At 38.1% G+C, this 102,204-nt stretch overlaps 3 protein-coding genes and 2 pseudogenes across 3 annotated transcripts; 2 read left to right on the top strand and 3 right to left on the bottom strand.

Annotated features, from left to right (window-relative positions):
- Positions 1 to 1,454: 1,454 nt before the first annotated feature.
- On the bottom strand, positions 1,455 to 9,973 carry LOC139726586 (sodium/iodide cotransporter-like; the record flags this gene model as incomplete). The annotated part of the gene is made up of 7 exons (XM_071637571.1): positions 9,623 to 9,973; positions 8,792 to 8,857; positions 8,293 to 8,344; positions 7,608 to 7,675; positions 3,714 to 3,868; positions 2,139 to 2,276; positions 1,455 to 1,584 (listed from the first exon to the last, which is right to left on the bottom strand). Coding segments are annotated over exons 1-7 (960 nt in total), but the record flags the coding sequence as incomplete, so codon positions are not given.
- Positions 9,974 to 14,854: 4,881 nt separating this feature from the next.
- On the top strand, positions 14,855 to 29,440 carry LOC139726585 (sodium-coupled monocarboxylate transporter 2-like; annotated as a pseudogene).
- Positions 29,441 to 33,148: 3,708 nt separating this feature from the next.
- LOC139726584 (choline dehydrogenase, mitochondrial pseudogene) lies at positions 33,149 to 44,345 on the bottom strand (annotated as a pseudogene).
- Positions 44,346 to 54,203: 9,858 nt separating this feature from the next.
- On the bottom strand, positions 54,204 to 101,648 carry LOC139726582 (sodium-coupled monocarboxylate transporter 1-like). The gene is made up of 16 exons (XM_071637570.1): positions 101,289 to 101,648; positions 100,547 to 100,612; positions 99,613 to 99,664; positions 99,031 to 99,098; positions 97,100 to 97,254; positions 95,866 to 96,006; positions 93,241 to 93,370; positions 92,571 to 92,659; positions 91,051 to 91,163; positions 80,594 to 80,664; positions 79,801 to 79,887; positions 78,976 to 79,184; positions 77,913 to 78,013; positions 56,292 to 56,425; positions 55,140 to 55,268; positions 54,204 to 54,314 (listed from the first exon to the last, which is right to left on the bottom strand). The coding sequence occupies exons 1-16, from the start codon at positions 101,646 to 101,648 to the stop codon at positions 54,204 to 54,206; spliced, it is 2,016 nt and encodes a 671-aa protein (XP_071493671.1).
- On the top strand, positions 71,762 to 74,826 carry LOC139726575 (uncharacterized). Its single transcript, XM_071637563.1, has 3 exons — positions 71,762 to 71,803; positions 72,851 to 72,920; positions 73,952 to 74,826. Exons 1-3 carry the CDS (start codon positions 71,762 to 71,764, stop codon positions 74,824 to 74,826), a joined length of 987 nt encoding a protein of 328 aa, XP_071493664.1.
- Positions 101,649 to 102,204: the final 556 nt, after the last annotated feature.

The following is a 102,204-nucleotide window of genomic DNA, read 5'->3' as shown; positions in this document are numbered from 1 at the left end:
CAAAATTTTTAAGCTCGCTCTCTTCGCTCGCTCGCATTTAATCGTTATGCAATTCATCTGATGTTGCTGCCAGTAATTGCCAGTAGTTCCGCCCGGTGCGCCCCCCTCCCTTGATTTCCATAGCGAAAAAATATGGCTAAGAACGGCAGCTTTTGGACTGTAAAAATGTAAAAATTTTTAAGCTCCCTCGCTCCGCTCGCTCGCATGTAATTGTTATGCTCTCCTGATATTGCTGTAAGTAATTGCTAGGAGTTGCGCCGATGCGCCCCCCTTAAATTCCAAAGCGAAAAAAATATAGCATATAGCTCGCTCGCAATTAATTGTTATGCATTTCTCCTGGTGTTGCTGCCAGTAATTGCCGGCAGTTGCGCCCGGTGCGCCCTCCCCCTTTATTTCCAAAGCGAAAAAAATATAGCTCCAAATGGTAGTTTTTTTACTGTAAAATGTCAAAATTTTCAAGCTCGCTCTCTTCGCTTACTCGCATTTAATCGTTATGCCATTCACCTGATGTTGCTGCCAGTAATTGCCAGCAGTTGCGCCCGGTGCGCCCCCCCCCCTTAATTTCCAAAGCAAAAAAATATGGCTACAAAACGACAGTTTTGGGACTGTAAAATGTCAAAATTTTAAAGCTCGCTCGCATGTAATCGTTAGCCATTCTCCCGATATTGCTGCGAGTAATTTGTCGTTTCACACCGTCATTCCATAATCCATTTATAGGGGGACAACCCCCTCCCACAACCTCCCCCCTTGCTCGTTCCGCTTGTTCGGGCTCGGTCGCGTTCATGACATCAGTGTAAGAATTATTACTAGAAGTTTATTTGAATTATACCATTTATAGGCAAATTGTTCAATAACAATTTACTTCAAAATGTACTGCTACCTTAAACAAGTGGGACCGTTTCAAGTCGATAAAAACACGCAAAAAAGCCTGCATCAAATTGCACCGTTTACAACATCAAAATGCAAAAAGTTCTCACCGTGGGAGGGGGGGGGGGGACAACGGCCACCTCCACACCCTCCCCCCCCCCCCTGCTCGCTCCCTCGCATACTAACCCCCCCCCCCCCCCCCCCCCCCAGATGAAGCTACGCCGGTGCCCTTCCCCGCTTGGTTTCCCTCAACAACAGTAAAAGTCTAGGGATTGAGAGCTTCCTATATTCCAAATGTCTGTCAAAAAAAAAATCTCGTTACATTGGGGTCAAAACGCACCCCCCCCCCCCCTTGGTGACGCCCCTGTAGAGGGAGACAAACTGAAGAAAATTCATCCCCTATAGTATAGCATAGCGTAGTATAGTATAGTATAGTATAGTATAGTATAGTATAGCATAGTACAGTATAGTATAGTATTTATTTTCAGTAAAACAATAGCAAAGGAAAAAATGGATTGCTGACATTTTCCTTTTTCAGCACGATTAATACTAAGTGGAGGTAGGGGCACCGAATTGACTCAACTTACCTGGTCCTTGCTTTTGACGTAACCCATGGTGAACGGATCGCAGTCCACATAGTAAGTGTACATGACCACCCCAGAAAAGACACACAGTGATACTATGATCATCTTACCCACGGTTGCCAGGACGATCGCCCTGGTCAGAGAAACATTCACAGAGAAACACGCAATGCTTGGAGTTGAATATCTAACGAAATTAGATTCCATTGAGGCAATTTTTACATCATTAATGTTGATAAGACATTTGCATAATGGTACTGAGAAGGTAAGCTCATAATTGTATCAATTGAAAATACCAAATTAGTTTTTGGAGAAAAAAAATGTTAGTGACTGACCACGACGATACTGTCTTAGTGGGGAAAGGGATAGAAAGCAAAGAAGAAATCAATCAAATTTCTTGGTCGTCTGAATATAATTACCTATTAGGGCATATATCATAAGAAAAGTTATGTTTATGAAAGCCTAGTAAGACTTTACCAAGAGAATGGTGTGTCACAGAAATAATTCTGACATACTTATAATTACATAATTCTATGTAAAACAAAAACAAAATGATAAAGCATAAAACTATTTAAGAACGAACGGGCGGTTTCGGGCGTTTCAGTTACACATGGGATAACTACCGTTTTTTTTTCGCCTCCCATGGATGACCGCTGTAGACAGGTGATTAGTTTGAATCTATATACTCACATGACGGCTCTACGTTGCGACCCAGTGGATAGGATGCGTTGTACAATGGTTTGGTTGATGCCAAGCGTCAGATTTAGTGTTCCCATGCCAAATAGCATCCCCCACGCCGTGTACCGCACCCGTGGGTCAAAGCTAAAACTTTGAGCATAAAACAACAAAAGTAACTTTGATGGTATGTCCGCATTCTGTTCACATTAGTGGACAAATGGCTATTAAAGGTTACGGAAATTTCACACTTCCCATCGAACTTTGCCAGTTTTGAATATCAGGTGTTTATGTGATCAGCTCATTAACTGGAAAAAGCGTAGTGTTGAACCTTTATGGTTTTCAAGAATGTTAAAAAAACCACCAATTCCGCTCACTTTCAGTTATCTGTAACAGATAAAGTAAAATATGGTCAAACAGAATGGTACTAATCTCGTCTAAAAATAGGGTTCAGAATGTTAAGGTTGTACATTTGTTAATTAGATAGTGGCATTAGTATTGTACCAGCTTATACAAATCAACTTAAAAAAAGTGATTGTGTCGTCATCAGCTAACATATCACCCGCTTGTTCATAAAAAAATAAAAATATGTCAATCTTGTCTTTGGTAGCGTTAGCAGTTAGATTCCTTACTCTTAAAGTTATTAACACTAGCTGACGAAATTTATGGGAAGAAGATAAATGCAGTTTCAAAGTTTCATAAAATATACAGTAGAAATTTGTGTATTTGGTCAAAGGAAGACTTTTTAAAACTATGATGTCATCATCTCATTTAGATATAACTGCTTCATGAAAATATGTGAAACCTAAGTAATTTTCAGAAACAAACTCTTTCTCCAGGTACGATGTTCTCTCTTTTCTCGACTCTAGTAACGATCTTTCAAACTTTTCCGTATACTGTTAATATTTTGCAAAATTCTACATTTCCTTTGTTATAGATTGTGATGTAATTCATGCATTCAGTTTCTGTTGAAAAAAAAAAATGAATAGAATGAATGAATCTTTATCCCATTGTTGAGTTTTTCCATAAGTGGTCTTGTTCATACCTTAAGCTCTTGTACCTGTCATATTGTGTGCTGCTTGTTAGGCTCGTTTCTTCTGGATTTATGATCTAGTTTTCATCAGCCCTAGTTTCATCAGCCCACATGATGATGTATTTGAAATATGTTTATTGCAACTTGGTCAAATGATTAAGTTATGAGTACTGCATTTGTTGACCACATATTTCATATTTTCCCTTTTAAAAAAGTATACTGTAAATGATGGCACACACAATCTACAAAACTTGCTTTAGGTTCTGTTAGTCCTCCATCTCCCCCCAAAAAAGAGAACATCCTCAAATATTTCACTTCTTTGATTCTCTTTAAATAAGGTACAGTGCACCCTACATTTTGATATTACTTATGCTGGCATCTTTTCCCATTTACTCACATTGTAAGCTTGGGATATTAGCTTATGTTAGAGATGGAGAAAAAAAAATAAACCTGAACTTGAATGAAACATCTTCTGGTCTGTTTGCTTGATGTTCTTAAAGCAAACTCTACCGTGGTTCATAAAAGTACAGCTGTAACTCTTTGACTGGACTGCCTACTTGTTGAAGACGAGCCGCCGACCCTCTAGGCCGATCCGCCACACCTCATCGGCACCACCGACCTCTATGGTTCCTTTAATGATGACGGCTACGACACCGATGACGATGATCAAAGCCTGAAGTGTGTCGGTCCATAAGACTGCCTTAATTCCACCCTATCGGCATGAAACAACCAATCCAGGCAGGGAAGAAAAATATGATTTTGACTTTATGACTGTAAAAAGTACATTAATGTACTCTAACTCACGCTGACTTTAAAGAAGTAAATATCTCAAGTTACATGGTAGCAAAGTGTTTGGTTTGTTGCTGCACTGAAAAGAAAAGATGAGAGAAAATCAAACAGCGATTTTATATCAAAACAAAATAAAATGTTAATTAATCTTCAGCCGGAAAATAAGGTGATTTTTTCCGCATGCCGATATTTCTAACAATCAGATTTATTCTGACCATGTTCATTCTTTCGGTTGTTGAGACGATGACAAAATTTGTTCTAAAAAATTGCCAGTGATTTATTAATAACAGCTAAACAATATTCAAATTCAAATTCAAATTCAAACTTTATTTTCACTTTTTTTTTTCAACAGAATGTACAAGGACCATTATGATTAATTTGACATGCGAGTCGTTGATAATACACATAACCAGACAGGGATAACAGCATGTTCATGTCTACATGTTCTGTACTAAATGAAACATACACTCTATTTTGTACACTCTGCGAAAAATGTGGAAGTACCCACTCAAAAGACTATATATGCTTGTAACATGTGGGTACCTCTGAGGGAAAGGCGGGGGGGGGGGGGAATAAAGGGGGGGGAGGTGAAAAGCTTACAACTACAAAGAGTGCGGTAAACTGGGAAAGCCGGGAAAAGAAAAAAGAAAGAAAGCAAAAGTGTGAAAAAAGGGAACAGAAAATAGGGAGAAGAGAGAGAGAGAGAAAGAAAGAAAAAACAAAATACCAAATAAGTATAAATCAAGAAGTCAGGCTAGTCAGATGAATAATGATGCCAATAATGATTACAGAGTACGATAAAGTAATGCTCTGTTTGAAAGAAGGTAGTTAATGTCATTACTATCATAATCTTTTAACCCTAACTAGGCCGCGCGATGTATCGCTAACGCGAAAAGCTATTGCCGCGACGTTTCGTGACTTTTTTCTTTCGAGTCTCCCGCATCTTTTGACACCAAATTTGCGATGCCCAGGCGCGCGGTTCCGAAGTTGCGCATAAATATGTCTGTGCATGTCAGACCAAAAATTGCTCAAAAACGTGAATTTGTGTACAATTTCAATGCAAACTGTGCTTAAAGGGGAAGGCTAGTAACTGATCAGTGGGAATCAGTGGAAATGCTGGGAAATGATTGTTCCAATCCTTATGGGATTCATTCAAGAGTTCATTGTATATCTATTGTTGTGTGAAAATGATTTGCTTCAGAACGGTCTCATATTCAAGTAATGTGCAGATTAATGCTCCGTCACTGACCAGGGACGCTAACCTGGAAGCATTAAACTGCACATTACTTGAATATGAGACCATTCTGAAGCAAATCATTTTCACACAACAATAGATATACAATGAACTCTTGAATGAATCCCATAAGGATTGGAAAAATCATCTCCCAGCATTTCCACTGATTCCCACTGATCAGTTACTAGCCTTCCCCTTTAAAGGCAAATTTCATAAAAGTGTGATTATTTTGGGGGTTTTATTGATTAAAATCAATTAATAACACATTTTTCTTGATCAGAACAATGTCGCGGACAAGTTTCATCGAAAAAACAATGAAAAACATAAAGTCGAAAAAACAAAGAAATACATAAGAAATTCAAAAAACAATAAAATACTTAAGAAATTTTTCCTGAATGGCACAATTTTTTCTCTTGTATTTGCTCAGGACACTAAAAAGAACATTTACACAAAAAATGTGCCCATTTTGAGCTTTATTTAGTGATTTATACCAAATTGTCTGATTTCCTGCATCATTATGCATAAATTAGCATAATTTAGCATAGATGATATTTTTTTTTTAAATTTAACTTCATGGTACTGTAGATTACATCATAGGCAATATGTGTGCCAATTTTCGTCGCGATCACGCGGTCGACGGCCGAGATTTGGAGGGGGGGCGGGCCTGGGAGGCCCCCCCCCCCCCCCCCCCCCCGGCTCTATGATCTACCTGAATAGCCCGGCCTAGTTAGGGTTAACCCGTTGAGGACGGTTTGATTTTGCTACAACACGCATTTCCCGTAGACACCTGCCCGAGTATACTCGGGACTCGTCCTCAACGGGTTAAGAGGAGTGTAGGGAAAAGACGGGATCCATGAATATGGCATTGGCTAAAGGCCAGTGTTCGTCACTGAAAACTGAACACGAGCTCATGAAGTAGCGTCTTTGGTAGCCTGATAACGTATAAAAACAGTGTAAACCATGTCACCGGGTTCATGAACACGTACAAGTGGGCGATGGGTAAATATTATTTTTGGCACAAATTTTACAAGTATAAGGATGTGTGTGCGCGCGCGTGTGTGTGTATGTGTGTGTGTGTGTTAAGATTAATCTAATCTTGATGTGCATGATGAATGAAATAATTATCGGTTCAAGGTCCTTACACCACGTTTCAATAAATGAACTGTGAGTAAACATAGATGGCACCACCGACTTTTGGATACGACATCAATCACAGGCTGAAATTTACATTGGCGTAATGAATAATGAGTCAATTTGTCTATTTAATGCTGGTGTGTGTAATATTGGTTAGATATCACGTTATAATTTTGAACTATGAGTTTGAATACGGTCAAAGATTTCAATAATTGAGGGGGAAATCTTCTTTAAAACATGCATTCTACTTCAACTATACATTCTAAAAGAGATCTGCCTTCTTGTTAAGGTCACCTGCATATGAATGTAGCTGGCGTGAACAGATAGCATTGAAAGATATTATCTAAAATGTGAAACTAGTTCTGTGCAACGAGTTACACATTTACTGCTTAAATGAAAAAAATATCGTTAATAAGCAAAACATAAAAAGATGTGCATTCACGCCACATTAACAGTACATTTTAATATTTCTTGCTTCATCTATAGGGTAAGCTCGCTTAACTATATTACGGCACGACTACTTCTTATGTTCACACTACGTCATGCTATTAAATATTGGTAACAGTATCTGATATTAATTTTTTCCTGTAATCTGAATTAATTTTACGATTTTATCATGGTTGAATATAGCCAATTTTCCATATCACTGCTCACATCCAACCGTAAAATTACGGATATTTTGTTGCTCACATCGTTCTATGTCTAACGGGAACCGTCGGAAAATGACACCATTGACAATGGTGGACCTTTGATCTTGACTGTCAGTAAAGTTTGAGTCAAGGGCCTCCATTAATATATAAAATCACATCATATTATAAGACAATATTAATTTTAACTTACAGAGCTGTGAAACGTTATCTACGATGTCATCTCAACAAATAAATATCAAACAGAAAGGGGCTGTGATATACGATAGCACTCGAGGAGGATAAGATAAACTTGGGGCACGTCAAGTTCATAAACTTCGTCTTCATGAACGTGTCAATATTGGCTTTCCTGTTGGATCTACATGACACAGCATATCGTGACCTCTAAAATGATTTATATCTAATAATTTATGTCTTTAATCTGTACCTTTCTTGAAGGCACAAAGCTAATACCCAAGTCAATGCCTTAGGCGCTGCTGACGCGGCAATTACATGTACACACACAGACGCACACATTATACACAAATAGTTATTCCTACACAAACGCACACACGCACACATTTAATAGTAAACCGTGCATCTTATGAAGACGATGGACATGTGACACATGTGGATACATGATAGCAAAGTATACATTCCGTGCGTACCACCGCTGTGTAGAAGATGCACACTCCACCAGTCGAGATAACGCAAGCCCACAAATCCATTCCAGTCACTGCAGTAAACAAACCCATTGTAATATTTGTTACCGCAATTTTAATATTTACAGTAGCACTCGATTGAGGTGAGGTAACAACAACAATAGATGATGGATATTGTTCTAGTTATAGCAATATAAAGTGTAGGACCTACAACTTGGTACAACTTGGTGGCTAGCAGTGATTTCAGTTGTTAAGGTTGTGACAGCAGTCTTCGAAACAGTATCATTCTAGGAATTATAGTATACATAGCATTACGAGCTGGAAAGGCACGTCGATCATGAGTGTGGTTTTAGGAGTATGGAATCTCTGAAGTGATTGGCAGAATGAATCTATGCAGTTTGCACCTCTTCTTGAAAGGCAGTATTACATAGGACTATTCAACAACATCTGTAATTTCTACCCTGGACTGGATTAATGTTGCCAGCGTCCAATTGGTAGACTAAACAGATTTTCTTGCTATATTATATATATATATATATATATATATATATATATATATATATATATATATATATATCCATACATACACACAAACATTTATAGAAAATATAATGCGCATCTTATTTGTGAAAGCAATACGCCATAATATCATGATAGCTACACAGCAGAGCAACTCATACGATTTTCTTACCTGCATTTATAGCTAGGGCTGGTGTGTACATTGCTATACCCATGTAGATCAGCTGAGAATATAGAAAGATAACATATTATCGGGCGTCAATATGAATACTTCTTAAGACCTGTCTTCTGTTGGGAAGTTCTCATTGATCTTACGCCTATGAAAATGCTTCAAGTGATTATCAATTAAAATTCAAGAAGTATACGTGTATACCATACTTATAGGTTGCAATCCTAAACCACGCGTTTGGTGTATTACTGTATCACTTTACTGAGAAGTATATACTTTTGTTGAACATTACATGGAGCACGAGATCTTATAAAAGAGAAAGAACACAATTTCATTATCTTTGTGTCCCTCAATTGAAGAGTGACATCCAGTAACTTTTTTTACACGTATTTTCTTCACTGTACGTCTTGATGATATCGTGGTAAGTTCATGAAAAAAAAAAACTGGAAGTGAATGAAAAAAAAGAGCAAATTTGAGTTTCTGTTGATAAAATTGTGCTTACCGTTTGTATGGAGAAGATGGCTGTACCACATGATCGAACGGCTCGGTTGTATCGCAACTCGAGGTACTGTGATAAACAATGAAATACAAAGTAAACACAACAGACAAAAAAGACAACGCTTTATTACTTATTATCAACCAATCCGTAATTCTCCCTTAACAGTCAAACACGCGCCTGTGGAAGGCAGACGTTACGCAAGTTATTTATATGCCTTTTGGTATCAGAAAAAGATTCAGCCTAAAAAGATTTCTATCACAACTATTTGGACATCAATTAACGAATTATGTTTGCATATTCGTCTTGCAGACTGCCTTTAAAAACTCACACCTGTCGACTCCCTGTGTAAAGATGATAGAATTCTATTTTTATTTTCCTCGTAATGCCTGATACATTGGTAAAGCATATAATATAAGACACGTTGACTAGACAAAAACAAGTTTCGACCATTGAGGATTTAGGGTTTCTGGGACGAACACTTTACTAGGGCTTTCTATAGCTCAGTTGATACAAATGTAGAGCACCAGACTAGCATCCGGAGGTCTCGGGTTCGAATCCCGATGGAATCCCATTTTATTTGCTCATTTTTCCACTAATAGGAAAAAAAGTTGATACATTTCCCTCAATAAGTGAATGTAAAACATATGAACTGATATGTAGAATAAAAGATAGCCTGAAATTAGTTCTGAATAACTTCTTTCTTTTCGTCTCTAAGTATGCACTGTTGTCAAATAAAGTGCAATACTTTCAAAGGCGACTGCGTCACAAAACTTGAGAAGAACTTGTCTTGTCTGATAAATAGAAAGAGAGGATGAAAGAAACAAAGTAACTTGCCTCATAAACACTCGTGATATTGAGCTTAAAGAAGAGTGGCATAAAAAGTCTAACGAGGAGCAGGTTAGGAAGGATGTAAGCTATCACACCCCAGAGAAACATCGTGTCGTACATGTAGATCTCTCCCGGTGTGCCGATCACAGAGATGGCTGAGATGAAGCTGACCATGATGGACATCGATACGGGAATGATGCCCATGTTTCGATTGCCCAGCAGAAATTCATTGGCCGTTTTCTGTCGGCCTCCGGACAGCGCCGAGTAGACGCCAATGGCTGCCGAAACCAAGAGCATCAGCGCGAAGACGACGTAGTCCCACGCGCCAAAATGGCGAACCACATTATGGTCCGTCATGGCAGTGCGATTTAAGTTCTGATAATAAACAGGAAACAGAGACAAGAGGCATTTTAAGGCAAACAAAAACAGACAGTAAGAACTAGCAGGCTTCAAAGTTTTCGACAGGTCATGTAACACTGCTATCTCAGAACGTTCTCGCTATATACACCATGACTTCTACGACTGCCATTTCAATAGCTAATTCAGGTTAGATTGATAATTGAGACAAAAGCTTTACCATTTGACTATGCATGAAACAATTCTGCTTATACGACTAACGTCACCATCACTTAAACAATGCATTGTTACTGCTACTTCTACTACTACTACTACTACTACTACTACTACCACTACTGCAACTACTACTACTACTACTACTACTACTACTACTACTACTACCAGTACACTAAAACTCGAAACTCGATGTTTAGCAACACACACTAAATATCTTTCACTCCTTCTTTTACTCCTTGTAGTACTTTCCAACCTTACATAACTCAGTCTTCTATTTTCCTCTGTTGCTGTTTTTTTTCCACTTCAAATGTTATCAAGTCCTTGCTCTTAAAACACTATCATTGACCGATTGCTGCTGCCACTGCTGTTCATACCTACTAAAATAGAACACACTTCTTTCTCTATGACTACATCATGTAAAAAAAAAGAAGAATATTTTGGTGCTTTGTTAGGTTGTGTATTCTTTTTTCCCTTTAGATTCATTTTAACGTGCTGATGAATACTAAGGTTCCGGTTTTCTCGCTGAAGAAGTACGTAAAATAGGTAAACATATATAGCGTTTAAATTATGTCTCACAGACTACAAACTTTAGCATCGATGAAGGAGATACTTACCAGAGACTGATAATAAGAACGATGCAAAATGTTCTTTCTGGCGTGGAGCGAGAAGTGCAGCTCACATGATAACGGAACATAAAATGGACTGGATGGTGTGTCTGTTCTTATTCGTTTTTCCGTTTTTGCTCGGAAATTTAATAGGGGACGGAGTTCGGATTTGCAATATCCAAACATCACTATCAGCATCTTCACGCGGTCGTTAAACATATAGCTTGTTGACACTAATGCTCTCATCGGAAGGGCGAGGGGAGAAAGATCAGGTCAACATTTTCTTGGCCGTAAAGATTTTCAGATCACCACGCCATGGGTCTTCAACACAGTGTCAAGCCCCCCCCCCCCCCCCCCAAAAAAAAAAAGAAAAAAAAAGAAAGAAAAAAAAAGGTCATCATATTTGTGATGATTTGATTTCTTAGAAGGTGTTGTGTTCCGCAGCGAATTTCTTATTAGTCATTTCTATATTCTCAGGTATTGCTGTTATTATGGTATTATCGTAAATATTGGCTGTTATCGTCATCATAATCATCAATGTCACATTGATGATGTCATAGTGATAATTGTCTTTGTAAATATTTCACTGATAATCTTTCAGTCTGAATCTCTCATTTACACACTTATAGGGTAAGCACCCAAACACTTGGATCTCAAGCATTTTAATAGGAGTAACGCTGCTTTCTGCGGGAATTCTGTATTCTGTGGACTTCTTCAGATGTTTAGCGAGATGGCATGCAGTCATATATGATGAATCAACCTACCAAAACATTTTTCTTGCCGCAATGAGTTAGTTGTGGCTGTTACGCAGACATTGACAAATCAAAGCTTCACTTGAATTCACACGTCATGTAATCAGGTTAATGCCGTCTCAACGCAAAGTATCTTGAAGCAGACACAATTCCAATAGTTACGTAATGATCACAATGATAATGCTATTTTGTGTGTGTGTATGTGACGAATTTTTGCTTTTGTGTTCGTTGTATGATTTCCAGTCTTTCCAACCATTTCGTCTGTTTTGTAGACTTGTATCCAATTGTAAAATATCGAATATGAAATCATAAATTTAAAAACATCTTTTTCAAATTTTTTTTAACTACTAATGATGTTGCTATGATCATTTTTCATTCGGTGAACGAAAGGTCTTTTGTAGCACTTTTAGAATAAGCAAGTTTGGAGATCCACTTTGCGCATGAGCAGAAGAACGTGATTTGTACCAACAGGCATAATGGCTTTTAAATTTCAGTGATATAAGCATCTGTGATGCATTGATTATTCATGTTATCCCTATGGTGGTTGCCAACATATCCACCTGACCATATGCTGACAGCAGACCTGGTATTTTGACAATATTAACTGAAAAAATGTTAAAGTATAATGCAAAACGAAGAAATGGAATGCTTCTCCAAGTTGACGGACCATTCTGGTTAAGTGGTTTACCCGAATTCATTGTTAGTTTGAACATGAATTCCATAAATAGTTACATCTGCCAAGCTCATGCATTATGTCATCACTTTTAAAACGAGTGAAGTGCCTAACCTACTGAGAAAAAGGAAAGGTCATTTGCACCAATGTGCACGTGAGGTAATGCCGAATTGGCTTATACCAACAGACGGAAAAAAATGGAGGAGAAATGATTTTCTAATACAATCAGGCGTTATTCTGACATAAGACCTGCTGATAATTATTTTTTTAATTAAACCACAAACTAATATGGGCTTCATGATGTCATAACGAAAAAAAAGCAATCCCCCAAAAAATCTTTGAAAACAAGAAACAATCATTCACAAAACGACGAGTGATAAGTCTTCATAATTATCAAGGGGCATGGAGTTCAGAGCAAATAAACCTGGAGAGGGTACTAGTAAATGGATAAGTTTACTTTACTAGGCTAGTGAGATAAACGGTAAGTTTTCGTTTAGATCTTATCTGATGTGCTTCGTAGTAAGTTTTTTTATTCTGGGGGGGGGGGGGAAGAGGAATCTTGATGTCTGTGCACGAACTGATTCTGCTTAAGTGTGTTCAGACAGCACCCGTGTGGAAAGCACAATTAATGCTGCATAAGTATTTATGTGGGTATTATATGTTTGTATATATATATATATATATATATATATATATATATATATATATGAAGAGCTTCATTCCAAAGGCGCTAAATCCATTGAAAAATGATGGATTTAGCGCCTTTTGGAAGCATGTATTTTATGTATACACATCTGTGCGCGTGTGTGTGTGTGTTTGTGTGAGTGTGTGTGCGTGTATAAATCACTTTGAAAACTTCCAAGGGGTAAGCCCCACCCCAACCTTGCCTCTAAAGATCTTGAATACTAGTGTCCTCCTTGTTGTTGCTTAGAAAGGGGACTGAGTGTTTTTGTATGAAGTGTTAAGACCTGTTTGAACACAACAATCAGAAGCAGACTTGGAACGTTACGTCGCGTGTCTCAGGATGGTGGCTACAAATAGGTCAGTTGGCAGTCCGTAATGACGCCTAATGGAGGTATAAAGTCCAACGAGATAACACTGAACATTCTTTGAGCATAAAATCCCACACCAAACAGCATTCATTTTTAATGCAAAGTCATGACAAATTTTTCTGAAATCGACTGGTGTACTCAAAGGATTCACAGCTATAAGCTCTCATTTCTCTCTTCGAAATACAACATTTGTAGGTAAGAAATGTCAAGATGTCTTTATCAATCCGTTCAAACTGCAGTGAAGTATTTTTTATTGAGTTTATTTCATTACATTCAACACTGGCTCATCAGTGAGCAGGTACTAAGTAGTGATCACGTGTCTACAGCACGTCTATACCACGTTTAAAGCGATGCATGGCTAATTACCTGACTCACTTCAGTGTCACTTCGGTGCCTTGTTGGGTTGGGGGGGGGGGGGTCAAACTCGCTTTTTAGATTACTTTTCGCCAATTAAGTGAGAAATTGTGTACAATTTCAGCCTATTGAATACGTAACCAATTTACAGACAATTCAGTCATTTTGTGAACTTACTTGCATGTTCCAACCCGCGGAAATTACAAACATATTAAAAACCACATCATCTGAAGCCAGAGTTTGGTATTTGGCGTGTTGGACTATGCGTCGATTTTGAATGATGTTCGCATTTAAATGGCATTTTACCCTTGGGTTACAACAGGGTTGGTATTGAAGCTATTTTTGTCCAACCTTGAACTTTAAAAACTAATTCTATCATGCCTCCTCAATACCATCACTGAAATAAAACAAGATCATAATTATTGTTATTGTTATTGTTGTTGCTATCATTATTATTATTACTATTTTTGTTATCCTAATAATAATGATAATATTAATGATGATGATGATAATAATAATAATAATAATAATAATCATCATCATCATCATCATCATCATAATTACAATAATTGATTTATTATTATTATTATTATTATTATAATTATTATTATCATTATTATTACTATTGTTACTACTACTACTTCTACTAGGCCTATTTCATCATTCTTTATGTATTCTGGGTGTCTTGTTTGCACGTTTGCACGAGCTCGATTGCACATGTCTTGCATATATAGGCAAAGCATATTATCGCATCGATGCATTAGATTCTATTCGTTAATTTTTCTCACGTCTCATACCTAGCTTTAATATCAACACTTTGATGGTATACATTCAAATCACATGAATAATAAATATAGCGTTCAATATACTCGGTTAAATCTAGCTGTAGGCTGTCAGGGCTCTATTCTTAATAATAGGCCCATGCAAACGTTATTGGTTTACCGTTGGTATATGATTTCGTATACCACACACCCTTGAGAACGAGTCACAACTTTTGGAAGGGCCTCAAGTGACATTGAGCAATGTGTGATGAATTCAATGTGAATGAGTCGTGAAACCTGTTACTCTGAATTCGAAGCAGGTCCACGACAGACTCAGTTATAGTGTGCATGTGATGTGACTCTTCCTTATCCTGTGCCTGTTTCCCTGTTGCTGTGACGATTATAACAGACCAGAGGATGGTAACCGGTGTCATGGGTGAAGCAGAAGGCATGGTCACACGCTTCGGCGTTTGGGATTACGTCATCTTCGGCCTGATGCTTCTGATTTCGATGGCCATCGGCGTCTACTCGGCGCTGTCCGGAGGCCGACAGCGAACGGCCGATGAGTTCCTCCTGGGCAATCGAAATATGGGCATCATTCCCGTATCAATGTCCATCACGGTCAGTTTCATCTCAGCCATTTCGGTGATCGGAACACCGGGAGAGATCTATATATATATGACACTATGTTCGCCTGGTCTTTGCTCTCATACTTCATGGCCAATGCTCTGGTCTCAAGACTATTTGTTCCTGTGTTCTTTCGACTTCACATCACCAGCGTGTACGAGGTAAGTCCTATGAGGAACAAGAATTCTCGACAGGGTGATGGTCGTTATTCCGAAAGGTTCGTTAATCCAAAAGTAAAATAAGATTCGTTATTTCGAAGCACACGATTTCCCTTTAACTTCATGTTCGCTAATCTGAAAATGAAATATAGTTGTTATTTAAAGGATTTATAAATCCGAAACGAGCCTTCGGAATTATGAACCTTATTTGATTTTCAGATTAACGATCCTTCGGAATAACGAACCCTATTTCATCTTCAGATTAACGGACAGTCAGAATAACGGACTGCAACCTCTTGACCTTGTAGTATGAACAAAATTCATATTACATTTGATAAAAGTATTTTCATAATTTGCGTCCTATACAAGATTCAAATTCAAATTCAAATTCAAGTTTATTCCGTTAGTGATAAGAATCGTACCAAAAAAAAAAAACCAAACAAACAATCAAAGTGAGTTTAACAGAGCAAAACAGTACTTGTATACTTGCAGTAAAGATACATTACAATGCCTGAAGTAAATTAAAGTAAAGTTGAATATCAACGTACACAAGGCGAAAAACGGAGGAACCCACTGAAGATCAAAGTGTTTTCGGCAAATACCGACTCAATTCAGGTGACAGATGATAAGCTCAATACGACTTCTGTAATTTCTGGCAACACTAAATGTTTTATTCTCCAGGGGCGGATCCAGGAATTCCGTAAAGGGAAGGCACCTTTGCAAAAATCAAAGGGGAAGGGCGCACGCACCCCACATATTTCTTTTTATTTCTTTTGTTTTAACCAAAAATAAAAAGCGGGCATGCGCCCGGTGCGCCTTCTCTGGATCCGCCACTTTTTTTTTTCGCCCATCCCCTTTTTTTTAATGAATGATTAATCTGTCTTGAGAATTTTCATAATCATCATCTTCTCATCTTTTTTAAGTAGTGATAACGGGAATACTTGACACTATCTTCAGGCACTATATTGATTCATGTTTTATGCATTATATTATATTTCGTTATGATATGTTAAAAGATAAATACGTATATAGGCATATTTACATCATTTGTTTTCTGACCAAAATTCGATTACAGTTAAATGATTTGATATCTGCGAATTTGTGCTTTGTGAAGATAACATCGATGTATTTGGAATTGCTTAGTTTGTTTTAAACTCTTACATTTTTTTTTTTACCTATCCTATTTCAGTATCTTGAAATGCGCTTCAATCGTACTGTTCGTTCCTTTGGCACCGTCATCTTCTCCGTTCAAACGGTAATGTATTTTATACTCAATCATCTTTTTAGTTTGATCCGCCATGCATTTCCATGTACAAAATCTTTTCAGAGACCTAACTGGGATAACTTTAAAGACAGATTATCGCACAAGTAAGGAATGAGAAATTTCATAAAAGCCGGCGAATGCTTGTTTGCCTCAATGAATGGATTGCTTTTTCTTATAGATTCAAGCACAAATTTCAATACTCTGATATAATACTAACAATTTTTTCTTTAATCCTGGCAGGCAAACATCACAGACTTTTAAAGCGAATAAGTATAGTTCCAGCAGTAAGGACAGACACCCATGACTTTGCACCTATTATGATTGGATATACCGGTATTCTAGTGACACCGGCTGGCACAACGCACTCAAAGGGGACCTCCGGATGATTTTCAGACTTTTACATTTGAACAACTATACATTAGTTAAACAATGGACCTACTACACATATTATATGTGTATATTAATACACATATTATGGACTATGAACGGAGGTCTTTCTTTGATCCCATCATCACCACCGCAACCTGATTATCTTAATGAGTACATTCAGGTGCTTGGATAACGGCGATTGTGCAATTGTGCATCGTCACTAACAAAAGAACCATTTCCCTCATTGAGGTCTTGTTTCGCTGATGTGCCTTTTTCAGACGGAAATTGTCTTTAAATAAATACAGATGATGAGGAGCAGCAAAACCTGAGAACATGGCAAATTTTGTGTCAAAAGATGATTCGCACATTTTCGCACACGCATAAGACCTTGCCTAATGGCAAGATATACCTGTTCTCTACCATCACCGTCCCTTTTTGCTCTGGAATAAGCTGGAGAAAAGTGAAATATTGAGATCACAAATGACAATCATTCTGCCAAAATGTTATCTTTCTTTTAAAAACTGCCTGCTTCTCCCAAGCAAAATTGTGTGAGGCATGATTTCCTAACATACACCACAACTGCACATTCACTTTACTTGATTTTTGTGAGTTATTTTTTTCTGCGCATATAGTTTTAGATTTCTCGAATCTCCGTCTTGTTCTTCTTCCGGCTTGCTGGCGATGACGATCATAGGGATCAAAGCAGTGAAGCATGTTAAGAATGTCTTTGTGACGCTTTTGAGATGTATAGGTGCATGAATTAATCAACCATGAATTAACGATGAATGTCCATGTGTGTAGTAGGTCCATGGTTAGACTAAGTACAGAGTTTCAGAATTTATAGTGATTGGGAAGAGGAATGAGAATGTCAAATTGCAATGAACAAGGATGATGACATGGCAGCCTCACCATAAAAATGCATGAGTTGGGGCTCAAGGAAGCAGAACAAAAGAAAAAGGAATGCATATGGATTCTTCACAGGTGAACTTATTGAGCAAGCGGTATTGTAGTGGAATTACACTGCTACATTTCTGAAATATGTGAGGCTGTGAGGCTGTGAGGTCAGCAACACTGTTCAGTGCAATTTGTTTAAGATTTTCAGTTTATTGGTTTCTCGGCTCAAGGATCACAATAAATTCTACGAATCTATACATGGAGCTGTCGATTTATGTACAACACGATGTGAAATAAATAAAATCGTCTGGAATGCCCATTTAAGAATTTCTTTTGTGCCATGGCATATCGCCTGTCACCGTTACAAAGATATCCGCACCACTCATCAAAACAAGGTATTATGGGTATAACAAACACAGACTTTGCCATCGAAAATAGTCACTGTTACTGCGGAGATGACATTGATAAAAATGATGACATTGATAAAAATGCAGGTTTCCAACTTGATTGACAAAAATAACAACTCACAAATAGTACCAAGGGGAAGCAACTCGTGAAACTGAAAATGCATTGCAATAATATTAAACAATAATCCTTGCAGGAAATGGCGGGATCCACTAAAAAATGGTAGATCATAGTATGGACCCTTGCAAAACAAACTTGAAGTTACTTCTCGTAGACAAATACGGACTGGAAAAAAAATAGACAAAATATCTATTTGATCTTATTGCAATGTTCCTCTGTTTCACTGTTTCACAGATAATATACATGGGTGTGGTTATGTATACCCCAGCTCTTGCAATAAACGCAGGTGAGTTGTAGTGAAAAAAGGCATACACTAGATTATGAAGTACAGAACGAATATAGATAGTCTGAAAAACAGTATAACATAATATTTGGTTATGTTTCACGACAAACAATTGTTGTTATTTTGTAGACGTCATCTTCCTCTTGAAATAGTCTTCTTTGCAAATCATATGTTTCTATCGAACTCTTGAGTAACTTAATACTTGTGGTCTTACAATAGAATATATTAGAAATCGATATAAATCGATCTATAATATGCATTTTAATTTAAACTGATATCTAGTTACCGGTATGGACCTTTGGGCCTGTGTAATTTCTACCGGACTTGTTTGCATATTTTACACATCAGTGGTGAGTATACATTGCCAATGTCACACACAACGATTGACACTAAGTTATGAAATGGCCTGGGAATCCTGCGAAAACGGCTGGCTCGCAAAACTAAAACCATGCATGTCACCAATTTTTAAAACAAATAATGCCACTTGCTTGGGCGTGAGTAACATTTTCCGACCTCCATAACTTTTGAAAAGTCCAAAACGCACGAGGAGAAACCGATTGCTCCAAAGTCACAATCGAGTGAATAATTCTTATCATAAAATGGGCTTTAGAATCTCTGCAATCTGATTGGTCAATTGTTATGCATTGATTTTTACTGATCCATACTAAGCCATGCGTCCGATAAAATCCGAACGCATGGCTCAAGTCTTGTACAGTGTTGTAGGTGTACCGGACGCATGATGGGGAAAATGGTTGTATTTCATGAATTTACGAGCCTATTGTATAACACAAATGATGCACAGGCCTATTTCGTAGATCAATGAGAATTGGATGCTCTCGTTTAACTTTGGAACAGTCTAAAACCCACTCGCTGCGCTCGTGGGTTTAAACAGTTCCAAAGTTAAACTCGCGCATCCAATTCTCACCGATTCACTCTGTCCTGTGCATCATTTGTATACTGACGCCCTATGAAATTCGCATTCTTTGTATACTGTTCGCTTATTGTACGTGAGTGCCTGCGGTCGATTGACAGTAGAATACAATAATTTAGAAACAATAAACATTGAACGCACATGCGTGTCCCTTAAACGCAAAAATGAACAAAATGTATTTACTCTACAAATTTCGTTAACGCCATTGATTGTTTCTCGGTCTTCATTCATAGAAATAATGGCCATGCCATAGATATTTCATGGTGATATAGACAAGATAAACAATATCCTCCTTAAGATATAGAAAATAAAGAAAACTTATAATCTTTTACAAACACGAATCTATGACAATGTTTCCTCGCGGATATCTACTGCATGTCAAAAGATATTTCACACCACACACTTCCCATCCTGACATGCAGGGCGGTATGAAGGCCGTTTTGTGGACGGACACCCTACAGGCTGCCGTCATTCTCGTGGGCGTGGTCTCTGTTATCGTCAAGGGAACCCTAGAAATGGGCGGAGTCAAAGAGGTCTGGAGAATTGCCCAAGAAGGAAATCGAATTAGCTTTTCTGAGTACGTGCATTTCGAGCTGTGTCATTCAATTTTGATTCAATTCAAATTTATTTTCATTATTTTTGGACGGAACATAATATACACTTCAATGTTTTTAATTGCGACAAAAGAACAATGTAAACAATAGGCCTACATTTTGAAAGAACAAAAGGTACGCTACAAAAGCGAAACATCATAATTCATAACCATTTTAACGAAACATTGTAAGAAATCATCAAGAGTAATATTGAGTGTACTCATTCTCTCACTTTACTGTCATAGAAGTACATAGGTCTTGTAGTATGCTAGTCAATCTAACATCGTCTTCTTGGCAATTTTATATGTGCAAAATGTGTATGGAAAGAAAAAACATCTTCAAAATGTTTTAATGTCTGCAACATGAAAGTTGCTTGTATATTACCAATCATACAACTGTACAGTCAATGGATGCTACAGAATGAATGTGATTAATGATAATCAATTATTTTTTGTTTGACAAACTTCGAAGGCAACTATTCTTTATGCGCTTCCTGCACTTAGGCCTGTTGAATTTTGATTTTTTTTTTCTTGACTATACTACACACATATTAACACTGTAAATTGATAGCTTAGGAATTTTCCTTGTAGCATTAAGGTTGTCAGTTGTATACATTTTGAAAACTTTTCACCTGTGTTGTCATGGGAATAGCTTCAGCGTGGACCCCCGCGTACGGTACACAGTGTGGTCGATTTTGATTGGATTCACCACGGTTGATATGACCTTTGGAACCAGCCAGACGATTGCACAGCGAATTCTGGCTGCCGGATCTCAGAGAAAGGCGACACTGTGAGTGGACTATCATTATGGAATACAATTGGAAGAGCTTGCATCCAAAAGGCGCTAAATCCATTGATTAAAAGATGACAGATTCAGCGCCTTTTGGAAGCAAGCTCTTCATGTATATATATATATTTATATAAACTCTTCAAAATATGTTCGGCAATTTAAGTTTTATGGATCATATTTTTCTGTTATACGGGCGTTATCTTTATCAAATATAACATCGTAAGAAGGCCTGATCAATTATCTTTAAGCTGATATCTCACCTTTTATATGAGTGGGTGTTCCTGGAATGTGCAAAACAGCTGGGTATGGGGACAGATTAAATTAAGTGCTAAGACGCTATTGAGTATATACTGTTTTGATGCTAAAGATCACTGGAATAAGCAATGCTGATATGTGAGCGCTTAAAAAACCCCTCACATTTCCTAAATACTAGTTAATTGTTTGGCTAATCTTACTGTTTAATCAAAATTAGCAGATACTACTGACGTTTTATAATGCATGGATGAAGCCTGGAATCTAATGATAATCTCACAATACATTCTTTTCAAGCACACGCCTCCAGAAGACAAAAGAAATGGGAATTATACTGTTTGGCATAACACGTTTGCTCCATTTTACATTTCACATCTGACGTTTCCTCATACACAGTTGTACTGTGCATTTCAGGAATGCTAATGTAAACAAATGAGTTATCATTTAAAGATGATTAATCGGTATTTCATAATGATGTCACATTGAAATAAAATGATGCAGAGTTAAGGTAAATATGATGCGTTCAACTTGAACTGCAGGACTTTTTGAGGAGTTTATTCGTATGAATACATTTATCTATTTATTTTTATGTTTTTATGCATTTATTCATTTATTTCTTCAGTCATCTCTGTCTAAGCCCTTCCAGTTTGCCCAATGTTCGTAAGGGGGCCCTGCGTACATAAAAAAAACTGCTGAGTATGTGACATCACTAAGATAATTACATATAAGAATGAGAAAAAAATACATGAAATGCAGAACAAAAGATAGTACTATTGATATTGATTTAAAAGAGTTTCATTGAGGAAAATCAGTAATCGGAAAATGAAAGAACTTGCGTACTAACAAACCTTTGGATTGATGAACCTAATTTCGTTTTCGGATTAAAGAACCATCGATGTAGGGAACTTTATTTCGTTTTCGGATCAACAAACTTTGAAACAATGAACCTTTATAATAACGCCACATAATGTTCAGATTAACGTACTCTTTCATTTTCAATGATAAACTGTAACCCTCTGATGTGACAAGCTAGAATTTCTTGTCTATAAATGATTCCCTTCTCTCCCTCTCTTGTTCAGATCACTCTATCTCTCGGCTCTTGGGAGTTCTGTGATCGTGGGTCTCTGCATTGCTTCCGGTGTGGTTATGTACGCTTACTATGTGAACTGTGACCCCTTAACTATGGGCATTGTTGAGAGCAAGGACCAGGTACAACTCATGTTCGAGTTATCACTTTGTTACTGCATGATCCAAGGATTACAACTTGATTAAGCGATGGGTCAATTACTGCTTGACTTATTTTGTTGATAGAACTATGCCTGAGCAGTCATAAAATTTTAATGTGTTAAACGAAATGTTGCGTTACTGTCCAACGTAACTGATAGTGAGATCAAGTAGCAGGTTAGTTGTTAACAACGGGCGGAAATATTGATTTTTTTTTCAGAGTCTAGATTAGTTTTCTGAAGGTGTTGACCTTTTTGTGCTTCTCAGTCTTTACGAGTTTAAAATATATGGCTGGCTACTGGCTGTTAACTGGCTGGTGATTAAGTAGTTCTCGCCAAACCAAGTCAACGATAGCCGAACCTCTGAAGCTCCTATCCGCTGTCCTTTGTGAGAATAATTAAAAGGGGGTGTGGCGTTGAAAAGGATTGACATGGGTTTCGTTAGTATGAACCAATTACGTGTTTATGGAATATGTCCACATTTCTTACGTCACTAAAGCACAACTGCCATTCATCCGAATACCTATACACGTAGATTTGCACTGTCCTTTACACAGTCTGTATAAGAATAAATTGAAAATACAAACATTATTAATCTACGATTACCCTCATGTACACGTTTGACGTGCATAAAATGAAGAGCCAAATGATTTATCTGGTGTTCAATCAAAAGCACTCTAGCAAAAATAAAAAGGAGTTATTCAAAGAATGAAAAACCACCTCGTACATCCTTACAAGGCCTGTTTAAAGAGTTACAATCTATATGCTGCGATAATGGCGGATATTCCTGCACCAATCTTAACCCATCTTGTCCCTATTCAGTCAGGTGTTTGAAAGTCAGTTGACATCTAACATATGGGGTAACAGCACGGGCTGCATTCTCTGGAAGGATGGGGGATGCATTGAGCGAATATGGCAAAACCCGTAATACCAATGTTCTCAGTTGACGTGATTCAGAAGTGCCCCATGCATGGCGCGTATAAAATATTGGTCTTACGTGATATGAAACAGCAACAGCGTAAGCGCTGTATATACACTGTACCTGTCTTCCGACTACTTGTAGATCATGCCCCTGCTCGTCATGGAACTCTTCGGCGATTCGCCCGGGCTACCCGGACTCTTTCTCTCCGCTGTTGTCAGCGCGTCCATCAGGTTAGCACATCCAAATTCTTTTCTCTTTACGTCTGTCTGTCTGTCTGTCTGACAGTCTTATCTCTACCCTATCTCTCTCCAACTTTTTTTTTCATTCTTCTTCTTCTTTTTTCTCTCTTCTTTCTCTCTCTCTCTCTCTCTCTCATCAAGAAAATGAATAATTCGATTAAAATCACAGATTTGCTATTTGTCTTCACACCCATTAATCGATGGATTTAATTGATATGATTTACACAGGTCTGATAATAACACACCTAATATATCATGTATGTGTATAACTATGTTTGTATAAATATGATATATACACAACATAAATTTTCATTTCATTTCATCTAATTTTATTGTTTGTGCATGTATGGATATCATTGTATATAAATAATGCAATTTTACTCCTCTTTTCAGTTCGCTTTCGTCAGGAATCAATGCCCTGGCAGCCGTCACCGCAGAAGATGGGGTGAAGATAATGTGGCCAGATATGCATCCACGAACTTACGCAAGAGTTACAAAGTTATTAGGTAATACATCTACCAGCATTTAACTCGCAAGAGAGTAACTCAGTTCATGAGGATTTGCCACCTTGGAATTGAAGTGTATATCTTTAAAAATATATATATTTTTGTTGTATTATTGCAGCTCTGGTATTCGGCGTGGTGTCAATCGGATCGGCATTCGTGGCCAGTCAGCTTGGAGGAGGAGTCTTGTCGGTAATGGACGGAGAATCCCTAATTTACTGCCAATACAAAAACTGTACACGATAGACAAAAAAAAAAACAAAAAAAAAACAAAGCAAAACAAAACAAAAACAACAAACAAACAAACAAACAAAAAAACAAACAAACACCACAGAACAAAAAAGACATGCAACTAGTTATCAACATTATCATTACAAAAAGGCTTTCCTTTTTGTACCATTCTTCTTATCAATACCACTACCGTTATATCAAAATAATGGTCTACATAATAGAAATAAAATCAAAGTCTAGCAATACATATTTATGTACTTTTGTGTGTGTATGAGTGTGTGTGCGCGCACGCATGTGTGTGTGTGTATGTGCGCACGCATGTGTGTGTGTGTGTGAGTGTGTATGTGTGTAATTGTTTGTATGTAGGAAGCCTATCAACATACTGTACACTTGACTGAATGTACTCCAGTTGTACTAATGCCCTCCAATAGCTTTCACTAAATTCAAATCCGCACTTATAGTGCTCTCACCCAACTTCTAGGAAACTTCTTACCAATCCCAGTTCACTACGACATGATACCCCCCCCCCCCCCCCCCCTCACCCCGACTGAAATCTGATAATAGTGGAAAGGACATGCAGTTATACTCTGTTAAATGATGAAATAAATTGACAATTATTGTCTTAATGATCAACATTGCCACAGAGGAATAACAGTGTCACGAAGTTTGTGAATAGCTGTAGAGACGATACTACTTTTTGGAAGTAAATAGGAACATTTTTCGGTTTGTCTTATGTTGCTTGCTTTCTTCCCCCCCCCCCTCTCTCTCTCTCTCTCTCTTTCTTATCTCCTCATGGAGCCTTACAAATCAAATGCTGTGGATGATGATGATAATGATGATGATGATGATGATGATCATGATCATCATGATCATCATCATCATCATCATCTTTCTCTCTCTTTTTTTTTCTCAGCTGTGCCTGTCTTTAATTGGAATCATTTTTTTCCCGCAGTTGTGCCTGTCTTTAATGGGAATTTTCAACGGCAGTTTGTTGGGTGTGTTTCTACAGGGAGTATATTCGACACGATGTAACCCGATAGTAAGTTTTGCGGCAGTAAACCATTCAGTCGTGTTTTGCAATGTGTATGGTGGCACTCAACACAGAACGAAAGACGCAGAAATAATGTAGGCCTATACCACTTAAGTCACGCATGCATTTATGCATGGTTTACAAATGCATATTATGTGCGATTAAAGTTGCCACAAGCATTAAGGGCTCGGCTTTTTGGCTATGTAGGCCAGCATTATGTGTGCTTGTTCCTCCAAAGTGTATTAGCAGTTTGTGTAACGGTGTCCGTGTGTTACATCTATATGAAAATCAAGAGTAAGGAAAACTATTTCCTCAATAAACACATCAGCTATTCACTGTAGGAGCGGCATTAGTTTAATCACCCAAAGTGGCTACTTGGCAACAACTTCTTAATGCTCGTTGCGCAATATTACTGTTTGTAGAATGAAAGTACTTAATAAGCTTATCCGTGAGATTCTCTCTCATGTTTATAGCTTGGATTTTAACCTCATAAAAAGCTGTGTAAATATATGTAAACACACATACACACACACACACACGCACACGCACACACACATACACACACACACGCATATATATATATATATATATATACATATATATACATATATAAAAGATATATCCATTCATCTATCTACTCGTGCTCGCGGATAATACATATTTCATAATATACTTCGATTATCAAAATGGTGTCTTTCTTCAGGGTGCAATCGTTGGAATACTAAGTGGCGTCCTCTTCGTTGGTTGGATTAAAGTCGGCTCGCTGATATACCCGTCTGCCTCAGGAGTTAACGTCCTATCTGTAGACGGCTGTACGATGTACAATTCAACGGAGATAATGGTGGTTTCGGAGATGATTTCGACTTACAATAGTTCGTCACCGCTAGTGACCTCGTCTGCCGCTGAGGAGGCTCGGTAAACTCTTCGAAATCGGTTGTTTCTTTTCATTTCTAAGTCATGTGCTACGGCAAAAAAAAAAAAAAAAAATCCATTTTACCCGTCTGCGAATATTACTCCATAATCACACTCTTTCCTTCTTGTTTAACAGAGTTATAAAGCTCTTTTGGTTTTAGTCGATATCATTATGTGCCTAGCATTTTTTTCGGATTGTCGTGCGAAGGATTCTCGGTTTAATAGAAAACCCTCTCCCTCAACAGTTGCAGTGCCAGGGACTTTGGACATTGTGTACAACACTATGGGGGTTTTCCCTGCCAATTTTCCCTGCTCAAAGCACGCACAGGCGGGCACTTTATTGCCAACACACATACGATGATATAATGCTAAATGATAATGATATGAAAAACTATAAAGAATAAGATTAGGAATAATATTGATGGCCAGATGTACTAAGACTTACGAGCAGGTTAACCTGTGAGATTAAAACAGAGGCCTTAAAATGTGCTATCACTCTATCATGTCATGTATTGCGTGACCCACATTCCAACAAGCTTGTCTTTTCCGTGGGTCCCTCTTTTCCAGTAACGCAATTATTTTTAACAATTAGTTTCATAATACATGCATTCTTTGTTTTAGTATATTGTACGTTTTGTTTTCTTTGAATCTGTGAAGACAACAAACATGTGTAATTGGAAATAAAATTTCATTTGAATTGAATTGAATTGAATATTAAGCAAATTAAAAAAGTTAAAGAGAGTCTGGTAGAGAGATCACAGTCATGCAACAAAAACAATTAAAATATTCATAGCAATACTTACAAAAGTATACGTGTATAATAGTAATTCCAGGCAAGAACAGGCGACATCATATCATTACACAAATTCAAACATCTATTTTTGGATTATATGATATATATATATATATATATATATATATATATATCTTTAATTATCATTTATATTCTATGTATTATTATTATTTATATAAGTAGTTTTAATTAGTATTAATTATCTTTATTTATCATCTATATTCTATGTATCGTAAGTGATCTCGGTTTCGTGTGTTTCTTCTCATTTCCAGACCAAGTGTAGCCGATTTGTATGATTTATCCTTCTTGTACTACTCGCCTATTGGATGCTTCGTTTGCGTCGTCATGGGAACCCTCACTAGCTACATTACAGGCAAGTTTCGCAGTTAAAAAAGAAGAAATCGGTGAAAAAAAATCACCCTTTTGACGTAATAGCTTTCGGGTTCGATTTCAATGTGCTATATTTGGAGTTTACATGACATACAATATAATTTGTTGTACCCTTGCCTCTTGGTGGGTCAGTGCTTACATGGACTAAAGTTTATCTCTAAAATAATGCCTATATTAATGTGTGTTGTAAACAAAGTAAACATTTTACAAGGGTTTATTGTGATATAAAATCATATTTCGCGATCTGTATACTCTTTGAATGAGGAACTCTATCAATGATGAACCTGAACTTCTGTAATTTTTATTTTTTTTCTTGGGGGGGGGGGGGGGGGGGGGGCATAGGGGGCCCGTTATATGGATAACGCAATCGTATGTAGCATTATTATCAGGATCAAAAATCTGTTGGTGTCACGACACTTTCGTAACAGCTTGTGTCACATCGCCATTTTCCTACCACCTAATGCGTCTTCCTGAAGTATTTTTTTTTCATATTCTCATCACTAAAATAATGCACTAGGTCTTTGCAGTAATCCTCAGACTGTCTTTTCTAAAAAACTTGTTAACATTTTACTCTCTTTAGAAAGTGTTGACATCAGAGAAACCAATGAAGAATTGTGCCTTACTTCATGTACCGTATGTCCCCCCCCCCCAAAAAAAAAAATACAACGGGACCCGACGCAATGATATCTTTAAAAATAGGGAATCAATCTAAATACAAATTAAGGGTATGAAACTATAACTCATTGCACACATCTTACAGGAAACCCCATTCGATTTGCTTCAGTGGTCAAAGAGAAATAAGGATTGATTGTATTTTTTTTTTTTTTGGGGGGGGGGGACATACTGTACTGCCTTGAATGCTTGCTTATCCAATATGTTTTTGATATTAGTGTAATTGTTTCTGTTTCAATGAAATAATTTGGTGAATTAAAATTCACTTGTGCTTGTAACGCACATTGCAGGCTCTGTCAGTCAGTTATTGAAATAAACAGCTTGCCACCTTCACTTCAGGTGTGTTTTGGGAGCTCTATTCTCTAAAAGTATTCATATTTTCAGGTGTAAATTTCTTCAATTTGTCTCCCTCCTAGAGGGAGACACAAATTGAAGAAACTCACAACTGAACCTTCACAACTCTGAATATTGTCTTGCTTTTATTACACTTTGTTATGATTTCTCTATAGGTTCTAACAACGGCACGGTCATCGATCCGAGATTAACGTATAATCTGATGGACGCCCTCTGTTGTTGCCTTCCTGCATCAATGAAATTGAACAGGCGACCAAAAAACGAAAAAACATATCTTGAAGTAAGACATAAGGTTAAAATTAGCGGTTCCTTTACTCAATTTGTGGTGTAATGTCGAGAATGCATACAAACCGTATTATGCATTCGACACGATGCTGTGCATGTATGGATATAGTGTAATATTATTAGTATATCTATCTGTATTGTATCTGTATAATATTCATGTGCATGTGTCCACTGAAAAACAAAATTAGCACTTCTCATTAAAAAAAAAAAATCTTGCCAGAGCTGAACTTATTTTCCAAATTTCCTTGATCTTTTACGAGAGACATGTTATCTGTAGGCACCCGAGATCCTTTACCGGTAGGCCTACCTATTAAGAGAGTCATGAAAGTAATTGTGATTATTTAGAAACATAATCATGTGTATCGAATTTTATCCACATTCTGTTCTAATAAGGGGCGGTAATATGCTGCTATTCATTTCGTATCTATGAGTCGATAATTTTATGTCTGTATTTGAAGTTTCCAATAGGAGATCGTCTCGTTCATCAAGGTGTAAAAAAAGAAATGTCCGTCTGACAATGTGGAAGTAATGATAATGACATTTAAAAAAAAAGAAGAAAACTATGTCTACACACTAAAGCGTTTCCCGGGCAAATAAGAAGTGAATAATACCATTATATTCACCTATGATTGTATTTTCAGGATGACGATAGCGTGGGCAACGACCACGACACGCCCGAAGATGAGAAGGTGATCGTATCGCAATATGACATGAAGACAACAGCCCAGACGACGGCTTATGAAGACGAGCCTACAGAATTCGATAAGATGCTTTTAAAGGATGATTTACCTCAGGATCGGATCACAGTATTTTGAAATCAAATGTCAGAATGATGTGGACATCGGTGACAGACTGCCGTTTTTTTTTATGTAGAGTATAGATTGACGAAATCAGTGCCTTATAAACTTAAATACCATGTTATCAATTCTACTATTAATTAGAGATAACGTACAGACGTATGAATGTCTATGTGCATATGCACACACACACAAACACACACACACACTCCCATATATATATATATATATATATACAATATGGAATAGAGAGAGAGAGAGAGAGACGTGTGTGTGTGTGTGTGTGTGTGTGAAGGTGTGTTTATGAAAGGATAAAACGATGGTGAGTTTTTGTATTTGTACTTTTTATGTTATATCTAGAATGGATTAAATCATGTATGATTTGAATGAAATTAATAAAGATCAAGAAGAAACCAAAAAAAAAATAAAATAAAAAGGACACAATATTATAGTAATCGTGTTCATGAGTTGACATTTTATTTTCCCTCAAGTATTCCGCCCTTCATACTTCTTATGCGAGCCCGACAGAGTGAATATGGGTTAGCCTTTAACCTATTTATGTCTTCAGGCCTTCATAATAGCCCTACTTGTCTTTAACGAAGAGTCATTGAAATCTACCTGTTTAAAGTATTTCAAGCTATGCTTTTAAGCCTTTCAATTTTTTTTCACAAAAAGGGGGAGATGTACATACAATATTATTGTTTAATATAATACATCCATGTGCAGAAAAGACAGGCTGTACTATAAATAAGCCTTTGCTGCATAGAGTACATATCAGTCAAAGTTGAGTATGTTTGCCTCGCCTTTATTGGTATTTTGTGACTTGAATTACTTCTAAATAACTCGTTACGATAGAACAGCAAAAGAAATAAATGCAGTATAGTACAGTAAGTTTAAATATTTGTACATCGCGCCCAAAATTATATACTTACATATTTATGGTAAAATCTATCTAATAAGGACAGCTCAAGGAAAACAGGAAATGTCGTTATAAACACTCAATTGTTGTAGGCACGTTCGATACGGCAGCGATTGTGGCAGATATTTCAGAGTCCCATAAGATTACATGATACACCACGATACGATAGCATTAATTAGTGCTCTGCAGCAATCCACTTCCGTGAGCTTCAGTACGATCACGACAGCAACTTCAGAACAACGCAGTTTAGGTTGGGAACATTTTCTCAAACTTCCTTTCTCATTCAGGCATAGACCTTTTGAATTACTAAGTGTGCTATGAACCATAAAATGTTAGGAGAAACCCTAAAGATAAAACACGAACATGCATTCGTACAGGCTGGCTAACATCTTGGCCACTTTCATTGACAGATCTCATCCATGCAGTGAGACATGCATTGTTCCTTCACAATAACACACAAACTTGGAAAAAGTGCAATTTGTCATTGTTGTCTTTAAAGTTCATGTGCTCAGTCATGCATGTTATTTTTCAACATAATTAGGTACCAATGGAAAGAGGAAGAGTTCGTCTTTCCTAACAACTAACATTGTGCTCTCCATAGCTGACAATTATGAAATAGTAGCCCTACAAAGTTGGATTACCTTTTTTTAATACGCACTGTACAGCATTATGTACGAATATGTTGAATAAAAACAATCAAAATTTGTCCACGATTAATAATACAGTTAATGTGCAAGTTTGGCGTGCAAAGTGCATAGAGCCACGTGATTCATCAAGTGTTAGATGAAAAGAGTTTAAGCAGAAATAGAAAGGAGATAGCTTAGTAAGGAAGAAAACCGCCACGTTCCTCCTCACAAAGCTTGTTTAACAGAAAGTGATGATTTTCGATGATTTCAACGCTGCCATATTTGGCAGATATTCCAGCGCCAACCTTAACCATCTTGTCCCTGCCATCTTGTTAAATGAGTTGGCATCTAACAAAGATCGGGTAGCAGGACGGGCGGCATTTTCAAGAAGGGTCATGTAAGTAGGCCTAGTGTAGAAAATGCCACGTGGCAACATCAATATTACCAATAGTTGCACACATTGTACTTCTGGTGCATAGTTTAATGGTGCTTCACTGCGCGTTCAAAAAATCGGTCTGCTTTATGTGAGCAGACGACAGTGTTTACACGATGCGGTGTCCTGTGGCCTGTCTTCCGCATATCATGGCCCGCTCGTCATGGAACTCTTCGGGAATTCACCCGGGGACTCTTTCTCTCCGCTGTGGTCAGCGCGTCCATCAGGTTTGCACATCTTTTTCCTTTTCTCTAACTCCTGTCTGTCCGTCTGTCTGTCTTATCTCTCCCCATCTGCTTTCTTCTTCTCCTCCTTCTTTCTCTCTCTTGTCTCCCTCGATCTGGTTGTAGTGTGTTACTAGGTAATTTATGCTGCTTGAAAGAACATTGCGATAGAATATTCAGAGTAAGTAAACTTTTACAGCACGTTTGGGAGTTAACCCAAAACACACCCATATTCTACAAATCTAGAGAGGTTTAAAACAGCAAAGCCACATAATGTTGGGTGATGTGAAAAAGGACCTTTATTTGAAACCTTTTAATGAACTCTTTCACATCATCATTTTTGCTCGAAAATCGAACTTCAATTAAACAGACGATTAATAGGGCCTACAATGTAATTTATGTTCATTTATTTAAGCATTTTTTTTCAAACGATGTATAGACAATGATAGGCATGTTTTACCATCACCGTTCGCTCTACAGAATGGACTCTATGTGAACATAAAATATCCTGCCTATTGACCCTTAGGCCCACGAGTTCTGCTTACATTTGTCTTTGCAGAGTTAGACAAGAACTTATAGTGATATGGACATGGGGTACATATTTCGTTGTCACTTGTGGTTATATATAGACTAGTAGAGGTAATGGTCACGCAGTTGTCAGTCTGTGCAAGTTTGTCTTTATACTTGGCAGTACTGTTCACCCCGGTAATATAAATGTCTGCGTCTGGGAATTTTCCCATTAAACCATAAGCTCTCCCTATAGATAGTCGTTCACTTCATAAATCACTATAATAAACCACGGAAATGAATCTTCTTATAGTTAATGATTTCTCGTCCTATGACCAACTATATTTTACATTATCTAAGTCAGTCTATACGGACATCAAGAATCTAAACCCTACACACTGGATGACAATATGCTTGTCAGAAAAACGAAAAACCAATACCCATTTTCTCAAATAATAGCATAAGGACATTATGACTTTCTCGCGTCTTAATTACAAAAAGTGTCTTCTTACCTAAAATTTTATCATTGTTTTATCAACACACATAATAGTAATCAGTCCACAGACAACAGTAATATCCTACACGTACAAAAATACAATTAAAAATGGAATGAAAGTTTTCTTACTTATGCAAAAGATAAGGAGAGGCAGTACAGGTTAGTTGCCGAGGTGATGGTGGCAACGAGAAGAATGACGTCATAAGACCGAATTGTTGTTATTACCATTTCAGTTTGCCTTCGAGCACACCACATCCTGCCATCTTCTCCTTTTTAACTTCGACAATGACCTTTGATATAACACTCAGTAATCAAACACTTAATTGTCATGATCTTCGCCTCCGTATTTTGTCATCTCTGTTACCCTGTCTTGCTGTACCCATCACGAGACGTATATACCAATCCTTTAGTATGACAGTAACAAATTCACCACGGTAATAAAAATAATATAAATTGCTAAATAATCTGAGGTCTTCGAATCATGCAACTACGGTATGCTTTTCTGGTTCATCTTGTCCCTTTCACCGTTGGGTCTCCAAAGTGGAGGGTGTCCAGACTGGGACATCTGCCCTGGCTAGTGGCGCCTTTCCAAGAATGATGTACTGTTGCTTCCACGCGGGCGGACAAGAATGTCTAAGGTGTTCAACAAGTTTCTAGGCGTCAAAACTCTGAAAAGCGGACTTGTCATCTCACCAGCAGAAAACTCTCTAAATGTGGACCTCCCGGGAATATCACTGACCTTGAAATTTTGCTTCAACCACGAAATGGATTACCAAGTGAGATGTTATTGTTACCGACAGTAAGTACATATTTCGTTTAACTCACATACCGTTCACACACATTCGTCGGTCGTTAGTCCCACCTGTGTGTGCCGTGTCGAACTTGAAACTCTACGTTCCAGTAAACTGAAACCATGGTGTCCGGCCCTAAATCAAACAAGTACAAGGGGATACCAGGATCTGGCAACTTTTCCTTTAAACTACCAAAGGGTGTAACTGTCCAAAGTACCAGAAAGGCACTGGAAATAATATGCCTATCACGCCTTCTCAATATCGAGACCGACACCGACCTTGAGGACAACCTCATCGAAAAGGACTTGGGTGCGATATACCCTGAGCTAAATCCGGTTATAGTCCGCCATTTTGTCCTCACCCGCACCCGCATTGTACTTGAGAAGGACAATGACATTTCTACTGCCAGCGACCAGTCGTCTCACAATAGTTCAGTTCACCAGCCGAGAGATCGCCTTTGTCAACTGTGCGCCCTTCCCCGTGACTCTTCTGGCCCTCTTTGTATGAAATGCAAATGCCTGCCTCAAAGAGTCGACGACCTAACAATGGAGTTACGTAAAGTGCAGCACGCCATTGATGCCCTGTTGGACATCCCCAAGGCTTCTGCATCAGCCGCACCCCGAACTGCACCCCCCTCAAGTGAACCACCGACACCTCCAGGAACCCTACGAACAGATAAACAAAGTCTCCATCAAAATCCGTCAACTTCTCGTCAGATGCCCCCAAATCGTCAACCACCCCCCAGCCGCCATCTCGCCACAGCAACAACCACGCCCCCACTCGGCAACGGACCTCCCAGTCAACCGAGCTCGCATCCATACTATCCTCAACCCAACCTACCCCTCCGACAGCAACAGTTCGATTCCCACCCGCCTCCCCAAGGTCCTCCTCCCCACGGCCCATCCAACCATCACATGTATCACCTCAACCAGCCACCCCACCCCACGACGTCTCGCGTGTACCATCCCACCCGGCCACTCCAAAAGCGCACAAATACCGACATCCAACGCATCCCTTACAGTTACGCTCTCGACAGACCATCGTACGCATCAGTGCTCCGTGCCCCACCCCTTCAGTTGTATCCCAGCTACCATGGAGTCCCGCTCGGCTGTCAAAATTGCGGAGAGCCCAATCACAGGTCGCAGTCATGTCGCCATGGTATGCAACTTCAGTGTAGTCGATGTATGCAATATGGACACAAAGCGAAACTTTGTCCATTCTAGATTGTCGGCCAAGAAGAGAGTGCCCGTCAGACTGTTCATGGGTCATGCTATGCACGGCATGAGGGTAAAGACAGAGAGACAGGCAGAACAGATAAAAGTATGAAATGTTTTAGTTCTGATAAGTGTAGATATAATGTTGATCAAACCTTGAAATGTATATCTTTGAATGTGAGAAGTGTTGTTAATAAGATGGAAGAATTACAGGCAATCATAGAAATTGAAAATCCCGATATTATGTTTTGTACTGAGACGCACTTGGGGTGTGACGTTATATCAGCTGAGATTTTTCCACAAAATTACAGCGTGTTAAGGAAAGATAGAAATAGACATGGTGGTGGTGTACTTATTGCTCATAAGCAAGAGATATGTGTAACGCATCGCCAAGATTTAGAAACAAATTGTGAAATACTCTGGTGTGAAATGTCTTCTCCAAATAAGAAATCGTTGTTTTTAGGTGTATTCTACAGACCACCAAATAGTTGTATGATCAATATGTATGAATTAGAAAAATCTCTGTCACATATAACCGAAAATGGTAAGAGAAATAAGCAAATTATTCTGACAGGAGATTTTAATCTCCCACAGTTAAAGTGGTCAGACGGGTTTGTTACTGATTTGGACAATTCTCAGTTGACTGATCAAATGTTACATATAATAGAAATGAATTCTTTTTATCAACACATCTCGGAACCAACCAGAATTACAATAACATCTAGTAATACACTAGATTTGTTATTTTCAACTGATCCAACTATGATAAGTGATGTGAAAATTATTTCAGGTATAAGTGATCATGATGCTATTGTTTTTAAGATTCTTTGTAACACACAGATAATGAATCAGAATCGTAGGATGATTTATCTTTACTCAAGAGCTAACTTTGATTCTTATAGAAATGATCTGTTACAATCGCAAATGCACGGTAAATCATGTAATGACATTGAGTCCGATTGGAAAATATGGAAGAGTAGTCTACTAGATGCAGTTGAGAAAAATATACCTAAACGCAATGTAACTATTGGTTCTTACGTACCATGGATTGATAAAGAAGTGAAGAAAATACTTAAAAAACGTAAGAAGTTATATGATATTGCTAAAACAACGAACGCTAAGAATGACCGTGAAAAATTTTCACAAATAAGACGGGAAGCTAAGAAATTGTTGAAACAAAAATATAAGAATTATATGTGTAATACCTTATGTGAGGATATAAAGCAAAATCCGAAAAGATTTTGGAAGTTTGTTAAATCAAAGAAGATTGAACAAAAGACGATATCATCTTTGGTAGTAAACGGAACTCACGTAACAGATGACAAAATGATTGCACATATTTTAAATACACAGTTTCAGTTTACATTCAATGATTCCCAGTTTACTCATCCCCGACTGAACGATTTGTTTTCTTGTGTTCCAGTCATGGAAAATATTGTTTGTGATGTCGCTGAAGTGCGTAAATTATTACAGAATATTGATGTCAGTAAATCCCAAGGACCAGACGGCTTGCCAGCAAAAATATTGAAAGAAGGGTCTGAACAATTAGCCAGTTCCTTATGTAAATTATTCAATGAATCTTTGTCCTCGGGAAAGCTGCCCGTTGACTGGCGAAGAGCTAACATTTGCCCTATATTTAAGAAAGGTGAGAAAAACGACCCAAATAATTATCGTCCAATTTCTATGACTTCTATTGTGTGCAAATTACTTGAAAAGATTGTATGTCGTCGACTTGTTAATCACCTGTCAGTGAACAATATATTGTGTGACGGTCAGCACGGTTTCCGTGAAAAGCGCTCATGTGAGACACAATTGATCGAAGCTATTCACGATTGGTCAAGTGCGATGGACTCAGGCTCCCAAGTGGATATCGTCTTTTTAGATTTCGCCAAGGCGTTTGATAGTGTTCCGCACAGTCTTTTAGAAATTAAATTACAAAGGTACGGTGTAGTAAACTCCAATTTGAAATGGATCATGAATTTTCTAGAACATAGAGAGCAGAGGGTTGTGCTCAACGGGGAATGTGCCGACTGGGTTGATGTTAAGTCTGGTGTCCCGCAGGGAACCATCCTTGGTCCGATTTTGTTTTTATGTTTCATAAATGATATTACTAATGATATATCTTCCAATATTCGTCTTTATGCAGACGATTGCATTTTGTATAGGTGTATTAATTCACTTGAAGACTGTGACGATTTACAAGGAGATCTTGATGCTTTGGGTATATGGTCTAAGACATGGCATCTTGACTTTAATGTTAATAAATGTAAGATTATGAAAATGTCACGGAAAAGAACAAAATATGATTATGATTATGTTTTATGTGAAAAGAAATTAAGTATAACTCATTCAGAAAAATATCTAGGAATAATTATCAATGAAACACTCAACTGGAACGATCATTGTAATGAAACGTATGTTAAATGTAATAAAATTATTGGTGTCATAAAAAGGAATTTTTTACATTGTCCCTCACATGTTTTAATCAGTTTATATAATTCTCTTATACGTCCATGTTTAGAATATTGTGCTGCTGCATGGGATCCATACAGATTATCTCACATTAACATACTTGAGCGTGTTCAGAAGAGGTTTGTTAGATTATTGTTTCGTGACTGGGAAACAGGTTATGATACGTTGTTGCAAAAGATACATTTCTCGAAATTAATTACAAGACGTAAGTATTTCAGACTTATAATGTTTTACAAAATGATAAATGATATAGTGAATACTGGACAACAAAGAATTACACGAGAGAACAGATTTGGTAGAAATGATCATAATAAGAAAGTATATATCCCGTTTGCAAGAACTGATTATTTCAAATGTTCTTTTTATCTCAAGACTTCACAAGAATGGAATTCATTGCCAAGTAACATTGTAGCCAGTACATCTCTTTCTCGCTTTAAATATTTATTAAGACAGTTTTTATGTATGTGAATTCATCCTACAATGTATCATGTATATCATATAAGTCTCATTTGATGAATTTTAACCTTACTCTGTCCGGTGCAATATTAATGTGCATATACTATGATATAGACTTTTTTTTTTTAATGTATTCGTCCATGTTTTAATATTCCGCTAGTATACCCTGCAATATGGTTTGTTGTCTTAGATGATTATTCCTCTCTTGCGATATCACTTATTTACATTTTATCCTGGTTACCCATTTTTTGTGCAATATATTGCTGTTCAGAAGGCCAGAGTTTGATTTCATTGTCATTTTACAATAACTGTATTATATTTGTACCTATATGTATTTAGATTTTTGTATTTCAATGTTCCAATCATAATTTTTAATTTGTTTAATTTTGTGATGATGTTCTCCAGGGGTGCAGACATGCATGGGTATTCGTACCTTTTTTTGCACCCCTAGACATGTTGTTTTTGATTTGTCTGAATAAATACAATACAATACAATACAATACAATGTCCGCTGCCTTTTCTGCGATCATAATGGTCGGGGCATTCAAATTCCCACTTACAATGCTCGGCATTATAGAAGCGTCCACCACCCTGAGATTCTTAACACCGAAGACGCGGGTATGGCTGTCCACAACTGCCATTGGATCATCCTCTGATCCCATCTTGCAGGTGCATGATGGATGATAGGCACTTATGGCGTTTGCACGGATGAAGGCATCGATCTCAGCATCCGTCTGGACAGATGGCCCCGGCTGCAACTCTTCGGCACGGAAGGGATCGAAGGCAGGTTGTGCAAGAATCTCACGAGTGAGCTTGACACACTCCCGCATTTCCCATCTGTCAATTTCTGTTGCAAGGTGGTTTGGATCCAAGAGTGGATGTTCCGATGGATCTTTAGACTTCAGCTTTATGGTCCCCCTGCTTGTGGCCCTCATGTTTCCTACCTGAACTTGGAAGGCATGGCAATTTCCAGGCTCACGACCATGGTCATTTACAACTGAAGGCAAAAAGTGGAACTGGATGTCTGGGTGCTCGACGTTGGGCCGACTGCGGATGAAGCCCCCAACTTCAAGGTGGGAACTCGCACCAAGTCCATTCTGAAACAGGAACCACTGGACACCAATTCGAATCATGTTGTGGGGGAACTTCCACTGTGCAGTGTATAGGGTTATAGGCTGAGTGCATCGATGTTGTACGTGGACGTCCAGGTGTTCTTGAAGATTTTGCCCAACACCAGGAAGGTGGGCTACAACTGGAATACCCAGACCTGTCAAGTCATCAGCATTTCCAACGCCAGAGAGCATGAGAAGCTGAGGAGAATTTATGGCTCCGCCACTCAATATCACATCTTCTGCAACCCTGGCAACTTTCCTGACTTTGTTCTGCATGTATTCGACACCAACTGCCTTGTTTCCATCAAATATGATTCTATGGGCTAAAGATTGCAAGCTGATAGTGAGATTATGCCGCCTCTGGACACCTCCTTTTCGAAGGTAGCCATTGGAAGTGTTCCATCTTACACCCTTGTGGATAGTGAGGTCCATGTATCCAAAGCCCTCTTGCTGGAAGCCGTTCATATCGTCGGTGAATGGATACCCACTCTGTAATCCGGCTTCAATAAAAGCCTCACAGAGAGGGTTGTTGGTCTTACCCCTTGAAACATTGAGTGGGCCACTGCCCCCACGGTAGTCATTACCCCCAAGTTCGTGGCACTGTGCATGTTTGAAGTATGGAAGGCAGTCCGCATAGGACCAACCTTTTGCTCCTTCATTCTCCCACCTGTCATAGTCATAGGGATGCCCTCTAACATAACACATAGCATTGATGGAAGAAGATCCACCAAGCACCTTGCCCCTGGGCCAGTACATCTTTCGGTTATCCAGGTGGGATTGAGGAACAGTATAGTAATACCAGTTGTACCGCTTACTGCTCAGAGGATACTTGAGGGCAGCAGGCATGTGTATCTGCCAAGTGTGATCCTTCCGCCCAGCTTCCAAGAGAAGAACTTTGTTGCTGGGATCTGCTGAGAGGCGGTTGGCAAGGACGCATCCCGCTGATCCTGCTCCCACTATGACATGGGTAAACTCATCGGAGACATCTTTCGTCTGCACACTGAACGGTCGACAATGCCGAATGTAATGTGACGCCCCAAGGTTCCTCAGACCTGGACATAGAATAAAACAAACAAACATAACAACTCCTTGACAAAGAATGTTGGTTGGGGTTATCATTAAAGGGGCATCATCGTATAGCATAAAACACTGAATTTATAAGCCTTAAATTTGCTGTGTGGGGAATCGTATTCACCACCTACAAATTGCTGTTGACTTATAAACAAACAACTGCCATTCAGGAACTCATTGACAAGAGTACAATAGATCAGAAAAAAAACAGCTTCCGTTATTCTAATCATTGTAAACCCAGTGGCCACATTATTACAATCGGTTTATAGTGTTGAACATAAGTATGACATGGATAAGAGCATGGATGTCCAGTCCTGTGTACGTCCAACGTTATTCATACTACATATCTCAGGTTACCAGTTCTTGAACAAATGAAAACAAATAAGTGACACGATATATAAACTATATTAAAAATATACCTAATTTTATTTTGAAGTTTAGACGATCAGGTGTCAGATGTCCGACTCATCATGTTTTTATGTAATTCCACGCTCTTCCAGTGAACTCGAATCAAATCAAATTCAGTACTAACAGAAAAAAAAAACCACCAAAAACACAAAAACTTGTGCCATCCAGCCCGTTATCCTCTAATCTGTATGTCTTTTCATAGCTGGTTCTGCTTTGGTAGTCCACTTTATGCAACACAAACTTGCATAGTACTTAGCACTGTACTTTTGGTTGTCGGTATACATATAGGCCTATCATGCTTATAGTAGGTCCTATGCATACATACTTTGACACAACTTATCAGCACAGTCACGAATGTTTTCAGTTTAAACATGATGTGCTGCTTGATTATCTTTTCTCGGCTTTGATTTTGTTTTTCAAATGGGACTCTCCTATCAAAATGCATTATCAAAGAATAGAATCTGATGTTAAACTATATTTTAGCCATATGATTCCTAAAAGTACGATGGAATAAACTAAGATGAAGAGCTATAATGTCACACCCCCTTCTTTTTTAAATTGTTTTCTTCATTACTGTTTTCTTCATTACTGCGCTTAGCCAAGCAACTGTATTTTGCAAATCAGTTTGAAAAATGCAAGTTTGACATTAAGAGTACGTGGAGGGTGATAAACACAGCTTTGAAATCTAGCACTGTTACAAATTCCCCTACTCATATTTTGAATGACGGCCATCAAGTTGATGATCCACAGGAAATGGCCGATGTATTTAATGATTACTTTGTTAACTTAGGACCTGATCTTGCTAGCAAAATACCAAATACCCAGACAACTTTTCATTTTTTTTTTAAAGACAGGAATGTACAAACCATGTTTTCATTCCTATTGTTGAAGAAGAAATCAAAGAAATTGTTGATAACCTAAATATTAAGAAAAGTATAGGTAATGATGGTATTTCGGCTTTTCTTCTGACGAATATAATAAATGAAATTATTTCTCCACTCACTTATATTTTCAATCAATCTTTATCTAGTGGCAAAGTCCCAGATAATATGAAAATCGCTCGAGTTGTTCCCATATACAAAAAGGGTCCAAAAGAATGTGTGAGTATACAACTACCGCCCGATATCTCTCTTAACCTCAGTCTCAAAAATTCTTGAAAGGCTTGTTTATAAACGAACTCTTAGATTTCTTGTTAATTGCAATATTCTTTCTAATTTCCAATGTGGATTCAGAAAACAGCATAGCACAACTCACGCATTATTAGCCTTCATTGATAAAGTAGCTCATGCTTTAGATGATGCTTCCCACACCATCGGTGTTTTTCTCGATTTTTCGAAGGCTTTTGATACCATTGACCATCAAATTTTGCATTATAAGTTAAGCCATTACGGTATCCGTGGGAGGACTCTAGAGTGGTTTAAAGACTATCTCACAAACAGAAAACAATTTGTTTACATAAATGGCTATGAGTCAGGTATGACGTCAACTTCTTGCGGTGTCCCCCAGGGTTCTCTTCTTGGCCCACTTTTATTCATCCTGTACATCAACGATCTCCAAAATTCGTCACAGATTCTTTCTTTTATTTGTTTCGCTGATGATACAAATCTATTTCTGTCTCACCGCAATCCCAATACCCTTGTAAGTATAATGAATAATGAATTGAAATCTGTTCAGTCCTGGATTTACGCTAACAAGTTATCATTAAATGTTGATAAAACACATTATATGTTATTTAGCAATTCCTTGCAAGTTATTCCTGATGATGTCAAGATTAATGATATTAACCTAACCCGAGTAGATAGTACAAAGTTTTTAGGATTTTACATCGATAGTGACCTTTCCTGGAAAACTCACTTTAATTTTTTAAGCAAAATTTTGTCACGAAATACAGGAATCCTAAACAAACTGAAACATTTTTTGCCCAACCATATCTTGCAGATTGTATATTCAACCATGATTTCCCTATATCTTAATTATGGAATTCTTGCGTGGGGTAACGCATCTAAATACTTACTGGATTCACTTTTTCTTCTTCAAAAGCGAGCGATCAGAATTATTAACCATGCTGGGTATTTATCTCACACTAACGCCTTATTTCAGAAAAATAAGATTTTAAAACTGATAGATTTGTTTGGTTATAATTTAGGTATTTTTATGTATAAATTTTCCTCAAAAGATCTTCCTGGTGTCTTTTTACAGATGTTCATAAGAAACAATTCTGTCCACCACTATCCAACTCGCCAGAGTGACGCTTATCACCTTCCACGAACTCGAACAGTTTTCGCTAAAAACACAATTATGTATACAGGTCCTAAATATTGGAATGATCTCCCAACAGAGGTTAAAAGCTGTCTGTCATTATCATCCTTTAAGCGTAAACTCAGACAGCATGTATTGAATAGCTACAACACACAAGTGCACTAAAATTCCTTTTTATTATTGCTGATGGCTGCTCTGTTATACTACTTGGTTGTTGCCATGTGAACAGACTCATGCATATACATTTTAGTTGCATGCTCTCTCAAATTCCTTCCCATCGGTGTTTTTCCTTCCACTTCTAGTAAGACCTTGGTCGTGTCGCATAGTTTCCCCTCCTTTCTTTCTTTCCTTTCTTTTATGCATCATTGCAGCTGGCTGGTATATCACATATAGGAATTATTGATCCATGTCATCCATTTTTCAAATCTTTCCCCGTGTCTATGGAAGCCGGAATGTTTAAACCTTAATAGTACTTAAGTATTTACGTCATTATCATTCCCATGTCTAAATTGCTATTAGAGCAACTGCTATAGTGTGCAGCATGTGGTTACTTGTTCTCATTTTATCACACACATAAATGCATGTGAGAAGAATCTTCTGAGCCCCGAGTAATAGTCATTCTCTTTTGTTTATCCTTACTTTTGGTCTTAATTGTACCCGTGCTCCTCATCCTGTTCCCCTTACTAGGCTTTTGTTGGGACCTACACTCAACAAGCTTTGCTTTTTAGTAGGTTCCATCGTATTTCTCTTCGCATCCTTTACTTTGATTGAAAATGACACATCGACCGTTATGTATTACTTTTGTATTCCTATTTCTTCATGTATATATCCAAGCTGGACATTCTGTATTATATTTTGTTATATACCATGTATTTTCCATCGAGAAATACGAAAAATAAATTGAAATTGAAATTGAAAAATAGAGTAGTCAGAGTATGTGGAAATAATTATGTTGGGCTATGTAATCATTGTTGAAAAAAAAAAGAAGAATGGAAAATAAATGAATTGAATTGAATCATTAATACATGGGTGATGCTGCAAGTTTGACCTATTGTATCTGCTGAGAATAGTTTGACGAGTGTTGTTTGCAGTCGGTTTCATACTCGTGAGTATTTTTTTTAATATGATTTATAGCTATAAGATACTACTTATTGAACCGATTTTTATCAAAGGCATAACTTACCATTTGCAGATTAGCCCACCTTTCGTGCGTCAAATAATTGTAAAATGTGAGTTAGGAATAGAAAAAACCAACGTAAAACTTTGAATCAGTATGATTAATGTTAAATATTGTTAGATTTAAAAAATGTGAACAATATATAATACAAATGTTTTAAGACTAAACCTTATACAGTTCTGGTTTAATGAGAAAAATAGCGATATCGCCATATGTTTTAGGCTTTATTGTAAAACTTTTACATAGTAGGATGTTTTATGATACAACTGACTTAAGAGATATGTATTAGATGTGCTATCTCGAACATTTAAATCACTGCTCCCAATGGTAAACAGCATCTTTAACTTTACCTTTTTGTTGTAATCTTTGATTCGCTTTCATTGGGATTCTAAACATTTGGCAGTGCCACTTGATTGACTTTCTGTAAGTTCATAAATCAAACATTTTGTAAACCTTAGTCCAAATCCCCACACAAACACACGCAGACATGCATGCACCCCACAAAAGGCGCCCAACTGCTGATCGCGACACTCCACCAATTGGTACATGTACTCCCGAAATATTGTGTGATTCAGACGCCATCAACGTCCGTGGTAGGCACATTGCATGCATGGATGCTGCGAATACAGTCCAGGAACTACACTAGGTAAACCTATGTGGCAGCTTTTATACCTTGGGTTCATTGAGAAACCGCTGCATCTGTACTCACCTTGCCTGGCTACTGCTGATATTGTAGATAAATTTGTGGTAAATGTCATATTAATCCTCCTGTTACAGACCCGGATACAAAGAGATTCAACGCATACCAGTCGCTGTCTGTGAGAGTGGAAAGATGGTAGGTTTTCTCAGACGTGTGTGTGAAAGTAGATGACTTATGTTCTGAAATGAAGAGACAAAAGATTTAAAAAAATCACTTTTACAACGATGTTGGGTTATATTGCTCCTTGATACATTATATTCAAAACATTGGCACAGTTTCAAGCACGCTTATGAATAAAGTAGACTTTGCATGTACCTTCATAAAGAGTTCCTTTCCGAAAGGTACTTAATCTGTCTTTTTTCGCAGGTTAGATCCATTGGCAGAAATACATTCAACTCAGTAGTCCCATATAGAAAAAGTCTTCAAATTATTTACATTCTTGTGAGAAAATGAAGAAAGTCAGGCCGATACAAAATGAGTTTTGTTCCAAAATCTGTGTAATCCGTATGTATTTTGTTCCAAAAGGTGCTATATCCAGCGGGTTCCGAGCAAAAACAAGTGTGCATGCATGACCGGACTTCGAACTGAGTAACACCAGACTGGCGAGCTTCTCGGGCTAGCTTTCATATTTGTGCTATAGTTTCCGTGATTACCCACATATTACGAGATTGTTAACTGAGGAATGTTTTGATTACCATGCATAAATATTCCTTTGAGAGACGAAGAAAACAGATGAAAATTGTATGGAGATAACTTCTGAGAAAAGTACACAAAGTCGTGGAAACTAGTCTCTTAATCGTATTTACATGTTGTACTTTTCCGTACTAGAAGTTTTGTTCCAAAAGTTGCTAAATCCACAATATCCACCCAAACACTGCTTCTTTAAGATTTAGTCTAGTCATTGATTTTTCTGAGGCACATTTCCTTACCACATCATAAGGTACTTCCACTGGAAGTGAATTTAGCACCTATTTCATCAGAGTTTCGTACAGTCACTTATGCCGTCTTCTTATACCGAGCAACCCTACTGGAAAGAACACAGTGTCCCACCGTCTGTCCACAGTGTGGTCATATAGTCGATTATGCATGTGAAAACGCTCGAATTTAACAGTGTGAAGATGAATTCACACTGTGGTGTGGTTTTCACAGAGTGTTCACATAGTAATGCTTTGTTTCACACTGTAAATTGATGACTCACACTGTAAATTGATGACTCACATTGTGTTTACACTTTTAAAACGCTCGAGTTTAACAGTGTAATGAGATTTCACACTGTGTTTCACACTGTAAAGGGCTTTTTACACTTGTAAATTTTTGCTTAGCTCCGGACCAACGGTGGGGCTAAGGAGGGGCCTTAACCCCACCGTTGGTACGGGACTATCCTTAGCCCACTTTCTGTTTACACTCGTTTTTGCCAAAGTGGGCTAGCCCCACCGATAGTACGGTACTATCTGGCCCTGCAAAATAGCAGGGGTTAGCACCGCAATTGCGGTGCCAAACAAGTGAGTGTAAACAGAACGAAAAAATAATCCTGGGCTAAGCGACGGAGACGAAGTCCGACCCTCACTGACCAATCAGAAACGAGGTAATCTAGTGCTGCCGGTGCGTGCGTGTACGTGTACAGTACACAGCGCAATTATGAATATTCATGTGGTTTGGAAAGTCCGGGGCTAAGAAATACGAGTGTAAAAAGGTCAGTTTTCTCCTTAGCCCCGGACAAGAGATAGTACGGGACTAATTGGCGAGTGTAAAAAGCTGAAAAAATGGTACGGGACTAACTATAGTCCTGGGTCAGAGAAAGTCCGGGGTTAAGAAACACAAGTGTAAAAAGCCCTTTTGACACTGTGTTCTTTCCAGCAGGAAAGGCCCAAATGAGCAACAAGGAATGCTGTTTAATGGCTGTAGGGCACTTCTGCCCCTTTACATCATGATATCAATATCAAAAGTCAGTGGTAGTGACAATGCATAGGTTGAACAAGGTGTAGTCACTGCATATCAGACTGCCAAGTACCGAACATGCCGAATGAAAGGTTGACTGAGAAAAGTGAATGAATCGTTTTTCAGATGTCAAGATAGCATGAAAAAGAGAATAAAAATAATCATACATGTTTGTCTGCTTCATGGGGGGGGGGTCTTTGTACTTCCCGACCACCTCGACCTTGTCATCCGTTTTGGTATAGAGCGGGATCTGGCATACCCTCCCCATTGTCATCCGTAACATTTCTAATGATGCGAGACATTTCTTTTCTTTTTTTTCTACCGCATTCTCTCTCTCTCTCTCTCTCTTTGCCGCACTAACAAATAAGTCAATCAGGAATTATGGTAGGGCCCTCTGACAGAGCAGTGGCAATACTGTAGAGGCTACACTGATGGATAACGAAAAATTAACAAATATGGGATCACTTGCACACAGTGTTCACATTTCCCGTCACGATGCCTTTTAACGTTGGAATTTTCATCATTTGTTTATGTAGGCCTACCCCTGCGAATAAAGTACCAACAACTTTTCAACCCAGTGCCTATTCAAGAGAAACCATTTTGGTTCATACGTATCTCACTATGCAGAGTGATTTGTACGTATCACCTTCACGAGCTGATTCGCTAAAAATACAAATTATGTTTACAAGACTGCAAATAGCTACGTATCTTCAAATGTCTTAAAATGTAAGGGAATTCTTATTCAACGATTACTCTCTTGAATTTGATATGCATGGATCTCAAATAATAATGGGCTTCCGTGGAGACATGTAGGGGAACCCGGGGCAAAGAGGAACACAGGGCAAAGTGAAACACCCCATTAAACCTAAATACATTCAGTCTTGAATCTAAAGCTTATGCACCAAGATACCTCTACGGATGCTCCATCTTTTGATATCAGAGCTGTGTAAATAAATAATTGTATGTGTGTCTTTAGGGAAAATATCTGTCTTGCATACCTCCAAACCAAGAAATGATGATTATATATTTTATGAGGGAGAAAGATTTGCGGTGACACCATGTGTATGTAGTCCTTGCTCTTAGGCAGAAGAGCCTAGAAAGAGGAGAAATGAAGAGGGAAGCGACATATGGGGGTTGTGAAGAGGGCAAAAAGTGAAGAGTGGGGGACAGTAACGGGCTAGAAGTTGAAGTTGCACTAGTGGAGACGGTAGAGAAAGGAACACAGAGAGTGGCAAGGAAGAATAGTGTGAGAATCAAGTATAAGATGTTCGGACATCGTTAGAAGGGGAAAGGTGAAATAGAAGGGAAGAGGAAGAGGAAGGAGTTGAATGTTGGAGAATCATGGAGATAGGGGAGAGCAGTGAAGATTCATGAAACCAAGAGAGGAAACGAAGTCGGCGAACAGTGGCTATGGAAAGCGGAATCAGTGGAGAAAGGACGAATAATCCTTCAAAGGAACGGTAAGTAGAGGGGAGATGAGAATATGTTGAGAGAAGGTAGAGAGAGAGAGAGAGAGAGGGGGGGGGGGGGAGGGGGCAAAGAAAAGAAGAAGAAAAGAACAAATTGAAATTCGAGACGTAGTTATTCTTATAACTAGACATCTTGCTCTACTTTCACTAGCACCTTTACTCAGTGATTCATTTTCTCTTTCCTCTCTCTCTCTCTCTCTTACACTTTTGTCTGTTTCTACGCTACTTATCTTCTTCTTTTCTTTTCTTTTCTGTTTCTCCTCTTTATTCTTTTTCTTTCTTTTTATTTCTTCCTTCCATACAACCCAACGGTCCTTTTCAGGACCACTAGTATTGATTTACACATTTATTTACAGATTATTTCTCTTGTCTTCTCTCCTCAGGTCTACACGTCAACCTTATTTTAATTTCTCATTTTTGCATTTCTCCCACAGAAACCTTTTCAGGAATTAACTTTTATCAGTTTTCCATTTTTTTTTTCTCCTCCGCAGCATTTATTTCTAGGATCCACAGTAGCTCACTCTAATTTACGTCTCGAATTTCAATTTGTTCTTTTCTTCTTCTTTTCTTTGCCCCCCCCCCCCCTCTCTCTCTCTCCCTTCTCTCAACATATTCTCATCTCCCCTCTACTTACCGTTTCTTTGAAGGATTATTCGTCCTTCCTCCACTGATTCCGCTTTCCATAGCCACTGTTCGCCGACTTCGTTTCCTCTCTTGGTTTCATGAATCTTCACTGCTCTCCCCTATCTCCATGATTCTCCAACATTCAACTCCTTCCTCTTCCTCTTCCCTTCTATTTCACCTTTCCCCTTCTAACGATGTCCGAACATCTTATACTTGATTCTCACACTATTCTTCCTTGCCACTCTCTGTGTTCCTTTCTCTACCGTCTCCACTAGTGCAACTTCAACTTCTAGCCCATTACTGTCCCCCACTCTTCACTTTTTGCCCTCTTCACAACCCCCATATGTCGCTTCCCTCTTCATTTCTCCTCTTTCTAGGCTCTTCTGCCTAAGAGCAAGGACTACATACACATGGTGTCACCGCAAATCTTTCTCCCTCATTTACTTCACCATGCAAACCTTCAAACAACACATATATATTTTATGTTAGATTATCATGCTTATCTGAAATCGTATCTCGAAAACGTGTTTGCAAGCAGTTAATAACTATAAAAAAAATGCTCGCAGCACCATTTCTCAAGTAATAATGAACTGCCTTAATCAGTAGCACTTTTGGGAGAAATAGGGAGATCACACTTACCTCATTTTATGGGTAGTGCTGCCTTGAGGAGAAGATCAGAGACATGTTATGAGCCAGAATTGTTCGAGTGTCTTTTTTGAGTCGGTTCCTGGGTACGTTTTACTTGTCTGGAATCTTATCTGCTTCTCTCTGGTATCAGCTTTCAATTTTTGTAACGGGATGTTCATTTCATTCGTGGGCTTACGATTGTTTGAGGTTTAGTGGGGCGTGGATGAGTAGATCTCTTTGGGCGTGGGCTAATACTGCACCGTGCCTGTGTGTGTGTGTGTGTGTGGTCGGGGGAGGGGGTGGAGTGTTGTGTAGGTTGCTTGGTGTCTTGTGTTTTTGGTGCGTGAGTTTAAAACACACAACACACTAGAACACAAACACACACACACACACACATACATACACACTTTGGCTTTCTTTTAATGGAGTTGTTTACAATAACGTTGCTAACACAGTGGCTGCTGACAATGTCACGTTAAAGGTAAATAATAATTTTGAAATTGGAAGATGCCTGTTTGTTGTGTCATTAGATTATTTATCATTTCAGCTTCAAGAGGTGGGTGAATACTTCCTTGTACCATTTATTTTCCCAAATTCGGATATGTTGTACTTTCGACAATTATCTTTCAAGTCAGCATCATTGTTTGGCAATTTGATGACGTCATTATATTGAAAATGGTAATAGATGCAAAGTATTAAAATTTGCCAATTTTACTTGTTATGTCTATGGGAGATTTTTCCCCCTTCATTCATTGTCTTGGCAACGTTCTGCAAGCTGTATCCAATTTGATTTTCCTGCATTTCCTCTGAAAGTTAAGCATGTTTTAGCTGAGAAAATAAGTTGTAGTAATCTTGCGTTTTTAGCTCATCTGAGCCGAAGGCTCAAATGAGCTTTTGCGATCGATCTTCCTCCGGCCTTCGTGGTGCGTCGTCTGTCATCGGTCGTGCGTATTCTTTTTTTTTCTTTTCTTGTTTACATTTTCATCTTCTTCTTGAGAAGTTCTTCACCAAATTTCTATTGGCAGGTAGCATCCCTAGGAGGATAAGATCTCGATTTCTTGAAAGTTTCAAGTATGATCATGACAGACATGACAGAGCAACGGGTGCCCGACTTAGCGCCGGGGGGGGGGGGGGGGGGGGGGGGGAGGTGTCCAAGTGTTGCCTAAATTGTTTTTTAATCACCTTCTTGAAAACACCGTGATGGATTTTCACCAAACTTGCAGGAAACATTTCCAGAGGAATAGGATTTAATTTCGTCAAATCGGCGCCATGCGCCCCCTGGGGGTCCAAAATCCCCCAAAATGAAAGAATATTTATAATCTTCTTCTCTTTAGCCAGAGGTGATAGAGCCAAGTTAATGCTAGTTATGAGTTAGTACATTGATCAAAATCCACCTGTCACGCACAATGCAAGTTCTGTTTACAGTTCCTCACTGATCTAGCTTGCCACCTCTAACACCGATGTCATGTTTCGTTTCGAATTCGAGCGTATTTAATGAACTGGGTCTGAAGCTTCATTCTGTAAATATTATTTACATTTTGCGATAGGTTTTAACACGACCATTGATCCGAGACTGACTCATAACTTGACCGACGCCCTCTGTTGTTGCCTTCCTCCTTTTTTTCTTTTTCTTTTTTGCAGGAAAACGGGATGAGACATAATATTGAATTTGCGGCATACCACAAACATTTCATACGGCATAAAAATGATACCTTGTTATATTTGATATGAAGTGACGCATGTACGAATGTGTGTATAACAGTGTGTGACACAACAACCAAATATAAAGCACTTGTCATTACGAAATAAGATCACATTTCTGATCATTTTATAATAGCTGATCTTATCTTATTATTATTGACTCGAGCTTTTAACTGTCGGCTGCGAGCTCTTGCGATACCCTAGATTATTCTGCTTATGAAGACAGCCATGGAAATAATGATATGATCATGTGACAATAATTGTGTAACGAATTCATATTCTAGTCTACTGGACGGTAATATGCTGGTGTTCATTTCGTATCTATAAATCGATACATCTGTGTATGAATTTTCCCAACACCAAGGTGTACAAAACGTCCATCTGACAATGCTGTGTGCAATGATAATGCAGAACTCTTTATAGAAAACTATGTTTACACACTTAGTCTTCCCCGGGCAAATAAGAACTAATTTTCATCTATATGATTGTATTTTTAGGATGGTGATAGCGTGAGCAACGACCACGACATGCCGGAAGATGAGGAGGTGATCGTATCGCAATATGACATGAAGACAACAACTAGACGACAGCTCATGAAGACGAGACTGAAGAATTCGATAAGATGCTTTTAAAGGATGGTTTACCTCAGGAGCGGATCACAGTAGCGTAAGAAGAAAGGTGCAACACGTGTATCATCTAAATAACGACCCTCTTGAGTCTGTTGAATCCGTGAAGTACTTGGGTGTAACCATCACTTCTGATGTGAAGTGGACCCAACACATCAATAATACTGTCAATAAAGCCAATAACGTTCTTGCATTCTAAGACGCAATCTGCGCATAAAATCTTCTGATGTTAAAGCCACAGCTTACAAATCGTTGGTTCGACCAATTGTAGAGTATGCTTCCACAGTTTGGGACCCATCTTCCAAGAACCTCATCCACAAAGTGGAAGTGGTCCAGAGAAGAGCTGCGATATTCACTTTGAATCGCTACCATAACACCTCAAGTGTCACCAAAATGCTGCAAGAACTTGATTGGACCACTCTGGAACAGTGCAGAGAAAATGACAGGCTAATTATGATGTACAAAATACACAATAATCTTACTCATCTTTTTGTACAGGACTAAAGCATCAAACAGGTTACTCAATTAACGAGAGCCATGCAACCACATTCTTATCAGGTACCATACTCGAGAACTGAATCGCATTGCCATTCGTTCTTAGCTAGAACAGTAAGGAACTGGAATTCAATGTCGTCAGAAATTGTTTCAGCGCCATCTGTAGGATCATTTCGTAACCGACTAACGGTTGATCACAGTGGCTAGTTATTTTCTGAAAATTTGTTAGGTGCTTGTAAATATCTGTAAATAAACTGTATTATAATGTAAATATCACAGTCTGCACGAATCTTCAGCCTTTTGAAGGAGGTAGACTCAATCAGAAGAAGAAGAAAAAAAGAAGAAGAAAAAGAAGAAGAAGAAGAAGAAAACAGAGTTTCAAAATGGTGTTGGCAATGGTCGTGATGGTGACCGACAGATGTTCTTTTTTTTTCAATGTAGACCAGGTTGAAGAAGTCCGTGCCTTATGCACACATTATCCATTGTGCATATGCATATATATGTACATGTAAATATACATCCTACTCCTGTATAATGTATGTCATATAAAACAATAATAATAATAATAATAATAATAATAATAATAATAATAATAATGATAATATATATATATATGTATATATACATTCATATATATATATATATAGAGAGAGAGAGAGAGGGAGAGAGAGAGAGACATGCACACACATACACACACACATATATATATGTGTATGTATACATAATATGTATCTATTTATGTGTGTGTGTGTGTGGGTGTGTGTGTGTGGTTGCGTTTGAATAGATAAAAAGGACACAATAATAGCATTCATGTGTTTAACTTTTAATTTCTTTTAAGTTTACCGTCTTTCATATATTTCTTATACGAACCCGACAGCGTGAGTTTGGGTTAAACTTCAATCTATTTAAGCCACGAAAACTTCATAAGGGTCTACTAGCCTTTGTCGAAGAGTCAATGAAATCTATTGAAAGCATTCGTTTATCTATTCAGCACGTTTCAGGCTATGCTTGTACGCTTTTTGATATTTTGTTCTTCATAAAAAAGGGAAATGTACATACAAACATTTATAAATATAAGTACATTTGTAGGCCTAGATCAATGTAAAGAAAAGACCAATCCTACTGTAAATGGGCCCTGGCTAAAGAAAGGACATATCATTTAAAGATTCGTACAAGGCGCCTCACGTAGATTTGTACTTTGTGGCTTAAATGACTGCTAAATGACTTGTTAAGATAGAGGAGTGCAATAAACAAATGCAGTATATTGTATAGTAAATTCAGATATTTTAGGATAGAGCAATACAACAAACAGATGCGATATCATCTAGTGAATTTAGATATTTGCACAAAGACACCCATAATATAAAGATATACGGTCAAATCTGTCTACAGAGACAACTCGAGGGAACTAGGAATTGTTCCGGACAGGCGATTATGGACATGTTGGATGCGGTAGCGATTGTGGCAGATATTTCAGAGTCCCATAAGATTACGATACACCACAATACGATAACATTAATTCGTGCTCTGCACTAATCCACTGCTGTGAGCTTCGGTTCGATCATTCTGAAGACAGCAACTTTAGAACAACATGATAAGCAGTTGAAGTTGGGAACATTTTCTCCAACTCCAGCAAGACAATCTCTTGTCTCACTTAGGCACAGGCCTTTTGAACATCCTATTTTACAAGTATGCTACTTTTACATGGATTCTATTTCAACGTCTTTTAATTCTGTGTAATTTTCACTCCGTGTTCCCACTGAGCAGAAATATTTCACAGTGGACACGCTACATATCGATGCTTTGTAAGCCTTGGATGACTGGAGGATCTCGGAAAACCTAGAATACGTAAATTGAAAGCATTCATGACGTTAATCCATTATATCGTTTCAATGAAGCGCATTCGTTAAAGAGCCTTGCTTACCCCGAGTGTGCATGGGGATAAATAGATGAATGAGAAGCGCGAGAAGGTGTTATCATTATATAAAAGATGGTCGAGGTGTGACGTCATTCTGTCTGCTTCTCAATATTTCTAATAGATCGGGGCGGAGTAACATAATTTCCGCCCAGCAAGATCCGGAGTTCCCGGATGTCCTATCCAATATAATGCATACAATGCTTATGCTTTTAGTTTATGATCAACGAAACAGTGATAACTTGACTTGCTAATTACCCTGACAAAGATGGAAGCTGCGACGTAAACCCTATCGTTTCAAACGCCAGAAAGCAGATAACCAAGAATATGCGCGTGTCTGACGTCATCATTTTAAGGTAGTGGGTATATTCCCATAGTGTGAGTCCATAAAAGATGTTTCATTATCCAAAACTATTCTGGAAAGGTATGTTTACATAATAAGTTATGTTATTCTAAAGAGATGCTTGGCCTTGTCGGGTAGATCGTTTCCATGGTGATTGGTTCACAGCCAAGTTGTCACTTCATAATTCTGTGGTCATCGTGTGGCCACGGACCGAGTCCTCATTGCTATTGGCTGCTGACAGTTCCAATATGGCGTCCACCTCGGGACTATTTTCAAGTTCTTCATTTATCTGGACAACAAACAAATTGGAATTGATATGTATGACTACATATTAACAAGCATTTATCATTTCTGTGTGTCTGACAAGTCTGGTATGCTCTTTTCTAGTGATTCTATGTCAATGTTCACGTATGACTCTCTGACATGCTCACATTAAAACAGCAGATGCTGCATGAACACCGATGAGCATTGTTCATCAGATGGTATTCTTTTACTCACATATTCATGAACAGGATTGGTTTCGTTGATTAGCATGGACATTTCTCGCTTTTTCCAATAATCGTATTCGTTTTAATCATTCAAGAGAGAGAGAGAGAAAAGAAAACCAACGACAGGTGCTAGTTGTGATCCGCTACTCTTTGATGGAGCCCTCCGTACGTTTATGAAAGATACTGTTATGTTCTGTAAACTCAGGCGACCGGAGTTGCTTGGGGCCCATGCCCATGACAAGTTGTATGAAATAGATGTTACTTCTCCTTTATTCACATTCCAATGTGGCAATTTTGAGATTCCTGCTCTAATAATACATTTACCACTCTTTACGATTCTTATAGAACATCACTTATTGATAGTTGTAATCAAAGATTTAAAGTACTCTTTGCTTAACCAGATAATATCGGCATGCGAAATACTTGTAATTTTCTTTAATTCATAGAGTGATCACTGCGATTAAGATCAAATGTTATTTTACAGTCAGTATCAGTGTGTAAATCCAATTTTGCACATAGATAATGTTTGAGAATTCACTTGCATTCTTTGAGCTACAGTGTAAAGGTCTATATATTGTATACGACCTGTCACAAACCTATCATATAAAAAAAGCTAAGATTGTAACCTTGTCTTCTTCATCCTGGTAGTCATTGCAGTCGGAGACGGGTGTCGCTGGGCGTGGCTTGTCAATCATTGGTACGGAGGTCTCGGCATCTTCGCATGCATTTTTGGCCTTTTCTTTCTCTTTCTCTATCTAAAAAACAAAATAAATACAAAGCACAACAAAAGAACTTACAAGAAACACTCGAATGCTCAATAAAGTAAGAAAGACGATATCAGGAAAACTAAATTCCCGTGTCTTTTGTTTTGCTTTCATTGTTATGATCCAATATCAATTTCGACTACCTTCTTTCAGCCATAATTGTTATTTTCTCGTAATATTCCTCCTTTGCGAAAAGATTGAGGTGTAATAGCCGAACATATGTGTAATCTAGCCCTTCATCAATACATTGATTATTTAGATGATTTAGCGCAATTTTGTTTGCCGCTGCAATTGCTCGGCGATGCTGTGACCATATCTATCTTTTTTAATTGCGTGTTTACATTGCTCTGCTTGGATGCATCGTACTTAATCGACTAAAAAAAAAAATAAAGTTACAGGAATGATAACCACCATACAGACATACCACTATCACTTCAAAACCTATAAAGTGCTACTTAATTATTGCAGTAGGGGGCCTTCATGTGATTCACAAATCCCCCTACTTTGACTCCGTTGGCCCCTTTTGATAAAACCTCATCATTAGGATCATATTCTTACTAATTGAAGTCAACCCTCCTACATCGAGTCCCAGTACCTAATGAAGAATTATGATACTTTCCAACTGATTCAAACCGAAGGGTGTATCGTGTATGAACATGAAACATCAAAATTTTGCCATTATTATTATTATTTTTTTTTGGGGGGGGGGGGAAATCATGAAGACAAGTCTTTTCTTGACGAATATTCTAATGTGTCGCAAGACATGAGATATTATATTCAAAAGTTTACAAGTTGTATTGACATTGAAATTGTTCTCGTCTATTTCCTAAAACTTTGCTTTATTTTTGTCTTTGTTGTCAAAATTATTGTCACAGCTTGATTGACTTATACTTCTTTTATCGATCTAAATTTTTTCTTATCTTAATTTGCTCGTTGTGTTTGACATTTTACAATTTGGATTACCGAACGGACTAACAATGCTCGCAATGATCAAAGCTCTCTTCACAAGCTAACCTTGTCGACGTGTGCGTCCACATGTAGACCATCTCTACGGACTAGGTCCTTCAGGCAGACGGGTAGACAGCAGAGTAGCGAGTCCACCACGTAGAGTTTTAGGCTCGGATGGACCGTGTCAGGGTCTGCGAATCCTGATTACAGAGGGGCACGCGAAAGGGGATTGATTGTTAAGACATTTCATCTTCAAGTTCACAGGTTGATGAAATGCTATGTGATTTGATCTAGTTTGATTTGGCAACAGTTTTATCATGAAAGAAAAAATTACATCTGCTCTTACTTACTTCTGGATTATTTACAGAAGGCATGGAGAGATGCTGAAATCTATATGTAGTTTATAGTGGTGCATGGCAGAGTATGCGCAACTTGTCCTAGTACTATCATGTATCCATAACCTTGATATCACGTGGAGACCTCAACTGCACAACCGTGTGCTGTATAACAACAATAACGAATTTTCTCAGCACAGAGTGGTGTTATTCAGAGCCATTTCTTGTTTTCTTTTTGTAAACTAAGTACATTTACAAGCAAATAAAAGATGTCTGACACTTACGACAGTATTTAATCATTTCGGACATCTTAGATTACCTGAAGTAATCAAAGTTGCCTCGCAGGGAACAGCGCTATCTTTGCTCTATACGTAGTACATGTATCAAAACCCAATTTGTATGGATTTACTCGCAATTATAGAACTAGATTCTCTTCCCTTACTGTGTACGGGAGTTTACACTCACATGAACAAGAAAATATTATCCGTTCCTAGAAAATGGTTCTAACAAAATATCGTCAAGTGTTTATTTCAATTGAAGGTAGTACGTAACGTTTTGATATTGAGTGGAATTATCAGCAGGACGTGAAGTATCATGTAAATATAACCTTGGTGAAAAAATAATGAAAACCTCATGCTCGAGTTTGAGAGTAAACAATTAACAATTAACAATCATCATGTACACGGAGTATTTACAGGAATGCAAGATATCAGGTACTTTTGAGAGTGTAGAAACAAACCAACCCACGCACTCAGAAGACAAACTGAAAGAGAGATAAAGAAGAGGGGGAGGGAAAGGAGAGGCAGAGATATAGAAGAGAAAGAAAGACGTGGGTAGTTAAGGAAATACAGAGGAAAGATTTAAGTACCGTTTACAGACCACAGACCGCGTCCAGAGGTGGTCTGAAGTGGAGTCGGCTCGACCATGGTATCTTTTGATTTTCACTAGCATAACAAGCGACAATTTTCACAGAATGGATTTCCCAGTATTCCTTCCATTTTTCATGTTTGACCACCCTTCTTTCTTTCAGACCTATATAAGATTTTGAAAGTAACACCCATAGTATTCATACGATGCAATCTTTTTTTCCAAGGGGGGGGGGGGGGGGGGCAAAATATGATCATTATAGGGTTGACGTTTTAAGTGAAATTCATGTAAACTAGCATGAGTACGTTCTGAAATGTCTGTTTCAACTTAACGGGTCAAAGTTGCGATGACTCCTCAGCGCGGATAAAATTTTCTTTGACCAAAATAAGATAAAGAGTGATATGCATGTACGTGCTAGGTGTGCGTTGATGGGTTATGTGGAACTGACCTTACCACGAAAGTATCAAAGGGATTGTATAGTATGGTATTTTAACTTTTTGCGAGATACCAAGAAACCACTTATGAAATAGTACAGAGCGTACCATTCTAAGAGGAATTCAAGGTTTATTGATGAAAATCGGTTTTGGGATCGCTAAGATATTAAAAAACAAAGAAAAGCAAAGTCGTCGTAATAAAAGGTGGGTCTTACCTTTTATTATTGGATATCTCAGCTATTTCAAAATCATTTCTTAAAATCAAAATAATCGTTGAATTTCTCTTGGAATGACATGCTCTTTCATATTTCGTAAGAGGTTTCTAATTATCTCACCAAAAGATGTTAGAAACCTGAAATTTGATCTCGACCAAAACTATACGATCCCTTTAACACTCAAATTGGTCTCGTTTTACACTGTCTTTGATGGCGTGATCCTATATTTACCTCGAGTCCTCGAAGGGAACAGGTTTATGGTAGCTCGCGTAATGAGGACTCGTGTAGGAGACATGATAATCACAACACTCTATTTGGTTTGACTTCTTGTGTATAAATGAATTCCTAATTGGAAGACGAACGCTATTTGCGGTTGGATTAAAGTACGCGAGTAAAACCCCAAAATGTTTGTCTCTCCGGAATGTTTCCTAGGGAGTGGAACGAGAGTAGCGAACGTATGAATTTGGACTGATTGCTGTGAAGATGACATTATTGTGTGTAATCGTTGAAAGACATTCAATTATTGAGCACCAAGTGAAGAACTCTACATCAAATCTGTTTCTACAGAACTTACTGATGGCAACTGGAGTGATAATACCAAGAATATCAAGTGAGGTATGAGTTTTCTTCAATTTGTGTGCCTTCTGTAGAAATGAAATTTTGTAAGATTGCAACTGCTAGTCTATATTTCAACAGAGGGCAGACAAATTGAAGAAGACTCAAAACTCATACCTGATCATTCCTCTGCATAATAATCTCTTGCTTTCATTTACTATCATTTTCTATACTTGTCACATTTCCACGTAAGCACTCTTTGAAAAGAACATAAGTTGCACATAACAGAAATTTTGAAGGAACGTTACGTTTCTAATGAACAAAGTTATGGTATTGACTGGATCTGGGGTCATAGACTCGCGAATGAATCGAGTCAACCCTGCTATCTCCGTATCCTGGATATGTTTAAGATTAAGTAAATATAGTTGTCCGAGAAGTGCAGCCGCAATCAAACAATTGTCCCATTTGGTTCGTAAATAAAGGTCAGCAGCGGCCCGTCCTTGTTAATTATACTCGTCTGCGGGTAATTCTTTGTCGTCGCTAAAATTGTTGACGGTTTTGACTTGGCTGCCTACACCCACATATGAAACATCCAGTAATGAGAACCACATTCATGACATTTGAATTTAAGAATCAAATTGTTTCACATAACCTCCAAGGAAGCAATTAATGCTTGTACGCAAGTAACCACGGAAGTAATGGCTTTATCTCCCTGTGGTTCGAAGGACTATACGCGATGAGAATAAAGTTTCTTGCCTATGAATAGGGGCTGCAGTCAGGAGTCTCGAACCAGGAACTGCGTGATTGAGAGTCCGTGGCCTTATCCACTAAGTCACAACAGTTTCCCAAATTACATGAGAATAATCACAAGTAGGAGTTTAATATCTCGAAATAGATTTAACACAAATATTCACAAAAATTGCAATATTGTCAGTACATAACAAAAATCCATTGAGATCAGAAGGCAGTTTGAAACATGTCGCATTGGTCATCACATGTTATCATAACCCCGTTGTCTGATTTAGGTCTATTGTTCATTGTCGTGTGAATGAAATTCACTTGTCTTTTTTTTTTCTCCACAGCCTTGCCAAAATAGTATTTCATCCAGGGTGTTATTCAGAAGATTCGTTATTTCGAGACACACAAATTCAGTATACCTATCTGCCTATGTTTGTTAATCCGAAAAAAAAAAATGCCTATAAACGATCCTTCAGAATAACGAGCTTGATTTCATTATTGGAATTACGAACCTTCGGATAAATTCTAATCATGATGTCGTATCCCCCTCAGTTTAGTCACGTCATGTTGTTGTGTCTCTGTTGTTTGCACCATTTTGTCGTAATCATTTTCGTGTTATGTACACTCGTAATTGCCGTAAGTATTTTTAAAGAAAAATTCTTGAGTGGTTTACATTCTACAAGCATTGCCTTTTAGTGGACCTCTCAGTTCTCTTTGTTCCCCTCTAAATATAAATTTGTATTTTCCGGCATGTATACATAATTTATCTTTATTAGTCTGTTGACTATCGTTTATTTTTCGTACTTTGTAATGTATATAATGCTTATGATTGAATTCCTAATTTACTTTGTGTTATGATTTCTTGGAAGAAAACTGAGAATGAAATAAATGAATTGAATTGAATTGTTTATCAATATCTGTTGATGTCGTCGTACCGTCGAAAATACTCGAAGATAAAGGAACGTGACTAATCGGTCGACCAAATCTTCTTTGGTCTGTTTCCTGGAGAACAACGGGGGTTTCTTCGTCAGTGACGTCACGTGAAGAAGAAATACCTCGCAGTTTACACGGATGTAACAGATGACTAAATAATTGACGCTCATCTCCATTTGATATCTATTTCCCGCAAACAAGAAAAAAGACGTAGTGAGTTTACTATCAATAATTATTTGCTGAGTAGATTACACAAGTCTGTTGACTGCATTTGGTTGTGATATTCACTCACACCGTAAAACAACAAGATTGAATCGGAACTAGTCATGCAACACAGTTGGACAGTTATTTAAGAAATTTTCCTCGACTTTACAAGGCGCCACCAGATTCTCATCAGATTCGTACGATAAAACGGGGAAACGCACATAGTAGATCTGTAGTTAATCGTCGGGCTAGTATATTCCGTTACTGTAAAGGTGCATTTAAGCACATAATATTATCACGTCAGGTAAAATACCTATTTGTGGTACTAAAATAGCTAGCTGATAAGAGTTCTCTCATTGCCTTACGCATTCAGCGCGTTGTGTATACACCACGTAGCCTCACGCACTTCTCAGACAACATCTTCGACCAAGAACCATAGCGCAAGAGTGGTCCTTGGGCGATCAGCAGTATTATAGTACGTGGTGCTTGCCACACAGTGAGCTGGTAGCTATTACAGCCGGCGGAGTTTGAACGTCCGCTCCACCAACCCTTCGCGGGAGAACCTGGCCGCTAGCCTCTGGGGGCGGACTGTGGATCATGACCGCTTCTTTAAGGTAGTGTTTCTATTATCAGTCTTAAACTGAATATTGCATGCCATATGAGTTCTAATGGTTGTTCTGTGTGGTCTTTGCTATATTATAAGCCCAGACGGTATAGTCATTTCATCATAATCATAGATAGATAAACAGATAGATAGATTGATAGATAGAAAAAAGAACAGATTAGTCTATCCTATATTCCAATATGTAATTAAAATGTTATATCAAGGCATGACTGAAATCACAGAAAAGGAATATCACGAGGGTGATTAAGATTTTAACAACGCTGCTTTTTATTATTCCTAGTGTACCATTATCTCAGATATACAGGTATGTTCTTTGATGAAAAGCATGGGCACTGTATACGTATTTGCTATTATAAGAACCCCTTAAAGGAACATACATCTACATACAATGATTTTCTATCTTTTTTTTCTCGGCAGCATACTATCATTCATCCTTGTTTTAAATGTGCGTTGTTAGGTAACACGTGATACTGAAAATGAAATTGGAAGGAACTTGAGTGAAGTGAGAAATTGAAAGGATAGACCTAATGTGAATGAAGAGTAGGCCTACGTCGACCCGTATAAATCCAGATATGGCTCTTGAGTGAGCAGTAGGTTTCCAGGAAAAAAAATGGCCTAAAATAAGCAGTTTCTACTTGTGAAATTGTAGAATAACCTCGTTCTTCTCCCTGTCTAAAGTCGTTAACATGTCAGCCATTGACCCGTTATCATGATTATCGCCGAAACAGAGCAATCCACCAATTGTGTTCACGCATGAAACACCCTATTCCAGTGTGCGAGGGGTTAAAATTAATTGTCTGACCCAAAGATTTGTGTGATTTGAATATCAAATGACGCAGGCAGAGTCAGTCATCTTAAAATGAAAGCAATACACATGAAAACATTATTGTAGTACTTCTCCTTCATTAGTTTTCATTATAAGAACGCGCTCGCCTTCAAGTCGAGATATACCTATAACCTCCCAACAATAACGACAGCTGAAGTGGAGCCTTTTAATCGCAGTTCTCCATACCTCTTTGGATGTAGCTGTGGCTCTACATGTATTGTATTGTATTGTATTGTATTGTATTGTATTGTATTGTATTGTATTGTAGAGTGATTATCGTCTGCTGAACGAGGAGAGGTAACGGGGTTTACAAATACAGCTGCGAGATGAGGAGGGACAGGAGAAATGAAAGCCCGATAAAAAAGAGGGATCCATTGACCAATTGTGACACTTCACAATCTTAAAAGATCTTGGAAGGCTTATGGTTTGATCCGTACATCACGCAGACTATTTTTCACCAGAGATTACCTAGGATAGCTTTTGATTGATTTTTTTCTCTTTTTTCACTCTTCAGGTGACTCGAAAGTGTCAGCATTATGCGGTTTTAACCCCGGACAACCCTCTGTAAGTATAACAATGTTTTGGCCAATACCAAGTATAATTTCATTTGATTTGATTTCTTGTCTTCTGTATCATCATTACATCCATGATCATGTTATCATCATTATCGTCGTAAGGGACACAATTCTTATGTGTACACTAACAATGCGAAATAAGCTGTTCAAAAGCGATATTTATATCAAAAAAATGGAAGGGATGTCACGTTAGCAAATCTAATGTGGCTGCAGATAACTTGAGTTTACGGGTTCGAAGTGACTTGTTGCGAAACAGACCAGGAGATAGAGAGAGAGTGAAATGTGTACTGCTTGTCTTGGCTTCGATACATAGCGGACTGGAGAAAATGTCATGAAAGTCTATAGAGAAAGAATTATGGAATTTCAAAGTTTCACATTCTCGGAACAGATGTAATGTCATCATCCCCTCACACGTCCCATAACGATCTGTAAACAAATCTGCCCTGCATTTTCCTCTCTTCAAATGAACCAAAACGAATGAATCATATAATTCGTATTAGATTACTGCAGAGTTGTAATGATTAAGTAGTGCCTGGGGTCAGTTGCTTGATAACCTAAACATGATTTTGTAACTTATACAGACAGACGGGTGAGCTGTGACGTGATAACATTATCGTCACATCTAATTTGCATAATAGTTGTAACCTGATATTACAATTTCATGAAGTAGGTGAACTTTATACTTCCATGACTTTTTGAATTTACGTCTAATTTGCATGAATCTATACTAAAGATCATTTCGCTTGATATTAATTCTATTGAGTGATGTCGACTTGAATATGGGATGGAGTATAACGCGTTGTAAATGATGTAGAATGGAAGTTCAACAAAAGATTACTGGTGATTGCAAATTTTCGCCTGCCGTCTTTAAAGTATGGTAAATGAGAAAAAAAAGACAATATTCACAAACAAGGTGATTTATACATTTCTGGAAAGCTTAAGTCTCTGAGAATATGAATAATTAACTTTCAGAATGTAAAAACGTCTCTAGAACGATGGAGAGATGGTGTTTTGAGACCCTTATAGACCACCTAAACCCGATCTGACGGCGAAAATTTGGTGTCCAAAATGATGACGTCACGAAATGAACGAATCAGCCCTGCGCTGATTCACGCAGTGGGCTCCGTCTATGGAAGGCCGTTGCGGACATAATTCGTTTGGGGCATACGTATGGAAACGGGCATACGTATGCAACTGCCTTTAGCAAGCGTTTGCTAATTGACCGAGCGAGTGTTGTTTGGCAAACGTTTGCACAGTGCGATAGCAAACGTTTGCAAGTTGTTGGTGTTTTTTTTTTTGTTAGCAAACGTATGCCGTCTTTATACGTATGCGCAGAATGCCAGTAAATTAATTTTCAAGGCAACCAATAAAATTAGCTGTTAGAACCAGCTGATCAGCTCAATACGGCTCAGTACTGCTCAGATCAGCTCAGTATGGCCACTAAAACTCAAGTGGAAAAGATTTGCGGTAAACGCAAAAGTTTCAAAAAAAAAATCTTCAGCTCATTGAAGAAGGCAGATTTTACCATGCATGTTCCAGATGAGGAACAAACAAGGTACGGTGTGAGATTTTCACGTACACATATACGTACACTTAGTACCTCCTCCTTGCTCAGATCGGGCATGAGTACATACCGTGCACACTGTATACACACACGCAACATACACACATAATAGTATACAAATGCATATCAAACGAAGTACCTGATTGGTTGATCAATTGCATAATGCGCAGTAAATTAACATACGCATGGAATGGGGCATGCGTATAATAGATAACATGCAAACGTTTGCTAAACACCGTACAAACGTTTGCCAAACAACTCTCGCTAATTGGTCAATTTGCTAAAGGCAGTTGCATACGTATGCCCGTTTCCATACATGTGCCCCAAACGAATTATGTCCGCAACGGCCTTCCATATCCGTCGCCTCTCCCTCGCTTCTTCTACCGCCCCCACTTTGCCACTGTCATTATCAGTGTCATTGTCACTGTCATCACTCAATTCACTCTCGATGTCAAACTCAAAGTCTTTCCGTACAATATAAGGTAAACATTTGACGTTTTAATGTCTCAGCCGAGAAAGCAGATGCGACCAAAGACAGGCAAGATATGGCATCCGCTCACCAAGAAATACGTGCTTTATGAATGGCGGCCTCCATGTCCCGCTGCACTCGTAAAGGGTTTTGTTCATTTCATGACGTCATATTTTAGGGCTCGAAAAAGACGGCTGTTCCGGAACGAAAATCGGTGAAGTAAAATCAGTCAGTTTCAACTCGCGATTTCTCAGTGGCACGAATATCTTTTAATAAGTCACATTAAAAATCTGTTTTAGGAGACATTTCCCTCTGCTTTGACACATTCTTTTATATGATTTTCTTGATTTTAATGTCTCGTTCACCATACTTTAATGCAAGAATTTTATTTTCCATGTCTCCCTTCAAGTATGGCCTGAGTAAAAATTGAGTTAGTCTGACTAAAAATGCAGTAAAGCCCTGATCAAGACTCATTTGTACCTTGTAGTTTACCCTGTGGTCGTATGTATCTTCCACGCACAAGATTATTGTCGCATTGTCGGTTTTTTTTTTTTTTTTGCCGCCACAATCTACGTTTGTACTGTCAATTCTTGACAATAATAGTAATAAAAGCATACCGAAAGCAGTGCTTAACATGAAACGTAACACTCGAATGAACAAGACTTATGGATATGGATATAATCGTCTCTCTACCATGACGATAAAAAGATCGCAATTAATCTTTGTTAGCTACATGAACACTTCGGTGACTCATTCGTTTCTACACTTCAAACATTATTTTCCTGGTCTATTATTTCTTTCAAGAGTAACACTTGCGGATTAGATACAATACGAGTGACTGCTTGCACACTCGCTTTTGTGTCATTATCATAGCTCATGCGCATGGATACTTACGGTATGAAAAGACGTCAAATGTTTTGCCGACAAATATTAACACAGTTTATGAAACTACGGCAAATGCTGATAGAGTAACGACGATTTTGACAGGGATTATGAAAGAATAAAGCGTGCGTAGGCGTTGGCATATTGACAGACGAAGATCACATGAATAAATACACTTGGGATTATGTGTGCATGCTGTGTTTGAACACCCTTATGGCCACAAGTACATTAAAGCGACATTCGGTGATACGTTCAAAACATTTGGTTATTAACGCTGCCGCAATTTTATCGTATCAAAGTTCAATCATTAATCTTCCATAGAATCACTATAAGCCCTTAGATGAGAGGTAATACGATTATTACTGTTTTCATTATTTTTTTTTTAAATTCCGTTATATGTTCATTGCACTGACTTTATACGATGCATGAAGAAAAATAATATGATATGGACATATATATATATATATATATATATATATATGTGTGTGTGTGTGCGTGTATGTGTGTTTGTGTGAATAGAGAGAAAGAGAGAGAGTGTGTGTGTGCGTGTGTGTGTCTGTGTAGAGAAAGAGAGGTTGTGATTGGTGTTTATATGCAATGGTCCAGGCATGTTAAGGACCCCACTTCACTTCTTGCAAAGGTCAGGTAAGCAAAGTAAATAGCTAGTAGAGTGGTCAGCTACACACACACACATACACATAGACACACACAGACACACACACACACACACAAACACACACACACATAGTGTCTACCCATAGTCAATGCAATGAATATGGTATCGCTTCAGTGCATGGAGAATGCTTCGCTCATGCATCAGCGACACTTGACATTTTGACGTGCACAGATGAGCATTTCAAACGAATCAAAAGTGTATCAAAAGAATCAAAATCATTCTCGAAATCATGTGATTACGGCATTGGGTGAACTCAACACACCTTCAATTATCTCTAGAGAAAGGCAGATTTGTGTTTGATATCATAACCTTTTATGGCTGCAGAAACACACACACACACACACACACACAAATAAACAAACGTTTCATGCAAACTTTACTGGAAAGCAACGCCTCTCAGAGATCTACCCTTAAAAAAAGGGGTTTTAGGCTGAAAGCAAACTTATTTTGTTGATCACCTACTGATGAACTGACCCACTTGGTGCATGACTCAAGCATTTCGGCTTTAAGTAAACTAATACTTCGGGCTGCCTTTTGTATCGAAAAATCATGGTGAATCAAAAATAAAAAAGTCCTCTGTATAGACGTCTTGGGTAAAAGAACAACATTTTTAAATGTTTGATTTGTCAAGATGGTAGTAGAACATCTCCAGGAACGAAATACGAAATTTTCAACACAAGATATGCATGGTAAAACACAGAATAGCATGTCTGATATTGGGTATATTAATCGAGCATCTGTCCAAAGTGTTGCTAATGACGGTTGTTCTTTTGATTGCAGGTTTTGATTTATTGATTTGATTTGTATTCATTTCTATTTTGAGCTCACAAATGTATGAAACAAACATAACTTAGTTACAATGACTACTTCAATTATTACACTACAATAATACCTTTTTCCATTTTTTTAAACAAAAATAACTGAAACAATTATACAGGTACTAATAACATCACTAGCAACACTTATAGCCAAAATGACCAAAGTGGGGAGACTATATAACAAAGTATAGCTTGTATTATTTAGTCCCCGAAAACAAACAAACAAACAAACAAACAACAACAGGCTGGATTAGAACACAGCTCTTAATGTAACGGGGCCAATCAGTATCGTTCCAAGCTGTTTCTTCCTAATGCACATCATTAACTGAAGTCACTGCATGTGGTTCCAAATTATATATATATATATATATATATATATATATATATATATATACAGAGAGAGAGAGAGGGAGAGAGTGCGAGAAGGGGTTCCGACCGTGTACAGAACCAGTGTGCTATAGTAGTTCTTTCATTATTTATTCAGTGCGAGAAGATAAGAGCATTCGTGGACGTAGCTCGGCAATAAACACACACGTTGATCGCTAGCTACGCCCACGAATGCTCTTATCTTCTCGCACTATATATATATATATATTATCTAATTCATTATCATTGTTATCACACCTGACGCCAATAAGCAGAAGTACGTCTTGGTGTATGAATCGCGAAAAGTCTATGGAATGCCAGAACAACTCTCCTAGAAATTCTTCAACAACCAGAAATTAATACTCTGGATTGAATTATTATCAGGCTTGCACGTTCATTACTTGCTGTGGAAAACTCGAGAGCCATCGATCTCTTGTCTATTGACCTAGATCATTCTAAATGAATTGTGGAAGGACAAAATTGACGTATTGGTTCCTGGCAATGAATTGCTACCATCTTGACAAAATCAAACAGTCGAATATATTGTCCTTATTTGCTGAGAATATTGAAGGGCACCCCAAATGGTTCTTGATTTCTAATTCAACATCAAGCTCGATGAGAAAGGCACCCTACACTATTAGTCCACTTACAGTTAAAGATTACTTTGTGCTTCAGCTGAAAGCCCGTTGCTAAGGGCATGTCTCTCAGAGGTGCCGCGTTCTGGTATGATTTCCGTGAATTTGATGGGTTTTTTTTAATATTATGAGTAAAACGACAATTTTCTGCAGTCCTAGACAAAAATTACGAAAGTAAGCAGGAAATTATCTATTCAGAATTCAATAGAATTCAATGCATAACCGCGAAATGGATGCTTCAGCTACGGTCACAAAGGTTCGTACGAATGTCACTGTTCGTACGAATTCTGGAGTTCGTAGAGATTAGTAGATGGGGCACAGATTCTTATACGGCCTTCTTACGAATTTCGTACGAACCCTGTTTAATTCGCAATAAAAACTTAAGACTTTTTAGAGAAACGAAATGATTTATGGCCCCAGAATTCGTACGTTTTCCGTAAGAACGCCTTGAGTTATTCTTTCGTCAGACTTACGGCCATCTTACGATTTCTTTTTGTCGTAAGATGGTCGTACGTGCAACTCACGGCACTCTCAAGTCATTCGTAAGAAGATTTACGATCTTTTTTAATTTTGTCGGGTTGTTAAAAAGACGTTGCCGTGTCCTGTCGAAAATTCTGTAACAGTTCAAAGTTTTATACTTCAAGATGGCATTACAGTGCCAAGGAGAATACAACTGCAGCTGCATCTCAAGTAGAGGAGGAGGAGGTTGTTGCTCCAACTCTCCCCCTCTCGCTCCTTCCTCCTCATCTTCCTCTTTTCTTTTCTTCCCCTTCCCTCTTTTCCATTTGATTGCCTTCCCTTTTGGTCCCATATTTAACAGAAATGCTTTCTGGTCGAACACCTTAGAACAAAGTGAGGATTTGAACTTCGCACGTTTGGCTTTATACCCCTAAACCTCAACAGTTGCACAAATATTGTGTACCTACGCCTTACGAGTCCCTTAGGAACGCCTTACAAACTCGAAGAGTTGTTCGTAAGAACGCCGTACGAATCTCCGTTCGTAAGGCATTCTTACGAAAGACGTAAGAGCATTCTATGAACGACTTAAGGTGTTCTTACAATCATCGTAAGAATTTAAGGCTTGTAGAATTGTCTCTCGACCCTGCAAAATCTTGCGTAGTTCTTACAATGTTCGCACGACGTTCGTACATCCGCCTTGCGAAGAGAGGGTTTCGTACGAAGTTAAACAAAATCTTGGACAAGACCATCGACCAGGCTACGAACTTACGAAAGTTCTACGAACGGTCTACGAACGCTGGTTTCGTACAGCCTTCCTAAGAAGATCTTACGAAATTGTCTAAAAATCGTTCGTACGGCGTTCGTAGCAGTTCGTAAAGGCATTTGTGACCGAGCCTTTCCCTAAGTGTTAAGTGACAGACCATCCTGGTCACGTGGTCTACGCAATTACATTCTCTGTTTGAACATAACCAATCAATAATTGTTACGAAATTGGAACGAATGAAGTAACTAAATGAGAGAGAAAAACAGACAGAGGGAGAGAGAGAGGAAGGTTATTGGTATCACTCTGCATAGTATGAACTGACTCCGAAAGGGCTTACACCTGGGGAGCATTTCATGAAGCATTTTGTCCGACAAAGTTGTCAGACAATAATAATTTGCTCTCAGCCAATCAGATGCAAGGATTTCAGTAGCTTGTAACAGTTGGTCAGAAAAATATCCGACCAAAATGCTTCATGAAATGCCCCCCTGAAAGGGACTGTACAGTACTGGTTGAGGTGAGGATTCAGGTTTATAGCATTTTCTGATGAGATAATGCGAAACTTCTAAAGAAATATGAAAGAGCATGTAATTTCAAAACGAATTCAACGTTTATTTGATGAAAATTGGCCTTGACATGGCTGAGATATACAAAAAAAAAAGCGATCCTTGTAAAATGGACAGGCCACGACTTTTGTTAGGATCTCTTTGTTTAACCCTGTTTTTAGATATCTCAGTTATTTCAAAACCGATTTTCATCAAATGAACTTTTTATTCCCCTTAGAATTGTATGCTCTTTAACATTTAATAGAGTGGTTTCTAAATATCTCGCAAAACGTTACAAGCTGAATCCTCACCTCAAGAAGTATTGTACAGTCCCTTTAACCCTCCGATTTTGAGAATGATTTTGATTTTTTTGATTCGCTTTTGATTCGTTTGAAATGCTGATCCGTGCACGTCAAAATGTCAAGTTTCGCCTATGTTTGAGTGAAGCATTCTCTGAAGCGATGCTCTGTCCATTGCATTGATTATACGGCTAGGCACTGTATGTGTGTGTGTGTGTGTGTGTGTGTGTGTGTGTGTGTGCAATGACCCAGGCATGTTAAGGACCTCCACTTCATTTCTTGCAAAGGGAAGTGTAAATACTACTTGGAGTGGTCAGTAGCACACATGCACAGACACACACACACAGACACACACACACACACACACACACATTGGAGTACAGTAAAATGGGAAAATTAGCGTGCTCTTTGCAAGATATAGCATTATGTTTGTAATTTGCTATATCAATCAAAATCGAATATCAGTCAGAAATGTTCGATTGCGATCGTTTCCAAGTTAGGTTCGATTGCAAGATTAGATGGAAACAAAGATCTTTATGTCCACCAGCATTATTCCATGCCAAACGAGAAAGAACACGAGGCGAGATTGGGAATCAGCAGCGCTATAAACGTAGATCGTGCAGTCGAAAAGTAGGTCGCAGGTTCAGTGTAGACTTGTGTATCCAAATGTTATCTTAGCCTCATATAAATATTATATGTGTGAACATACACACACACGCACACACACACACACTCTGCAAAAAAGAAAGTGAACACTTTTTCGAGTTCATATTTTTCATGTAAGATTTTGTTGAAAATCAATGTATTACATCATATTAAAGGTAATTTAATTGTCTATCGAGCTAGTAGCTTAATACAAAAGAACATTTTACGCATGAATGAACATATTTGTTTTTGCCATCCAAGGCACAAAAGTAAAAATTGCAAAATTTGCCCTGCTGTCTTTCATTGGCAAATGCCCTTCAAGATAACAATGACAACAATAAATAATTTAACACAATGCGATACATGAATGAAATATCAAAATAAGGTTTTGTTCTCTTCATCTCTTTATAACCTCAAACAAAGTGTTAATACAAAGTGTTAAATTAAAGGGGGAAAATAAAAATTTTCTGTCAGCTTAAACTTTAAATGACATAGGGAGCAATGGCACAAAGCTGATAAAATAAACATAATTTCTCTGTTTCAATCTTTTTATTCAGTGATTTAAGAATTCATGAGACAAATTTAAGAACCAAATATTACTTAAGATTTTCCTAATTTGAAAAAAAAAAATTAAATTCTACAACTTTTGTTAATATTGCTTCTTCCCGTAGTCATTTAAGTTTGGATTTGATGGAAGAGTCATTTTCCTCCATTATTTTTAGCCTTCATTGATCTTTTGGGCTTCAAAGATATTACAGAGATCATAGGTTTATCTTTGCAACTTAATTCATGTTTCTTATTGCGTTATATTTGTTTCTGTTCATATCGTTATATGGAAGAGCACTTATGCATGAATAACAAGTTGTTCATTTTTTCAATTTTTGACTTTTGTGTCTTGCATGAGAAAAACGAAGGTGTTTACTCATGCATAAAGTTTCCGTTTGATATACTTCATCTGTACTGTTGGGTTGTCTTGTGTTTGATATGTTTATTCAACCTCTTCTTCTCCCACAATTTAGATATCACAGGACTCTGTCGGACGTTAAGAGCTAGTGTCTAGGTACGTGACGTCAAGCTGAGCCCAGCCCGTTTAATCTCGAGACCACGCCCAATGCGTGAGGACAACATGATGAGAACATCACGTGCTGGAATGGTAAAGATTTTCCTTCAAACTGACTAATTCCCCTCATGTTCCCTAGCAATTGAGACATGAACTCCACCAATATTCCAAGAATCATTTTTCATAACATTCTCTGGTTCACTGTTCATCTTCAACACTGCCTGTTAATCGACATGACCGACAAAATCTTTCAACAAATAAGTTTTGTTCAAGCCAAACATTAAACAGTTCGACAATGTCAGACACTTTTTTTTTTGGCACGAACTCTTCAGTTCGATTTTTCAATCTGCCACGATCGATAAAGTGTGTAGAGACGAAGACCGTACCGTGATTATCATGTTGTAAACCAGGTGACGCACAAGATTATCACTGAGTTACAAATGCCTGTTCAATGTCTAAAGGGACCAAAATAATGCTTCGCCGCTGTGGATTTTGCTCATATGTTTTAGTCGTCTGATGCAAAGTCTTTCAAAGTAAAAGTTCATACGTATATTTGATAATGCCCTCGAATAGAATCTAAAATAATAATATATACACTGAGTAGCACATAGCATGAGTTACCGTGGCAACTCACATTAAGATGAACTTTCTTCAATGCTGTAGAAATAAGAAATGTCAACTTTCAAGCATATAGCAGATCGAGCCAGCTTGATTTATTGTTATTCGTTTCCCAACATGGTCTTACAAGTCACAACACAGCTGTGTCTGTGCATGTTTGAAGCACATGAGCGACAGCATTACACAGCTTTCAAATTGATGTGGCTCAACAAAAAGCCATTAGGCTTGAAGGCCAAAAATCATTTGAAATGAAATGCATTCGTCATCAAGTTCTTTGAAACTCTACCATTGTGTCGTAACAACTAGTTCTGTTTCCCCTAAATGTGAGAGATAAGCAAACATGACGTGCACGTTATTCCATTTATAAAGCTGGTCCTAAGTTTTCTAGGAGACGTTCATGATGTGATCGTAACTTCAAGTGGCGTCTCGCTCAGTACTTGTCCTATCTACTTGAAGGTGGCTACAATGTTATCTCTATAGATTTGGGGGTTTATTTCTTCATTCCCCTCGTTTTCTTATCAGATAAAAAACGCTCTTCTGATCACGGCGTGCGGGGCTATAAGCTTTGTTCTTGGGTGGAAATCGGCTGGAGGTGAGTCTAGCATGATCTTTTTAAAACTAAGTCACCAACCTTTGACCTCGCGTGGGATTATAGACCCATGTAACTTAATAATATCGAAACATGGTCCTTGTTTATCTACCTTTTAACAATGATAACAATGATAACAGAATTTATAACGATAATAATACAATAATAACAGTAGTAGTAATGATACAAATGTAAAAAAGCATAACAATAATGTAAACACGTAAAGGACAGGTAAGAAAATGGAAATTTCCGATCTTGAAGTTACCTTTCCACTTCGATCGATTAACAATTTCGGTGTTTGTTTGTTTTTTGTTTTTTGTTTTTGTTTTTGTTTTTTTGTTTTGTTTTTTTTTTGGGGGGGGGACGGTGGGGGTGAATGGGTTCAACTGGCACACAAAAATATGAAAAGGAGTACGTCACTTATGCAATGAACCGGTGTGGATTTCTGTCGAGTACAGTTTTAAGCGTATTTATGGTGGATAAAAACGGCATATATAATTACATATATATATATATATATATATATATATATATATATATATACACATACATATATATGTATGTATTGTAGCAAGATAAAAGAGCTATAAAGTATATAAGTTATCTATATTAATTATTTTGACTGCAATAGAATGATATTTTGTATAATAGTTATCAAAGACAACATCTTTAAAAGAAAATTTCCAACGATTTCAATTATTTCAGTGTTTTGAATGCAGATGATGATATGTCAATATCGTGGTACTTGTATTATATGAGTGCTCTTTTTCGGCCCGTTTTCAGGTATAACTGGACATGTGTTTGCAACTAACGGTCTGCTCTCCTGAATTGTACACTATATAGGTGGATGTAAAGAGGTTATGATGCGCCATACGTAGTAACGCCTAATTATAGCATAAATAACATAATTTGAGTCTGTGTCATATTCAGACACTCACAAAAAATCTTCCGTGGGTATTCATGAATGAATAACATTTTTATAATGAAGTTTCTTGTTTCTTCTTATTCCTCCTCTCTTTGTCAACATCCTATAGTGCACGTGCTCAAAATTCAAGCGGTCGGGAAGCGGACACTCTACTCCGAAGATGGCAGCGGACCGATTAACCTGGCAAGCCATACTGAGGACAACACGCCCTTGGTCAAGGGTTCTGCTGTCCGAGTGCTTCGTGAAGAGCAAACATCGCGTCAGTGGGTCATACTCGCCTCCACAAACCTTGCCTTTCTTGACTTTACAAACAACTGGCTGGAAAGTCTAAAGAGATGCGGTATAACCGACCACGTGACCATTATCGCCGAGGACAAGGATGTCTACGAGAAACTGCGTAATCGAACCGACATCACCCTTGACGTGCGACTGACCAGCGCCGCCAGACTGTCCAGCGAACTCCTCCAGTTTGGTTCTGAAGACTACCTTAAACTGGTCAACAAACGACCCGAGTACATCCGAGACTTCCTGCGCCAGGGTATTGACGTCATCTTTAGTGACGTCGACACCGTTTGGCTGCAAAATCCTTTGCCGTATTTCACTGGCGACTACGACATCCACTTCGAAAAGGATCTATACGAGGACGCAACGCGTCCGGACATGATATGCGCGGGTTTTGCTTACTACAGCGCCACCAACGCTACGATAAACTTTATCCAGAACTGGATTGACTTTATTGAGAAGCGACCGAACATACCCGACCAGCAGGTTCTCAATAGGCTCATGAAGAAGCCAAACATTAAAAAATCGCTGAACCTGAACTTTCTGGATCCCAGGCGGTTCCCGAACGGAAACGATTTCTTTAACGAGGAATGGCGGGAGAAACACGCCGACATCAAACCTGTGGTCGTACACAACAACTGGATAAAGGGGCACGATGTGAAGATTGAACGTTTCAGAAATGTTAGCATGTGGTATTTATGATTGACCGTCCGAAACGTTGAGTCCCTTCCTTACTCTTCTATTTTCCTTGGTTCACAGTCCTTTTCAGGACTACACTCACTCAAGAAAGAATACTCTTACTCAATTTCTCACCTCTTATCCGACCTTTCTTTCTATCTTTCTCCTGTCATTCCAACAGTCCTTCTAAGGACTATACATGGTGAACCGCAAACCGAGTGTATCTTATGTACTACACCATGCAAACACCTTCCTTCAAAAATCATCTGCTGAGTACTATTTATAAACGATGCCAATCGTGCACTGTATCTACCTGCCCATATACACCTGTACACTGAGAGTTATTACCTCTCACCAAACTGGCCTACGAAATCTATAAACGGTGGTCAATCATAATGCGTAGTGTCTTGAGCTCGCTATATATATATATATATATATGTAGATATATATATATATATATATATATATATATATATGAAGAGTTTGTTTGCAAAAACCGATAAGTCCATTTTTGAAGTTTTTGAAGTACGGTCTCTGTCATAAAGTACAAAATAATACCTTTTAAATGATATATTGGTCACTACATATAAAGGTACATTTTTGAAGTTATGGTCAAAAGAAGCAAAATATTCTTATTATTCTCTTTATTTTTCTTGACCTTTAATCGCAAATATCTCCATTTGACAAATATGGACTTATCGGTTTTTGCAAACAAACTCTTCATATATACATATATATATAAATTATATATATATATATATATATATATATATATATATATCATATACAGCATTTCACTATATCGGCAAGAACAAAGTCACCTGGTATTGCATAATGATTGTAATCATGAAAAGAAGATGGCACCTTTGAATACCTTTCACTTTCATTCATAAAAAAGTCATGATTGATAATAACAATAACCAATATTTATTCAGCGCTTTTTCTATACAGACTGAAAGCGCTTCAACAGTTTTAACAAAATACAAGAAATCAACAATATTTACCCCCCCCCCCCCCAAAAAAAAAAGGCAAAACGGATTAACAATGGCTTTAAACTTGTCACAAGCAGTGGAATTAAGTAAGAGCTGTAATGACGTTTTGCTTTTGGAACAAATAGGTTTTCAACAGTTGTTTTTTTTTATTGATCTGGGTTAACTGCTGGTTGGATATTAATCGTGGGGAGACTGAATATGTACGAGCACATACCACAGAAGACACTTTACGTACTATATCGACATTCCGGATGCGTGCAAATATAAGTTTCCTATGTCCAGCGTTCTGATAGTCCTCGATTAGGGTTGGATGTGGATTCCCTAATGAGGATAGTCAAACAATGACTTTCTAAAAAACTGCGATTTTCTCTTTATCGAAAATATTCAGCTTATTGTCTACTAGACTCACTTATCCTTAAGCACATCAAGCATCACGGACTATCAATATCTTACTTATTTTGTTGTTGTTGCTGTCGTTTTTGTTTACTTGAATGACCATTCACTTCGCTTATTTTATCAATTTTGAAATAGTTGAAAGAAAATACACGTTCATGATTCAATTTTTGTAATAAATTTGTATTTGATATTAAACTCATGTGTGTGTGTGTGTGTGTGTGTATTTGTGTGTATGTGTTTGTGTTTGTGTTTGTGTGTGTGTGTGTGTGTGTGTATTTGTGAATGTATTTAGTGTCTCTTTCAGTTGGTCAGTGCATTTTCGTGATCTTATCATGAATGCGAGACCTTTATGTATGTATGTATATTTATATCTCTACATATAGATATATATGAATAAATCATGCAAATTGAGCACAAGGAACCCTGAATGAAAGTACTAGATGCATTTAATATAGATCAGGTGTCAAGTTTCAACTATGAGTAAAGATAGCAAATCTACGTCGCTACACCTACCACAAATTTATGGTATCCCAGGATTTCGTAACCAAGCCAGCGCAAAATCCCAGAATTAGCACATTTCTACTGGTGTTTATTTTCAAAGATAAACGAGAGAAGAACTCTGCTTGGAGATTATTTATCAAAGCAGTTTATCAAATATGAATGATATCTGAATTGGATACTGACGACTTTTAAGGATTAGTCATTGATAAGCAGAGGCTACTCTACTTTTATCTCGTGACGTCGCGTGAGCTACTTCTATAATTTAGCTACTCTATAGATTATGGAAAGTTATATCCTTTGCACTTTTACTGGGATTATCAATATTATGAGTAGTCAAGATCATTTGTATGCGAGAAGAGCGGGTTAATCCCGGGTTACATGATAGCCGTCAATTCTGAAATATTCGGGAGACCACACAGTGAGTCCTGTAGGTTAAGAAATGATGAATAATATCTAATCACACACACACACGCACACACACACACACACACACACACACACACACACACACTATGTATATTAATGTAAATGTGTTGAATAGAAATGAGAGAAGACCCAATAGAAGTGACACACCAGTTTCATTTTCACGACCACCGAAATAAAATATAAAACTTGTAACACGCTCATCACTCTGACGCATATTTTCATCTGTTTTCATAAATGGTTCCAGCAAAATTGGCAGAGCATGGAAAACAAAGTCAAGAGTTAGGAAGATGGCAACGAAAAACTACTCATGAGCTTTGCTGAACATCATGCTGAATGTTCTGAGAAGTTTATGAATGAAAGAAACAAGCGTCATTATTTTTATGCGTGGGGCCGAGCTAGAAGCCAAAATAATCACAAAGGTAGGCATTCACAATAAAACCAAACCCCAGCTAACCAACCAACCAACCAACCAACCAACCAAACAAACAAACAAACAAAAAAACAAGCTAGCAAATGATAACTGAATACGGCGGAATTATTACATGTCAATATCGAAGATTTAACATAATGAGCGTTTAATCTACATTAGTATCGAGATGGAAATATGTCTCTCATTCTACAAAGCCAGATAATCATAAACAGTATACAGCATCTAATCAAAACAGATTCAGAGCACTCAGTTCATTCATCCAGGGAGGTGTATCACCTGTCTGATTAACCCATTTACTGAATGCTAATCATCATCATGAAGTAACACTACGTGGGAAGGAAATAAATGACATTGGATAGACTTACCGGACAAGCCGCTTGCTACCATTCCTAGTGCGACTGTCAGGACAAGCCCAATGAGGGCGTAGTACTGATAAGACAAACGATATAATCCTGCGAGGATGTATCTGGATTATGAAAATAGCACAAATGGTGGCGATTTTAATCACACTGCTGGTATGATCAGATACCACACGAATAAGCACAACTTAATGATCAGCACAAGAAAATCTGACATAAGCATCACCAATAATGAAATTATAATGATAAATATCATACCCGTCGTAAACATTCTCTTCAAGGAGAATGAAACCCAGATATATCTATGAATTAATTAAGGGAATCAAGGAATTCTATTGGAACAAATCAGTGAAGTTTAAGGAAAATCAGAAAATCCGTTCAAAATTCATGAATTTTAAAGTTTTCGTGCAGCCATTGATGGGTGAAAAGACACCCGCGCACACGTACACACCCACACGCGCACACACACACACACACACACACACACATACACATTGAAAAAGGGAAAATCCAGTCTAACACATTCACCTATCAAACATAAAATCAATTTTCTTTATCATTTTCTTTTACTACCAAATGACAAAATAACGAATCTGCTGGACATCAAAGTAATTCTTGACGCGTAAGTCATGTTATAAACGAATTTGGATTTTATAGATAGGCCTATTTTAAGAATATGAACGAAACAATTCGTTGTTTTGAGTGCAGTTTATGAATCAACGACAGATGTACTGTTTGTTTATTTGTTCATTTTCCATCTGAGAAGATGGCTGGATAGCCCATATTCAGCTATAAAAATGCTGAGCTGGTCTTCCATGGGTCCAGTTGGATGTGGGACCACTTTACCGGGTTAAACACCCTGCTTTACGTGCATGAGTTGTGACTCTCTCACACACGGGACCTCCATTTTATGTCCTATCCGAGGGACAGAGTGTTTTACCCATTACTAGAGGGGACGGTATGATTACACACAACATTGCTCAGACCAGACTCGAGTTCGAACCCGGGTCGCTTGAGTCGGAGGCAGACGCGCTACCGACTGAGCCAAATCACCGCCCTTACTACTTACCTTCGGTCTGATGAGGGTTCAGCTGAAGTCAGCGGAACTTCGGTGAACACGGCTCCGAGCTCGTCGTATGCCGTGGTCGTTGCATTCTTCGACAAGCATCCCGTTGTCATCATCGGACTTCCGTCATAAAATGAGGAGGGAGCCGTGGTCGATATGAGTTTCAGTACGACGACGACAAGGAGACTGATCAGGGCTCCGATAAGGGTTCCCTGAGACGAAAAAGCAGTAATTTCAAACAGTCTTTGATGAAAGTGATGAAAATGAGAATGAGGATTCAAGAAAGACTGAGCGAAGAATGAGTGTCCCTCATCACTCACTTATGGCATCATAATTTCATAGCTGTATCAAAATGCTGAACACTGAAAATGTACAACTAGTGTGTGTAAAGGCCCTACTGGTACAAAGCATACTATTCAAACATTTAAACCCATCAATGAAAGTTTGCTTTCTCAGAATATAGATGATGTACATGTTCATTTGAAACTATATATATCACTATATATATAATTACATAAGCTTTCCATTCATTACAATTACTTATACCTTTATTTTACAGTCAACCAACGTGCACTCAAGATCGTTTGTAATTTTTTTTCATATTATATACCCCTGTATTATGTTGTGTGGGGAAAATGCATTTAATTTAAAGTGAAATTATAATCAAATTGAAATTTGAATGACGCTATCTGTTAACAATGCTTTGGGTAGCAATGATGACAAAGAAAACATTATCCTCCAGACAATTCGAGAGTTTTGACTTGACGGGAATGACCTTTGGATGTTTATCCGCACTTCTGACATACACTGATCTACATATCTTCTTACCTTCGGGTTGCTCCGATGAAAGAATATACCCAACGTAAAGACACCAAGAGTTACTCCACCGATTACTCCAAACACAGTTACTGTCAACTGAAACATATCAAGAGATAATGTACATAAAGAAAAAAAAACATAATAAAGGGATAACATAAAAAATATATCATTTATATACATATACTTTTATATAGTCAGAACTGCTGCAGAACCAAATGTGTATCAAGGGCCGTCCTTTCAACAAATGAGTCCTTATCTTGTATTATACTACTTGGGTCTTCAGTGGGATTTTTTAACCAATAGGGAAATGGCAACAATGACCAGAAACATTTGACATTTGTTTGACCAATTCAAAGAGAAGGAAATTATCCTCTTTAACCACAGTTCTTTCTTATTCAAGGTGAAGAGATTCAAATTCAAAATTGGAACTCTTCCCTTTATTTGCTGATGAGTTAAATGTACACACGTTTCAAATTTCACATACATAGTACGTATGGCAAAGAAATCAATATAGCACACAGAGTCAATTAACTACCGAAACAAAAATGAAAATTGCGTAAGTACAGAGAGCTATCATTATTACTGTTTTCATAAATCTTGCGGCCATATTCGAAGGATGTCACGGCCGAATATTATTGCTTCGGTTCCGTTTGGTGTGATGATGAAAAGTAAAATTAGTTATTGGCATTCACTAACCCAATCGCTTCAAGGTTGAAATACAGTCTTGCAAATTAAATATTCATTAATGAGAAAAATAAAATTGCAAATTTATTTTGTCCAATTCCAGTTATTTTGTCCTTACAGGCAAGATACTCTGTCGGAGCGCTGCGGCGAGAAAGGCAAAACCGAGAATAACAAATCCGTAGAGAATGCCTGCAAAGTGTGACATTTGAGATGAGAAAAAAAAAGAAAAGAAAAGACCGAGAAAGATTGTGAGACAGAGGGTGGATGAAGAGACATTAAAAAAAGAAAAGATTCGTCCAGTAATTGAAATTTATTTATTTCTGATGAGAGTCCCTTCATTTCATTAAAAGAGACAATTCCCACACATTAACAAAGTCTTTTCCACCAGTGGCTATGTCGACCAAACTCATATAATCCTTGGGCTGACGACAATTTTACAGAATTAGCTGCAATAATTATCATAATGATAATAATAGACAAAGAGAAGGCATAGAAAATACAATGTGATTACAACCTGAAAACTATCGCCTGCAAGTGTGCTAACGGTGACCAAAGTACCCTCTGTTGTTTCTTTTTTTTTCTTTGCTGCACATATACAAAATATACTGAATTGAGCGATATTCAAATGTTATCCTGGTGCACAATAATATATATATATATATATATATATATATATATATATATATATATGAATGTATCGCAGCTTTCTGAAGCATCTAAGCTTACATCAAATCGCATCAATTAATCAGTATAGGTCGATAAGTTCGAAGACACCTTGAACATGTAAACTTTTAGCTATCATGACTATCGAATTTGCCCACAACTTGTGAATAGACTGGAAAAAGTCATCATGTTCAACTATTCAGTTCAATTCAATTCAATTCAAATTCATTGGTACAATATTGACACAAGAATGTTTACAATAAGACTATTAATTTTAGATTTAAATTTGATTTCAGAAGCTAAATCACTTTGTCTCCTCACCTCAGCTTGGCTATACACGGGCTGTAAAGCAACAGGCAGGCAAATACAAATCAAGGTACAACATTAGAGGACTAGCATCTAAGAACATATTGCTCTGTCGGTAAATACCATGTGTGTAGGAAATGTATGATATCTATCTATATTTGTAAGTCGACGGTTTCTACAAAGTGGTTGCTTTGTAAAGTAATAGAATTGGAAGCAGAAACATACAGCCAGTATAACGAGACTGCCCTCGAGACACATTTAGTGTTCAGCCAGCAATATTGCCAGACCCGACCCATCGCAAGAATAAGGCATGAAATGAAAGGTACGTGGGGACAATTAGAAGAACGTTTAGACCCAAATGTCTACCTTCAGGTCTATTTCATTTCGTGTGTGTGTGTGTGTGTGTGTGTGTGTGTGTGTGTGTGTGTGTGTGTGTGTGGGTGTGTGTGTGTTCAAACATAGCTCGCTGTAAATACCAGGACAAGATAACACTTGAATGCACATTGTTCTCCATGAATGCGCATCACCTTCGCGTTTTGTCGGAATCCAATCCAGTGCCAACGGCGACTGTCGACAGTTCGGTGAAAATGAATCGTGGGGCTTATTCGGCCTCATGTCAACTATGGCACGATCATCGGGGCGCACCAGCCTTCGCTGCCTGATCATCGTCCTTCTCATTTTCCTGAGGACATGCCTCGAATCGGGTATCGTCAAGACCGTAACAGGTTTTTTCCCTGATATTTCATGGAGTCTTGACTCTTCCGCGTCGGATTTCTGGATCGTGTTAGGAGTTTTCGGCGCTATCACCTATTGCTCAGGTAGGTTACATGGTAACATCTCCTGATCCCAGGCCCCACCAATGTGTTTTACTATATCTAGATATAGTTCAGTCTCCGTACTCATTTACCGGAACCCTGTTGCATTAAAACTATGTTAACCATTGATTGCAGAGTTAGAGTTACTATAGTTTTTCATGCAACATGACCCTGCTTAAAAAGAAATGATTAGACATTTTAGATTTTAGAGCCACATTATATTTATTAAAAAAAAAAACGAAAACAAGCAAACAGACAAAAAGTCAGCAGACCGAACAACATATTTGTGGGCTTTGATGCAAGCAAGCGGATACAATGATAACAAATTCCCGGCCGTAAGTCAAGCGGATGAACTAAATCACGACAAGGTAGGCCTATGTAGGACTATCAATAGAGATATCACATTTTGTCAGGGAGGTGGTTGCCTCCCTGATTTTGTTTATGGTTTGCCCCAGTATGTGATATATACTCACATAGCCGTGCGAGTCGGGAACAGGGGGAACAGATAAAACACGCGAGCCGGCCCCTATAAAAATATTACATTCTCCAGACCTAGAGGAGCTGTAGCCTGGATCCTTGATCTAAAATGTTGTAATGTATTGGCATGACGTACTATAATTATGATAACTCAAACAATGTCAAAGAGTAGCTTTACTTTTCCCAGTGAAATGAATGACTGAATATATATATATATATATATATATATATATATATATATATATATTTCTCAAATGTTGTATCAACACTTGAGAAAGGACGAATCGCTCGAAAATTTTTGTGCCGAAATAGATTGTTGGTGAATACAGCATGAACTTGGTTTCAGTTTTATTTTTGATGATATTATCACACCAACACGTGGACAACTTTCTCTCTCTCTCTCTCTCTCTCTCTCTCTCTCTCTCTCTCTGTATATCTATATATATATATATATATATATATATATATATATATATATGATTATCTATACTTATTTTGGTGGGGCGGGCTCTTCTTGATAATCTTGAATGTGTTTGAAACACAAGTTCTCATGCATTCTCTTGCAGTTGTTACTGCATTTCACAACGTTTGGCAGAATCAAGACTGAAGCTGTTTAGATACAGAAAGCGATCTCAGCAGCTCCTTTGTTACAAGACTCGGATTACAGGCTAAAGAGTATTTCAATATTCTCCTACCGCTCAACTCCTCTATACTTACAAATAATTCATATTCAATAGTTTAATATCATATCCGAGCTGTTAAATGTGATGGTTGGATATTTTGCCAAATAACGTTTCCTGTTTAGCGGAAACTGAGAGGCAAATACTAGTATAAGGTTCTTTCTCGCGCGGATGGACCCAAGCTAGAACCATCAATTTTCTCTGTATCTGGTACCGACACCCTGCTTTTCTCCCCATATATCGAGAATGAACTACATTGGGAGACTATCTTGACTTGTGCCTGGAGTATAACCACGTGTCTCTTTTTTTTTTCGGGGGGGGGGGGGAGGGGAAGGGGGAGGGGAATGGGGTATATATTTTTTCTACATCATAATTATGCATGATATATAAAACAAGAACCAAAATAGACAAGTACTAAAAATGTGGGTGTTTTCTTCGACTCCCCTGTTAAAATCCAAGGTCTGTGGACGAGCAGTATGATATATTTTGCCACCATGGTTAGACTTGCCAAAGTTGGCTGAAAAGGAGACATATTCTGAGAAATTTGAAGTTCCTGCATGTTCCTAAGCATGTTCATATATGTCTGTCAAAATAATTATGACCAATCTAGAATTTACCAATTCGATTCTCTTTGATAAGGGGATGGTATAGTATTGGTTGAGATGAGGATTCAGCTTTTATCTTTTTGCGAGATACTTAGAAACAACTTGGTCAAATATTAAAGAGCATACAATTCTAAGGTGAAATTCAAAGTTTATTTGTTTAAAAGAAATAAAGGTCAAGTGTCAAAAAACAACAACAACAAAATGGTAAAACAAAAGGATCCTGATAAAAGGCGGCTCCCACCATTACGATCGCTTTGTTTTAGATATCTCAGCTATTACAAAACCATTTTTTTAATCAAATAAACTTTGAATTCCATCTTGAATTTGTTATTTTACATTTCATAAGAGGCTTCTCACGATCTTAGAAAAAAAAATCATCAAAAACGTCGGAAACCTGAAGCCCCACCTCAACCAAAACTATACCATAAGAGGGTCATCCCACTAGATCGACACCCACGAGTCATACAGTCCACGAGTTCGACAGTGAAAACTGGTCCATGAGTCATACAGCTCACGAGTCATACAGCCAATGAGTTCGACACTAGGCAAATAAAGCCCATGAGTTCGACACTATGTAAAAACAGCCCACGAGTTCGACAGATACAACAAGGGGCTTAATGTGTCGATCTCGTGGGCCAGTGTTTGCTTAGTGTCGAACTAATGGGCTGTATGACTCGTGAACTGTATAACTCGTGGGCTGCATGTCTCATGGGCTGTATGACTCGTGGGTGTCGGTCTCGTGACGTGCACCCACTATAAGTACACCACGAGTTTTCTCATTTATTCATTGGTTTCTTCGTTTCAGCGCTTGTCTTTGGCGTCGCGTACCGTTGTTTAGACCCGCCCTACAATGGCCTGATGTTTGTAGCTGGCTCATTCTTTTCGTCTGCTGGTATCATTATGGCCAGCTTTGCTTTGGATACTGATGGATTTGCTGTTAGCCTCGCAGTATCAGGTGAGTAGGCCTACTTAGCTATGTTCCCTTGTACAAAACAAGAGTTTGGATAAGATGAATGATTCTTTGCATGGATTATTTTTTGATTGCAACTGGCAGACCTAATTGCCCATCAATCACGACAATAAGCATCGATTCTGTTGCCTCCTGGATATTCTAATACCCCACAGGGTGGATGCATGACGAACTTTCGTAAGTAATTCATCGATTGATATAAAGTGAAAGGAAATGAACAGGGCGGTGGACGATTTATTCAGACTGAACACAAAATAGGAAAGTTTTCGATTTTTGGGCCATCTTAATTTTTTTTTTACGGGGTGAAATTGTGAGTAATCTACGAGGGTACATATAAAACATAGATTTCCAAATAACTGTCTTGGTCATGTGACTAGATGTGTACCAACACACACATTCACATGCACACACACACATACACACACCAACACACACATTAATATTATTTTGGTCTGCTCTCTCCTAGCGCGATTCGAAAGTACCAACGTCCCCCGTCTTGTTGAGTGATAAAAATGATTCTGAGGAAATTATTGCAGAAAAAAAAATCTGTCGTTTCCTGCGTTCAAAACACATTTTTATTTCTTTTAGTACATGACCTTCTTCCCCCTTGAAGTTAAACGTATTCCTTTTCAGAACATGTCAGAAGTCAAATCATTATGGGTGTTTCTTTGAAGTGTTACTCTGCTGTTACGTGCTCAATCTGTACTAGAATAAAACGAAGCTAAGAAGAAACCAACCTTCGATTTAAATACCTCATTACTAAATGCATTAACGACATTGAAAGGGTTTTAAAGTTCCTATCGAGCCCCTCGTTCTGATTTGATTGCACAAACTTGGAATTCCAAGCCCAAACACAAAATCGAATGCTTACATTCGTATTTCAACTTGTGACCACTGATTTGAGTGCCTAAGACTAATTTGAAAGCATATCAAACGCGAAATCGTTTGACCACAGTCACTTCACCGCTTCAAACATACGAATTTGAATGCACATGAAATGAAAATGAACGACAATTTCACGAAATGGGCCAAGAAATCCTATACTAGCTCCATTTGGCGAGTTACTGTATGGACACATTTACTCTCTTTGGAAAACAAATCCTTTTCATTCTTTTCATCCATAAGTCCCATTATGTAACGTTTCTTGAGGCCCACAACACCATTGTAAATAGCAATGACGTGTGTCGTCATCCGTGTCAAGATACTCACAAACTCGAATTGTGCTTTGCAGTGATTCACACAGAAACGATAGTAAACTAAAAAGCTGTAATCTGCCGTAATGGCCGACTGCCTTTCAGATTTCTTGCAATTATCGTGGCAAATAAACCTACGGCAGCTAGCTCACTTCAGGGCTAGCTGTTATCAAACCATCCGATCTACATAATTTCTTGAACCGGAACAAATATGTCGTTCTAGATGCATATCACTTGTAAATCTCTGGATGAAATTTTCACTCTTGTGATTTAAACAAGAAATCAGCAAAAATAACCCGGTGAAGGTAATTAGGTAGATTGGAATTCCGATGTAGATCACGCTTTATGAAGAGTTGAATCATTATTATCGTGAAGAATGTCGTAATTCGCAAGATTTCTTTACCCGTGTTATTTACCTGGAGAGTCTGCCGCCATTTTGGTCTGGCTTTCTAACTCGGATGGAAAAAGAACACCCACATTAATGGCAGATCAGACAGACAGAACGAAATTGTTTAACCCTAAATTAAAAGGTCAACATGAAGCCGCATGAACACTGCAAAAAGTCCGGTGTTAAATAGTGAACACCGAGCTGGTGTTAAATTTTCGGTGCTCATTTATGGTGTTAAACTAACACCTGCGGGTGTCATTTCCAAATTTTAAACTGTTTTTGAAGAGTTTCTTAGTAACTACACTTCTTGTTGATTTTTGATTTAAACAAGACGATCAAGAATTTTACATTAAAATACTAGATTTTTGAAAAAATGTGAAAATAAATTTACACCAAAGTAACACCAGCTGGTGTGGTCCCATATTGAAGCTGGACGGGTGTTAAACCATTGATATTAACACCAGCAAATATCAAATCAACACCATGTGGTGTCATTTCTTAATTCACACCAGTACAGTGTCAAAATAACACCAGATACAGTGTCAAATTAACACCACGAAGTGTCAGGTGAACACTTTTCAACACCATCACAGTGCATTTTTAACACCTGTGGGTGTGGTCCTTTATTGAAGTTTGATCGGTGTTAGATTTAACACCCGTGGTGTTAAATCTAACATCGATGTTTTTACCGTGAAGGTATCGGCAGTCAACAAAATAACTTTTGTAATTTTAAGCTCACTATCTTCTACCATCAATTGCGTAGGCACACAATTCAATTTAATCCAAAATGTATTTCATTTTTCAAAAAGAACATATACATTTCATTTTCTTTGATAACAGGGATTACAGTTTCATGAACAAAACGAAGTAAACTGAGATGGGTAAAAAATCATTGTAGAACTTTTTAGTAATTATATGTTTTCATGAACACGCTGAAAACTGAAGTGATCAAAATAAAATAACAATAAACAAAATCTGAATTTTGGACCCACATAAAAAGAAAAGCTTGTAGAATGTTGGCCCCTCAGGTATAGAATGTCAATAGAAAATAAGTTAATGCACAAAGGGAAAAAGTTCTTAATACAGTTAATCATCCCCCCCCCCCAAAAAAAAAAAGAAAGAAGAAGAACAGAACAGAAAAAAATGTAATGGTCAAAAATTTCAAACTCATATGCAAAAAAAAAAAAAAAAAAAAATCGGTCAAAATGACGATTCAAATGAACGTGCACTGGAAGCAAGAACATGAATCTTTTTCCTTTGTCGAAAATTTCAAAAATCAGTTTCTTTTTATTTGTTTAGATGTGTGTGTGTGTGTGTTTGTGCTTGTGTTTTGGGGAAAGAAAGAAGATTCCTGCGAGAACTTATATGTACAACAGAATTGAACAGACGAGGTAAAATTTTCTTTCCCATCATACTTTTCTGGAATGTGACACACTTATGCTTTTTGTGATCTGTTTCCAGGACTAGGACTCGGCATGCTGACTGTCCCATCCATTCTAGAACTGAACGACGAGGCCGGGTCCTATTTCGGTCCTCTCCTCTCGCTGGCCCTTTATGGTTACCCGATTGGCACGTTCCTCGTTCCAAAACTGGAATTCTTGATGATTTCTGCCTACAGCTGGAGAGGTGTTTTGTTAATTTTCGGTGGATTAATGTGTAACATGATTCCACTTGCTCTTCTGATTGTCCTACGTGAAACTCAGGATTCTGTTGTCACCGCCACGGCAGAGGCATCTCAAGCTAGGGAGACTTTAAGCAAGGGTAGGGCTATGGGTAAAACACGCGCGGCACGCCGAAGGGTTGACACACAGAGGAAGGGGCTGGGGAAGACCGACTCAGCGAGCTATGTTGTCATGACAACAGAGAGCACGGATGATACGGTTTCTACGTCGGAGGACAGCTCCGATGAAAAGACGGAACTGATATCTGGTCGCAAAAGTACATCTGAAGATTCATCTTCATCCAAGAAGATGGATACAAGGAAAACACGCTTGCCACTAGCCAAAAAAAGCCACCACCCTCGCCAAGACCAAAAATCCAATGAGCACCATGATGCAGAATGCCTAGCTTCCACGAATTCAAATGACAAATATAGAACTACTGACGCTGAACATGCCAAAGGTTTATCCCATCATAAAACCCTAAAGGACTCACCAACGGATGTGCCGCAGGAATATGAATGTTTTCAACTCTTGCAAACGTGCCTGCATGTTTTGTTGCACACGCATTCCTATTTGACCATCCTCATAATTGCGACATTCTTTTATGGAATGGTATTTGGTGGATGGTACTCGTTCCTCATACCCCGCGCCTTCGAGTTTGGCGCTTCTAACTTCCACATTGTCACCCTGAGATGGGTAGCTGCTGGCTCCAACCTTCTCGGCCGCGTCGTTATGGCTGTGGTGTCACATCGGTACAGCGACCGACTTCACATCGTCTTCATCCTTGCGACCATACTATCTGCCCTGTCTCTCATAAGCGATGTGATGTTCTATAACATTCCCGTCATGTTTGGAGCTACAGTTATTACCGAGTTCTCCATATCGTCTCGCTCCACACTGTGTCTACTCATTCCACGGCAGCTGTCCCGAGACGAACATTACCACATCGTGGCTGGTCTGCAGGTGGTCTGCTGGGGAGTTGGTACCATGCTTGGTTCATTCATAGCCGGTTAGTTCATCACAAATGTGCTGTGATTCATATTACGTTAAGACAACAGACAGCAACTCTCGTCTGAAAACATTGGGATTTTTCCATCTGCAATGTCATTTCCATATCAATTGCCTTTCGCGGCATTCAGAAAATCTTGCATACTATTTTCATGATCTCTCTTGGGAGAACCATCTTAATCACATGACACTGACGTGTCGTTTGCTAAATATCTTTTTATCAAATTATGCGAATAGACATACTTACGATAATAAACATATCAATACAAAAACATGTAAACATATGAATACATAAAAATATAAACATATGAATATATAAACATATAAATGTGAACATTCTCTGCCTTGGAGGATGTGCTGTAACATCGAATCCACATGTATTATGAAAATTGGGCATTAAAAAATATGCTTCTTAAAAACATGTACAAGTTCCGACATCCGTCGCACTTCATCACAGTGACGTGATCAAACTGCTATTGTCCCTAGAAATCCGAGTTGGAAGACTCACCTTTGGTGTCGGAATAGATTAAGTGGAAACCTATAGTATTATTTCCTCCTCCCTCGTGAAAAAAAAAAGAAGTTTCCATTTCAAAATACTGAGGAAAGTTTGAATGACCTACCTCTATAATATACAATTCTTATGAAAAGAATCTAATTTTCAGGTTACAAAAGGGACACACGAACTTTAAGGTTCTCGTAGTGAAGCAACAATCAAATGCAGAAATACACACACCCAACGAATGATGAAAGAGTTACGATTGTCACTTATTTTTTCTCTGTTCCCCTTATGTCTCATTAAACGCCCCCACAGGCCTACTGGCAAATATGTTTGGAAGTTTCAATGCATCCTTCACCATGCTGGCGATGGCCGAGGTTCCCACTTTACTCTTGGCAGTTTGGTCCCGCATTCTGTACGCCAGGAGGACTAGTGACGAGTTAGGGAACGACACACCACGTGGCCATCAAGACTAGCCGGCATAACGGTTTCAACAAGAATAAACATGCAGTCTGCTGCAGACGTTGACCTGCTTTATCAGTCGTGATAACAAATCAATAGACATTACTTCCATGACCCCACGACATCGCGACATTTGTGGTGTTGACTCGAATTCCGACAATCAGTCATACACATTTGGGTGTAAGTTTCTTCGATTTGTCTCCCTCTACAAATTAAATTCGTTAAGATCGCAACGGCTGATCTGTAAATTAACAGACATGTCGAAAAAAAGGAACCAGTGGGACTCGAACCTGTCATCTACTGCTTTCCGGGCAACGACACTACCACCAGGCTGTCCCTGGTTGCCGGAAGTAACACGGTGAACATGGATCAAATACCCAAGCTCCGAAATTCCGCCATTGTTATGTTGAGTAGTCCAAGGCGGACAAGGCATATCAAATGAAAGAAATATATTTTTCAGAGGGGTGAGGGTTCAGGTGTAAGTTTCGTCAAATTGTCTCCCTCTACAAATTAAATTTGTTAAGATCGCAACTGCTGATCTGTAAATTAACAAACATGTCGGGGAAAAAAGGGAACCAGTGGGACACGAACCTGTCATTAAAAAGAAATGAATAATAATAATAATGAATTTTGTAGAGGGAGAAAAATTGAAGAAACTTACACTTGAACCTTAATCCCTCTGAAGAATATCTTTCTTTCAATCATACACATTGTCTCGAAAAGAAATGTTTCATCGATTTTACAAACATATAGGCCTAAAATTTAGGGGAAAAAATGTCATGGTGACACACTGTTGAAGTACAAAGTGGCCTATCATAATCTATCAATGAAAGATAAAAGGCGATACTAACCTACTAACCTCAGTACCATGCTATATCGACTGCTGCCCATGTTTGGCCTGAGAGCTTTGATGAAATCCTCTCCTGCTGCAGCTGATAGTGAGTTGATTCCAGACGATAGTGAGCTGGTGATCGAGAGCATTACGTTTTTATTTTGCGATCAATCATTGTATTACGTTTTTAATTTGCGATCAATCATTGCATTATGTTTTTATTTTGCGATCAATCATTGCATTACGTTTTTATTTTGCGATCAACTATTGCATTACGTTACTATTTTACGATCAATCATTGCATTTCGTTTTTATTTCGCGATCAATCATTGCATCGTTTTATGTGACCTTTTGTAGACCCTTTACTGTCCTGCATACCTCCTTCTCATATTACCCACAATTCAAATTATGTCACGTGACCTAAAGTTGGGTATAACCACGCTAAAAGATGAAGATTAGAGACGAAACGATGTTGGGGAAATATGAAAAGAAATTCTATCTTCGCTATTTACTTTTGACATAACAAGCTATTTTACCGGGGGAAAAAAAATCCACCAAGACAAAGACAAATGCCAACGAATTGAGTCTTTTTTCAATCTCTAGTAATGAACGATATTTCTTGTCATGCAATAATATAATGATGAGATGAAAGATTAATTTGGAGTAAGATATGAGCATAAGTGAAATTTGTCTTTGGATCCCACGTGTGCTAAATACTCGTGAATACAAGGTCTGATATTTGTTATTATATTGTGTCGAGATGAAAACCATACTGACAATAGCTTTCAACAACTGGTTGCATCCCTCCAGCATTCAAGTGAGCTAGGCTGGGCTTAAAATCTTCCTATATAGTCAGTACCGGAAACAATTATTCTGTCAATACATACAGCCTTGCTGGATGGGCACTCCGGTAAATGCCCGGGTTGAATTCCTCGTCTTCATACGATTACCAAACTTACAGTAATAAATCTTTGAACAAACCGCACTCCACGTGTTCTTACACGGTGTATTTTGCATATATATATATATATATATATATATATATAATTACCTGATGATTGCACCTCATGGAGGTTGCATGAAACTCAGAGCTGCAATAAATACGGATGAACCAGCAGTCAACTGCTTGTACTTGTTTCATTTCTCCTGTCTAAAGCTCTTCCTTTGAGGATATCGAGCACTCTTCATAGTAGGATAGAATCACCAAGTGTATGTATGTATATATATATATATATATATATATATATATATATATATATATGATATGATCTGATTGATACATAGTATTATCTCTCATAATCAACCTATTGATACCCTCAGATAGGTGCCTACAAACGACGTACGTACATGTATGTGCCGCCAAATTTGTAGAATTTTCCAAAAGGCTGTGAGGCTTACACTTCGCACTTCATCGCTATATTATATACAGTACATGTATTTAAATGTTCTCACCTCAAGTTACTGTATATGCATTCCATGTCCGAGAACAATTTCGTTTTTGGATCTAGATAACATTAGCAAATAAAGAGTACAACTTACCTCATTGATGCGGCTAAGAGGACAGAAACGAAGAGTCCAGGCAACCCGGGGTGATCAGCAAACAGGTCCATGACGAAGAAAGGGGCGAGCTAAAAATAGAATAGACACAGTTCAAACGTGATGCGCATCTACAGTATAGATGATGTGCCTCGGCGAAGAATATATACATGTAATTATAATCATCTATGTCTTGTGTGTGTGTGTGTGTGTGAAACGATGTGAGGTTGTGGAACCACCTGCTAATTGGAGCTAAACACGAATAAAGAATACTGTGCATCGACTGTGTATCTGTTTTAGGAATCGCTTTGTAATAAAATGCACAACGAGTGATATTATACATACCATTCAAATGTCCATACCAGGTTAAGTGAGCATTATCTTATAACCGCGGCTTCAACTCTTCCATAGTACGAAATTAGTTTTTCATTCGCAGATAATGATCCTTTATTCTCATATGTTCATTGGGTGTATCAATGTTGTGTCGATTGCACATTTGCAATTCTGCTTCATATTGAATTATTTTGACTGCCTAGCGATATGCGAAGGAACATGCAATTATGGAATGCAACTCAAATCTTATCCAAACTTCTGGTACTTTTAACTTCCAAATTTCTTCAGTCATGTCCTTGACTAACATTTATTTGGCGGCAAACGATCAGTTTGTACACACCTGATCTGGATGGGTGATAGCGCCCGCAGAAAGAGGGTCACATTGGCTGTAGAATGCGTAGATCACTAGGCCCAGCATAACACATAGGTTCACCAGAACAATCTTTAGGACCGTAGATATTGCCATAGCTCTGTTTGTAACAAAAACAAAATAGAACAAAACCAAGAAAAATCAAACTGCGAGACAAAATGAGAAAGAGACAGCGATGATAAAATAAATCGGATGTCTGCATTCATATATCTAACGTTGAAAACCCTTTCTTTGAGAAGTAAGCGTAATGCTCGTTTCGTGGTCAGGATTTGCAGAGCAAAATTAATGGGTGAGCGGCTATCCGTTAGGAGACGTTCGTAATGAATGCAGTAAAGGTAAGACACGACTGCGACATAGAAAGCATGAAGAAGCAGAGGTCAATTACACCTGAATATATTCACAACTTTGTCGGTCTGCCATGGATTTTATCTAACACCATATTTGAAATAAAACTATTGATTTGGTTTACAGTAAAACTATAAGCATATGTGATAATTGATAAATACGTGATACATTTCATCGGGTTTCGAGGAGTTGAAGTCAGCATGAAATGCTGTGTTTATCGTCAGCGATTGATGATAACTGAAGTTAACGACCGCCTTGATATATTTTCCGCACCAAAACTCTCTATCTCGTCTACGTATTCACAAACAAATCGCAGTACACATTTTGTCCAAAATATGTTATAATAATGTAGAATGTACTGGATCAAGTATATATATATATATATATATATATATATATTTTTTTTTTTTTTTTTTTTTTTTTTTGAGGAGGGGGGGGGGGGGGGAGGTAGAAACAGAGTCGGTTCTCCTGAAGCCTTTCCCGCTTGGTGGATTTAAGGCAAGTTCACTTGTTCCACGCATGCATCGAAATTCTATGGGCTGCGCAGTTGCTACAGGTGTCTTTAAAGCTAGACCAGCGCGTACTCTGTATGTCTCTCACAAGTAATGCTATCATGAACCCTTTTTATGCCAGGGACTTTGGACAGTGTGTACAGTGCTGTGGGGTTTTCAATGCAAATCATCACATAAAACAATCAAAGGGTTAGGTATAGTGGTGCTAAAAGTGTAACAGATCCTAATGGAAGAACTCGTATTCTCCATGCAGGTTGAATATTATAAAGGAAGTCAGCCTCACCATCCACAAACTTACTTCCAGCACGCTTTCCACATGTTACAAATCTTCTATGACTGTCTTGCTTTCGTGTTAGCAGGAGTACGAGGGTACCCCTTATGACCCTGTTTACACTCAGTTGTTTAATTTTATGTGATTGAATTATTTGTCTCTATGATTAGAAACGAACGATGGTCACAAGATGCTTGGATTAGGAGGGTTTGAATAAAGCTATAAAACGTTGAAATCATGGGCTGAAATGCACGGAGAATGCTTTTGCATAGTTTATGCCCTCGATAAGCAAAACACACAATAACATAGATAAAACATATTTTTTATCATCGTCACTCGGATGACTGGATTTTTTTGTTATTGTCAACTGCTTCGGAAGAAAGCAGGATACCATGCGTGTTCTTCTGAATGATTTCTTTTCAGGTAGGTCTACTGTCTGCAGCGAAGTGAAAATTAGGAAATGGCAAAACATGGTACACAAATTGACGCCCACAACAGGCAACTATGTGTGTACATCGTGAAATTTCGTGTACAATCCGTGTACAAACACAGCAAACTGTACTGCAGCTACCTTAGACCTTTTTTACTTAAACATGGTAGAAAAGCGTTATTACATTGAATACTACATTACACGCTGGCGAATTCCAGTACAGTTGAAAGTCAGTCTGTAAAGAAGGAGTAAAATTTTATGAGCGTAACGATGAAAACGTGATAGAAAATCGGATGGAAAAAAGGAAGTTATGACATTTTGAAATTGCGCTCGATTTTTCAGGAATCAGTTCTTGAACACTCAATGTGAATATATGCATTTTAATAGTGAAGTGATGATGTCGTCTTTTCACAGCTTGCCATATAGTTGGCACATAAAATGTTGAAATTTCCAGTTTTTAAATCAAATTAAGTTACGCCTCAATCTCAAATCTTGATGTATCTAACCGATCATTACTCTAAAATCATTCAACCAGGAATTAGACCAGGTTTTACACTTTGGTAATAGAAACATTGAATTTTCGTCTTTTCTTGGAACATATCAATGGAAAATGTAAGGTGACGACATCATCAGATCACTTGTTTGAATATCTATATCAACTGTATGAGAACTGCTCTTAAATACTACCTTCCCTTCTAATTACAGTCATGACTTCCTTGAATCTTATCTGATTTTTATCAAAATTACACTGTTGTGCACTTAAGATTTTATTATTTCTTATCAAACTAATTTATGACTGGACTGGAATTCCTTTTTTATTCTTCCTGTGCCAGTGAGTAAAATGTGCCCAAATCTTACACGCATACATTATGTGTGGAAAATAAATGTGGCACCGAGAACATTACGGAACGAACTTGCGGGTGTGACGTCATCCCTCATAAACCAACTTAACTATTACAAGGGGGTACTATAGGGTAGTATAGTACCTCCTGGACCATATATAACTCTATGAAATCCACTCTATATTGTGCTTTTACATTTTGGCCCTCCTTGGCGTGGCGAGACTGAGGTACCTCTGGACGATAGTCTGGTTTGTTCCAGTGGTCATCACTACGATGACGGTCATTCCGGCCACCACTGACCAGACGGTGTGTCGAACGGTGGGGTCAAAGCTTATACTGGTGTGCATACAAAAGACAAACGAGATGGGTGCAAAACGGTTCAGTAATACCAAGGAGGTGTCATCTGCTTGGTGATACCAATCAAAGTAGGGTGAAGCACACTGTGTCACTGACGTAAACCGGCTCTGGAGTAGATCCATGAACACGGTTTGAATTTGAATTTGAATTTAGTTATCTGCTCAGCATAAAGAAAAATAAATCAGAGAATGACAATGATAAACAATCATGACAAGCACAGAGTAAAGACGGATCTATGGATTACATAAACCTGAAGGGAAGCAGCCAACGAGGATTTAAAAGTTTCCTTAAAATCTGGCCGACTCAGATAAGCAAAATACACTATCTATCTCTAAGAATGTTTCTAGACTTTTTCATAAGAACCATGATTTTGTGGTAGATATCACAACGTATTGACTTTCGGAGAGTATACCTTCCCTTTCACTCGTCACCCAGCATCTGTATTACCATACGGGTTATGCCTGATATTACGGGCACTCCCGTTGACCGAACTATACGAGTAGCCTACTACTTCCGACGCCAGTCGTTACTCCCTGTTACTCCCTAAAACAAAACAAAACAAAACAAAGCAGAACAAAACAAAACAAAAACAAAAAACGAAACAAAACAAAACAAACTAAAAACGAAACAAAACAAAACAAACTAAAAACGAAACAAAACAAAACACCACGAACACTATAATCAATAGTAACGGTTAAAAGACTCATCTCACGGAGATTTGTAAAATGAGATCGCGAAAAAGAATGCGTGTAATGTGTTTGTATACAAAAGTGTTTGAGTGTTTATCGGAACTCAAAAAGAAAAGAAAATGAGAGTAGTCGTGTAATGACGAAATTTACTACACCAATAACATTTATGTATTCCTGGACAATAGTAGCGGTAAACATACATGACATATAATCAAGCAACAATCCTTCCGCGTCATCATTCGTCCTTCTTTATTCGTTTCACCTTAGACCAAGGAAAGTCAAACAATTACATATAAATTGCTATGTCATCCTGTCAAATGCTATCCATTCTTCTTTGATATATCGAATGCTAAGTGTATTAAATCGCTAATGGTTCTACCCACATTGCCACTTGGAGGCGATCTCCTTGCTTGGCGATCCGCCACACCTCTCCCATCCCGCCGACTCGCTGGCATCCCATCACCAAGGCAACCACGATGCCAACAAAGATGACCACGCCCTGGAGAACATCCGACCATACTATTGCCTTGATGCCTCCCTGTAGAAAAGATCAAAGGAAGATCTTCAATAACAAAAATATATTTTCGTCTCCTATTGATGCAGATGCTCTGAATAAATCGTGACTAAGACAATTTGCATTGATCATCCTCTCACTTTGATACTAGAGGCAAATGAGGCAAAGCATGTGTATGAGATATTTAATTACATTTTAGTTTCACATGCAAACGAAAGTATGCCCCCCGAGTCTTCTGGTATGATTTACGATTACATCACCCTGCTGGAAAGAACACAGTGTTCCACAGTGTGAAACACAATGTGAAACACAGTGTGAACACATTGTGGTCGCATTGTGAATCATCAATTCACAGTGTGAAACAAGACATCACAATGTGAACTCTCTGTGAAAAACCACACCACTGTGTGAAATCATCTTCACACTGTTAAATTCGGGCGTTTTAACAGTGTGAACACAATGTGAGTCATCAATTCACAGTGTGAAACAAAGCATTACTATGTGAACAATGTGGAAACCACACCACAGTGTGAAATCATCTTCACACTGTTGAATTCGGGCGTTTTTCATATAGCCGACTATGTGAACACATTGTGAACACACTGTGGCACACTGTGGCACACTGTGCTCTTTTCAGCAAAGCATGATAAATTCTGTGATGGAAAATAAGCATATTCAAAATGAGAAGTCCAATGCATATTCACTAAAATCACTGGATTCTATATAGGCCTAGCTATCACGAGTAAAAAAAAAAATGGTTAAGTGGAGGGAAAATTGTTCTCTGGATGGCTATAATAATATCATATTTATGGTATTTCTGTGGTGTAAATCGAAATTTACGTTAAGTATAGAAGAATTTTCTTTGGTCCCTCTGGGTTCGACTTAGGCGAGGTTGGATGTATCTATATTTCTCTACATGAGCCATTAGGTGGACATTTGGGGTAGAAAACTGCGTTATTAGGCGACATCAACATTAGGTGGACAAACCCATGTCCTGTTACAGTTTTGACCAGTCATTTTGTGACGGAATCCCTTTACCCACAAACCTCAACGTGTCAGTTGAAGTTCAGGACTTCATAAACTGTAAATAACAATCGAAGTAACCCATATAGTCTCTTTTTAAGCCTTTTAAAAGACGTTTGATTTTTTAGGTGCGTATATGGGGGGGGGGGGGGAATGAGGCAATAACAGGACATCGCTTTTTTGCCGATTGCAAAAATTCCAGAAGAGTATATCTCTATTATCATATATCATTTTCCTTCATTTTCATCTCAGAAAGTAACATTTGTACTTTGGTTTCGTTAGAATACCTCTTTCACAGAAGAAATAGAATATAATGTGATGAATAGACCCCCTTTTACCGATTCTTTGAAAAAAGAAATCCAGAAGAGTATAGTATTATCATATTTCGCTTTCCTTCATTCTGATGTAAGAAAAAATTGTGAAACATCCTGCTTAAGTAGGACTAAAACGTATGTCCTTTTAATGGACCAGGTAGCGTTATTTACATTACTAGTAATCAATTTCGGGAAGGGGTGGTTATGAGCCAGAGTCTATACTGTAAACACGGCGTAAAGATGATAGATACAACATCACATTACGTTCCTCATGACCACTACTTGACCTACAAGCCACACCTAAAGACTTTAAATCTGAAATAAACAGGCGTATCTATTATTAGGCTGTTGTGATTTATTTCGGATCCAAAGCCTGTCAGGTGTATAGTCGTGAGTCATATAGTGTGCGACGGGCTTAACGCATGCAGTTGTCACGGTAATGACCAAGTTCATGCAGACGTACCAATGTCGAATACAAAATTGCCACCAGCCAGATTATTCCAACACTTGCCCAAAGACTAAATCCAGTCACTATTATGAAAACAGGAAAGAAAATGAGATGGAAACTAACATGGTATAATATATCGTTTCGTTACAGTGTATATTAAACTTGTTATGCATGTAACACATCTAAAGTCTGGAGATCAAATTCAAATGGTCTACATGATGCGGAAACCAAAACTGAAATAGTTCAAATTTATAGTTCAAATAGTGTCCTGTTGAAAAAAGAGATTTGTGATATATGCCACAGACAAAACCAGACGTTATATGTAAAGATAGCTGGAATTTTTTTTTCGAATCTACACATGACAGAATTACCAAATAAGCTTCATCAGTATTTTCTTAATTGTGAATATTGTGTTATGTTTTTACCACAATGTTCGTGCGAACAATAATGGTCAGGACACCTATAAGTGTTTGATGATTGAATTCACAACACCCTAACGTCTTCAGCTCAAATAAATTACTTCTAAGCAGGTTGCGCTTCCATCACTCATTAATCTCTCTCTCGTCATAGTCATGATTATACATCTTGGTTTCTTACCTGTTTGTACAATCATTGCAGGTGCATATAACACAACGCCAAGAAAAACCATCTGTCGGGAGAATGAAGATGTTTGTAGGCATGTGTATAACAATGGAAAATGTCTCTAATGGAACTTTATTTACAGGGAAGTAGCTAAATTGTACATTCTGGTGATAAAAATGTAAATAAAGTTTGAATTTGAATTTGAATAATTGGCTGATGTAAATTTCTTGGTGAATTTGAGCAATGTTTAACAAAGTAAGGACGTATTGCACTTAATTGACAGATATTGTCGTCAAACTTCAGCATTTACATCTTCATGACAATGGTCTCTTTCGCATGCAATCTAAAAAACAACAACAAAAACTAATGATAGTGATGTTTACGGATCAAACGGTAATGTGTATAGGACGTGTCAGCAGAGCTCTAACAATGGTCAAACAATTAAGAATAGCAAAGCATTGTAAGTTATCTATCTGGGCAGAGCTACCAAGTCTCACGCATTCTGAGTGAGACTCAAGCATTTAGGGGTCGTCTCACGATCTCACGCATGGCACCCATTTTTCTCACGCATCGGGCAAAGTCTACAATTTGGGCCCATAATAAGGAGCATAGCTCAAAGGATTAAAGTGATAGTTACAATTGAAGGTATATTTTCCTTTTGTCTTTCAAAATAAGTCAAGAATAGTCACTTAAGTATGCACCTGATCGCACCATTAAGAGCTAAAAATTGAAAAAGCTCCCTACCGTGAGAGGCCACAGGGGGAAAAACCCCTCCCACACCCTCGCTCGCGCGCACATTTGCATGCCGAGATGCCGAGTCATGAAAATCTCACTCATAAAATTTTTTTGAACTTGGCATCCCTGTTTACTGGCTATAAAAGAGGGAGAATGTGCAGTAATAGGTAAAAAGTAAGGTTGAAAGTTACCACAAACATAAAAGTAAACTTACCATTTGAATGGTAAACAGCAGGCTGCAGAAAACACGAACGGACCTGTTGAAACGCATCTCCAGGTACTGGTGAAGATAGGTGGAAACAAAACTAAAGAGTTATGGAATTATTCTACCCTTCAGACACAACCATTTCTCCTCCTAATTGAATCATATCCAAGAAAAAGAAAAGAAAAGAAAAGGCTATGCCTCGTTTTACCGAATGTCTTAATCTCCATGGATTTTATATTTATGAGTATTTTGTTTTCGAATGTGAACATACGACGAAAACGTCGAGGGCTCCTACCCATAGAGTACTTGAAAATGGCTTGTCATAAAATTAGGACATTTGACTTGACTTAATACATATTTCTACAAAAGATCTAACAAAAACAAAGCAAAACATAGCAAAACAAACAAACAAACCAAACGAACAGGCAGACGAAGGTATAACGTATATATTTGATTTCGTCAAATTATGGTAATGGCTACGTGAGTGAAAAACAGGTGTGCGGGTCCGCTTTTGAGCGGGGTTACACTTTCAATCCCAAACTCGCTAACAGCGGAGGACACTTGCGGTATACCAGGGCCCCATTTCATAAAAAGTTGATATGATGACAACTCTTGCTGGAATGGCAGTTGTCATGGTAACGACAAAAATGCTGCTTCCTGATTGGCTGTTGCCATGGGAAGTTGTCATTCCAGCAAGATTTGGCATCCTAACATCTTTTATGAAACAGGGCCCAATCCCTTATACACTTGCCTCGTATGCACTGACCACGCCGAGATCAAAGTAGAGAGGAACAAACAGACGACAGGTGAGAATGCCGCCGATGACGTAGGCCAGAGTGATCCACCAGAACATGGTGTTATACATGTAGACGTCAACGGGCGTGCCGATGATGTTGACTGCCGCTGTGAAAGTCAGCGTCATCGAGATCGACACGGGCACGACGCTCGACTTACGATTGTCGAGGAGGAACCGCTCCGGCGACCTCTGCACGCGTCTTCTCCGACCGTAGCAGGCCGTCGCCACGCCAATAATGAACGCCACAGAGAGCACTAGAGAGCAGACAACATAGTCCCACGCGCCAAATAATTTCTTGTTTTCGTTTTCCGCCATTTGATGTTTCTGAGCTACCTCAACTCTAAGAAAAGGTACAATATACAATTTACAGTTGCAGTCCTTCTAAAGAATATGGCAAGATGTATGGTTTCTTTATCAAGATGTCTCGAACGGAATATTTCGAAGCATGATCATACAGCAACCACAATACGAGACTGAAACTAAACTGAGTTACCTTTGTACCATTTATCTATTAAAGGTCAACATTCGAAGAAAGCTACTAGCGGGCTTTTGGTTCTCGTCCGTCAGACACGAAGAAAAATACATGACGAAATACGCACACACCGACACACAAGGCAGAAATGCAAACACTACAAATTAATTAAGTGATATGCAAATTTTGATGCATCTCAGGGCGAATGTGTCATGCTACTTATTTTCAACAGTAGTTTTTTCCCCCTGTGGTTGAACTTTGAACATGGCGAGAAGGGAAAAACACTCTGCTTTTTGGATTGTTTTCGAAGTAATCTCGTTAGACTTTGGCGCGCCAGTTTATCAAAATGCGTCAGACTTGAGAGGTGGTACACACGTTGGCGAATTCAAACCCCAACCG

The sequence above is a fragment of the Diadema antillarum genome, unplaced genomic scaffold, assembly GCF_040938485.1.
Source record: "Diadema antillarum isolate AM-2024a unplaced genomic scaffold, OU_Dant_1.0 seq00000090_RagTag, whole genome shotgun sequence".
NCBI lineage: Eukaryota > Metazoa > Echinodermata > Echinoidea > Diadematoida > Diadematidae > Diadema > Diadema antillarum.
This window is presented reverse-complemented; position numbering and strand designations above follow the sequence as displayed.

Bases quoted from the DNA above. Each gene is read 5' to 3' on its own strand.
- LOC139726575 (XM_071637563.1), top strand. From the start codon at position 71,762: ATGCGTGAGGACAACATGATGAGAACATCACGTGCTGGAATG. The intron at 71,804-72,850 runs GTAAAGATTTTC...TTTTCTTATCAG, and splicing joins GAACATCACGTGCTGGAATG to ATAAAAAACGCTCTTCTGAT. The intron at 72,921-73,951 runs GTGAGTCTAGCA...AACATCCTATAG, and splicing joins TGGGTGGAAATCGGCTGGAG to TGCACGTGCTCAAAATTCAA.
- LOC139726582 (XM_071637570.1), bottom strand. From the start codon at position 101,648: ATGGCGGAAAACGAAAACAAGAAATTATTTGGCGCGTGGGACTATGTT. The intron at 80,665-91,050 runs GTTAGTATCGCC...CACACTTTGCAG, and splicing joins CATGGTACTGAGGTTAGTAG to GCATTCTCTACGGATTTGTT. The intron at 54,315-55,139 runs GTTACAATCTTA...TTTGTTGTCCAG, and splicing joins ACCAGGATGAAGAAGACAAG to ATAAATGAAGAACTTGAAAA.